Consider the following 121896-nt stretch of genomic DNA (forward strand, 5'->3'; position numbering starts at 1 on the left):
GCCACTTTAAAAAGAATAAATAATTCATTTTACAACATTATTAATTCCCAATTGATTTTTCCCGGATATTTTCCTAAAAATAGAAACGCATCTGAATAATCATCAATATTACCATGACTGAAAATAGTAAACGTTGTGAGATCACGACTATTACCTGTGATCAATTTTTTCATAGTCAACACAAAGCAATAATTGCCGGTCTACATCACTTAAATGATCACTTTAAGCACAAAACAAAAGAGAGAAAAAGGTTCATAACTTACACTTATAAATGTTACAATTGTCTTCCATGGCGTGACTCACCTGGGTAATTACTACATCGAAATGACCATGAGTTAAAAATCAAATTTTATTCATCTCTACAATGTCGTCAAATAAACACTTACGGCATCTAATTTAGACTTAAATGCAGGCCTTTGCATTAACTTCTAAATTATTGTTTAGAATATGAATTAATATAATTACCATAACTGTGCGTGAATAAAAAAACGTATACAAAGATATTGACTGCGCTCCTAAGTACGACACTAAACAAAGCATTGATTAATCATTCATACTGACAACTCGTGTAATAAAATATACATTTATTGTAAACTACATCTTAGATTTTATTAATTATGACGTACTCCCTTAGATGCAATCTCGGTCACCCCATAGTCCGCTGGCGTCCGTCTTTATTGAATTAGAACATGATCTCAATAATGGACATTTCCATATTCTTGCCGTATCCAAACATGGCCTTACTTAACTTAATTCTACACACGTTACACAATCTTGAAGCCTTAAATCTAACACACATACTACAACATACAATACTCTCACATTTATACTTTAACTTGTTTAATTTAACACTTATCACTCCTACCGATTGTCATGTGGTTAACGCAATTGCGTTCCTTGCGCACTACGTGTTTTGGTCAGCTGCCCTCCTGTAACTTCGTAGCAGATACTGCAATTCTGAATTGAAGGGTGACGGCTAAGAACGATCATAGTCACATTCTGTTTATTTTTCAGAAATTGTAATTGTGTCTATCAAGTCGATTATCTAATATTATAATATTGAGAGAAACATAATAATTGAACTCATTGCGAAGCATAACTTATTATATTAGGCATTAGGTAAATTAAATAGTTGAAATGTACAGTGAAACGAAAAAATGGATTTCATTATAAACAAATACAGGACATTGATCTGTTTTGCCCGTTAAACACACGGGGGATTGTCCACAAACTCCACATCACTGTAATTTTCTCCCTCCACATTGTCAGGAACTAATGCTTGGTAAAATGCCTGAGCATCGGGATTGACCAAAAACCGTGTTAAATATATTAAGTCCTTCAACCTTCCAGACTTGATTGGTAAAGCTCAACTGTACAAAATCTTCAGTTCACCGGGATCCGTACTTCTCTTCTTTTTCTTTGTGTCTCTCTTAGGAACCACAACAGCTTGATTGTAACATCGACAATAATAATTACTGTGAAAATGAACATTGGATGTTTTTTTGTAAATTTTCATTACTCTCATTGGTCTGGTATGCACAGGGCATTTCTGAACGTACATCCCTGAAAGAAACTCTGTCCAGGCTTGAAAGTTGACTTCAGTAGCGCAGTTGATTACTTTGAAAGGTGAAGATTTGATTCGGCTGTTTTTAAGCACATCCCTCCAGTCATCTGGTGTTTCAGTGTAGGATTTTTGACTAACAAGGCTCATATCCTTGTCACTCTCCATAAACGAATGCCCACGTATCGGGAACACAAATTTCATATTGTCGAAACGGTTTTTCTTGTGGACAGTGTAATGCAGGAAGCGCAAAACTGTGTAATTCTTGTTTTGGCCGGAGCAAGAATCACAAAAATTTACTAAATGTCTTACTTCTGGGCTAAGCACATTGTTAACAAAGTGATTCAACATTGAGCATACATCATCGGTCCCCTTTCGAGCAATACGCTCACCATACGTGTAAAAAGCTGACGTAGAGTCTGACAAAACATGAATATTGAATGAAATTAAGTTAAGTTGGCAGCGATGATAAACATCACTTGTTGTAATATTCGATGTAGGTAGGTTCCTCTGAAAGTCCATTGTTAGCGCCTCCAGTTCTACATTCTTCCTTGACGCCTTCTTGTACTTCCTTTTCACAAAGTAAAACTTTTCACTTTGCACAAAGTGAGTTTCCTGTGCATTCTTTTTAAAATTAATATCGTTACACAATGATTGTTTAGTTCCTTCATCCTGACAAGAAGCTACATTTGCTGCCAACACTTAAATCGTCGCTTTATTCATATCACAAGTACTGCACGAGTCTTTTCGTGGGTAACCGAAAGTTATGTTAACATTACCCACAAAAATTTCGTGGAACGTTGTATAACCTACTTGGTTGTCCTTGTTGGACTCATTATACATCCCATGAAGTTGGGCTACATCTAGTTTCTCAGACAGGTACAATCGAGAAGTATCTTGTAAGGAAGAAGTGGGATCCTCTACCTCGAAGTGATCTGATGAAACCTGTCACTTAAGATTGCGCTTCATTGGATAATTTATTAGGTCTATTGTTATGTTTTCCTCGGCCATCTGTTTTAGCTTCACCATATTGTGCCATTTCACTGTGTACAAATGTTTATCCGGAGCAAAAATGGCGGCTATGTTGTACGAACGCCAGACATAGAACGTCAACGTGTGCTTGAATGATCAGAGAATGATACTCCCGTCAGGTAAAAGGAGGGAAAAAATTACAGAAGGCGGTGAGAAAAGATGACGTCGATATAGTGTTAAAATATGCTTATTGAAAGCAAAAAAAATTCGTTGAGGAATACACAGGACTTTTGGAGGAAGACTGATTGAGAAGAGGAATATAGATAAGAATTGGAGATAAGTAATAACAAACATCTTCACAAGCAAAAGAAGTCATCGGCGGGATAGAGTTTGTAACATTTCTTAATATAACGCTACACAATTTAATTGGCAGAGTACCGTAGTACAACGTCACGGGAGACCAGTAAGAACTTGTATACAGCGAAAGGAATTCAACATTAAGAAGTCGCAGAAGAATAATTGTTGCGCAAGAAATAGAAAGAATTATATTGCGGTTTAATTGAAGCTTTAACAGACGTAGAGAAAGATTCTAAAATATCGTAAGCCACATAAGAAGCAACGATCAAACTAATAAGTAGCTCATAGTAGGCCTTTTCCCAGCAGATGATGAAATTGACCATGTTGATCTGTTTTTCCATGTTCACCACGCAAGAAACCGGCTACGTCATGTGCTAGAGGTACAGAGGCATAGGCTGCCTAGATGAAGGTATCACGATCGTCAAGTCCAGCCCATGAGAGTCGGAGATGAGCGAAGACCATCCCAAACGTTCCCGACAGGCTAATGTGATGCCGTGAACCCTGAGACCACATGCCCTAATCATTTGGACATGTGACAGCAGCAGTTCGAGAGCGGGAGGAAGTTATAAGTCTTGTCACTCTTTTAGTAAGTAGTTTAGATATTTGTTATTTGGAAAGTGCCATGTATTTTTGCATTCGTTACTCGAAAGTGCTATTTTTACGTGTCCTATAAGAGTGATGTTACGTGAATGGTTATTTGAATTCACAGTATCAGAGGCTAGTAGGTAATCTAAAATGCAAGGCAAATCCATTCGTATAGGATGTGATTATCCAGTGATAACTTATTTTCTTTTTGCGTTCGTAATGTTGTCCTTGGTGAAGTAACGGAGGTTCGTTCATGTAAATGCGATATTAAGGCGTATTGTGTTTGACATTAGGTCTATGATAATGCACGTACAATCAAGCTGAGGTAAGATATGATCATGGAGAGGTTATTACAACATCGTTACAAGACATAACGAAATAATTAATGGAATTCGAAGTAAGTTTGAGAATAAAGTAGGATATTTGATGGATGAATAACGACGAGGATGTAATGTGCGTCAAGTTAAGGTGAACTGTGATGTTGTTACAGTATTAAGATGAGACACGAGGCGCGTTATATGAAATAACTGAATTGTATAGGAAGAATTGTAATATGGTAAGAGTAATGATGATGATTATTATTGTTATTACATCGTAAATGAAGAGATAGATAGTTTCTAGAAATGAAATGAGGTCAATTGATGCTATTCGAGATAAATAATAATATAATTGGTTCTCAAACATATGTTAATCTTTCGGGAAGCTTTATACAATGTCAATTACAATACAAATATCGTAACTAACTTAGCAACTACTTATATGATCATCGAAAATGATTCCTCACATAGATGATATTAGGAAGGCAACTTATGTCTGTAGAATTCCCTAGCCATAGGTATTTTTACGCTGGTAAAGTAAGCTCAGAAGTTTATTTACTTACATGATATGGTATCACTGGTGACATTCATAATTAACGGTTGATGATAGCAGTTAGAGTCTTCTCACGTAACCGATTGCCTAGTATTTAATTGAATTAGTTTAGATGCTTGTTAGATGTGAGTGACAGCTTGAATATTATGGACACATATGACCTCTGAACTGGCACTTAAGGGTATATATATAGATATATATAGATATATATATATTATTTTCTTTTGAAATTAGTATTTCTTTAACGAGTAACTTGATTAATAATTATAATAATATTTTGATTATTTGTGTTAAATAGAAGAATGACCACGAGTTATGTTTTCCTCAATGCCTACGAGATACTGTATCGAAAACTTAGGAAAGTTAGACAGGTGAAATGCTTGGGACACTTGGAAAGAATGTTTTCCCTGATACTTAATATCCCTACTAACTGAATGTGATAATTACTAACAAAATGAGTTTATCATACCGCGAATTAAGTTGGGAAATAATTAATTAAATCGAGTGGAAGTTCATAGGAACAGATTATGTAATATTGGAAGAATATTGTAAACGTGATCCAGATTTTGTTTAGAATGTAAATATCTTGCGTCAGACTTTTACAAACTACTCCCAATCAAAGATGAAATGTTTGATTTTTCCTTTCTTGTTAATTACTTGGAGGCCTCCAAATTTAATATACTGTACTTTGGAAGCATTTGATGAGATGCGACATTGATGAATTATTGTTCATTACTTTAATGGTATTTCAACGCACTTAAAGATTTTTAAAGATTTCATTCATTCTTGTTTTAATAAATAGTATTGTTTAAAATTGCTAATTCTTTCAATGACTTGCTAGATTATGGACTTAGTTTGTAAGTAGACATAGATTAAGAATTGTGCTACTTTATTTGGATACGAACCGATTTCGCGATTTGGAGACGTCCGTTTGCGTAGGTTTGTTCATCCGATGGTTTACCACGACGGTGTTTTCTCTAGTTTCGGGACCCATAGCCCAGAATTTTTCGTTATATTTTGGAAATTGACATTGTCATCAAGCTAGCCTGGATCTCACGCGACCCTACCTGGACGCGGGACGACGCAATATTGTGTCAAATATTTCTTAATAGTTTGAGCGCGGCAATTAACAATACCATGCACAGATAAAAGTGCCTTGTAGCAAACACCAACATTTTGTAGTGTGTCATCTACACGTGCCCTAACACGATAACAGTAAGAGGAGCTATGGGAACTTTCCTCACATTCATCCTTCAGGTTGAGCCACCGATAAACGGGAACAACAAAAACAAGTCCACTCAAATTTTGACTCTGCACATTATAGTCCCCCAGTTCATTGAAATGGGAGATGATATGTTTCCGTTCTTCGGAAGAAATTATTTCGAAGCACTTAAACCGGGAACACTTACAGTCTTCTCCAGTCTCATGTGTTGTAGCACTTAATTTCTTCATAACATCACTCACCTTGCCTGTCTTTTTCCTTTTCTTTGCTCTACGTTGCTCACTATTTGCCTGTTGATTGTCTGTGTAACTAATATCACTCAACACAATTATTACGTACGACAACAAAGTACAATAAACAAACAAAAAACACTGAGCTTGACGCTACTATTCCGGCGGTATTTTGTGAACTGACCAGCTAACGCTGTGCATCATAATGGCGGAGTGGAGGGGTGCTATACGGATCCTGATCGGTACTGTTCGGCAGCGCGTGGACGTTGATCGCTATTAGCCGTTACCCCATACCTTTTGACGATAATTACTGCGAAACTGTGATCTTTCTTGGACTGGAGGGTCATGTCTTGCATTCTGTCTGTATTCAGCTACACGATGCCACTGCTAACTTAATTTCATTGAAAAATGGACTATGATCGTTCTTAGCCGTCACCCTTCAATTCCCTTTTTCCTTCTTCGAGCAAGGTCGTCTCTTGAAGTCTTTAATGTATGCGATCGTTAGCCTGTGTCCTGGGATTTTCCATTCTGCCGGCTCAACCACATTCCACTGACCACGTCAGAAACAGTTATACTTTGTTTGTTTAAACCCTTCTACAAATGAATGAAATCGAAAGTACTTCTCAATTGCCGGCTGGTCAACATTTAAACATGTGCCCGCTTTCCTGTGAGACTGTTTATGATTTGAGATTAAGACATCTCAGAAAACTGAAACACGATTTGAAGTGTCAACTCCTCTTATAAAATCTCCATTTTGCCATAATTTAATTACTGTTCTTCGAAATCTTCCATTTATTCCTAAAGTCATCAGTATGTAATCGGCAGTGCCGTCTCAAAGATAAAACTATTGGATATCGTCCCTAAGTTATAACTTCCGAATATTTTCTAAGTGTAATGCAACTATTCACTTAGTGTAGATCGATCACAACTCACGTCTTTACCGGTTGGCAGCTGGTACTACGACTGATTTGACAAGAGCTGCACATCTCATACCTTCCTTCGAGTCCTGGCGGAAGAATATCACTGCAGTGCGCGGGGATTTGGGCTACCTTTCCACACCAAAAGTCGTATCACTTTACTTTCTGTCTTGTGTAACTCATAAAATCACTGCCTTTCGATTGAGATGTCCTGACTCAAGAATCGATCGTTAGATTTTAAATAACTTTGATGGCTGGAGTAGTGGTATTTTGCTTCTCGGACTTGATGACGTAGTCAAGATATGGCGGTAGCCTCTAACATCTGCTTCGCTACTACGCACTTCCTCATTATTAATTATCTGTTATAGGCTACACTTAACATTGTCACATGCTCATTAACTTACGTATTTTAATCTAGTGTTCCACTCACAGCAAATCCTCTTTAACCAATGTCATATCTCACAGATTGACTAAATATTCCTGACCGCTAAATTTAAAATTATAGAAATGGTGAACTTTCATTTACTGAGGGGGTCTTCGATGTTCCTCTGTCTGGACGATTCCAATGCGAAATAAGGGGTTTCGGTTAGACGATTCGGCCCTTCCTTCTCTGTCTAACTTCAGTTTATTTGTCTACTATTCAGTGGAAAATCTCCACATTTGTCCGTTGTTCCCCCAAACTTTCTCGAACATCTGCACCGGATGTGCAAGCTACCTTTTCAGAGATAATAGTTTTATTATCAAAACAGAGCATGACATTTTGCGGCTTAAGTGGCTTAGTACGCTACTCAGGTCTTTGAAGATATTCCGCTGACTTGGAACTGGAATCTGCTGTACTGGCAAAAATTACATATGATATTGAAATTAATAATTTATTCCAATCAGAATCGATCAAATGGGTGAATTATTTAACACGTAGATCGTGGTACCAACAAACCATCATATATCGTAATAATCACTCGTCCAAATAGAATATAGCTGACAAACAACCCAGGGCTAGCAGTAAGTAAAATGCAAATTTATTAGTCTTATAAGAATTCTGTACAATCAGTTTATGGTAATAAGAACAATGCTGATTTTTCACATGCCACGTCATATTAAGTTACATTCAAGCTAGGCGAATATTTACGAGTAAACTAGGAGTTTGTAGGTTAGAGAGAAAAAACACTGTATTTAATATTATTCAGTCGAAGTGCTTGATACATATCGAACATACAGTGGAATACTCTTAATAGTCGTTAGAATATACTAAACTATAATATGTCAAAGAATGTTTTCAGAGGGAGCCATTCCTAACGAGAGTTCTTGAGATGATTAAAATCGTTTCACTCCTATCACTGATTCCTCCAAACAAGCACAACAAAGGTTAAAAAAGGAAACAAGCGAAATTAGTGAGATTTACAGTGGTTATGTTATCCACTCTTGATTCCTGTCTTTTTTCGGCGATACAAACAACAGTTGAAGTTGAACCCCTCGATAAATAATAATAATAATAATAATAATAATAATAATAATAATAATAATAATAATAATAATAATAATAATAGTAATAATAATAATAGTAATAATAATAATAATAATAATAATATATTAACTCACTTGTAATTTATAATAGTGCTATGTATTTTGTGTCCCTTTAACTAGGGTTGTTGTTGTTGTTACTGTTGTTGTTAGACTACAATAGGTGTCTATAGGAGCTCGAGTCCTGGAATTTTGCCTAAAAAGTGTTTTTAAACTTATCAGTAAATCTACTAACACAGTTCCTTTCCATTTAAGTATTCTTAAATATCAGTCGACTGTGTCGAGATTTGATCCCCCAATCCTGAACACAGGAGGCGAACATCTAACTGCACTACTCAATCGGTCTATTTACTTTGAAATAGCAGCTACACTGATATATTCTTAAAGTTCGCTGGGAATTTAGTTGTTCAGCATAAAACTATGATATTTGTTGTGAACGTTGAAACGATATTCGTTAAGTGAAAGAGTACGTGCAATATTATTGTTATTTCAATGTCTGTAATCTAACGTACGCTGTGCTCTACATTTCTTACCACGGACTGTTTCTCGTAATACTTACGCAGCCTGTACACCAGGAAAGTAAGATATTAATCACATGATCTGTGCAATGTCTGATATTTATCGTAAGATAGCTTTGCTGTAGACAAAAGCGATAGATACGATCTCTGCTACAAGACATTTTCCAATCAGTTTCAGTAATGAACTCGTGTGAAGATGACATTGTCACGCTGCATTTAAACAGGGTGCCTAGACGTCCTTTCCCCGGATATTATTGTAGCCTTCGGTCCGGCGTCAGGAAGGACATTTTAATAATTTCAAAATACCACGGATATGCGTTAATAGTCATTTCAGCTGTTATATTTTGGTTACTTGCTTTCCAAACGATCTTGTAGTTAGAAATTGCACCATAAAATGACAAATCAGTAAATTATATATAAATATATTCAAGGTTAACTAATTGTTTTAAAGAAGTTATGTTCATCAGGAAAATACAGTTAAGCAAGTAACGGCTGCGATCCCTAAATCGCTTATTAATTGCTTATAAATGAATGATTACTTTTCCAACTTAATATAACTTTCCCTGGGCATGTTTAATAAAATGTAATACTCATAGCACGAAATTAAATATTATATGAAATAAAATCAATACACGAATATTAATAACTTCTATTCTTGAATGTCCTACATTTTGGGGCACCATGACCTCATTTTTGTTTGACATCTGGTCAGCTCGTATTTAAAGATCTGAAATAAGAAAATAAAGTATTCGGTGCATCCGTATAATCTAATTAAAGTAAAAATAAAATTAAATTCAATGGTAATTTTCTTCCAGGCCAGACCTGTCATATCGGCCTCTCTGTGATCTTTATTATTGTAATTCTGTAAAATAATGTTTTTTTACAGTATTGTTTGTCTATCCCTAAGTCCCTTTTCTTGATACGGGGTCGGGATGACGTAAAATTAATTTATATTACATGGTTTTACGGCCGGGTTTCTGATGCAAATCTCAGCTAATGAAGATGAATGGCGAATAAAATTGGGTAAGGAGGGGGAATGAATTGGCTGTCGCCTGTGAATTGCAACTGCCCCGGCATTTGCCTGGAAGTGAGAATGGGAAGCCAAAGAAGACCATTCAAGGGACAAACGACGGTAAGTTTCGAACCCACGCGTCTCCCGATGCAGAGCATAGCTCCATAGCCGTTGCGCGTGAACGCGCGACCACTCTGCTCGGATTTCCGACAGTATTATTGAAGGAAATTAAGAATGTTGTATCTTCAGTCTTGATTGCACCACCGTTGTACATGTTGTTTGCTTAAAATATTGAACGAAACTGAGCGAAGAGATTGGCTTAATAGACGTATCTTTCGATGATAATGAAATGTCGTATGGCTTTTAGTGCCGGGATATCCCAGGATGGGTTCGGCTCGCCAGGTGCAGGTCTTTCTACTGACTCCCGTAGGCGACCTGCGCGTCGTGATGAGGATGAAATGATGATGGAGACAACACATTCACCCAGCCCCCGTGCCATTGGAATTAACCAATTAAGGTTAAAATCCCCGACCCGGCCGGGAATCGAACCCGGGACCCTCTGAACCGAAGGCCAGGACGCTGACCGTTCAGCCAACGAGTCGGACATCTTTCGATGGATGTCGTTATCGTACTCGTGTGCACCAGTTTGCTTTGCACGCTCACGAGCGATGTCAATCGTGTAAGATAATTATCACGTATCGCTTATGACGTGTGATATACGGTATATCTTATAGGCTACAAGTTTATCTTATCCCATACTTCGAGTGTATTCTGGCCTCGCATGAGGAAGCCTGAAACATAGAGGACAGAAAGAGGAACCAAGCAAGTGGCTGTGCGGTTTCGGTCACGTAGCTTTCAGCTTCCATTCGGGAGAGACTGGGTTCGAACCCCACTGTCGGCAGCCTTGAAAATGGTTTTCCGTGGTTTCCCATTTTCACACCAGGCAAACACTGGTGTTGTACCTTAATTAAGACCACGGTCGGTTCTTTTCCACTCCTAGCCTTTTCCCATTCCACCGCCGCTATAAGACCTATCTGTGTCGGTGCAACGTAAAGCAAACTGCAACAGAAAGAGGAACTGGGGAGGGCGGGGAATTACATTACTGTGTGTTAGCAAACCAATTTTGTCAGCGACACATGCTGAGGTTAACAGCCTAGCGACGAGAAGAGCTGTAGTGAACAACCGTTCTTGACTTGTGTTCCTCAAATTTCCTGTTGATTCTAGCGTCAGCACTGGTGACATTGATAAAGTCCAGTGATCGTAAGTGGGTCAAGATTGCAAGCACCTGGTGCCTGTAGTTCTTCTGCTCCTCGAGGGGGTTCCCATGAAGGGTAAGGCTGTACAGCTTTGAAAGAGACCTCAAAGGTTGTAATACATTGTCGAGATTTCTAAGCGAATTGCCGTGCAGGTAGAGGATCTTTAAACTCGAAAATCCCGATATTTCAGAAGACAGTGCAGTGAGTTTATTGAAGGACAGATCTATCCACGTCAGTAGGTCAGGCTGGTCCAACACCTGAAAGAGAAGACATTGAAAAGGATTAATACTCAATGCAAGAGAAGAGAATCACCAGTGATTTCTTAACATTTTCACTTAAAACTAGGGAAATCACGGTTTTTAAACGTAAATAGCCTACAAGGGGGACTGTTTACATTTTACTATGTACGCAAAACATCTCCTGTTTACCAGAGAAGATGTAAGTAAATTGCCTGCCATTTACCTAGGACGTTGAATATTCAAATCCCCCCACTGAAAGCATTTCACTCGGTATTACTGGTTCATCAGCCGAAATAACGACGATTCAGTATGCATACGAAGATATGCACGCGCATGACACAGCGTTTCTTCTACACTAGTGTCCAATAGTTAAGCATAAGTTACGAGTAAGCAGGGCAACAGGAAACAGACCGCAAATCGCACGGCATATGCACCTACCAACCTTACGTGTTCGCTCTGTATACGAAAGGACCCTGCTTCGACTAGCGGCGTGACCGCAAGCTGAACACAGCCACTGCCTGCGCCCCATATACCCTCAGTTGTGTTTGCCCTGTTAAAGTGTGCGGAGTGTAGCCTTGTGATGAACGTGACAACATAATGGCACAACGACGCCATTTGCAGGGTAGAATCCTCGGTCGCTTGAAAGCAGGCCAGACAAAGACCGAAGTCGCCGTTTCCTTGAATGTGCCACAAAGTGTCATTTCCAGGATTTGGAGACGATTTCGCGACACAGGAGGTGTTAGTCGTAGGCCAGTACCAGGTCGACCAAGGGTAACCACCCCACAGCAAGACCGATATCTGGCCTTAACCACCCGACGAAATCGGAGTGCACCTGCAAGACAATTGTCGGCGGAGCTTGCAGCCGTCTCAGGGGTTGCCGTTTTCCAGCAAACTGTGTACCGGAGGCTCAGAACAGCAGAGCTGTTTGTCCGACGTCCAGCGATGTGCATCCCGCTCACTCCAGCGCAGAGACGGGTCCGTTTACTGTGGAGCCGTCAACATTGAAACTGGACCATGAATGAATGGAGGCATGTGCTCTTCATAGATGAATCCCGCTTCAGTTTGCAGAACGATTGCCGTCGCACATTAATCTGGAGAGAACCGGATAGCCGATACAACCACAGGAACATCGTGGAACGGGACCAGTATGGTGGTGGTGGCGTCGTGGTGTGGAACGGCATCATGTTGAATGGCCGTACGGACCTGCACATCTTCATAGCTGGTCCGAGGAACACTGTTAACGCTCGGAGATACAGGGATGAGGTACTGAGACTACATGTTTGACTCTTCAGAGGTGCGGTTGGTCTAGACTTCCTCTTAATCTGGCTGGGGAAAACATTCATCGCATGGACTGGCCAACGAGGTCTTCGGATCTGAATCCTATGGAACATGCCTGGGATGAAATGGGAAGGCGAATTGCATCCCTCCAGCATCCACCAAGGACCCTCCAAGACCTTCGCATTGCCCTTTCTGAGGAATGGGGTCGACTGCCACAAGAGCTCTTGGACCATCTGATAGAGAGCATGTCACGTCGCTGCTAAGCATTTGTGGCCGTTAGGTGTCCATACACCCTATTAACAGCATAATTGTTTGTGGAAGACATCGCCAAGTTTTGTTAGTTGTTGTCAAAGCTGTACCTTAGCTATCAGAACCTTTCTGACACTGTTTTTTTGGACAAGTTGTGTTAGTTGAAAAAACATGGAATTTATGGTGAGTGAAATGGGTGAACAGTTATACATCTTCGATGGACGACCCTACAGTATGTGTCGGAAGGGTAATAAATGTGGTTTGCGCAAATATTTATTTTTACAAAATAAAATACTTGCAATTCAGCAGGAACATATTACTGTGTGGCTCATTGCCTGAATGGTCAGCGTGGTGTCCATCAGTTCAGAGCTTCCCTGGTTCGATTCCTGACCGGATCGGAGATTGCAACTTTGTCCAGTTAAGTCCTCAAGCTCGGGGGCTAGGTGTTTGTGTTTGCCATGATACACATACAACACATCACACCACAGAAATATCTAATAACTAGCAGTTACCCAACGCTTCGCCCGCGTGGATGTCATAATTTGATAAAAGTAATCGTTCCTAGATACAGAACATTACCTAAAAATCCTTAAAGTATAAAAACTCAGTTTCACTTACCCCAGAAACTCTTTGTAACCCACATTTGTCGTATTGCCTTTTGCGGTTAAGATGACTATGCGACATAGAACTGTACATGTGAGGAACAGTCTTCTCTCAAGTCGAAAAAATATACCTGTTTCTTTTTGCTAATGGAGATTCCAAATACCTATTTCCACGTCTGTACATCTTCAGTTTTTGAGATATAAGTATCCTCAAAAAATAATTAAACTCCTTTTCCACTTCTTTTCACCCCTGTTAAGTGCCTTTTCAGAAAACAAAAAATGCATGTTCCTGTATTCTGAAGGACTTTCCAAATACCAAGTTTCTTGTTTGTAACATGTTAAGTTATTGACATATAATGTAGATATACCGGTACTCATTTTAGAAGTTTACCAGCCTTTTCAATTCTTTTCAGTCCCTTAAGTGGATTTTCCGAAAACAAAAATATATACTGTGACATTTAGGTCTATTGTGATTAGCTGCGAATTTTATGTGACGGGACTATACGCCACGTTTTCCGCGCCAAGTATCGGCCGGTGAAGTCATAGGGTAACTTTTATTTCTCTTTTTACACTGACTGACAGAGCAAATGCAACACCAAGAAGGAGTGGTCAGAACTTTATGCCAATTGCAGGGTAGACTGACGTCACTGAGGTATGCTCATGATGTGAAATGCGCCGCTGTGCTGCGCACGTAGCGAACGATAAATGGGACACGGCGTTGGCGAATGGCCCACTTCGTACCGTGATTTCTCAGCCGACAGCCATTGTAGAACGTGTTGTCGTGTGCCACAGGACACGTGTATAGCTAAGAATGCTAGGCCGCCGTCAACGGAGGCATTTCCAGCAGACAGACGACTTTACGAGGGGTATGGTGATCGGGCTTAGAAGGGCAGGTTGGTCGCTTCGTCAAATCGCAGCCGATACCCATAGGGATGTGTCCACGGTACAGCGCCTGTGGCGAAGATGGTTGGCGCAGGGACATGTGGCACGTGCGAGGGGTCCAGGCGCAGCCCGAGTGACGTCAGCACGCGAGGATCGGCGCATCCGCCGCCAAGCGGTGGCAGCCCCGCACGCCACGTCAACCGCCATTCTTCAGCATGTGCAAGACACCCTGGCTGTTCCAATATCGACCAGAACAATTTCCCGTCGATTGGTTGAAGGAGGCCTGCACTCCCGGCCTCCGCTCAGAAGACTACCATTGACTCCACAGCATAGACGTGCACGCCTGGCATGGTGCCGGGCTAGAGCGACTTGGATGAGGGAATGGCGGAACGTCGTGTTCTCCGACGAGTCACGCTTCTGTTCTGTCAGTGATAGTCACCGCAGACGAGTGTGGCGTCGGCGTGGAGAAAGGTCAAATCCGGCAGTAACTGTGGAGCGCCCTACCGCTAGACAACGGCATCATGGTTTGGGGCGCTATTGCGTATGATTCCACGTCATCTCTAGTGCGTATTCAAGGCACGTTAAATGCCCACCGCTACGTGCAGCATGTGCTGCGGCCGGTGGCACTCCCGTACCTTCAGGGGCTGCCCAATGCTCTGTTTCAGCAGGATAATGCCCGCCCACACACTGCTCGCATCTCCCAACAGGCTCTACGAGGTGTACAGATGCTTCCGTGGCCAGCGTACTCTCCGGATCTCTCACCAATCGAACACGTGTGGGATCTCATCGGACGCCGTTTGCAAACTCTGCCCCAGCCTCGTACGGACGACCAACTGTGGCAAATGGTTGACAGAGAATGGAGAACCATCCCTCAGGACACCATCCGCACTCTTATTGACTCTGTACCTCGACGTGTTTCTGCGTGCATCGCCGCTCGCGGTGGTCCTACATCCTACTGAGTCGATGCCGTGCGCATTGTGTAACCTGCATATCGGTTTGAAATAAACATCAATTATTCGTCCGTGCCGTCTCTGTTTTTTCCCCAACTTTCATCCCTTTCGAACCACTCCTTCTTGGTGTTGCATTTGCCCTGTCAGTCAGTGTATATAACCTGTTGGACGGTGAAGACCAACATTGTCGCCACGAGAAGAGACAGACAAATTTGCTAATACTGCTAGACTCTCAATATACAAGAAACCTTACATTTACAACTTTCCATAATTTGAAATCTTCAGATTCAGCGCCACAACAGACATTCTTCGACGTGTGTGTAACAGACTTAATAATATATTTATGAAAATATAAAACAGTGATATTACGAAATAAAAATTCACAGTGGAATTAATTAATTAATTAATTAATTAATTAATTAATTAATTAATTAATTAATTAATAAGGAATAATGTGCCACGTTATTCAGAACACTGAGGAATTTGCGACTTCAATTGTACCACGAGTTACGTTGATGGACAGAGCTCGGAATGTATTCCGTGAATACAGCGAACCATTTGCTTACTTGCCTTCACTTGCTTTTTGGATTCGGCTGACATATCATCGCTCAGTACTCAGGTAGAGAGGTAGGCCTTAACATCTGTTTGCTCGTCGCCACGAGGGGAGCAGTCCTGCTTTTCGGTCATTTTAAGATGCTGATGGTGCTTGCTGTTTAAAGTGGCCTATCATCTAGGTCATCGGCCCCTAGTGACACGAAATGAGACGAAATGTAAGGACAATTAAAATCCATAATCCTCCGCTGACCAGAATTCAAAACGTGAGGGCGAAGAATGAATGGATGGATATGAATTTAAAATAATCAGTGGATCCGACCCGAAATTCCCTACATCCCCAGAAACAATAGTATTACTGACCAAGGGACTGCTTCTAAAGCACAATACTGAATCGATGATGCTTGAAGTATCAACGGGTCCAAAATCCAGGTCATCGGCACCTCATAATGGTACTTATCACTAGAAAAGTAGAACCATGGTATTTTTCATGTTGCGGTACTAATCAAAAGTAGCGTAGACTCGAGGTATTCCACACATTGTGGTACTACTCACAGGTAATGTAATGCGCATATGTAACACAGAACTATGGCGTTTGACACATTGTGTCGCTATTTACAGGCAACGCAAACCTATGGTGTTCTTCACATAAGCGGACTAACCACAGGCACTCACACTACCCCGTGGTGTTCCTCACATAGTGGGTACTAATCATAGGCAAGGCAGAACCATGGTGTCGCTCATATAGTGGTACGAATCACGGGTACTGTAAAATGCATCCTGAGCACACACTGTCGCTGCTAATCACAAACATATTGTGTATCTAACATAGTGGTACTACGCGCAAGTAAAAGCGACGCATGGTGTTCCCTGCGTGGTGGTACTAATTACAAGTGTTTGGTCCGCGGGGGGTATTTTATGTCCCTCACGTCCGCCGACAAGCCGGTTAAGGCCCCTTATCCGCTACCTGGGATGTACCACATGAGAGTATCACCTGTCTCCCTGCTATTCCAGCATCGTAGATTGTCAGTCATATTAAAGACAGTGTGGACCTCACATAGCAGACGCCAATAATGCTCATGAATAAAGTACGTATTATTCCGTGATAATTGTGAAGCTACGAGTTGAAAATCAATATTAATCTTTTTCGTACGAGTTTCAGTGAACATCATGAAGTACCAGTGCATAACCGGACGGACGTGATGAAGACCGGCGTTGGACGAATTACCTACCCCGAAGACATCACCCATCCCATCACGCAGTACTAAGGAGGACCGATGCCGACAGCGTCCTAATGCCAGGAATCCAGCCTAGAAGGAAACCAGAGTTATCAAGACGTCAAAGTTAAGTCGACAATTCATTCAGTGTGTATTATCTGTTCTATGTAGCTGTAATAAGTAGTTAACTTTCTTCTTGAAGTGATTATTTGTTGTACAGTAGTTTGGTTAGATTTAAGCGATTTTACCATGTCATTTCCTTTCATTATACGACGTTAAATCTGTACTTTTCTTCAACTTTACGATTGTGATGTGCGTGATTACTGAATGTCAAGATCACCGATTGTGCGGTTTGAACACGTCATGTCATCGGACGAGTATCTAATTTAAATATCAGCCATTTTTTAACGTTTAGTAAATATTACTTTTCCATTCGATTGCTACAATATTGAGGAACGTGTACAGGTGTAATATTTTTATTCTTCGGAGTTTATTTCTCCCATATTTTTCCAAAAGTGTTTGCTAATTTTCATAAGGGATTAAGCTCATTTGACGTGCGAATGACACGGTACTGATACAAATAGATTTCTTTTAAAACAGATTTCTGTAATTTAAGGCAAGACATTGTTTGATTATTACAGTTACAGTATGTGTGGTTCAAGTCATTTATATGATTTTTCCCGTTATAGTTTGGACGGATGTTGCAAATTGTATTGTGATATTTTCCTCTCACATTGTGCCATGTGGAGAGATGTTGTATAGGATTATGATATTTTTATGTGCTATTTCTGGACGAATCTTCGCGTCATTATGATCCTGAGCACACGCGAATTATTTCAAGCGACGTTGAGTATAACGATGAGTGGGTATTTAAAGATTATTCGTAATCATTTGACATATCTGCGATTGGTTGTTTTCCACGAGGGGAAACATAGACGGGAGCGAGGTAAACCACATGTCTTCTTATGAAATACAAATGGGCGTATGAGATTATTAGAGCCTTTTGTCACACTTGATGAGCACAATCACAATTATATCAGAGCGTAGCGGTATGATAATGATCAATTCCTTAACATTCGACATACTTCCGTAACAACTTGAGTTCGCTGTATGTGGCGACAACCTTATCAGTAACCATCACCCTGGCTATTTCAACCGGATTAATTACTGTTGTTTTTCAGGTCATCATTTATGGGATTATTTCATCTCCATTAAATTGGATGAAACACGTGTGGACACGTGATGTATATTTGTAAGATGGTATTTTATAGTATAATCTGGTGGCAGTTTATTGTATTTCTTTCCTTGGTAGATGATGGTAACGGGAGATATCTTACTTCTATTTTATTTCCACACTTTGAGTGATTTGTATTTTCTGTGTAATCTATTGATGTGTGTGTCACTATCGCTGTCCTAAGTTTCGGCGTTGTGTTAAGGTCATTGCACATGGTTAAAGATCTATTTTGGTTGCTTTTCTTACTTCATCACGTGAAGTTACGTGTATTTTGAAGTTACGCTGAACAGATAGTAATATAAAGGTCGAGTTAAATATGATGCACATAGAACCAAACATAATTAAGCTCTAAGTAATGTTCTGACCATTTTATGGCAGAATTTAAATTGTAAATTTTGTATTCGTTGTTTTTGACCAGTATTGTAGCACTAACAATTTAAAACCCCTTTCCAAAATTTTCCTGCATAATTTAATATGCGCACGAGCAGCACTCTATTACGAAAATTAAATGAACAATTATTCAAATTCGAAATGAATATTTAACGAAGAATTTGTCAGAATGATTACGAATTTATTAACATATTCCATCCCACTTTTTAATTTCTGGGTGTACATCAAGACCTAAACTTAAATTTAAAATTTAGCGTTCATATTTCATAACCATAGTTATCAGGATGGCTTTTATTTGTTGCCCAATAAATCATCTACCATTGGTTTAAATTTGGAGAGTCTTTATTTGCTGATATCTGCCGATTTCCTTTGATCCACACCATTTTTGGAACATGTCAAATCCCTTATTGAGCACCCCTGATGGTGTCTCGTGTTTCTCGAGTAGTTAATCGCGGTGTAAACGGGCAGATGTTGTTTCTATATTTCACTCCCCCCCCCCCCCTTAAGTGAAGTTTCCGAAAAAATACGCATTTCTTTATTTATAAAAGAGCAGCAAAATACCAATTATCACGATTGCAACATCGTTAGTTTTTGAGATATGTGTATCTTCATAAGAATAATTGAATTCCTCCTCCCCCCAAGTTAATTTTTCTCCAAAAATGTGTGTTTACTTTTTAAGGAGATTTCAAATACCAAATTTCACGTCTGTAACTTCATTAGTCTTTTAGCTTTCAGTATCCTCATACAAATCCCCCAATCCCCCGTCCCGAAGGGCCTTGTCCTATCAAGCGATGGTTGCTCAGCCGGAAGGCCTGCATAATACGAGGTGTCGTATGGTCAGTACGACGAATCCTCTCGGCCGTTATTCTTGGTTTTCTAGTCTCGGCCACCATCTCACAGTCAGATAGCTACTCAATTGTAATCACGTAGGCTGAGTGGACTTCGAACCAGCTCACAGATACAGGTAAAATTCCCTGAACTGGCCGCAAATCGAACCCGGGGCCTCCGGGTAAGAGGCAGGCACGCTACCGCTATACCGTGGGGCTGGCACATCCTCATACAAATAATTCAACTAATTGTTCAATTCCTTCAACCCCCTTAAGTAGATTTTCCGAAAACAGTTATTTATTTTTAAAGGAGATTCCAAATACCAATTTTCACGTCTGTAAACTTTGAAATGCTTCAGATACACATACAATCATTTAAACAAATCACCTCCCTTTTCACTCCCTTAGCAAAGGAATATCCAAAAATCCTCCCGTAGTGAGCACCTACATTCTAATATAAATGTATCCCCAAAATTTCATTTCTTTATGTCCAGTGGTATTGGCTCGACGATCAGTCGGTCGGTCGGTCGGTCGGTCGGTCGGTCGGTCGGTCGGTCGGTCGATCGGTCGGTCGGTCGGTCGGTCGGTCGGTCGGTCGGTCGGTCGGTCGGTCGGTCGGTCGGTCGGTCGGTCGGTCGGTCGGTCGGTCGGTCGGTCGGTCGGTCGGTCGGTCGGTCGGTCGGTCGGTCGGTCGGTCGGTCGGTCGGTCGGTCGGTCGGTCGGTCGGTCGGTCGGTCGGTCGGTCGGTCGGTCGGTCGGTCGGTCGGTCGGTCGGTCGGTCGGTCGGTCGGTCGGGACATGTTATTTTTATATACATAGGGTATAAACAACCACACGATATGGTACCACAGGAAAACACGAATTCTTTTAAATTCTGCGCGAGCGGAGTAAAGACTGTACGTGGAAACGCCAGTTAGCTGCGCGGTTCTTTTTCAATACTTCTTCCACAGTCCACAGCGGATTCTCATCTCCTAGGATGCTGTAAACGTTCAGAAGAATTTGTTTAGACTTCCTACTTAATTCCCCCATCCCACACACACAGACTTTTATTAGTTTTAAAGTATTTCACAGGTGACTCAAGCGTCACAGCATCAATCACGTGTTGATCACAGCTGGCAGCCATTATGAACACCGAGATGCTATAGCAGCCCGTATTGCCAACAGTTTTCTTGGATCCATCTTCAACGCCGTAAAAATTATGCGAACTAAACAGCAATGGAATGAACTCGAACAAAGCTTAAAAGTACAAAATGCAATAAGATATCAAGCTCATGTTAAACAATTATTTATTTTGCTACACATACAACCGAGAAAAGTAACTATTCACAGTCATATACGTATGGAATATAAGAGTTGTAAAAAACCTGAATAACATACAACTTGCGAAATGTTTTCCATACTTTTACAGGGCAACAATTTTTAATTGGTCAAGTCAGTTCACCAGGAGCTCCTGACTACAGAAACAAGCAACAAAAATAGAAAATATTTTCCGTTGCGGAAGCCTCTTCACTAACCAGAAGCCTGGCTAACATCAAAGGGATCGCTTAGCTCTTGAGTTGACTCTCAGGATAGAGTCTCATTACTTATTACTATTAATTTTAAACTATCGTCTTCAAGCCATAAATTTGAAGGCTGGCGCCCAAGGGATATTGTTTATGGAGAGGGAAATGTGCGAGTATTTATTTATGTTATAATTAACCAGACACGTCACATGGTCATTGTATTTAATATTTAGATTTGCATAGAATGAAGGTTGATGTATATTTAATTTACACACCGACTGAATTTATGGGAAATATGCCAACGTGAAAGTCAGAGAGGATCACAAATAGCATTCTTTAAACAAGCGTTCACAATCATAAGTAGGAATGCAATCCTAACCACGAGCAGAAGAGTAATATACGTCGCCCTGTGTGCCAAGACATAAGAGATCTCGATGAAATCATATTAGGTGGCGAGATAACAGGTAAGTAGACATAAAAGCAAAACCGTGTGAGGCCATGAAGGACCTTGAAATAAAACGTAACGGCTCTCATTCTTCGTAATCTCAGCAATAAGTGGGACAGGGTGGTTAGCTCCTTGTCCCCTTGGGCCGATGACCTCAATGTCTGGCCCATTAAAACAACAATACCATCATCCTACAAATGGTGAGGCATTTTAAAAAAGAAATTGAACTGATTTTATTTTGTCATTTACAAGTGTGCAACAGTTAATCAAAAATCTATCGTGTTGTTCATTTCGTGAAAAATAAAGTGTAATATAAAACTTCGTTTCATATTCCGCAATATCCTCTGAGATCTGTCATGCGTTCAGAGAGATTTCAGTGCACGGGAAGAAGGTAGTGTATGGCCACCTGGAAGACTGCAGCATGCAGACCTCGGATTGAGGTCAACAGGTTGTTGTTGAGTCTCAGAGCACGACACGCATATAATCCGGCCTGAGATCGGCGGTAGCGTTTCACGCTACGTCGTGGTCCTTGGGCAGACAGCTCTTGGACGGAGCGTAGGTCACGGAACGAGTAGTCCAGTGGTGGACTCGCCTCTGCCATTCCTGCAACATGCATACACACAAATAGTTGGAAACAAAAGTCTACATATACCTCAACATTTCATGTTAATATAAACACAACATTTTACTTATCTCCACTTATAAAACAAAATTATAGACTTGGCATTATTAACTACGTGTAGAACTAAAGGCAAAAGATCGTTCATTCCTTACACTTAATTAAGGTTATCCACAAGTCTACTGTCCTATCGGGTATTGGAACATCCCCCGATCCAAATCGACTATCAGTTGCTTTGGATAGGTTGCGAAATATTACAAGAAAGCATGGTGTCCATTACAAGTTAAGTAAGTAAGTAATAGTAAGTATGTAATATGTTTTATTTATCCTGGCAAAGTTAGGGATGTACTCCCTTTCTTACACTTAACCAGTCTTAACACAGAACACTTAATAATAACTACTGATGACAATAATATGATTAAATGGACAATAGTAACAGTAATAGCATTAACAAGCATTGGAATGTTACGAACAAAGGTGAACATACACTCGCAATTTTTCACCCTCATACCAGGTTTAGTACTTTGTGTTTTCACATTTTGCAACTATCACAACTTCCAAATGCCAGGACATCGATTCCACTAGGTTTCTGGTGACTTCTGGTGAAATTTTACTCCATTCTGTTCGTATGACAAGTTTCAGATCGTCCCTCCTCTTAATCCTCCTAGGGCGTTCTTCCAAAGGTGTTCAATTGGGTTAAAGTCGGAGGACCGGGAAGGTGAATGCAATTGCTTGAGAACATTGTAAAGCAGCCATTCTTTCACTATTAGAGAGGTATATTTAGGGTAGTTGTTTTGTTGAAAGACCTACTCATTTCTTGGTCCAAGTTTTTTTAGCAAACTATTTCATATAATCCTTTGATATTATCCATATACTTCCATTTAACCATTTTATTTTAAACAAACCCTGAATTTTCTACCCCAACACTGAACATGTATCCCGAAACAAGAACGTTCCCACCTCCATCTTTCACTGATAGAACAATTTTTTCTTCTGGAGACTTTTATTAGGTTTTCTGTAAACTTCTTGCTTTCCATTACACTGAAAAAATTGAACTTACTCTCGACTGTGAAAAGAACATTATTGCAATAATTGGAGTCCTTATCTTCGTGCAGTTTTGCACATTCTAGTCGCTTCTTCTCATTAACGGTACTAATGTAAGGATCCTTTCTTACCGATCAGTTCTGAAAACCCGCACTTTTTATTTTCTCTTTATTGTAATGGGATGGACAGTCTTTCCACTAGTCTTCGCAATATCCACTGCCAATTCAGTAGCTGTCGTTTTAGGTGAAAATTGATTGTTCAAATGATGTGTAGTTTATCAGAGAGTTTTGGTGGTCTACCACTTCTAGGTTGACTTTTCACACTACCTCGTGCCTTATAATCTATAATAACTGTCTGAATACTTGAATGGCTTCTTTTCGCTATCTCACCAATTCTTCGCAATGAAAATCCTTTGCATGAAGTTCAGTTATAACTTCCTCCTGTGCAGTTGGTATTTCAATTCTTTTTGAACAGCTTTGTGAATAAAACTTCCAACTCTATCACACAGGGGCAGAATAAACTCGGATGGTACCTGTGACTGACTCTTTAATTTTATGTTAACATTTGTACCTTGCTCAGTACGACTCATAGGGTTGTGTGTGTTTACAGCGCATACTCTTACAAGGGTCTATCAATCAATGTTAAGAAAACTTGAAAACGATTTACGGAGGTCGTCAATGTCCAATCGGAGTGAAGTTACTTAAACTGCTGGCGCGATGTAAGGAGAAGAGGGGGTGAGTGAGAGGAGGGGGACAACACTCTGAAGGCAGTGAGGTATCGTGAGTTCTGTACGGGCCGTTCCGAAGTAAGCTTCTAGCCTTCTACTTATAAAAATGAGTCCTCTTAACGTAGTGAATGAGTTATTAAATCACTTTAAAGAGAATAATTTCCAGCTCTCCTTTATAACCAAGGAAGATGAGACAATGTTTCAGTGTTAAGTAGATATAGGCTATTAGAATCTGATTAGAGCATAACAATGTACGGTTTTCACTCGCTCGTATTCGTTGGAAGGTCCTGGACTCGAGCGGATTTCCCCCAACGAAAACCGCTTGCAGTTATGTTGACGAGCGAACTAGGCTCGCGAGGACAATCGCAGGGACAACGGGCAATCGTGCGAATTTTTATTAGAAAGCGGTAAAATAATGCCATGACATTTACGTTTGTCCTGATTTGTATTTTTATTACTTATAATCTATACTTGGTGCCATCTTCGTATTACAGACATTGAATCAATGAAAATGAAATAGGCAGGCCTAATTTTTATCTTGTAAACAACAGAAATATAATTATCATGTTAAACATTACATCATGATAAAATATAAATAATATATGAATTAGAACTCCGAACAAGGAAAAAAATGGTAAACTTGGTTCTTTCTTTTTATTTAATTCAATTCCTTATAATTTGTTTGCCGTTACAATTTTTTTTTGCTAGTTGCTTTACGTCGCACCGCCACAGATAGGTCTTATGGCGACGATGGGACAGGGAAGGGCTAGGAGTGGGAAGCAAGCGTCCGTGGCCTTAATTAAGGTACAGCCCCAGCATTTGCCTGGTGTGAAAATGGGAAACCACGGAAAACCATTTTCAGGGCTGCCGACAGTGGGGTTCGAACCTACTATCTCCCGAATACTGGACAATGGCCGCACTTAAGCGACTGCAGCTATCGAGCTTGGTGGAGACCCCCAACTGGAGTTTGGTTCCAGTACTGTATATGGGACCCTCACTAAGGGAACTTCATTCAAGTACTGGAAAAAATCCAAAGAAAAGCAGCTCGATTTGTTCTGGGTGATTTCCGACAAAAGAATAGCGTTATAAAAATGTTGCAAAGTTTGGGCTGGGAAGACTTCGGAGAAAGGAGACGAGCTGCTCGACTAAGTGGTATGTTCCGAGGTGTCAGCGGAAAGGTTGCGTGGAATGACATTAGTATACGAATAATTTTGACTGGTGTCTTTACAAGTAGGAAATATCACATTATTGAATCCTTAACCTTACCGTTCCATCGTTGGTCGCCTGCCTCGACTGCTTCGGTAAAGCAATATCGTACTCTTGGGTCTTGGGGTCGTCGTGAGTTTTTTTCTGTCACTACATCAGCCAAACGATAGGGTTCAGAGGAGAGCATAACTACTTCAAATAAGGAGAAAAAAATGTGCTCAATACAATATTTGTTCATTTAAATCACGATAATTCATGTATTAAATTGGCAAGGAAATTACTAAAAGTTTTCACAACATATTTTAACGCAGTCACAATGCATAACGTGAGTGGTGAGGTTTTACTGAAAGTATTTATTATTGTGTTTCAAAGACTGAAAATGTAGTGTAAAATTCGTGGACAGCAAAACCCAGAAAATGAGAATAAAACCTGAAAATCGGGCACCATTGATCCAAACTATAACTGAGAGTTAATCCACGCGATCCGCGGAAAATCTGACCTTCAACAGGAAGAATTCCAGATTTACACTTAATTAAGGTTATCCACAAGTCTACTGTCCTATCGGGTATTGGAACATCCCCCGAATGGACCCTTAATCGAACCAAATCGACTATCAGTTGCTTTGGATAGGTTGCGAAATATTACAAGAAAGCATGGTGTCCATTACAAGTTAAGTAAGTAAGTAATATGTTTTATTTATCCTGGCAAAGTTAGGGATGTACTCCCTTTCTTACACTTAACCAGTCTTAACATAGAACACTTAATAATAACTACTGATGACAATAATATGATTAAATGGACAATAGTAACAGTAATAGCATTAACAAAAGTAACCACACTTTAAAAAAAAGATCATATCATCTATATAATCTAAATCGTACGTAAAGTGCAGAATATAATTATGAATAATGAGTACTAAGAATATAATTATGAATAATGAGTACTAAGATATCATTATGAATAATGAGTACTAAGAATATAATTATGAATAATGAGTACTAAGAATATTATTATGAATAATGAGTACTATAACAACTACTTAAGAAAAAGTTTAGAAAATATATACATTTCTACAGTACACCGAAATATCGCCTTCAGTTGAGAGGAGAAGAGAAGGATTACTAAGAAGTCGAAGAAGAGGAAGAAGAAGGATATCTGTGAAAGGAAGAGGGAAATGATGAAGAGGCGGTAGGAGTAGGTGTTTTAACAGCAATTATCACAATCAAAAATAAAGTTCCACCATGTATCGTCATCTCGTGACACCCTTAAGTTACAGAGGAATCCCGATGCTGAAACATGCATCACCCCAAACAGATGTTCAGAAGGAACCAACAACAATTGATCCGAGGGGATCTTAGGTTACGTCGTCCTGAAGTAACAATACTGCGAAATGCAGCAAAACATTAATTCATTATGCATTTAGAAGAATTGCCAAACACTAAAGTTATAGAAAAGTGATAAATCACATGAAAATGTTCTTACTAAACCAACTTTCAGCTTATAAAACATTTACGTCGTTAAATTTGTTAAATTACAAGTCCACAGTAAAACACACGAAAGGAAATCTTTCCGATTTTCTATAACTGCGACTACCATTACAAATCTGTCTACCTACACTTGTCCCATTAAATTAAACTACAAGTGATCGATAGATCAACGTCTCACATAAATAATGTGAATAACGAAAAATGAAAATAAAATATTCTAACGACTGACGAATCGAAACTGAATTTGTAGTGTAAATCATACATAAATCGACTAAGTGTCAACACACGGCATTATCATAATATATCGAACACCCGAACAATAAATCTTAAAGTAAAGAAAATAAAATAAATATAAAACCAAAGTTCATCGAACATGAACACGCGCGACTAAGCAGTAAGGATCAGTCTCCATTAGCTAGGTTCCACGTGGGACAACCCTTACATTCCTGCCACTACTGATGCAACGCTATTATGTGAGCACCTTCTGGCTAGTAAAAAGTATGCCAAAACATGGCCTAAATAGTACCTGCTAATACCTTTCACATTCGTATCCACTACTGCAAACACTTCTTGCAAGCTGCTTTACGTCGCACCGACACAGATAGGTCTTATGGCGACGATGGGAAAGGAAAGGGCTAGGATTAGGAAGGTAGCGTCCGTGGCCTTAATTAAGGCACAGCCCCAGCATTTGCCTGGTGTGAAAATGGGAAACCACGGAAAACCATCTTCAGGGCTGCCGGCAGTGGGGTTCGAACCCACTATCTCCCGAATACTGGATACTGGTCGCACTTAAGCGACTGCAGCTATCGAGCTCGGTATTGCAAACACTAACGTCGTTCAAGTCGATTCGCAAAAATGACTGACCTAAGACTTGACTATGTACAGAAGACTCCCTAATCCTGTCGTCGAGCCAAAGTTAGTGTCTACATATCCGTAAGTTATATAATGCATGCAGCATCCTAAATCTATGGTATCTACACATCATACATTCTGTCAGGCGAAATAGAAACTTTAATACAATGCCCGGATAATTAAATCTGATCCTCGTTGAAACTATAACACATGAAGTTAAATTCGCTACAAAAATAACTCGAGCATGGAAATATTACTGTGTCCATTTCTTACAATAAAGCGTGAAATCGAAGTTAAACAACATGTCCGAATAGTTTAATCTGTTCCTCAATACAATCTTAACACATGCAGTGAAGTTCGCTGAATAGAAATAAACTCAAATCTCGTTTGATATTACGTGATATCATTGAAAACAATAATCAATACCATCACGATTTTCACGGCATAACTCGAGTGTGAGGCTCCAACTGGCCTTCCATGTTAACATTCCAAACAGGCATCACCGTAAATTGTCCAGTGAATTAACTTTCCATCATTCTACTCAAGCTAAACTATCATTCTAATAAAATACATTGTTCACATCCGCAATGTTTCTAGTCAGCGATGATTTCGTCTCGTAAAGATGCAGAATAGAATTCAATTTACAATAATCAAGTATTACCTTGACAGTGTGTCAGAATGTATTTCATTCCTGAGGTCGGCTATCAGGAAACTGCACTTCACTGGTACCAAATAGAACCGTCACTTAGACTGAACTGCAGTTTCCTACGGTCTTACATAAAATAATAATAATAATCATGGGAGAACACCAACTTCCACTTAAATTGGGCGTTCCAACGCGCTCATTTAGATTTGACAACCTTTAAATTCATCAACCATTCTGGATTGCTACATGACATCGTTCATCTTATACAGCCTGTCTCAGAAATATTACACCTCAACTTATACACCATGCCGCAAAAATTCCTCTCCGTCGAAGTACAGGACCTCTTATCCTCGGCATCCTGCTCATGCTACATCACTCATAAAATACAAGCACACTCTGCCTTTAACATCTTCGTAACTATTCTCACAATATTTCATTTCCATTACAATCAATTTTCCCCTTGTTTTAAAAGTTTTGAATAGAAGCGATCCCATGACCAAACAACTTTATAATGATCTCGCAATTTACTTCTCTAAATTTTTCCTGACCACAGGAGCAAAATAGCATACCGTGACTTTCTGTATCACAAATACACGGTGCCACAAAATTTAAGTTTCCCAAAAATGCCAACTTTATTATACCTCACTGGATTTCGATATAAGCCGCAAATCTCACTTATAACTGCTGAAAGCATAATTTATCATCTCAATTTTATCCTGACGTGAATATTATTATTATTATTATTATTATTATTATTATTATTATTATTATTATTATTATTATTATTGGAAAATTTGATATTTGACTTCCCATCACACTCATAATGGTTATTTTATCGTTATCATTATTTGTAAATTTTACCGGCCCGAACATTATTTCATTGATTTTCATTGCAATATTTAACTTCACTTCTAAATTTTATTAAAGAAATATAAACACATTTTAAAGTCTCGCACGCTGATATAAATATCAGACAATACGCCTCCACACTAGAATAACGACAAGACACTTCTTCATCATCGCAATATAGTTGATTACAGACGCCACTTATGCAAATAGATGTTCTGATTTATTAATTACTTAATTTAAAGGTACAAGCTTTTACATCTCTAACTACAAAACATAATATTTAAATTACACAGACCTGTAATTGTAGTCGTTTTGCGTGTAGTTATCTCAGCTTCATTTTATGCCAGCCAACTCCAACTTAGCCCTTCATAATTGTAGGATACACTCTTCAATTAAATATTACCTTATACATTCACGGATTTTACGCTTAGCTTGAAGCAACACACATTACAATATATTATCCTATACAGATAAAATAGCTAAACCTCTTCGCTTCATATCGAGAACTCAAATAATGCGTGGAATCTTCCCAACTCCCTTCTATCCAGATGTTCACAAGTGTGATTGACCGTGAGACACGAAGCTTATCTCCGCCAGACTATCGTCCTCCCTTACAGATTACAAAAAAATAACACTCTCCGCAGTAATTCACACAACTATCTATGAGAAGTTCAGGAATCCTATAGTTATTAAACTTATAATTTTCTTCCCCAACCGTAATAGATGGCATTACTACGAGTTTCAAATAGCTAATTTAGTCTTCATTCACCATTTACCACTTGATAAAATATTGAACCTTCAAGCCAACTGGCTTTAGAGATTCTACAAGTCTATTTCTCCCAATTTAAGTCTTCTTCTTATGTTGCCTGACGTAGGTTCACACTCTCGGAATATAGAATGACGACTGACGCTCCTGGTTGAGGAGGAATTATTTATGCATTTTTAGGGACGCTCCGCTTGGCGTTGTGTACTGTGGTGCATTCATTCCGATTGAAGACCACTGGACCGATTTCTGCAAGACTCACTCGAGAGATTTCACCTAATTTTCCAGCATGATGGTGTTGTGTGCTGATTTTTCCTTTTACTTTAACGGGCGTAATTAATTAATTTCGTGCAATAGGGTTGCCGCGCATTTTTACTGTATGTCCTTGACACGTGTTTCCATCAAGCCAACTTCCTTCCAGATCTAATTAAATACATTTCCACCCTGTGGGCTTAAGCTTCATCAGGTATTTCCCAAAATTCTTAAACCGAGGTCTGCCCAAATGTTCCGATCTCGTTCGAATTAGTGGGCCGCTCCCCGCTGTGAGTTGTCAAGCCACAGAACGCGAGATGAGCTTGCAATAAAAAATATGGTTGCACTCCATCTTGTAGTTGCAATTTTAGCAAGTTAGAATTATGGGTTCAATATGACGATAAAGTTGGAATTCAAGAGGATAAATTGGGGCAAATATTCGTTTATAGGGAAAGGAGTTACGGATTGGAATAATTTACCAAGGGAGATGTTCAATAAATTTCCAATTTCTTTGAGATCATTTAAGAAAAGGCTAGGAAACAACAAATAGGAAATCTGCCACCTGGGCAACCGCCCTAAATGCAGATTAGTATTGACTGATTGACACGTACAATGGACCGACATATCTGTGATTTCGTTGTGTTAAATAATATCGATGTGAACTTGCAACAGCGTAACAATATAATCAAACGATTGTCATTGATCTAAAATCAGGAATGTTTACCGCGCTTGTCAGATAGACATGAGTGGAAATTAGCGGGCCTAATTAGCACGAATGAAACTTTTGAAAATAGCACAGACTACTGTATTAGAAAAGGAACTGGTACTTACAAACACCGTATGGAGGACAGTAATGTTCGTAATCAGCTTTCTTTACTCAAATGTAGCTGGTGCAGGAATGTGTTTCGAATATTTTTTCTTAATTTCCATTATCATTCACAGGAGACTGAATAGGTTGAAGGGGATTAAACACGACTGGCACATTATTGGTGAGTACGTAATTGTTTAATCAGTACATACATACATACATACATACATACATACATACATACATACATACATACATACATACCAGTGTTTAAATGTTTATCTAGAATGTTTTTCCCCTCATGCGATTACAACACAACCGTAGGTTAATATTTAATTGTGTCTTTAGAACATGTACAAATTAATTCCAAGTTTTTATTACTGCGTTATGATTTAAAGAAATGAATACGTAGTTCAACAGGTGTACGATGTTCACATGGTTCATTGCACGACCAGTGCTGTCTCCCACTCCCACTCTCTCTCTCTCTATCTCTCTCTCTCTCTCTCTCTCTCTCTCTCGCCCTGCCGGACGGAGTGGCTCAGACGGTTGAAGCGCTGGCCTTCTGAACCCAACTTGGCAGGTTCGATCCTGGCTCAGTCCGATGGTATTGGAAGGTGCTCAAATATGTCAGTCTCGTGTCGGGAGATTTACTTGCACGTCAAAGAACTCCTGTTGGACTAAATTGCTGCACCTCGGCGTCTCCGAAAACCATAAAAAGTAGTTAGTAAGACTTAAATCCATTATTATTATTATTATTATTATTATTATTATTATTATTATTATTATTATTATTATTATTATTATCTCTCACCCACTTCTCCTTGCATTGCGCCAGCAGTTGAAAATAACTTCACTCCGATCGGGCACTGACGACCCCCACCCGCACACCTTTACCGCCCTGTACCTCATAGATACATGCACGATAGGATGTAACATTGGAGGGTTTTACACATTCCAATCTGCTCTTTCGAATGGTGTATAAATCGGTTTCAAGTTTTCTTAACATTGGTTGATGGTCCCTTGTTAAGACAAGGACAGAAGTATTCACTATCTGAGAGGACGTCAAGCGTAGGTATCAAAACAATAAACATTCCTGAAAGGTTGTCCAATAAATGTTGGAATTTTTATTATTTATATAATAAATTAAATAAATTGTATAATGACGTAAAGCAGATTGTTGTAAAAATTTAGTTAACTGACAACGACACGTCCATTCCTATTTTTCCTTCACATGTTTATTGAAGTTACTGTTCTACGCCGAGTTATACAATGTTCTAGTCGTGGTGGACCTAATTCCTTTGCAAGCAATAAATCCTCGCAATTTATAGCGTTAGATTTTAAGTACCGGTATCTCAAAAAAACTAAAAACAAACCCCATGGCACTACAGCCCTTGAAGGGCCTTGGCCTATCAAGCGACCGCTGCTCAGCCCGAAGGCCTGCAGATTACGAGGTGCCGTGTGGTCAGCACAATGAATCCTCTCGGCCGTTATTCTTGGCTTTCTAGACCGGGGCCGCTATCTCACCGTCGCATAGCTCCTCAATTGTAATCACGTAGGCTGAGTGGACCTCGAACCAGCCTTCAGGTCCTGGTAAAAATCTCTGACTTGGCCGGGAATCGAACCCTGGGCCTCCGGGTAAGAGGCAGGCACGCTACCCCTACACCACGGGGCCGGCTTTAAGCATATCACCTAGCGCATTTCATTTACTATAACTGACACATCATACGCGAACACCACTTGAATATCCACAAAGAAGAATTTTCTAAAATGTAACGAACAGTGACATGCACCCTAACCGCATACTACAATAAACAGTAACCATGTGTTTACTTTCCGCTCATCAATTGTGTTTGGTTCAGCCGAAACGTAAATCCGCTAACTTCCTTTAATGAGAACTAATGTTTCTATGTCCGTAGCAGAAGTTGAAATAACCACCAAATCCCTACATGAACACATCATGTTTTTAAACTTCCCCTGCTAGGAACATCTCGAAACCGCTAGGTCTAGTGAAAAAATTGCTACATTGGCGCCACTGGTTTGGTTCATTCTAAAACAGTGAAAGCAAATACTTTCTTTCTTAATCTGTTTATTGTCCAGGGTTGGCTTTTCCCCCGGACTTAGCGAGGGATCCCACCTCTACCGCCTCAAGGGCAGTGTCCTGGAGCTTCAGACATCGGATCGGGGGATACAACTGGGGAGAATGATCAGTACCTCGCCCAGGCGGCCTCACCTGCTGTACTGAACAGGGGCCTTGGTGGGGGATGGGAAGATTGGAAGGGATAGACAAGGAAGAGGGAAGGAAGCGGCCGTGGCCTTAAGTTGGGTACCATCCCGGCATTTGCCTGGAGGAGAAGTGGGAAACCACGGAAAACCACTTCCAGGATGGCTGAGGTGGGAATCGAACCCACCTCTACTCAGTTGACCTCCCGAGGCTGAGTGGACCCCGTTCCAGCCCTCGTACCACTTTTCAAATTTTCGTGGCAGAGCCGGGAATCGAACCCGGGCCTCTGGGGGTGGCAGCTAATCACACTAACCACTACACCACAGAGGCGGACGAAAGCAAATACTACACGAGCATTTCTCTCGTCAGTTTATATTTTTCCTCACATTACTTGTGTTTCTAATTGCATACAGTTTCTATCATGAGAAAACTTTTCCTCGCTGCAAAAAGGGAGTTGAATCTTTCTGAAAAAAAAAAAAAAAGAAAAGGAAATTTCGTTCGACCTACAAACCTACTCTAAAGAAAGTTAATGAACCTGTTCCTGTCACCATCTAGTGTACAGAATATCGACTATGCAGAAGATGTATTATAGTGCCAAAGTGTCCTGTCTCAATATATTTGTAACCTTAGTGGATTTCACCGTAACTCCCCATCCTCCCCTCACAACAGTAAGTGAGGGTATGGTGCTGGCGAATGAGAGAGGAAGTTCACAACTAGAATGTGACCATTACTATGTTGAAATTTTCTTCCATCATACGGCAAAGGAGGGTAATGCAAAAAAGCTACACAAAACACCTTTTATAGAAAAATAACGTCATAAATACGTGTTCTTTTAAGTGCTCATGGACGGTAGGGCACGTCACCGTGTGACCTAAGGGCAAAACCGCACCTGGTTATTTATATAAAAAATAGTGCATCTCCCATCCGATTACTTGTAGGATCCACCACTGGGATTAACTGAAATATGTTCTCCCTATGTTGATACATGTGGAAAACCTATGTAGAACGTAATTGTTTTTCATGTCAATTTGATTGTATGATTTGTGACGTAAATTACAAACCTTAGCCTTCCCACGACGGGTGTTTAAGTTAGACCCGTCGTAACTCCAGAGCATACCGCCTCTGAAGTGCTGAGAGGTTGGTGTCTGTAGGACAGAAGCATGCCCTGGAGCGGAGCTTGGCAATTTCCACTTCCAGCTCCTGAAAATATACAAAGAAATCATCACTATATGGACCTGAAGAGAAAGTGAATGAGGGACGTCGCGGGAAAGGACGTGCTTATGATGACCTTCCGAAACGAAAGACACACTATTATAAGGATCTGGCTCGGGGACTGGGTAGTTTTGTTCGTCTTAATAAAGTCCTCTTCATATACATCACAATACTACCAACCACCACAGAAACACGCAATAGTAAATACATCCCTCCACATACTGTTGGTGTCAGAAAGATCATCCAGCCGTAAAACAGGGCCAAATCCCCAACAAGTGCCGACCCCAATTAATTTCAAAAACATCAGAAAGGAAAAGAGGAAGAATAATACATCGAGTAATTTAACCTTTTCTGGCTCAGTTTATCTATGAAATGGAGTGCAATTTTCCAACAAAATATATTTTGCAAGTGTTTTAACGTCGCACCGACTCAGGGCATTTGGCGACGATGGGATACGAAAGATCTAGGGCTAGGAAGGCAGAGGCCGTTGCCTTTAAGGTCCAGCCCCAGCACCTGAAAAATTACTAAACTCTATAATTTGAACCATATGCGTAGACGGGGGTGGGGATGGGATTTAGAAACACCCTGGAATATTTACAAAAAGAAACCGATAATAAATAATAAAATAAATTAACATTTCTTAAATTAAATGGCTCTTGCCGATGAGTCTGTACTGTTGCAACATGGAAAATCGATATGGTGGTGAATCAGTGTTTGCAACACAATTAAATAGACTGAATACAATTCTTCTATAAGATATTCTTCTTTAGAAACATATCTAATCGTAACATCAAACTAAGAAATAATCCGATATACACAGTTATATTTATACTAGGGCTGTTCAGGCGGGCTGCCCCCATGGTATGCACCAAGGTCCTGCATATTGTTGAGCTGCCTAGTGTCTGAGGTTCGGAGGTAGCTTACGCTTCCCTGCATGTTTCGGTCGCTTTGCTGCTCCCCGTCCGCTGTGATGCAGTCATACGAATCAATCAATCAATCAATCAATCAATCAATCAATCAATCAATCAATCAATCAATCAATCAATCAATCAATCAATCAATCAATCAATCAATCAACACTGATCTGCATTTAGGGCAGTCCCCCAAGTGGCAGATTCCCTATCTGTATTTTACGTAGCAGGTAGGGATCCCGCAATGCAAGTGCGATCCTTGGCTGCGCGAACACGGCAAAATAAAGAAATTGTCTACGCACTGTACGCAATATCCGATGCTGGGCCGGTCACGGTCGCTTCCGTCGATTCCCGTCAGTACGCCTCGTGTCTTTCTTGTGATGTTTGAGAGGGGGCGGTTAAAGAGAGCAAGACAACTGTTGTAGAAAAGATTGGAGCACATGTGCCGAATAAAAGAACCAACGAGTAATGCGAGTGAATAATTGCATATGTTAGTCAATCGAGCTTGTTTGCGATAGAGTCACTGGACTATGTTGGATTCGTGCGTTGTGGCAAGTGCCACAAAACGGCATACAATATTTGGTGTACAAATCTGGACAGCAGCACAGGATAAGATAATACACCTACCACCAAGCAGGCATTAGTTTAGGGGAATGTAATTTAGGCTAAGCAATTGTCTAGGTGACATTTAAAGTTTCCAGGCCACAGCTTCAAGTATGCGCGAGAAGATATGTGGCATGGTGGTACATCGCTGTGGTCGCCACGATTTTGAATGCAAGCATGCAAACGTTGCATGCATTGTGTCTTACAGGTCCGTATGTCATTTTGTGTGATGAAGTTCGACGCCCGTTGTACTTGGTCAGTCAAATCAGCAACGCTTAATGATGGTACTGGATGTTGCTGGATTTGTCGTCTCACAATGTCCCATACGTGCTCAGTGTGCGAAAGGTCTGGTGATCTCGCAGATCAAGGCAACAGATCGACACTCTGTACAGCACGCTGGGTGACAGCAGTGGTATGAGGAGTGTTCTCCTGTAGGAAAACACCTCCTTGTATACTGCGAATGAATGGCAGCACAACCGGTCCAGCACCAGTCTGACGTACAAATCCACTGTCAAGGTTCTCGGAAAAACGACGAGAGAGTTCTCCTGCTGTCATAGGAAGTCCAATGTGTCGATGCCGCAGGCAGGTTGATTCCAAGCGTTCATATGGCCTCCTCCTTACCAAACTACGGCCATCACTGGCACCAAGACAAAAACTGTTCTCATCTGAGAACACAACAAATTTCTCCTCCGTCCTTCAATGAGCCCTAGCTTGACACTGCTGAATTCGTAGCTGGCAATGATTCGGAGTTAGTGGCATGAACGCTACAGGACGTCTGGCTCGGAGTTGTCCCTAAAGTAATCGATTTGTTATATTTCGCTTTGTCACTCTGGTCCCAACTGAATCTTTAATGGCTCCTGCGGGTGCAGTACGATCCACCACAGCCACGAGGCGAATTCGGTGGACTTCCTTCTCCGTACTAGCCCGTATGTGGACAGAATCCGCTCTCCTTGAGACAGTGCCTTACCGCGATCATTATTGTCAACACCGATGCACTCTTTCTGTAATATCGCGGAAAGAACATACACCTTCTTGTAACACGATTATACAGCCTCGTTTAAACTCGTTAAGCTGCTGATTCTGGTTTCTTCGTCTTCATAAAGGCACGTTCGACTCACGCCTACCTCACAACGTCAACACCGCACGATGGCTAACTCTCACGGAGAATACAGCACGCATTTAAAGCAAGCATACTTTGTATTGTCATAGAGAAGCTACTAGCACCACTCTTTGTCGACTAGCGCGCAAATTTAAATAGGCGTCATCTTTCAGATGTGCAAACACTTCTCTCAAATTTCGTTTATCTAGAACAGAAATGCCGAAGAGTCAGTGGCGTATCCTGGAATCTCCACCGAGGCATGCAACAAGTAACCATGCAGTAACACAATTTATTAAGTAAATTTCAATTCTACTCACCCTAATTACATGTACGTGAACTCGACCCTGCAATTCATTTTGCAGAAATCCTTGGTGACGTCACTGTAGAAGTCCTCACGTGTTTTCATATCAACAAGAAGATCCTTCTCTATAGATACCATTCCTAATGCAGAGAGGCAACTTTGAATTTGAGAATTGCGGACGAACTATTGTATTCGCTTTAGGGCCTAGAAAGAGCGTTCTACAGATGGTGATATAGCCGGAATAGTTGTAATCAATGTGCACAACTTATAAAGCTCGGGAAGACCGCTGTGGAGACCACTGGTCAATAGGAATTTCTGGATTTGAGCCACAGTCTTATCTTTGAAGTCTTCAGAAGTGAACATTGCCCTCAATTCGGATTTAAGTCGTACTATATCAAAATATTTTCCATAAACTTCAATCAATTTCCTGAATTGCTCTTCAGGAAAAGCAATTCAATTGGTTCAGTTTTATGTTTATTGCATTTAATCGTCACGACAGTGGTTTCAATGACAACAATCGGTCAATTACAAATCCTGTCGAACCTAACCCTGTGACAATCAGTGGTTTTCGGTGGATCACAACCTAACCAGTCATTATAATTTGTTTTCGGTGGATCACAACCTGACCTGTCGCTACCAGCCAATACTGTCCGGAGGATGCTAGAGGCCTGCTGGCCGCTTCGTGGCCCTAACCGAATATACATTCTTTTGTGCATGACTCGGCTTGAGAGAGGACTGAATTAAGCTTGTGAGCGTAGCAGTGGGTGAACACAGCCTCAGGAACTACTACTTTTAATTTAGCTGACCGGCAAGCACCGCCGCTCCATCGAAAGTCTGCGCAACTAATTTTTCGCGGCAGTCAAAGTTATCCAGACACTCAGTCGCAAGTCTCACCAATACTTTCGCTGTCCTATCAGAACTCACATTATAAAAACCAACAAATCTTTCAACATCACCATTATGAACGTGTCTGAGGACAACAGATAACTGTGAAAAGTTCGAAACATCAGAAGTCTCATCGATCATAATTCCTACGAATTTAGCTTCCCCAACCTGAATGTTTATTTCGGCGGTCATTACGGTGCAGATGCTTTGAATTAAATCGTTATGAATGAGTGGAGAGAGTCCTGTAAATACACTTGCTGTTGTGAAGTGATTGTCTAATTTTTCATCAAACTCGGCTAACGATATAATTAGTTCTACGTAATTCCCTCTGTTGTTGGATTCACTAGCCTGATTGTGCCCACGGAATGGTAACTCATGCTTCCGCAAAAAGCATGTCACGGCAGTCAGCCATTTCAGAATTTCCCTATTTTTCTTAACGGCTTCGTTGTGCCTTAGAACATTTTCCTACTTCTGCTTATTCAACTGCAAAGCTATCCTAGTTTTACCAAAGGTACCTAAGGATATCCATGCGTAGATATGACAGTCTGATCTCTCGTGCCTCGCAATAGCAGTGTGCAGATTGTTGAGATCTGCATATCCAGGTTTCTTGCTGTTCCAAGGGGAATTTTCAGCAAGAAACAGTAAGCAAGGCCAACAGAATAATTTGTTTAGTGACTCAGAGGCGCAGAGCCAAACAGTTTTACTGTAAGTTTCTGGATTGAATGTGCGAACACAATTCTTGTTTTCTGTTTCTAAATTTGTGAGGGAAGGGAGAGGTCTCCCGGCTTTAACTATATGAATCTTTTCATCAAACGAACGGCCAGTAAATGGCTTTTCAAACAGATTTACAATTATATCCGTTTTAGACCCATCCATCGTTAACGCCACAAATGCAAAACATATAATAAAACACCGAAAACGACGAATAGCACAGGAACAGCACACACAGAATGAACTCACTAATCATCAAAACACACAATGAATGAACTCACTAGTCAGCTACAACTCAAACACTGAAGGCAAGACACCCAGTGGCATTGGTCACTTTCGTCACATTGGGTTCACGCTAGGGGGCAATCCGTGGGTCCCGTTCGCTGTAAACTTGGACATGCCGTCTTTCTCCAAGATACTAACAGATGGAAGAGGGTAGCGCGTGTATGGGGTGGCAAAGTCTGACCAAGTTTCAATTGTAGCGACATCATTCGGAGGGTGTCAGAACTATGTGTGCACCCGAATGCAATTTTAAAATTGAATGCTTTACATCCTTAACTTCTCCATTTTCTGTCTCTTTCTTTCTAGAGTGGAATAGATGGCGAGACTATACCAGCACCACACGTAGTCAAGCAACGAAACTAGTACAGTTGCGTGGAACTTTTGAAGTTCTGAGAGATGAAATCGTTAATATTTGACTTGAAACAACCTATAATCGTACTTCAGACAGTTCTTTGCGTTATTATAACGCATGCAATGAATGCCTTGTATTCAAGGAGAATACTCCCCTGCGAACAGTGCTCACAGTAAGATATCGCACGGTCTAGAAATGACCTCGCACGCCTGCGGGCAGAAATTCTCCCTTCAGGCGGAAGGGAAGGGAGTTGAACTGACAGTGCGTTCGCTCACAGCAGGAACGAGTAAACCAGATCTCTTCGTGCCACGTGAAACAAAAGGAGTATGCAAGACGACCGAGGAAAGAGGAAAAATTACGGTAGATATGACTCGGAATAGTAGCACTGTACGCAAGACGACCGAGGTAGGAGGAAAAATTACGGTAGATATGACTCGGAATAATAGCACTGTATGCAAGACGACCGAGGTAGGAGGAAAAATTACGGTAGATGTGACTCGGAATAGTAGCACTGTTTCCTAAGTTCCGAACATGAACGAGAAGCTCAGTGACTATTGTGTAAAAAGCATGCCATCTGCAAAAAGTTTAATGTTCGCTGTCAATATGATCTGTATCATGTACATCAGTACAGTGAAATGAAAGTTGCTGCTCTTTTTCGCATCACTTAGTGTTCAAACAGAAGAAGAATCCCTGAATATAAAATGAAACTTGTAGAGTTAATATGTGACGCGCGGCTGAAGCAGGAGTACAAAGAAGGGGAAATTATTGATTTTTACCGAACACTTGTCCCATTATGCTTCCCACAACTCCGAATATTTGCAGCAGAAGCCTGTCAATCCTTGGAAGTAGTGATGGGCAACGCTCTCGCTCGAGACTCTCAAGACTGATGTCACAGATCTCGAGACTCGCGCGAGAATCTCGAGACCGATCCTCCTGCAGTGCAAGCTGTGCGACGTACCAGCAACTACGACTGTAAACTTGATAGTATATCATTGGCAGTTATTGCGTGAAATGACGTTCTCATACGAAAACGTGTGAGCCAATACATTTTGTCAAAAGCCTGGAAAAGTTCTGCATGTTCAACTATGAACCTCTTAATACCATTAACGAAAGTGAAAATAGAATGTCAGTATCTTAAACTGTTCACGACTCATTTGGGGGTGGACATCTTAGCTGATTAACCCTGCATAATTTGTGAATAACTGTAGATAGGATGTACACCTATTTGGATACTGGAGGCGTGCATTATTCGAATCTGAGACGGGAAAGACGTTCTTTGCTGCATATGCAACCCCCATTACACATGAGTGGAACGTGTAATCTAAAATGCCTGACTTTGCTCCAATTCTTTCAGCAGGGGTAATGGGCAAAGCTCTCGAGAGCGATTCTCGTGTGCTGCGAGCTGTGCGACGCGACGTCCCAGTAACTACGAGTGTAAGCTTGATAGTTATCATCAGCAGTTCTCATATGAGAACTGTGTGATGATATATTTTGTCAAAAGCACTGCATGTTGAACTATGAGCTCCTTAATACCATTAACGAAAGTGAAGATAGAATACCAGTATCTTAAACTGTTCACGAGTTACGTCAGGTGGACATCTTAGATGAATAACCCGTATAATTTGATAATAACTGTTATTAGGATGTAAACCTACCTGGAGTACTCACAATCGTTGTCGGCAGGGTAGCTTCTTGTGATTCAGACCGGGCCGGAAGTGTTCTGTGACAATTCGTCTTCATTGATATTATGCGTTTGTAAGTGCCGGATCATCCCAAACGTATTTCTGCCGATGTATATTACTTCTTTTGAATAAGCAACACAGTGGGCTGTGCTATGTTACATCTCTTAAAAATAACCGACATCCACGACTTACGTTGCGTTCCGGACATCGCCTTCAAGTTGTCGCGTACAACTAGACACAATTTCATTTTGCACCGTCATATATCGAAGTACCTAATTATGACGCGAATACTCTATAGTAAGGAATTATTTCCTTCGTCACCAAAATATCGGTAAACGACAAGCAGTGGTCATATGTTATTGAATGCGGGGTCTAATAACGATGTACACCTACATGTCGAAAGAATTGGAGCAAACGGAAGCATTTTAGATTACACATTCAACTCATGCGTAATGGTGGTTGCATATATAGCAAGGCGCATCTTGCCTCGTCTCGAGTTCGAATGATGCACGCCTCTAGTATCCAGGTACGTGTACCTACAGTAGCCGTCAGGGCCTGTACTTAAACCACTCATTCGTGTACCTACCAGTGCATAAAATGCCAGAATGCGTATCCTTTATAATTATGTTATACTGCGTCAAAATAGACCTCGGTAGAAATGAACGCCCTAGTCGCTTGCTGACACGTATTAACGAAATTGAGAAGGCCCATGGTTGGCTATTCACATGCATGGCACAAACAACATTCAGCTCCGACTACCTGTAGGCCTACGACACGCTGCTCGCCGCACAATGCGGGGACAACGCTCTCGAGATCTCTCGAAATTTCTCGCGAGAAATAGTGCCTGCGCTAGTCTCCAGAAATCCCGAGAAATCTCGAGACCTCGTCTCAGACTGCCCATCACTACTTGGAAGTACTTACAGATATGAACAGTTCTTAGCTAATATGGAGATCAACAAATCTCGATTCCGATCTCGGCTAACAGACATACATCTTAATGCAGTAATGAAAGTACTGCCTGCCAGCACAATCGAGCCAAAAATTGACCGAATCATTGCTAGCAAACGTCAGCAGGGCTCAGGAAATCAGTGAGTATAAATGGGTCGGTTTTAGGCAACTTATTTTTTTCTTTTCAGAGGAAGCGAAACAACGATGCCCAGGGTATAGACAAGTGCTCACCGGAATGCTTTCGTGCTGTGAAATTCATATTTTGTGGACTCACCTCACATATTCCCCTACTTGATTCTAAATACCTTCACCTAACCCTGCCAAGCACCTGTTGTTGCTTGAGTCAACAGTCCATACACTGGTTTGATGCAGCCTCCATAACACCCACCCTGTGCTAACCTTTTCATTTCTACATGACTACTACAACATACAGCTGCTCTAATCTGCTTGTCATATTCGTACCTTGGTCTACCTCTACCGTTGTTACCCCCTACACTTCCCTTAACAATCAGCTGTACAAGTCCTGGGTGTCTTAAGATGTGTCCTATCATTCTATCTCTTCTTCTCGTCGAATTTAGCCAAATCGATCTCCTCTCACCGATTCGATTCAGTATCTCTTCATTCGTGATTCTATCTACCCAACTCACCTTCAGCATTCTTCTGTAACACCACATTTCAAGAGCTTCTATTTTTCCTTTCTTTATGAGCTAGTTATTGCCCACGTTTCACTTTCATACAATGCCACCTTCTAGACGAAAGTCTTCAAAAATATCTATCTAATTCCTATATCAATGTTTGAGGTGAACAAATTCCTTTCCTTAAGAAAGGCCTTCCTTGCTTGTGCTAGTCTGTATTTTAGGTCCTCCTTACTTCTACCATCATTATTTATTTTATGACCCAAGTAACAATACTCATTTGCTTCCCTTAAGACTTCATTTCCTAATCTAATATTTCCTGCATCACATGACCTCGTTCGACCCAACTCCATTATTTTTGTTTTGGACTTATTTGTATTCATATGGTATTCCTTCTCCATGACTCTCTCCATACTATTCAGCAATTTCTCCATATCTTTTGTAGAGTCAGATAAAATAACAATATGCTCGGCAAATCTCAGGGTTTTGATATCCTCCACTTGGGCTTTGATTCCCTTTCCAAATTCTACTCTGATTTCCATTATCGCCTGTTATATGTAAACATTGAAGAGGAGAGGGGACAAACTGCAGCCTTGCCTCACTCCTTTCTGGATTGCTGCCTGTTTTTAAAGCCCTCGATTCTTATCACTTCAAACTGATTTTTGTACAGATTGTAAATGATTCTCCTTTCTCGGTATATGATCACGATCACCTGCAGAATTTCAAATAGCTTGATCCAGTCAACATTATCGAATGCCTTTTCTAGATCTACGAACGCCATGTACATGTGTTTATTTTTCTTAATTCGGTCCTCTAAGATCAGACATAAAATCAGGATTGCTTCACATGTTCTCACATTTCTTCTGAAGCCAAATTTATCTTCTCCCAACTCAGTTCCTACTTTGTCTTTCTATTTTCTGTAAATAATGCGCGTTAACATTTTGCAGGCGTGAGATATTGAACTAATGGTGCAGTAGTTTTCACACTTGTCAGCACCGGCTTTCTTGGGAATACGTATAACAACATTCTGCCGAAAATCGGATTGCATTTCCCCTGTAACATACATCTTACACACTAAACGGGATAATCTCGCCATGCTGGTTTCTCCTAAGACAGTCAGTAATTCTGAGGGTATGTCATCAATTCCCAGCGCCTTGTTCCTGCTTAGGTCTCTCAATGCTCTGTCGAAATCTGACCTCAAAGTTGGGCCTGCCATATCATCATCATCATCAACAGCCTCTTCTTGTTCCAGAAACCTATCATCTATTCTTTACTTTGATACAATTGTTGCGGTCGTATATGTAAACACAAGTTTCTTATTACACTTCACTTCGTACAAAAGAGAAATCCTAGTGAGGTCAAAGAAGATACAAACAAATTCATACAGAGAGAAAATAATGGCATCGTTAATCCTCCACAGTTTCATGTGTTCCTACCATCTTTCTGACTTGTCTTCTTTCCCTAGAATTGGTTTTCCATCCGAGCCCTTAATATTCATACACCTAGTTTGCCTTTCTCCAAAGCTTTCCTTGACTTCCTGCATGGAGCATTTAACTTTCTTAGGACCATACAACCTTCAACATCCTTGCACTTCTCTTTCAGCTATTCTTCTTTACCTGTCCTGCACATTCTATCTTCCTCATTCTTTATTCGTTTGCATTCTTTTCTGTCCTCCTCATGTTTTGCATTCTTGTACTTTCGTCGTTTATCAATCAGGTCTAGTATCTCCTGAGTTATCTATTGATACTTAGGTGATCTTTCCTTTCTTCCTAACTTTTCTTCAGCAGCTTTACTGATTTCATTCTTCACGACTGTCCATTTTTCCTCTACTGTGTTTCTTTCAGCCTTTGCATTTAGTCCTTGAGTAACATGTTCCTCGAAACTAACCCTCACACTCTTTTCTTTCAACTTGTCTAGATCCCATCTCCTTACATTCCTTATTTTCTTCAATTTTTCAACTTTAGATGGCATTTCATGAGTAACACGATGTGGTCAGAGTCCACGTCTGCATCTGGGAATGTCTTGCAATCCAGCACCTGGTTTCTGAATCTCTGCCTAATAATAATGAAGTCTATTTGATACCTTCCAGTGTTTCCAGGCCTCGTCCATGTATACAGCCGAAGTTTGTGATATTTAAATCAAGTGTTAGCAAGGACTAAATTATGATCGGTGCATAATTCAATCAGCCGACTTCTCCTTTCATTCCTTTGTCCCAGTCCGAATTCTCCTACTGTATTATCTTCTCTTCCTTGGACTACCACTGCATTCCAGTCTCCCATCACAATTAGACCCACGTCATTGTATTAAATCTTCTATCTCCTTATATATTCTTTTAATTTCTTCATCATCCGACGAACCAGTAGGCACTATTGTGGTGAGCACTGGGTTGGTGTATGTTGGCAAGAATAACCATTTCACTATGCTGGTCGTTGTAATTTACCCGCAACCCTATTTTCTTATTAATTCATTATTACACCAACTCCTGCATTTCCCCTGTCTGATTTTGTTTTGATAATTCTGTAGTCGCCTGACCAACGTACTTCATTTACACTGACTGACAGAGCAAATGCAACACCAAGGAGGAGTGGTTCGAAAGGGATGAAAGTTGGGGAAGAAACAGAGACGGCACGGACGAATAATTGATGTTTATTTCAAACCGATATGCAGGTTACACAATGCGCACGGCATCGACTCAGTAGGATGTAGGACCACCGCGAGCGGCGATGCACGCAGAAACACGTCGAGGTACAGAGTCAATAAGAGTGCGGATGGTGTCCTGAGGGATGGTTCTCCATTCTCTGTCAACCATTTGCCACAGTTGGTCGTCCGTACGAGGCTGGGGCAGAGTTTGCAAACGGCGTCCAATGAGATCCCACACGTGTTCGATTGGTGAGAGATCCGGAGAGTACGCTGGCCACGGAAGTATCTGTACACCTCGTAGAGCCTGTTGGGAGATGCGAGCAGTGTGTGGGCGGGCATTATCCTGCTGAAACAGAGCATTGGGCAGCCCCTGAAGGTACGGGAGTGCCACCGGCCGCAGCACATGCTGCACGTAGCGGTGGGCATTTAACGTGCCTTGAATACGCACTAGAGATGACGTGGAATCATACGCAATAGCGCCCCAAACCATGATGCCGCGTTGTCTAGCGGTAGGGCGCTCCACAGTTACTGCCGGATTTGACCGTTCTCCACGCCGATGCCACACTCGTCTGCGGTGACTATCACTGACAGAACAGAAGCGTGACTCATCGGAGAACACGACGTTCCGCCATCCCCTCATCCAAGTCGCTCTAGCCCGGCACCATGCCAGGCGTGCACGTCTATGCTGTGGAGTCAATGGTAGTCTTCTGAGCGGACGCCGGGAGTGCAGGCCTCCTTCAACCAATCGACGGGAAATTGTTCTGGTCGATATTGGAACAGCCAGGGTGTCTTGCACATGCTGAAGAATGGCGGTTGACGTGGCGTGCGGGGCTGCCACCGCTTGGCGGCGGATGCGCCGATCCTCGCGTGCTGACGTCACTCGGGCTGCGCCTGGACCCCTCGCACGTGCCACATGTCCCTGCGCCAACCATCTTCGCCACAGGCGCTGCACCGTGGACACATCCCTATGGGTATCGGCTGCGATTTGACGAAGCGACCAACCTGCCCTTCTCAGCCCGATCACCATACCCCTCGTAAAGTCGTCTGTCTGCTGGAAATGCCTCCGTTGACAGCGGCCTGGCATTCTTAGCTATACACGTGTCCTGTGGCACACGACAACACGTTCTACAGTGACTGTCGGCTGAGAAATCACGGTACGAAGTGGGCCATTCACCAACGCCGTGTCCCATTTATCGTTCGCTACGTGCGCAGCACAGCGGCGCATTTCACATCATGAGCATACCTCAGTGACGTCAGTCTACCCTGCCATTGGCATAAAGTTCTGACCACTCCTTCTTGGTGTTGCATTTGCTCTGTCAGTCAGTGTATATCAACATCAGTAGACGAATACGTTTGAGTGGTATCTTTAAATTAGGAAAGATCACAATATGGAGATAATGCTGGAATTCAAGAGGACAAATTGGGGCAATTTTTCGTTTATAGGAAGGGGAGTTAGGGATTGGAATAACTAACCAAGGGAGATGTTCAATAAATTTTCAATTTCTTTGCAATCATTTAAGAAAAGGCTAAGAAAACAACAGATAGGGAATCTGCCAGCTGGGCAACTTCCCTAAATGCTGATCAGTAGTGATTGCTTGCTTGCTTGCTTGCTTGCTTGCTTGCTTGGTTGCTTGCTTGATTGATTGATTGATTGATTGATTGATTGATTGATTGATTACTTGATTGATTGAAATACTTCTAACTTTAGTATATTCATTCCCCTTTTCATATTCTCTAACCTACCACAAGGATTCAAAGTTCTAACATTCCACGCTCCGACTTGCAGAATGTCAATATCCAACTTCCTGATGATTGCCCCCTCTCGTGTAGCCCCCGCCCGGAGATCCGAATGGGGGAATATTTTACCTCCGGAATATTTTACCCGGGAAGAAGCCAGTATCAGTACATCATTCATGCAGAGAGAGAGAGCTGCATGTCATGGAGGATTAGTTACGGCTGTAGTTTCTCGTTGCTTTCAGCCGTGAAGCTGTATCAACACAGCTAAACCATGTTAACCATATCAGTCAATCATCTAGACTCCCGCTCTTGCAACTTCAGAAAGGCCCCGCCTTTCGTAACCATTCGTTATTGTGGTCTTTCGACAGATACCCATCGGATATGGTTGCATCTACGGCTTTGATACCTGCTTCATTGGGACACGCAAGCCTTTCGCTGCGGCAAGGTTACATGGTTCAAAGGGAGGGCCAACGAACTACTGTCCGCCATCTTAGTCGGTCAGCTGACTCCCCCACCGCCATGTCGTCTGTTTCCATCCTGTTTTATCTCTCGTATCTTCTCGAGGAACTTAATATCGTACAAATACGTAGCACCCACCTGACCCGGCAGGTCGAACTGAGCGTGGATGCCCAAGAATATTACTTTTCGCACAAACCTTGACCGCTCCTCAGGTGAGAGATACAGAGAAACATAACATGGGGCATACACTCTTTATCGTTCTATTCTTCGGGTTTAGCGACGGGAGTTTGGGGAATTATGATCAATTAGTTTGAGGTTAGGTAATAATGGCGTATGGCCTCCAGAGAGGCCTGGTGCGGGTCTTTATCTCGTAGACGCCTATTAGGCGACCTGCATATCTGTGAAGATGAGGGCCCTATTTAGGATGACTTCTAATGCTGAATACGCCACACACACCCAGCCCCCGAGCCATTGGAATTAACCAATTAAGGTTAAAATCACCGACACAGTGGGGAATCGAATCCGGGGCCCTCTGGACAAAAGGCCAGCACGCTGAACATTTAGCCATAGAGCCGGACTGAGGTTAGGTAATGGTTGAACCTGATATCGGTGGCCTGGTTGAGTGTTATTAAGGTTAAAATGTTTGACAAACTCATCTTAGAAATTATGCATTTTCAAATATTTCACAAGGTAAATTTAGGTTAAGTAGGTATGCACTACAACAACGAGTTGAACTCTGCTACCATGTTGTAACAAGTTATTGGAGGAGTTCGAGTTCCACAACTGAGACGTGGTAAGGAAGGCAGGAATACAATGATAAAATAATGATACCACGTACAGGTTACAATAGTGCTATCGACTGCTCAACATTGTAGGCACACAATAACAAAAGTAGTAGAAGGCGCAGGAATGGTTTGATACCTAATGTGAAGGAACAGTTCTAAACGTAGCGAGATTGTGTGAGCAGGTAGACGTTATAGTGCGTGATTTGTTCAATGGAGCGGTGGTATAAAGCATATGTTTCAAGGTAGGGGTTATAACTTAAAAAATATGCCTCACGCGCACTTTCTGCGTGCCTGATACGACAATAATAGGGAATTTTGAGTTTGAAAGACCAAAGAAATTACAGGGTCCGGGATTGTAGAATACGGATAGCATGAACAAAAATAAATAAAAATAGCAGTCATACATTTTTTGTGAAAAATGGGAGGGTTTGTATAGGTACTTTCAGAAGTGAGGGTTTTCAAACGGCAGAATATTCAGTCAGCTGTATGTAAAGATTGTTGGTTGCAAGGATAATATCCAGATAGAGGAGGTAACTAATGCTAAAGAAGTATTAAAATATACATACGATAACAATGGCATTTACAATAATATACAAACGTTGAAAACTAGAAAAGCGACTGGGATTGATAAGATTTCTGGGGATATACTAAAGACAATGGGTTGGGATATAGTACCATATCTGAAGTACTTATTGATTATTGTTTTCAACAAGGAGCTATACCAAATGAATGGAGAGTTGCTATATTAGACCCTGTGTATAAAGGAAAGGGTGATAGACATAAATACGAAAATTATAGGGCCAGTAAGTTTGACGTGCATTGCATGTACGCTTTGGGAGGGCATTCTTTCTGTTTATATTAGACATATTTGCGAAATTAATAACTGGCTCGATGGAAGGCAGTTCAGGTTTAGGAAAGGTTATTCCACTGAAGCTCTGCTCGTAGGATTCCAGCAAGATATAGTAGATATCTTGAATTCAGGAGGTCAAATGGACTGTATCGCGATTGACCTGTCTAAACCATTGGATAGGGTGGATCATGGGAGACTACTGGCAAAAATGAGTGCAATTGGACTAGACAAAAGAATGACGGAATGGGTTGCTATATTTCTAGAAAATAGATCTCAGATAATTAGTGTAGGCGAAGCTTTATCTGACCTTGTAATAATTAAGAGGGGAATTCCTCAAGGCAGTCTTATTGGACCTTTATGTTTTCTTAAATATAAATGATATGAGTAAAGAAGTGGAATCAGAGATATTATTTTGTACAGAGTAATAAATATGTTAAAAGATGTGAGCAAATGCAAAATTACCTCGATAATGTTGTGAGATGGACAGCAGGCAATGATATTGATGATAAAAGGGGTTAAAAGTCAGGTTGTGAGTTTCACAAATAGAAAACGTCCTCTCAGTTTTAATTACTGCGTTGATAGGGTGAAAGGTCCTTATGGAGATCACTGTAAGTACCTAGGTGTTAATATATGGAGAGATCTTCATTGGGGTAATCACATAAATGGAATTGTAAATAAAAGGTACAGATCTCTGCACATGGTTATGTGGGTGTGTAGGGGTTGTAGTAAAGATGTAAAGGAAAGGGAATACACTGACTGACAGAGCAAATGCAACACCAAGGAGGAGTGGTTCGAAAGGGATGAAAGTTGGGGAAAAAACAGAGACGGCACGGACGAATAATTGATGTTTATTTCAAACCGATATGCAGGTTACACAATGCGCACGGCATCGACTCAGTAGGATGTAGGACCACCGCGAGCGGCGATGCACGCAGAAACACGTCGAGGTACAGAGTCAATAAGAGTGCGGATGGTGTCCTGAGGGATGGTTCTCCATTCTCTGTCAACCATTTGCCACAGTTGGTCGTCCATACGAGGCTGGGGCAGAGTTTGCAAACGGCGTCCAATGAGATCCCACACGTGTTCGATTGGTGAGAGATCCGGAGAGTACGCTGGCCACGGAAGCATCTGTACACCTCATAGAGCCTGTTGGGAGATGCGAGCAGTGTGTGGGCGGGCATTATCCTGCTGAAACAGAGCATTGGGCAGCCCCTGAAGGTACGGGAGTGCCACCGGCCGCAGCACATGCTGCACGTAGCGGTGGGCATTTAACGTGCCTTGAATACGCACTAGAGGTGACGTGGAATCATACGCAATAGCGCCCCCAAACCATGATGCCGCGTTGTCTAGCGGTAGGGCGCTCCACAGTTACTGCCGGATTTGACCTTTCTCCACGCCGACGCCACACTCGTCTGCGGTGACTATCACTGACAGAACAGAAGCGTGACTCATCGGAGAACACGACGTTCCGCCATTCCCTCATCCAAGTCGCTCTAGCCCGGCACCATGCCAGGCGTGCACGTCTATGCTGTGGAGTCAATGGTAGTCTTCTGAGCGGACGCCGGGAGTGCAGGCCTCCTTCAACCAATCGACGGGAAATTGTTCTGGTCGATATTGGAACAGCCAGGGTGTCTTGCACATGCTGAAGAATGGCGGTTGACGTGGCGTGCGGGGCTGCCACCGCTTGGCGGCGGATGCGCAGATCCTCGCGTGGTGACGTCACTCGGGCTGCGCCTGGACCCCTCGCACGTGCCACATGTCCCTGCGCCAACCATCTTCGCCACAGGCGCTGTACCGTGGACACATCCCTATGGGTATCGGCTGCGATTTGACGACGCGACCAACCTGCCCTTCTCAGCCCGATCACCATACCCCTCGTAAAGTCGTCTGTCTGCTGGAAATGCCTCCGTTGACGGCGGCCTGGCATTCTTAGCTATACATGTGTCCTGTGGCACACGACAACACGTTCTACAATGACTGTCGGCTGAGAAATCACGGTACGAAGTGGGCCATTCGCCAACGCCGTGTCCCATTTATCGTTCGCTACGTGAGCAACACAGCGGCGCATTTCACATCATGAGCATACCTCAGTGACGTCAGTCTACCCTGCAATTGGCATAAAGTTCTGACCACTCCTTCTTGGTGTTGCATTTGCTCTGTCAGTCAGTGTATATCTCTCTGGTACGACCCCAACTAGAGTATGGTTCCAGTGTATGGGACCCTCACCAGGATTACTTGATTCAAGAACTGGAAAAAAAGCGGCTCGATTTGTTCTGGGTGATTTCCGAGAAAAGAGTAGCCTTACAAATATGTTGCAAAGTTTGGGTTGAGAAGACTTGGGAGAAAGAAGACGAACTCCTCCTCTAAGTGGTAGTTCCGAGCTGTCAGTGGAGAGATGGCGTGAAATGACATTAGTAGACGAATAAGTTTGAGTGGGATTGTCCGGCCCCACGGTGTAGGGGGCAACGCGTCCGCCTGTCACCCGGCGGTCCCGGGTTCGATTCCCGGCTGCGTTAGGGGTTTTAGTTTTAAATTGTTAATATCCCTGGCCTGGAGGCTGTGTATTTGTATCGTCCTTAACGCTCCTTTCCTTACATTCAACACTCCAATTACACGCAGGTTCATATCACATGGTGCAAGTAGGGGCAAAAGATCTCTATACTTCGACGCCCCGAACAAATAGCATTTAAAAAAGAAATAAAGTGGTGTCTTTAAAAGTAGAATGGATGACAATATAAAGTTGGAATTCAATAGGACAAATTGGGTCAAATATTCGTTTATAGGAAGGGAAGTTAGGGATTGGAACAACTTACCAAGGGAGATGTTCAATTGATATTCAATTTCTTTGAAATCATTTAAGAAAAGGCTAGGAAAACAACAGATAGGGTATCTGCCACCTGGGCGATTGATTGATTGATTGATTGATTGATTGATTGATTGATTGATTGATTGATTGATTGATTGATTGATTGATTGATTGATTGATTGATTGATTGATTGATTGATTGATTGATTGATTGATTGATTGATTGATTGATTAAGGGAAGCAACACTTCAATGATAACAGTCACATTTACTCCATCATATCGACTATATACGTTTCCTGACCAACAGGACATAAAAAAATATCCTTACAATAGCAGTATTTTTCCAATCTGAGTTTAAGAGTTGTTGGTACCGGGAGAGTTGGCCGTTCGGTTAGAGGTCCGCGGCTGTGAGCTTGCATCCGGGAGATAGTGGATTCGAATCCCACTGTCGGCAGCCCTGAAGATAGTTTTCCGTGGTTTCCCCTTTTCACATCAGGGAAATGATGGGGCTGTACCTTAATTAAGGCCACGGCCGCTTACTTCCAACTCCTAGGCCTTTCCTATCCCATCGTCGACTTAAGACCCATCTGTGTCGGTGCGACGTAAAAGCCACTAGCAAAAAAGAGTTGTTGGTTTCTTGAGAATGAAGACATGTTTACCCCCAAATCATTCACAATAAAAAAAACTGGTAAGCCTCCCAATTCAAGGTTAAGTACTTGGCCTAAGCAGTACACATATCTGATGGGAAACTGTCATACACAAGTATTCGACGAGGGATTTTTTGACAATAAATAAGGTATACATTTTAAATTAGGCAAGGAAATAGTCAAACTATTTAACAATATCAACCAAGAAAGATAATAGTAGATTAATTTACAAGGGGAGGCCACAACGTTCGGATCACGGATTATCTTCAGACTTTGTACACTTTTGGTAGTCCATTAGGACAACATAATGTTAGTGTTGCCAGATGTACGGTTTTGCCCGGAACAATACGGGTTGTTCTCATTTTGTTCCGCGTTCGATGCACCCCTTAAACCGTACGCCCAATATTCCGTTTCTTAAATATCGCGGTTTAGACAATGGTAAATACAGTATCGAAAAAGTGCGCGGTTATGATCTAAATATTCTGTATTCTAGCCAATGCTCAATCATCACAGTTGAGAACAGCGCCCCTGGCAGTGTGCTAGCGGTACTAGTGAGCACGCAGAGCATGAGTCTCCTCCATTTTATTCTTAGGTTGCGTTGTGAACGGACGCAGGACGTGTGCGGTAAACAAGAAATTGCTTCCGCATAGCATGTTATGTAAACGACAGCTATAAGGTACGGTAACCACATGGAATACCGGGTACTTTGAGTGATAACCGTGATGGATAAATTTATAAATAAACGAGAATGGAAAGAGATCGATGAAGTTGAAGAGAAAGACACATGGAAGGAAAGGAGGTTGCAGAAGTATCGTTCCGTCTGAGAAAATTATTTCCCAGAATTACAGCACGTCGTGGGTAATAAATAAGTTACAAAGCGAGATGAAGAGTGTGTACTGGAATAGCTGGAGAAGGCTTTTCTATTAGTCATGGCGGAATAACGGATGTACGGCAACATTTCAACAGTGCTTCGCATAAGGAGAGGCAGAATTGAGCACGGCATGCAACTGTATTGAAAAGCTACTTTTGCCACTACCTGGTAGATGTTCTGCCGGCCGAAGAAAGAGGCGCCCCGCCTCCTGCCTTAACACACACGCTCAGAAAGACGGCGATCAATAGGCAAGGAAACTCCAAAAGCCGCAACTTATATACCCTCAGGGAAGGTTCGAGAGAATTCAGGACTAATCCGGACACACCCTCTCGTTTTTATTGTTTGAACTCAAAAGTTACACTCAAAACCGAACAAGAAGCCTGTGATAGGCTAAACATTAATTACAGAAAATTTTCATTGGCTAGATTCAAAACTGGCGGAATGAGAGAGAAGTGTTGCAAACCTAGAATTACATAAAAAACAAATGCAAGTTGAGAAAACCTATAAACAAAAAATTGAAAATTGCTTTCAATTACACTTCCTTTACCTTGCACCAGAGTGCATGACTATATCTTTTTGGAAGTGACATCTGTGGAAAAACGTCCAAATTTCTTGATGTATACAAACACACAGTAAATAAAACCAGTTAGTTTAGGCAACTTCAGAATAACACAGTTACTTAATTTTTTAGTAGCGACATCTTCTGATTAAAGTCTCAACTTTATGTAGTAGCAATTTCACATTTTGGTCGGTAGAGGAATTCATAAAGGCGCTTATTTTGAATGTGCGGAGTTGAGGTGTACCTCCCGGTACAATCTACATCTTTACCTTGATACAACTGTTGGGTATGTTCCTGCCATCTTTCTGCTTTTTCTTCTTTCCCTAGAAGTGGCTTTCCATCTGAGCTCTTAATATTCATACATCTAGTTTTCCTTTCTCAAAAGGTTTCCTTGATTTTCCTGTATGCAGCATCTACCTTTCCTGGGACCATACAACCTTCGATATCCTTGCACTTCTCCTCAAGTCATTCTTCCTTAGCTACCTTGCACTTTCTATCCACTTCATTCTTTAATCTCCTGTAATCTTTTCTATCCTTTTCATTTCTAGCATTCTTGTATATTCGTCGTTCATCAATCAGGTCTAGTATATCTTGAGTTATCCATTGACTCTTAGTTGATCTTTTCTTCCTAACATTTCTCCGCCAGCCCTACTGACATCATTTTTCATGACTATCCACTCTTCGTCTATTGTGTTTCCTTCAGCCTTTTCATTTAGTCCTTGTGCAACGTGTTCCTTGAAACAAACCCTCACACTATTTTCTTTCAACTTGTCTAGATTCCATCTCCTTGCATTCTTTTTTTCTTCAATTTCTTCAACTTCAGATGACATTTCAAGACCAACAAGTTGTGGTCAGAGTCCACATCTGCCCTTGGGAAAGTTTTGCAATCCAACACCTGGTTTCTGAATCTCTGCCTAATCATGATGAAGTCTATTTGATACCTTCCAGTGTCTCCAGGTCTTGTCCACGTATACAGCCGTCGTTTGTGGTATTTGAACCAAGTATTGGCTAGGACTGAATTATGATTCGTCTTCCGTTATTTCTGTATGCACATCTCGAAAGACACCCTGTCGAGTGATTATGTGAGAAGGAACGTAACCTTCTAATTGATACGAGGAAAAGAAAATAGAACTAACGAACAAGTTTGCTGCTTGTGCTGAATGGAATTCTATTTTAAGACGATGTTTCCCGAAGGAGGAAATATCTTTGCTAATTCGACTTTGGGATGGACACTCCCGATAAATCATTTTACCAAACACCATCGAATGTAGTTTACCTATGTTTCCTTCTTTCCCTTCCACACAGATGTAATAAGGCCCGGAAGAATCAATGTGATACCGGTTAGCTTTGTTATAATCATATGCACTGAGCCGAGGTGGTGCACCGGAGGAAGCACAGCTGGCACCGCGTTCAAGTCAGAAACACTATCGCCTTGACTACAAGCTGAGCTAGACACTGAATCACTGTGAGAGTACATACATTTTGAAATATTACCTGTAGCGATTTCTGGTGTAACTGCTTGTTTCTTATCGATGTTACCTGAACGTTCTTCTAATGCTCGCTTTTTTGCCGGGACAACACATGGAAAACTCGCTTAGATATTACAGTCGTAGGTAGGTGGTGAATTCAGCACCGCCAGAGCACCACCTACGCTATGAGACACCTGCTGTATACTGTTCGGTATGAGCACATTAGACGGTGATTTTATGTGGGGAGGACCGCCCTCCCCATATACGCCCCATTCCAAAGCACTAACTGCTAATTAAATTGCGAGGTATGTCATTAGGCTACACACTAGGGAGACGTAGTCACTGAAAGGCTCGAATAAATGTCCACACAACCACTAAGTCCGTACTGTCGTACTCCTAAATGAACGTGAATCACACTGAGCGAACACACAAGCAAATGCACGCCACGAATATTACGAACACAATGTCCGTCGGTATATCTGCAATACTTCCAGCTCGACTGTATAATCTGTATAATACTTCTTTTTGGGAAGTAATTAGTTAATCCTCTGTACCTCTGTCTTCGCATGTAGTCCTCGTCACTTTTCTTGGTCCAAATAGATTTCTTCTTTATTTGATGTGACGTCATCCGGTCTGGGAAACAGCCTCGTCTTCTGTACCTAGAGTTGGACTGGAATGTTGATGTCCGGAGGTCATCGCTCCACGCAACATGCCATCTCTCCTAATTCCGCCTTCCTCAGCCGTAGGGATAACTGCATGGTGAGCACTCACTGGCTGTAGCTGCTTGGTGGACCACGTTCTGCTACCACCGTTAATCTGTTTCCGCGGATAAATGCTTCCACCCGCAAGTTCCGCGCTTTACCAAAGTGAAAGCGTAGTGTTCTCATGTCTCCCTTTTCTTCATATCCAACCTTTTGCTAATGCATATTCAAGTGTCTCACATTTTCCAAGACTTAACGGACCTGTAGACTCGACACCATACAGAACTTCTTCCATTATTCCTCCCTATTCTAAAAGTCTTGTCAATTTCACTCTCACTACAATCCACTTTCATTTATTCCTGATCAGCGAGATTACTTCGTCAATCATATCGTTAAGTTTTCCTCATATCATCTCTGACTCGTGCCTGTTCATTTAGCTCTAGCTTCTTCACCTTTAATTCTAAATCCAGAACTTATTTCTTAATTTTCTCTAGCTCAGATTTATTTTGAATCAAGCTTACTTTTATGTCGCTTCGTTCCGGTTTTGTTCAGTTCTTAAGATATTTTGTCTCCTTATTCTGTTCTTTTAATATTCCTCTGGTCTTGTCTACTTGAAACACTCCTTTCTTCACCTCCTTAAGCTTTCCAACATCCTCTCAAGACAGCTCAGGGCTGGTGTTATGTTCAGTGTCACGAATCACTAACAGCACCATCACCATCAGTCCCAAAAATGTACGGAAAAGCGCGTCCGTTGTATCCAGAATCTGAAAAGAATAGTCGAAAGGCGTAACACGAGAAGAGAATGGGTAGACTACGCTGAGAAAAGATTGTCATTTCCGAGGAATAGCTTTGACCGATCGGGCAGCGCAATGAAAACGTTAGCGCAGCAGTGTTACACATTCCCTCATGCCATCTCTTAACGTATGTCGTCGTTCATTACAGTCTGTAGTCATTTCAAGTGCACATCGGCCCCTTCTCATGCTACCACTGACACCCCTGCATATGGCTAATAGACCACACCACTACCCGCATGACGTTAGTGGCATGACGTATGGCACAATATTGTGTTTCGGTCGAATCGAGCTTCTGGTTAGGCGAATATGATGTCAGGATTTGTGTCCACATGCAATAGGAGGAGAGACGTCACACACTGAAAATGTCTGAAATATGCTCAAAAGACCGATGCAATGGTACACTCGTCCAGCAGAAAATCTTGATGAAGTATGAAGCGAGTAAATAGATCTTGATTGGCTATGGCTCAGGACATCATTCCAATATCATTTAATTCGATGTCCCAGCAAGTGATAGATTTCTAAGTTGGCCACATCACTTACTGACAATCATGAAACACAGTGGTTGTAGGACACTGAAATATTTATTTATTTATTTATTTATTTATTTATTTATTTATTTATTTATTTATTTATTTATTTATTTATTTATTTATTTATTTATTGCTTTCGGCCTTTGCTGGCAAGATGTGCTGTTTACAGTGCGCTATGTCTTCTGGTATGGGCTAGAATAAAATTGTTACTTTCATTTACCTGTCTCAGTCTTATACTTGGCTTTGACAATATGAAAGTGGCTGAGGTATGAGTGATGCTAGTAACGCCATTCCTTATGCAGCCAGTCCCTGCTATGAATGGTGTGAAAATGTCGCTCATAGGGTCAGTTGGTGCACGCATTTCAGTGGGCTTGGCAGACTGATGTGTTGTAGCAACATCTGGCTCAGTGAGGAAAGCAACGGGAAACTACCTCACTCCTCATTTCCCTAGTACGCCTCTTCAGTGACACCTAGGCCATCTATGACAGCTAATGGTGAACCTGTTGAGGATCCAACCAGCCTTTGGGCTGAATACCCAACATACATACATATTGCTATATGCACATATCCTGTGAAAATAAACGTCAGGCCGTAAAATGTTTAGGTGTTCTTACTTTATTGACCACAAGGTTTGTTGATGGAACTACAAAGATAAAAGGTAAAGCCATCTCCGTACAGCAGGGAAAGTAAGTATAATAATTAACTGTCATTCCACTGCGTGCGTGTGTTGGAATACATGCTGTATTAACCCGTTCTCATAGGAGAGCTACTCACCTTGAGGAGAGTTCGATTGCGTTGCTTCGCCCGCTGACGCATTAGCTTCAGAGGATCCGAGTGTTCCAGATTTGCTACCTCCTGGATGCCAAGAGATCTGTGGAAGTGTTCTCGTTTGGTCTCTCTGTGGGAGAAAACAACAATGCCCCTTAATTATGAGAAGCGAATTTATTGCACATTTTTAATTGACGCCTTTCACTTAGAATAAATGTAAAATTATTAAATTTCGTAACAAAATGATGACACAAAAGAATAAGCACTGATTATAAACAGGGAAGTATGCAGGAAGCACTAAATCCTCCAAGATGCCAGTAGGGTGGGAGATATCTAATTCCCTAGAAAAATGTGTAGAGAAATTTTTGAAGCAAGGTATGTTATGTATTCCGAATAACTTAACAGCATGTATCAGTGTGCAACGAATTTTAATAAGTTCTATGTTGAAGGTTAAGAGATCGAGTCCCGATGCAGTCTGTTAGGATTTAAAAGTGCGTCAGTACGAGAGATCTCTGTCAGTAAAAGAACCTCTTTTCAGGGCAAAATTCTTGAACGCTGGCATCTCTTAGAACATAAAGCTAACGAAGGCACGTTGAATACTTACCTAATGCTTTAATTTAATATGTATTGTTCTAGTTTGTTAGTAAGTTATACTAACAAGGGAGGGGCCGACGACCTTAGATGTTAGGCCCCTTTAAACAACAAGCATAATCATCATCATCATGACAAACAAGGGAAATCTTTGACCTCGAACGCTCTGAACTGCACGAAAATGTGCTTAGAATACAGATCGTTCATCCCTATAACAGTGATCTGAATCATTCCCATGCCACACGGTGTGTTCTACCTCAAGCGACATCTGAATAACCGTCTATTCCAGTTCTAAGAGCGGATATTGGGCAAAACAAGGAAGCATAATCTCTATATATATAATTTGAAAGTGTAACACAATATTATGAGGAAACCGCAACACTAACGCCTATATTTTATGCATCAAAGAAAGGTTTCCATCTCAGGATTACTAGAAAAACAGTATTTATTTCATTGAGTCCCATATTTTCGTCAAATACTAATTCATTCGAATAATACGATGCTTAGGACGTTGCAGTTAAAGGGATACACCGACAGATGGTTCAAATAAAATTGTCTCCGCTGATTTTTCTATATTAGTCCGATATGTGGCTCTGTGAAAGTCATCTATGCAAATATTTCTATGTTAGTCCGATACATGGCTCTGTGAAATCACCAGAATGATAGTTGTCGCTTCATATTGGTTCTAATAAGTGAGAAACAGAAAGAAATTCATCTCAGCATATCCTATATTTCAAAATGTTCTTTATTTGACTCAAATAGTCATTCATTTGCAAAATACGAAGCTGTGGGCGTTTAATTTAGCTGCGTTTACAGGTAGGTGGCTGTATGAGTGCGAATATGTGTCCGAGGGGTCCACCGATCTTTTAATGCCATGTTTCATCGACTGCCACAGAGGTGTGCGCAATGTTGGCCATTTCATTACGCGCACACACAGCGCCACTGTACCAGTAAATGGATATTCTCTCAGACGGTGGTTTTCTTTGTGGTTCCTTTAGTGCATATAACTAATTTAACTTGCTGATCTCATAGTCCGCACCTAACAGAAACCTAATTATTGGATCTGTTCGTCGTTTTTAGTGGCCAGGAGCACACTTATATGGCTGTCAGGAGCACACTTATATGGTTGCCAGGAACACACTTATATGGTTGCATATTTTCTTCTTCGTACCAAATGAACTGCCGTTGTTGGGTAAACGAGACTCCAGAGTAAGTCAAATGTTACCTGTTTTATTCCACAGTGCCATTGTGGCACGTTTTATTCACAGCGCCAAAGCGCCATAGCGTTAAATTTGGAAGGCAATATCGGTAACTGGGTATTCTGTGCTTCTGTCCTATATGATCTCCCTTTCTTTTCGTAGCTACTTATCCTTGATTGAATATCTTGCTACCTAGCAGAAAGCCAATTATTATTCTGTTCGTTACTGTTAGCGCTAAAGAACACACACACACACACACACACACACACACACACACACACAGAGAGAGAGAGAGAGGAGAGAGTTTTATATTGTGAAATGTAAAATGAGTTCTGTTCCTAGGAGAGAACGCCCAAGAAGACGTGCTGCTTTATGAAGCACTGCAGATATCAGAACTCGAACTAAGGATCGATTTAATAATTTTCGCAATTGGTCCATTGGCTCGGAACACTATTTGCGATAACACTTCCATTGAATTATTCAGTGAAGAGTTATTAAATGAAATTTGTATGCAATGTCTCAAGCACGACATTTCGCTGTGAAAATGGTAAATGGACATTTTAATGCCACATTGGTTTGATTAATTTTCCACAATCTCGTGTAAACAACGTACTACATGATGATTTCATGAACAATATAAGGCAGTATAATAGCACAATGTCCTTTGCGTCCTTCTTTGCTAACCGTTGCCACATTCCAGGATTAGTTCCTTAATTCAGGGGGTGATTCATAGGTAGATTTCAGATTTACTGACTACTAGAAATTGCCCAGAATTTTTTTTGCTAGTTGCTTTACGTCGCACCGACACAGGTAGGTCTTATGGCGACGATGGGACAGGGAAGTGCTAGGAGTGGGAATGAAGCGGCCGTGGCCTTAATTAAGGTACAGCCCCAGCATTTGCCTGGTGTGAAAATGGGGAAACCATGGAAAACCATTTTCAGGGCTGCCGACAGTGGGGTTCGAACCTACTATCTCCCGAATACTGGATACTGGCCGCACTTAAGCGACTGCAGCTATCGAGCTCGGTTTGCCCAGAATTATACATTATATGTGGTAGATTCAAGTCCTGCGAACAGAATTCATTGTGAAAATGATATAAATTGCCAAGGTTCAAAAATTCCATCTGTATAGTCACAACGGAAGTGTAACTGAAAGACAAATGAATGGTCTTCCGGAGTTCAGTGTATTTCCCATTACTTTTTTTCACGCTTCCTTTATCATCAGTTTGATGTGTAATCTTTGTTCGCAGTTACTGCTGTGACAAGCCACTGGTATCAATATAATATGAGGAACTACGCACACAATTCAATGCCATGAGTATACTACGATACGTGAAACACATTTGTTTCACTGTCGATAGTCTTCAAAGTACAGATATGGGATTTCAGTTAAGTGGCTAACGCAAAGTGGAAAAGAGCAATATGCACATCTCTCTAAAGCTACATTTTTTACATTCAAAATCACTTTCACAGTCCAACATCAGAACTACACAAATTATATTTTCAAATGATGATATGGGAATGTAAAGCACATTGCAACCTAGGCTTGTAACTTGGAGCTAAAAATGATTGTATATCACATAATGAATACTAATGATGAAATTCCGATAATGTAATTTTACTTGTGGTTTTCCACATTTTAATTTTACTATCCTTCTCGTATAGCTCATATTGCCGAAAGAAGTACACATCAAGCGGTTGATTCACGATCATTTTTCCACTAGGAACTTTTCCCTGGACACATAATCCCAAAATAATACTTTCCCCCGAAGATTTTTTCCCTACTCAAAGTAAAATTCCTCCAATACCTTTTCTCCATGTTGCCCCTTCATCAAATAATAGTCAGATATGTTTCTTTTCACTGAAATGTATTACGAAATATAAGAAGTGTTCACATGAAGCATCGATATTATGTTCCACACTGTGAAATGACGACCTGCCCTCAGTGCTTCCGGTTCAGGTAATTGATCTCTCTTACGTTCCCGTCTAAGAGTTATTGTTAAGTTTCCCCGTTGCGGAATATTACATAAAATACTGGATGCAACTCTCGGCAATTATGTTCGAGTCAATTGTGATGGGGTCACCTTGGGATGTTGCTCGGCTCTTCTCTTTAAATTAGCGTAAGTACCTGAACTTGCTCGTGATTCGGAGCATAAGCATGAATTTCTTCTTTCACTACATTTATTACATATCCAGAGCCTATAGCTATGGCAGTTGTTCTGCATTCTGGCTTCCTATAACATGTCCAATGCTTCTTCCCACCTCTGGAATCTGTTCTGCGATACACGTGCTCATTTTTAATGAGATTTTGCCACCCCGAGGTGAGGTTCCTTTGACATGCCACTAGAAAATTTTTGCACTATTTCCATGGAAACAAATGTGATTGTTTGTACGTAATGTTGTTGTTGTTGTTGTTGTTGTTCGAGTCATCCGTCCATAGACTGGTTTGATGCAGCTCTCCATAACACCCTATCCTGTGCTAACCTTTTCATTTCTACATAACTACTACATCGTACATCTGCTCTAAGGTGTTTATCACCTTCGACTCCTTGGCTAACAAATGAAATTAAGTCGGACATGGCAAATCGTGTTGCATGGTATAGGCGATTTAGGCGAACTGAAAGCACTAGTGATTTCGAAAATTACCGTATTCTTCGAAATCAAGTTAAGAAATGAATTCGTAACAGCAAGTATAAATATATTCAAGAGATAACAAACAGACGAAATTCAGCACTAATATGGAAACATTGGCATCAGATGGGTATAGGTCGCAGCCTGACCATGCAGACACCCAGTATACCACTTGATGATCTAAATTCTCATTTTACGAAAGCAGCATACACTAATAATGATATTACTGACAATAATGACTATGATGATAACTATCCTAATAATAATAATAATAATAATAATAATAATAATAATAATAATAATAATAATAATCATCATCATCATCATCATCATCATCATCAACCAGTTGATGACCTAACTGATGATGATATTAACGCCATAAATTCTCATTCCCGAGTAAATCAAGTAAAATTCACTTTCAAAAAAGTTGGTGCGAACGATGTGAAGCGTGTAATTTACTCCCTCAAGTCTGATGCTCAGGGTAATGACGACATACCATTATCTTTCATAAAAAATATTATTGGTGCCATATTTCCTATTCTGACGCATATATTTAATCATTGCCTCGTACAGGGAGTATTCCCAACTGTATGGAAGCACGGTATCATCATTCCTATTCCTAAGAAGAATTCTCCTAGTTTACCATCAGATTATCGCCCTATATCCATTCTCCCACCCCTTTCCAAAGTACTAGAACGCTTGGTACACGAACAAGTCCTCACTTACTTGACTAACTTCTCACTGCTTGACCCTTATCAATCTGGTTTCAAGAAAGGACACAGCACAACGACTGCCCTACTGAAAGTAACTGACGATATCCGACAGGCAATGGACACTCGACAAGTGACTGTACTGGTTCTACTTGATTTTTCCAGTGCTTTTGATACTGTTGTTCCTCAACTGCCACTTTCAAAATTGGATTCATTAAATTTCAGCAAGACGGCAATAAACTTTTTCAGTTCGTACCTCAAAAATCGCCGTCAGTGTGTCAAAGTAAATAATAGCAGATCTGAATGGCTTAACAACCCCCTCGGTGTCCCCCAAGGGTCTGTACTTGGACCATCGCTGTTTCCAATTTACTTACACGATGTTGCCAAATCGATTACACATTGCAAGTACCATCTTTATGCTGATGATCTGCAGATCTACTACCACTCAAGAACTGATAAAATTCAGAGTGTTGTAGAAAAAGTTATTGCTGATTTAAGTCTCATAAGTAATTTTGCATTGAGTAACAATCTCAAAATTAATCCTCTTAAAACGCAAGCAATAATCATTGGTACTTCGAAAAACTTACACGTTTTAAAACAATACAAAATTCCTCCTGTAGCACTAAACAATACCATTATTCCATTTTGTGAAACAGTTATGAATCTTGGTGTTGCTATAAGCGAAACATTGAACTGGTCGCAACATGTGATGAAAGTGTGTCAAAAGGTATATCAAAGCCTGCATCCTCTGAAGCGGTTAAAAAATATATTTCCTTGGTCCTTGAAAATAAAGCCCATTCAATCACTCTTGTTTCAAATTCTCGAATACTGTGATACAGTTGTTTTTATATCAATAACGAGCAAAGCATGAGACTGCAACGTGCCAAAAATGCATGCATCAGGTATGCATTCGACATACAACCATACGCCCATGTATCCCCATTCTATACACAATTATCTTGGTTACGACTGAATGGCAGACGTAGACTCCACGCAACTACTTTGGTGTATCAAGTGCTTTCTGAAAACACTCCTCCTTACCTATCCACCAGATTTTGCTACCTTAGTTCCCTGCACCTGTTCAATACCCGGTCAGGCTGTACGCTAGAAATTCCTGTGCATCGAACCGCAACCTACAACAGATCGTTCACGATCATCGCCACGAGCTGGTGGAATAAACACCCCAATGACATCAGGGAAACTAAATCTAAGACAAAATTTAAAATCCTTTGCCAGCGTCATCTTTTAAGCACTTCCAGTCTTTCTTGAATGTGAATGGGGTGCATGAATGAGAGTGAATATGGTTGTTTATTGCAATGTGTTCCTGTATATAATTTAGTTATACTTTACTAACCTTAGTTTAGTTAGTGATACTTTAGTTGCTTTAGTTATACTTTAGGTTGTAAAGATCTCATATGTTTAAATTTTATGTAAAAATTACATTGTATATACATGAAGTGGTTAAGTGTAAGAAAGGGCCGGGAGCCCTAACTTTGCCACAATAAAGACGCTTTAATAATAATAATAATAATAATAATAATAATAATAATAATAATAATAATAATAATAATAATAATAATCGTAATTTGGTCTACCCCAACCGTTCTTACCGCCTACATTTCCGTCAAAAATCTGCTGTACAAGACCTGGGTGTCTGAAAATCTATCCTATCATTCTATCACTTTTTCTGGTCAAATTTAACCAAATCGAGCTCTTCTCACCAATTCGATTCGATATCTCTTCATTCGTTATTCTATCTACTCATCTCACCTTCAGCATTCTTCTGTAACGCCACATTTCAAAAGCTTCTAATCTCTTTCTTTCTGGGCTACTTATCGTCCGTGTTTCACTTCCATACAGTGCCACGCTCCAGACGAAAGTTTTCAGAAACATCTTGTTAATTCCTATATCAATGTTCGAGGTGAACAGATTTCTTTTCTTAAGAAAGGCTTTCCTTGCTTGTGCTAGTCTGCATTTTATGTCCTCCTTACTTCTGCCATCATTAGTTTTTTTTTCTTTTTGCTAGTGGCTTTTACGTCGTACCGACACAGATAGGTCTTATGGCGACGATGGGATAGGAAAGGCCTAGGAGTTGGAAAAAAGTGGCCGTGGCCTTAATTAAGGAGCATTTGCCTGGTGTGAAAATGGGAAGCCACGGAAAACCAGGGCTGCCGACAGTGGGATTCGAACCCACTATCTCCTGGATGCAAGTTCACAGCTGCACGCCTCTAACCGCACGGCCAACTCACTCGGTCATTAGTTATTTTAGCACCCAAGTAACAATAGTCATCTACTTCCTTTAAGAATTCATTTCCTAATCTAATATTTCCTCCATCATCTGACTTTGTTCGACCGCACTCCATTACTTTTGTTATGGACTTATTTATTTTCATCTTGTATTCCTTCGCCAGGACTCTGTCCATACATGCAGCAGTTTCTCCAGATCTTTTGCAGCATGGTCGCCATAAGACCTATCTGTGTCGGTGCGACGTAAAGCCCCTAGCAAAAAAAAGATCTTTTGCAGAGTAATATAATTCATAATAATTTCTGAGGGAAAACAATGCAGAATTGCGCTAGGGAGAAAATATTTCAGGGATGAGAAGTTTTGGCCTGGAAATGCAATAGGAAAAAAGTCCGGGAAGCAAGAGGTTGATTTGTTGCTTTCGGTGGCAACATTTTAGGTATAACACCTTTGTTTGGAAAATGTGCATCTAAAAGGGTACGATCTGTATGCCCTGACCAGGAATCACGCAGACATGTTGCTTTACGTCGCACCGACACAGATAGGTCTTAATGGGGACGATGGGATAGCAAGGGTCTGGGAGTGCGAAGGAAGCAGCCGTGGCCTTAAACAAGACACAGAACCAGCATTTGCCTGTGTGAAAATGGCAAACCACGGAAAGCCGTCTGCAGGGTTGCCGACAGTGGAGTTCGAATCCACTATCTCCAGAATGCAAGCTCACAGCTGCACGACCCTAACCGCACGGCCAACTCACTCGGAGGAATCACACAGCAATAGGCTTCTTTCACTTACATGTTCACTAAGGACCGAAGTTAGATAACGCTTCATATGCTCTTTCGTGATGTTTTCATTTTTGCTTACTTCCACATCAACGTTTCGTGGACATATTACTTCAAGGTTCTTTGAAACATTTATGCTGAAAGTCCCTTGTCTCTCTCGAAAACAGATATACAGCTTGTTAGCTAATCTGACATTAATTGGTAAAGCCACATCAATTCAGGGGCGGCTTTTCAGGTGAAGTAGGTGAAGTGCCACTTCACCACTTATTTGTACTATAATGAATTACTTAAATTTATTTTTCTTATGACATTTATTGGTTTTACGGAAAGAAAATGTTTTATTGTACGGCGTTTGGAGCACCTCATCACCTGATTAGAACCAGGGGAACTCACGAAAGCGCCGGCTGTCGGCCACAGTACGGCGCGTGTGACTGAGTGAAGACGAGAGATTCCGCAGATGCCTCTACCTCCCAAGTGCTCCCTCCTAGCGCTTGGCCTTGGCGGTTGCAATGACAACCGTGACGTCACCCGCGTACTTTCCACATAGCGGAATGTGCTAGTGAAGTTGTCGGAAGAGCAGAATGTTTCGTTTTCCCTGCGTCATCCTGTGTGAAGTACGAGTACTTACGCGTCGTGGTTCATTCATAGTGTTGTGCTGTTTTATTTAAATATGTATCCTATTTATGACATAGTGTGCATTTTATTATAAACACCATTTTCACGTTGGAGAAACGAAGATCAGAATGAAGTTCTACGTTTTGATCGCCCTACTGAATCACTGCAAATCTTTGCTACAAAAGAAGTGGAACATTCCGGTAAATCTTACAATCTTAGTTTCAAACGATCGTGGTTTAAGGAATTTCCATGGTTGTGCTCCTCTCCAGCTCTACAGAAGATGTTTTGTTGGGCCTGCTTACCTTTAATCAATAAAAATAACGTTTGGAATATAGAAGGATTTTCAGCCCTTTTGAACATAACACGTTCTTTACATAAGCACTCAGACTCTGCAGAACATAAAATACGGCAGCTAGATTTCAAGACATTGGAAACAAACCAAAATACGATCTCTGATGTCCTGAAGGAAAATGCCAGACTGTATATTGTAATTGTACAGTTCAGTGAAAATGTACATTTAAATAGGCTTTTCCTTCGGTTGGTAATTGATCCAGTGCTCTATTTAAGTAAGCAACAACTAGCTTTTCGTGGTGATGACGAAACATTAAATTCAATAAATCGTGGTCACGTGCTGGACCCTCCGCCAGTTACAGGTACGAGGTACGAGTACAAAACAACCAAAAACAGCACGTAGTTCCTAAATCTTGTCCTCCTCTGTGGTGTAGTGGTTAGTGTGATTAGCTGCCACCCCGGAGGCCCGGGTTCGATTCCCGGCTCTGCCACGAAATTTGAAAAGTGGTACGAGGGCTGGGACGGGATCCACTCAGCCTCGGGAGATCAACTGAGTAGAGGTGGGCTCGATTCCCACCTCAGCCAACCTGGAAGTGGTTTTCCGTGGTTTCCCACTTCTCCTCCAGGCAAATGCCGGGATGGTACCTAACTTAAGGCCACGGCCGTTTCCTTCCTTCTTCCTTGTCTATCCCTTCCAAACTTCCCATCCCCCACCAAGGCCCCTGTTCAGCATAGCAGGTGAGGCCGCCTGGGCGAGGTACTGGGCATCCTCCCAAGTTGTATCCCCCGACCCAGAGTCTGAAGCTCCAGGACACTGCCCTTGAGGCGGTAGAGGTGGAATCCCTCGCTGAGTCCGAGGGAAAAACCAACCCTGGAGGGTAAGCAGATTAAGAAAGAAAGAAAGAAAGACAGAAGTTCCTAAATCTGTCGCTTGAAACCGAACGGGTAATAGCGCTTCACCATACTTTACAGCCACGAGCCGCCACTGCATCAATTGTATACCGTACCGGTAGCTGTGTGTAGAGCTATGTACTCAGCGTGTGGTTCTTGAAAGGTTCAGCTTGACTCTTGTTTTGGTACATTCTGGCGTCCCACAGGGAAGTGTCCTAGGCCCCCTTCTTTTTGCCATATTTATTGATGATCTCATTAATACTATATCCTCCGTTTCTCCTTACAGGGTGGGCTTAACTCACTCTCTGAATGGTACTCCACATGGCGTCTTAAGTCTAATCCTACCAAGTGTTCCTTTATTTCGATCACGCTTCGTAAATCTCCTATTCTTAGTAAATACTCCCTCCTCGGTAACCTTAGGAGTGTTGTTTGACAGTAAATTGTTATTTGTCCCTCGTATACAAAAGATAACCTCACGATCAATGACACTTCTCGGTTTGTTGTATAGATTTTCTGACAACACCGATATTCACGAACTCAGAGCCTACTATGTATCTTGCATCCTACCGATTATTGAATTCGCGTCTCCCATTTGGTCTACATCTTCACCCACTAATCTGAATCAGATTGACCACGTACAGTCATTCTTCTGTGCCATTGTTAGAGCCAGAATATCTGATTGTCAAAACTTGAGCAGTAATCAGATACTGGATAAGTTAAACCTTCACCCGTTATCTAGTCGTAGGAAAGTAGCCGAACATAGATTCCTATATAACGCTTTTAGCGGTTTATTTCGTTCTCCTGAACCTGCATCCTACTTTTCCCTACATGTTCCAATTTGCAAAACCAGGATTAATCCACCCCTTCATATTCCGTATTCCCGCCTCTCCCTTGTTCAAATAAATTTATTTATTTATCCGCATTCCAACCCTCCTTAACTCTTCGCCTTCTAACAGGAACTTGGAAGTTTCTTCTTCGTATGCCTCCTTTAATCGATTCTTCCATAACTTAACCTAGCTCAATTCTTCATATTCCTTTTTTCTCTTCTCACTGCTGTCCCCTCTATTGTACATAATATAATATTTATTTTTTACTGTACTATACCGTTACTTATGTGTTATATTTGTATTTATCTTACTGTGCCTAGCTAGAAGTTCTTCTCTTCGTTTTACTTTCAATCTTCAATTTTCCTGGTTGTTTCTTTTGCCTTTATGTTTTATTGTTAATTGTTATCTCTCTGCTTTTATTTGGCCCGCCGTTTATTCTTCGACTACGCGGCAAGTTAGCCGTGCAGTTAGGGTCGCGCAGCTGAGAGCTTGCATCCTGGAGATAGTGGGTTCGAACCCACTGTCGAGCCCTGAAGATGGTTTTCCGTGGTTTCCTATTTTCACACCAGGCATCGTCGCCGTAAGACCTATCAGTGTAGGTGCGATGTAAAGCAAATTGCAAGAAAATATTCTTCGACTCTGTGGAAGACTCTGTGATTGGGAAAACAAAGAGGGAAAAAAACAGTAGAACATGACGTGAGAGTGGACTGTGCAATTGCGTGAAGAAGTAGATTTACCGTAAGTATGTACTCGGAAATCATGACTGTGTACCGAGGTGTAAGTGATTATTAGGATTAATTAATAAATCTTAAACGTAACAACGCTACCAGATGCTTCCCATTTACTTACCCAGCCGACACGTAACAATATTTACGAACTCCATACCCTCGACTCCGATTGCGTTTCTATATTCAGCACATCGCAACTTCATCTCTAACATTTTGACAATATCATTACCGATCTGCATTTCAGAAATTTATCTACAAAAAGGTACCAAAACCAAAAGGAAATTTTAGAAGAGAGAAGAAAAACGTTCAGAGTGTAACATTTAAACTGAAAATTAATTTTAGTACTATTTTTATATTCAGACAGAATAATTTCAATGTTGCACAAAGTACACTGACTGACAGAGCAAATGCAACACCAAGAAGGAGTGGTTCGAAAGGGATGAAAGTTGGGGAAAAAACAGAGACGGCACGGACGAATAATTGGTGTTTATTTCAAACCGATATGCAGGTTACACAATGCGCACGGCATCGACTCAGTAGGATGTAGGACCACCGCGAGCGGCGATGCACGCAGAAACACGTCGAGGTACAGAGTCAATAAGAGTGCGGATGGTGTCCTGAGGGATGGTTCTCCATTCTCTGTCAACCATTCTCGTCCGTACGAGGCTGGGGCAGAGTTTGCAAACGGCGTCCAATGAGATCCCACACGTGTTCGATTGGTGAGAGATCCGGAGAGTACGCTGGCCACGGAAGCATCTGTACACCTCGTAGAGCCTGTTGGGAGATGCGAGCAGTGTGTGGGCGGGCATTATCCTGCTGAAACAGAGCATTGGGCCGGCCCTGAAGGTACGGGAGTGCCACCGGCCGCAGCACATGCTGCACGTAGCGGTGGGCATTTAACGTGCCTTGAATACGCACTAGAGGTGACGTGGAATCATACGCAATAGCGCCCCAAACCATGATGCCGCGTTGTCTAGCGGTAGGGCGCTCCACAGTTACTGCCGGATTTGACCTTTCTCCACGCCGACGCCACACTCGTCTGCGGTGACTATCACTGACAGAACAGAAGCGTGACTCATCGGAGAACACGACGTTCCGCCATTCCCTCATCCAAGTCGCTCTAGCCCGGCACCATGCCAGGCGTGCACGTCTATGCTGTGGAGTCAATGGTAGTCTTCTGAGCGGACGCCGGGAGTGCAGGCCTCCTTCAACCAATCGACGGGAAATTGTTCTGGTCGATATTGGAACAGCCAGGGTGTCTTGCACATGCTGAAGAATGGCGGTTGACGTGGCGTGCGGGGCTGCCACCGCTTGGCGGCGGATGCGCCGATCCTCGCGTGCTGACGTCATTCGGGCTGCGCCTGGACCCCTCGCACGTGCCACATGTCCCTGCGCCAACCATCTTCGCCACAGGCGCTGCACCGTGGACACATCCCTATGGATATCGGCTGCGATTTGACGAAGTGACCAACCTGCCCTTCTCAGCCCGATCACCATACCCCTCGTAAAGTCGTCTGTTTGCTGGAAATGCCTCCGTTGACGGCGGCCTGGCATTATTAGCTATACACGTGTCCTGTGGCACACGACAACACGTTCTACAATGACTGTCGGCTGAGAAATCACGGTACGAAGTGGGCCATTCGCCAACGCCGTGTCCCATTTATCGTTCGCTACGTGCGCAGCACAGCGGCGCATTTCACATCATGAGCATACCTCAGTGACGTCAGTCTACCCTGCAATTGGCATAAAGTTCTGACCACTCCTTCTTGGTGTTGCATTTGCTCTGTCAGTCAGTGTATTTCTGTTAAAACTTTCTCAGTTTACGAAATATTGAAAAAAGAGTGCGCCTTTAACCTTACATGACGTTACGCTAGCTACGTGTACAGGCCTAACCTCACAGACCCTGGCTTCGACCCTATACCTAAGGCCGTTAACCTTACAGACCAAGTTCGATGCCCAAGAAAGTAAGTTTAACCTAACAGCCAACGTGATCATGGGTAGGAGTGCAAGCTTAACCTAACAGGCATGACTTGTGCAGGCTTAACCTCACAGATCCATGGCTCGACCCCTGGCTTATCCTTATAAGGGCGTTAACCTTACATACTCAACCAAGTTTGATGCCAAAAACGTGCAAGCTGAACGTAACTGCCAACGTGATTAACGCCAAGAGTGCAAGATTAACCTAACAGAGACGGCTTCGACTCGAGGCTTAACCTCACAGGCCCTGGATTTGACCCTAGGCTTAACCTTACAGGGGCGTTAGCTTAACCTAACTGCTAACGTGATTATGGACAAGAGTGGTAGCTTAACCTAACAGGAGCGGATTTGACGCCAGGCTTAAACTTACAAGGGCGTTACAGACTCGGGTTTGAGATTCTATCCCAGGCGCAACCTAAGTAGACAAGATGAGACTTGGTCCAGGGGCTTTGATGCTGAACTTGGTGGAAGCTGAATTTGAAACAAGATGGCAGCTACACATTGTACTGATGGGACTACGGAGATTGTATAAGGCTTAATATATGTGCTTTATTCATAGTGGCGTAACGTTGGAAGCTGAATTCGGAACAAGATTGCGGCTACACACCGGACTAGGAAGATAGTGTAAGGCTTAAAACATATGCTTTATTCATAGGGGGCGTGACGTTAGAAAGCGATTTAAGGGAGCTGCAGCCCAAATTGGAACAAGATGTTGTCTGTGGTGACGCGTAACGCGCTGTTCGTTTCTTTAAGTGTCTGGAACTTGGGCTTTGAGCCAAACGGATATCGAGTTTAGGACACCCTTGAACTAAAAAGATCTACTGCGGGACTAAATTCCGGTACTTCCCCCGTATCCAAACCGTAGTTAGTAGGACGTAAGGCCAATATCATTTTTATTAGAAGGCGGCACGGGACTAGGGAGATGGTGTAAGAATTAATACACTGCTTTATTCATAGAGGCGTAACGTTGGAATGTAAACTCAGAGGCTTGGAGCTGAACTTGGAACAAGATGGAGGCTACGCACTTTGTATTAATGGGACTAGGGAGCTAGTGTTAGGCGTAATACATATGCTTTATCCACAGGGGCGTAGCATTAGGGAGCATCTTTGGGACTCGAAGCTGAGCTGCTGCAGAGTTGAATACGCAGCGTTTGAGCTGATGCAGAGATTATGCCAGGCTTTACCTAACTAGACAAAATGAGACATGGTCCAGTGTTTTTTGGCAGCTGAACTTGGAACACGATGCCAGCTACACATTGTTTTAATAGGACTAGGGAGATGGTGATTTACGTTATTTTTAGCCCGATGCTGAGCGACCGCTGAGTCAAATACGTTAGCATCTGAGCTGATGCTTAACGCGCCGTGGGTTTTGAGTGTTTGGAACACTGCATTTTGATTGTAGCATTCCGAGCATATAGTTTTGAACACTAGAGATTTTCAATTGCCTACTCTTACATTTAAATCGCTTAGAGATTAAAACTTTGTGTTCAGAACCGAAAAAGGTCGCGCTACACATGACTGGGAATGGAACGCGGGCTCTTCCCTTTGGACTGATGAGGGAACTGCTAAATAAATGACTCCGCATTGAAAGCGTGCGTTTGATTTAAAACAACTAAGGTTTGAGCTGCGAAAAATTAAAACAAATCCCTACCCCGACTTTCACGGAAAAAGGAATGCAGAAAATGTGTCATGAAGCGAACAATGTCATGTCACACCAGAATTTTTTCTGCAAGCTTCAAGGGTTACTAACCTAGCAAAATTTGTGATGGTGGACTTTTTTATAAGCACTTAGCGAAGTGCTCGTAGATGTCATTGTCCGGTCTGCGTGTGAAAAAATATGCATACGTTTGAACTTTGGTTTGCTATTTAAAGTCGAGGGCTATCAACAGCGTGTCTGTTATTAGTCATCAGGAAGTTCGTCGTGAATACTTGATAAGGTATGTTCTTCTTCTTACTATTATTATTATTACTGAATCATACTATACGTTTTTAAAATTGTGACCAGAACTGACTCTTTACGTATAATCTCTATTGATGAATTGTAGTTCTCGTGGTAACTTCAACTTGCAACGTTGTCCGACATTTTTGGTCAACTTTTGAAATTTGAAATTTGCAACTATGTTTTGAATATATGCTCCTACGTTTAATCTCTATTCATGAATTGTTGTTCTTTTGTAACTTCAAACTCGCAACTATGTCCGACCTTTACTGATGAGCTCTTTGTTTCCCCAACATTAACTTTGCAACTACTATATATCTGACGATTTTCTCTTACGTTTAATCGCTATTGATGAATTGTTGTTCTCTTCGAGCTTCAAACTTGCAACTATGTCCGACCTTTATTGTTTAACTCTTGGTACCTCCCAATTTTAACTTTGTAACTATATCTGACTTTTTATTATTACGTTTACTCTCTATTGATGAATTGTAGTTATATTATAAATTCATAATTGCAGCTACGTCCGACCTTTATGGTTAACTCTTGTTTTTTTCCAATGTTAACTTGGCAACTATATTTTGACTCTTTACGCTTACGTTTAATCTCTATTGATGAATTGTTCTTTTGTAACTTCAAAATCCCAACTATGTCTGATCTTTATTGGTCAACATTTGTTTTGCTTCCAAATTTAACATTACAGCTATATCTGACTCTTTACTTTTACGTCAAATCTCTATTGATGAACTGTTGTTCTCTTCTAACTTCAGACTTGCAATTATGTCGGTTCTCGGTTTAATCCAGTTTTAACTTTGCAACTATATCTGACTCTTTACTCTTACGTTTGATCTCTCTTGATTAACTTGTGCTCTTTTGTAACTTAAAAGTCGCAAATATGTCTGACTTTTATTAGTCGACTTTTGTTTTTCTTCCAATTTTAAATTTGCAACTATATGTAAACCTTTACTCTTACGTTTAATCTCTATTGATGAATTGCTGTTCTTTTGTGACTTCAAACTCGCAACCATGTCCGACGTTTAATGGTGAACTTTTGGTTTCTTCCAATTCTAACTTTGCAACTATGTTTCGCATATTTACTCTTACGTTTAATCTCTGTTGTTGAATTGTTGTCCTTTTGTAATTTCAAACTTACAACTACTGTATGTCTGACCTTTATTGGTCAACCTTTGTTTTCTTCCAATTTTTAATATGCAACTATGTTTAGCATATTTTCTCTTACGTTTAATCTCTATTGTTGAGTTGTCCTTTTATCACTACAAACTCGCAACTATGTCCGGCTTTTATTGATCAACTATTCTTTTTCTAATCTTAACCGTGCAACTGTGTTTGACTTTTTACTCTTACGTCTAATCCCTACTGATTAACTGTTGATCTCTTGTAATTTCAAACTCACAAGTATGCCTGACCACTATTGGTCAACATTTGGTCCGACATTTATTGATCAACTTTTATTTTTCCCCCATTTTTAACTTTGCAACCACATATGACTCATTACTCCCACGTCTAATCTCCATTGATGACTTGTTGTTCTCTTCTAACTTCAAACTTGTAACCGTGTCTGACATTTATTGATCAACCTCTGGTTTCTTCCAGACATAAAGGTGCTGAACACAGTCACACTATGTTCCCATGCGGGCAGTGTGAGGCTACGTTCACAAGACGGAATAGTCTTGCTCGTCATATTAAAATAAAATATCCTAACATGACATCTGCCTCATGTGAAGTTTGCGGGGATAATCTCTATTGATGAATTGTTGGTCTTTTGTATTTTCAAACTCGCGACTATGTCTGACTTTTACTGGCCAACTTTTGTTTTTTTCCAGTTATAAATTTGCAACTACGTTTTGGCTCTTTACTCTTAGGTCTAATCCCTATTAATGAATTTTACTCTTCTAAGTTCAAACTCGGAACTACGTCCGACATTTATTGATCAACTTTTATTTTTCCCCCATTTTAACTTTGCAACCACATATGACTCTTTACTCCCACGTCTAATCTCCATTGATGACTTGTTGTTCTCTTCTAACTTCAAACTTGTAACCGTGTCTGACATTTATTGATCAACCTTTGGCTTCTTTCAGTTTTTAACTTTGTGACTCGACAGAAGGATATTCAACTGAAGAGCATCAATTAAAGACTACATTGTAGCAGGTAGCTGTAGTTGTTACATTTTTGACAGCGGCAACATCCTTAAGCATTGTTATCAGCAAGAGTGCTTCTACTTTCCTAAGTATGGAAAAGAATAAAAAGCGTATTATAATAAGTATTTTCATGAGGTAGTCTGTGAGTAATCATTTTATTATTTATTTTTCAGGGACTCAACAAGCTGTAGCAGTTAGCTGAAGTACACTTATTAGCATATTTTGTGTTAAATTACGATCTATGTACTAAGGACTTTGAAAGGCGAGACAATCTTGCCAGACAAAGGTGCTGAACACAGTCACACTATGTTCCCATGCGGGCAGTGTGAGACTACGTTCACAAGACGGAATAGTCTTGCTCGTCATATTAAAATAAAATATCCTAACATGACATCTGCCTCATGTGAAGTTTGCGGGGATAATTTCCTAATGTAAAACAGTGCCAGTCTCACGTAGTAGCATTACAGCAGTAGGCTCAGGAATCTACTTGCGACTATAGTCCTCAGACTACGCGAAGAAAGCGTGTAAATACCGATGTAGATGAATAAATCAAACAATGCTTGTAGAACTGCAGCTAGTACAAACATCGAAGTAATTGACAGCGCATTCAGAAGTAGGATTTTGCGTTGCAGAATTCGTACCAGTGAAAAGTATCAAAGCACTGAAAACTTCCTTAATTGCGTAAAAGCGCATGTGCAACAGCTACTTAACAAAATATTTTCTGATCATTATTTACTTAAAGTTAATTTTGAACCTTCTGCGTTGTATATTAAGAGCACATATGAAAGTGAAATAACGGATATTAAATCATTTAATCCTAAAAATATAGTTCTGAGTCAACTGATTTTAGTAATATTTTTGATATTTTGAACGTTACTTGCACTAAAAGTTAAGAGTTTCAAGAGAAACAATAAGGGTGAGCTTTAGTTGAAAATTTGTTCTTAGAAGTTAACATCAATAAGTACAATCGCTTGCGAGGATATTCATACATAGAGCTGCCAACATGGATTAAGCGAAAAGAAGCTGTTGTAAACGTCGAAAACAATGACGAGGCGTGTTTTTCATGGACTGTTATGTCGGCTTCAAACCCAGCGAAATCGAATGTAGCGAATAGAACATCACTCACTATTAAACACATTTAAATCTAGAAGGTATAGAATTTCTTATGCAGTTAAACAACAAAATAATATTAGCATTACTGTGTATAGCGTAGACAAAAAGGCTGTGGTAGGACCTCTGTATTATGCAAGTGATCAGAAAGGCACACATGTTAATTTACTATATGTAGAAGATAGTAAGAATGGTCACTTCTGTTGCATTAAAAATATGAGTAGACTTGTTGGCAGTCAGTTGTCAAAAAGGTGTAACAAAAAGTGGCTATGTGATGGATGATTGCAGTATTTTAGAAATGAAGATCAGTTAATAAACCATTCTAAGAATGACTGCAATCATGTATCACCTATCACAGACAATAATGTTTCAAAATTTACAAATGATGACAAGCAGATGCAGGTGCCTTTTGTCATCTACGCAGAATTTGAAGCTATCCTCAAACCATTTAACACATGCACGCCCAATCCAGACATCCGTTTTACTAATACTACACACATGCATGTCCCGTATAGCGTATTATATCAAGTGTGTTGTTATGATACCACGCTTAATAAGCTGGAGCTGCACAGAGGACCTGATGCCGCAAACGTATTTTTAGAAAGCCTTAACCGTATTCTAAATACTAACATTCCTATGAAACCACTGACTGAAATTCAGTTATATGAACATGAACGTGCTACAAAATGTAGTGTTTGTGATGGTGAATTTTCAGATAATATCCCTAAAGTTTTCGATCATGACTACAGAGTTCCTAAATTATTTCCTGTAATTCTACATAAATTATCTGGTTAAAACTTACATTTTATTATTAGAGATTTTGGAGATTCAGTTGGAAAAACTGGTATAATCCCTCAGAACAAAGAGCGGTATATTGTATTTACAAACTGCGTAAAGGTAGTTGAGAAGTGTACCACAAAATTGAGATTTCTTGACTCGTTTCGCCTTATGGCTAGTAGCCTTGATAAAATTTCAAGTAATTTGCAACCAGAAGAAGTTACAGAAATTCGGCGTGATTTCCTGAAGAAAAGCAGCTTAATTTAATTCGACGTTAAGATGTATTCTGTTATGAATATATAGACTGCTTGGAACGTCTCGAAGAATGCTCCTTACCATTAAAATAATAATTTTATAGCTCACTGAATTCAGCTGAAATTAGCGATGAAGGCTATTTACATGCATAACGTATCTGGGGGCAGTTTCAAATTCAAACGCTAGGCGATTACTCCGAATTATATTTAAAGACGGATGTACTTTTGTGAGCTGATGTTTTTGAAAATTTTCGCTGTGTTGCAAGAAACTATACAGCCAGTATTTTACAGCACCTGGGTTAAGTTGGGATGCCAGGTTACAATACACGCAAGTGAATTTCGAACGGCTAACAGATATCGATATTGTGCACTTCATAAAATCATCTATTCGAGGTGGCTTAAGTCAGTGTAGTGGACGGTATTCTACGGCAAATAATAAGTACATGCCGAGTTTCGACTCTAGTCAACATTCTCAATATATTGTTTATCTTGATGCTAACAATCAGTATGGGTGGGCAATGAGCCAGCATCTACCATTAAATAGCTTCCGCTGGTTACCGCAGTGCATGATTGACGATTTACAGCCGCACACACCAGGCGATGAAGCTAATAGAGGGTATATCCTTGGAGTAGACTCACATTATTCTGAAGAGTAACACACTTCTCATAATGACTTACCGTTCTGCCCTGAAAAGTTGAAGTCTACGTACATCACATCAACAACAAACATGCCAATTGCCAATTTGTATGACAAATTTAAGTATCATCAACAAATTAATCTAAAAAGCCACCTAATCGATAATTTGTTGATTATACTCATCGATACGGCCATGAAGTGGACAGCTTGCAATAAATTTAAGTGTGTCATCCATTATCGAAATTTAAAACAGTGTTTACAGCATGGTTAGAAGTTAACAAAAATTCATCGCGTACCAGAATTTCATCAGTCACCGTGACTAAAACCATATATCGATCTCAACAATGATTTAAGAACAAATGCGGTTAACGAGTTTGAGAAAGATTTTATAAGCTCATGAATAACAGTGTACGGTAAGACAATGGAAAATGTTGACAAACGAGTTGATGATAAATTGATTATTAAGTGGGAAAATATTCGGAAGAAATAGAGCGCTAACAATTTAATAAGTAAACCTAATTTTCATAGCCGTAGTATTATACCTGAAAATTTAGTCATACAGATGAATAGTGTTAAAGTCAACGAAACTACATACGTTGGCTTTGCTGTACTTAAATTAGCTTAAACACTGATGTATGAATTCCATTATGATTATATGATGAAAAGTGCGCTGATAATGCAAAATTACTCTACACAGATACCGATTCATTTATTTACCAAATCAAAACTGATTGCTATTACAATGATATAAAGCCAGACTTAGGTAGGTTTGATACTGGTAACTATCCTCAAAATAATGCCTATAATCTACCACTAGTCAGCAAAAACGTTCTAGGAAAAATGAAAGATGAATGTGCTGGAAATATTATAGATTCATTTGTAGGTACTAAATCTAAATCTAAATCATATTGCATTATGCCTTTAAATAAACAACAAATATATAGATAAAAGTTATTAAAAAGAACGTAGTTGAGAATGAGCTAAGTTTACAAAATTTTGAGAATTGTATACAAATAATTCACATATTTTAGGTAATCAAATGGCTGTTATTAGAAGTAAGAAGCATCAGTTGTGCACTCACCTTATAAATAAAGTAGCACTTAAGAATGAAGATTGTAAACGGTTTGTCATTCCAAATTCTACCAGCACGTTAGCTTGGGGGGCATAGTAGTATTGACAGGTATTACTTCACATAAGGCAGTTCATCTTAGTGTGTAAGTTTTACATATATAGCCTACAATATTTTGTATCCATGTAAATATAAATCAAGGGCTATGTACTTTGTACGAAACACTCATTTTCAGCTGTATTACTCTACAGAGGACTGTTGATCTTAGCATGTAATAGATAATTTTGTACATATCTTGTATAAAAATTCAGTTTATATATTAAGCTAGGGAAATTTACTCTGTAGTAAACGCTGTTTTAAGCCGTATCTGAGTTGTGTTAATATACGGTATATGATAAACGAAAAAAGTGATTGCTTTATTTCTTTGTTCCAATAAGCCTATCCCTTTAAGCACCGCTCCTAATATCTCAATCTACTTTCATCGACGAATATATGTACAGCTATCCAGAAAAAAGCATCGTGCTACGAGCAAGAATTATTTCATGCGTACGTCTGCCCTTTTGCTCTTTTGCCCTTTTGTCCTTTCACCCTTTTGCCCTTTAACCATTTAGCCTCTTTTCCCTCTTGCCTTTTAACCCATTTTACCATTTTGCCCTTTAGAACGTTAGCCCTTTTGCCCTTTGGAACTTTTGCCATTAGCCCTTTTGCCCTTTTGCCCTTTCAAGTTCAGCTCTGAGACCTAGACCATAGCTAATTCCCTTTAGCCCTTTTTCCTTTAGTCCATTTGCCCTTTTACCATTTAGCCCTTTTGTCCTTTAGCCATTTAGTCCTCTCGCCATCTAGCCCTTTTGTCTTTTTAGCCATTTAGCCCTTTTGCCATTTAGCCGCTTTGCCCTTTATGCAGTCTTCAGCTCTAAGACCTAAGGTCGCCTTCCAACATTATGCCTCTATGAAGAAAGCACACGTATTGAGCCTTACATCATCCCCTAGTCCAATCAGTACAATGTGTAGCTGCCATCTTGATTCAAGTTCAGCTTCCACCAAGCTCAGCATCAAAGCGCCTGGTCCATGTCTCATCTTGTCCCCTTATGTTAAGCCTGGGGTCGAATCTCAAACATTAGTCTGTAACGCCCTTGTAAGGTTAAGCCTGGCGTCAAATCCGTGCCTGTTAGGTTAAGCTACCACTCTTGTCCATAATCACGTTAGCAGTTAGGTCAAGCTAACGCCCTTGCAATGTTAAGCCTAGGGTCAAATCCAGGGCCTGTGAGGTTAAGCCTCGAGTCAAATCCGTCTCTGTTAGGTTAATCTTGCACTCTTGGCGTTAATCACGTTGTCAGTTACGTTCAGCTTGCACATTTTTGGCATCAAATTTGGTTGGGTCTGTAAGATTAACGCCCTTGTAAGGAAACGCCTGGGGTCGAACCCGGGATCTGTGAGGTTTAGCCTGCACACGTCATGCCTGTTAGGTTAAGCTTGCACTCCTACCCATGATCACGTTGACCGTTAGGTTAATCTTGCACTCTTGGTCATCGAACTTTGGTCTGTAAAGTTAACGGCCTTAGGTATAGGGTCGAACCCAGGGTCTGTGAGGCTAGGCCTGTACACGTAGCTAGCGTAACGTCATGTAAGGTTAAAGGCGCACTCTTAGCCAACCGCCCTACTTTTCTTTTTTTGCAAGTTGCTTTACTTCGCACCGACACAGATACGTCTTATGGCGACGATGGGAGAGGAAAGAGCTAGGAATGGGAAGGAAGTGGCCGTGGCCTTAATTAAGGTACAACCCCAGCATTTGCCTGGTGTTAAAATGGGAAACCACGGAAAACCATCTTCAGGGCTGCCGACAGTGGGGTTAGAACCCACTATCTCCCGAATACTGGATGCTGGCCGCACTTAAGCGACTGCAGCTATCGAGCTCGTTGCCCTACTTTTCAAGTGAGGTCATTTGAGGTTAAGCATGCACTCTTAGTCAGCACATTTCGTGAGGTGGAGGCCTCTCCCAGGGGCGTGTGGAGGTGGCGGCGGCCGAATATCCAAAATTATACTACTTATAATGTATTCCAGTACCTAATTCCTATAAACGAATATTTGCCCCAATTTGTCCTCTTGAAATCCAGTCTCGTTATGATGCCAATGTACATAGTTTATCGAGTAACCCGCAAACAAACACTCCAGGAGACGCACTCGTACTGCACCTATACTTATCATTGCAGATACAACATGTTATCATGTAATGGCGCAGCACGTAACTACTGAGTTTTGCATGGAAAAGTCAGAGAGAACTGTTTTTTAAAACGCGATCTACATTACAAGCATGCTTTTCATGCGGTTCATAGCGTTTGAGGTAACTGAAATAGAACTGATGTGTAGCAGAGCTAACGCAATGAACTCACAGTTGCGATCAATGGTATTCCTAGGAGAGAAGTGACCACTCGGAAGAAATTTTTTTTACATTGCTCCATTGTCAGATCGATATTGCTGTACAGGTGTAATGAATAGATGGTCTTAGGACATCTTATTCACAAACAGGTATCGAAGTAGCGAGAATCATATTTCTCGTGTAAACAAGTAGCAAAAACATTTTTTAAGTTGCTTTACGTCGCATCAACACAGATAGGTTCTATGGTGACGATGGGATAGGAAAGAGCTACGACTGGGAAGGAAACGGCCGTGGCCTTAATTAAGATACAGCCGCAGCAGTTTCCTGGTGTGAAAATGGGAAACCATAGAAAACCATCTTCAGGGCTGTCAACGGTGAGATTCGAACCCACCATCTCCGGAATGCAAGCTTACAGCTACCCGACCCTAACCGCACGGCCAACTCGCCCGGTACAATGTACTGCATAGTACACATGAGTAGGGTAGTATCAAAGTCGGACGTGTCCATTTTTTCGAAAGGAATGATTTGATCGATTATTGTATGAATGTTTATACTGAATTCAAGTATGAAACCTGTTTCTTTCAAAACCGGACAGAAGTACTTCAAAATTAAGTACAAGAAGTACAATAACTCTTTCCGAAGGCCATATATATCCATTGCTTTAGTCACAACCTTAATCTGATTTTGTCATAATCAATTTCCTTTATCAAGGATTGTAGAATAGGTTTTAGACCTTAACGGGATTAGGATAATTTTTTCACAAGTCCTCTAAACGATCTCATAAACTGAAAGAATTTACAGCAAAAAGAATGCCTAGAAATGCCCCAATACGGCGGAATTTTTCATCTCGTCTTGTTCACGCAGTGGAAGAACATCGCACTTCATTCCTTAAATTCTTGCGGAGTGTATTAAATGAAAGTTCAAACTAGGACAGTGGAACAGCAGTAGCGGCACAAGGTTTCATGAAATTTCTAACTAGCATTGAAACTTTCTTTTTGTTACTGATTTTAGCAACATTTTTACCTTCACTGATATCCTTTTCAACATCCTTCAATCCAAGCATTTAGACGTCCTATATTGCTCCCATAAAGTTCAGGAAATCGAAAGAGAGATACTAAACCTCCGGAATAAATGCTACGTAATTTGGGCCAAGACTCTGGTCTATCATAGTGTCGAAGACTCTCTACCAACTAAACGACAATATCGGGAAGAAGATCCAATAATTTTAAGGAAATACCATTACCACTCTATTTTTGACAACATTATTGTACAATTAGACGAACGATTTGGGTCATTACAGTTTACTTCCTTGTTGGATCCTCAGAAGTATGAAGCGTACAAAGCTACTTTTCCTCATTCTGATTTTGAAAATCTTACACTGTCCTAAAAAAGGCTCGTTTGATTTTATCCGATTGAAGAATGAACTTACCGTGCTGTATTCGTGTGACGAATTTTATGGTCAACACCCTCACCAGTTAGTGTGTTCCCTGAAAAGCAAACAATTAGATACAGCCCTGCCTGAAGTGTACAAGTTGGGTGTAGTTATAGGAACTGTTCCAAGCACAACAGCGTCAGTTGAAGGATCGTTTTCAGCTCTCAGGAGGATTAAGACTTATCAGAGGTCAACACAGAGTCAAGAGCGACTTTCACGCTTGGTAGTTATATCCATAGAAAAGGAAGTTCTCCACCAACTAGAAAGCACAGACACATTTTATGATAATGCCATCACAACATTCACAAAACAAGGGAGACGATCTAGATTTCACCTTCATGTAGACTCAAAGCAACCAAAAATCTTGTGGAGGGACTTAATGCATAGTTTTGTTAGTAGTGGACAATAGAAGAACTTCTGACAAAAACGTAGCAAATAAGTTACTATCAACTTTGAGATAGGCAAATGCGTACAAGTGTCAGAGATACTTCAAGTCGGCTTCCAGGCTGAAGGGTAAATAGTGCAACAGGACAGAGAGTTTTCTGGTATAGACATACATAAGAGGTCAAGGAGTTTCTTTAACAGAATAGTGACGGGTAATTCATGAAATATACGTGATTTCTACTAATCTATGCACTTTGATGTAGGAAACAGAATAAAATAAATATTTTCAAACAAAAACGCAACACTTACACGCTTGTCGTCCTTTTTTTTTTTACAGATTATGCACTGTCATTGGGAATAAATGAACTATTTCTACACATCTCAATAAGTTAATTGCAGCTTTAAAATTATATCGATTTTTTAAATCTACAGTTGTGATGTCACCAGTTATTTTGTGTTACCTGAGAAGCCAAAGATTTGACATGATACCGTACGCTCTGGTTAGAAGCCGTTCAATTTTCATGAGATTACACTTAAGTCTATATGGTTACAGCGTGGAAACATTCTTTTATATAATGATGTACTTAAATTGTACTTCCTACATACGGTAATTAGTACGCCCTAGTTTGGACAGCATACCCACTTTTCGAAATCACCGCACGCCACTGCATTACAGGGCCATCCACAGCTTCACTGAATGAGAAGAATGTCTCCATTTACACATGGGGGGAACATGAAAATCAGAAGTCGTCTAATCAGGTAGCATCTGCTATTTTTAATGAACTTACAGAGAAGAAAACCTTAGGACAGCTCACAGGAATTTCAACAATCAGACTAGAGGCCGATGGTTGCGCTGGTCAAAACAAAAATGTTATTGATATGATTATGGTAGCTGCATCGTCGCAGAATAATGCTCCTGAAAATGTGCGAACTGTCCAAATGATTTTCCCGGTTTCAAGCCATTCCTTCCTTCCTGCTGATCGTGTGTTCGGTGTGTTGGAAAAAGAACTTAAAAAATAATACAATCATAAAAATGGAGGAGTACCATGCAGTTTTTGCTTGACATGGAACACTGAAAGTTCTTGCTAAGCACTGGAATGCTTACAACTGGAAACACGAAGCGCAGGAAATGGTAAAGGCACGTCAGATTCTTCATTTTCCCCTGTCCAAGTGTAAACGTTTCATCTTTCAGAAATCAAGAAATGAACAATTTGTTATCGTTCGCGGGGAGATCGCCCTACAATGTGGATGCAAGTGTGGCAAGATCAATTTTGAAGAGAGGAAAGTCAGTTGCTATGGTTAATCCTATTCCAATACCAGTTGGGTGTGAAGTTAACCCAAAGAAATTGGAAGACGAAACCTGCTAAAAGCTCATTTTGGAGAAAAGTGGAAAGAGATCGAAGAGTATATTAATATTATGAACAATGATACTTCAGTGGTAGAATTGTATGGAAGCACAGTGTGAATGTGAAAGTAGTACTTGTGCTAGTGACGAAAAAATCTTGGTTGTAGAGTGCACAACTTGAACATCTAAAACTATTTTCTAACTCACTGATTTTGTTCCTACATGGTTGTTTTTTTCCAAAGTTTGTTTTAAAGTTTGTCCATGTTTAATTTCGTATTTTTCAATTTTTACCGTTCCTCAGTTATATAACATGAGAGACGACGTATTCACAGCTTATTCTTTTATGTTAGGATAAACAGTTTTACTGGTCAAATGTTTCTGCACTGAGTTTCTAGAGTACTATAGAGTGCAGTACATTAAAATTTAAATAATAAAAGTTTTGTAAATTTTATTTTCTTTCCCTAATCTCCTCCTCTTTTTCCTCAATAGTCCATTTCTGAAGCTGAACTCTTAAAAGTTAGTTTCAAAAACGGACAACATGAAAATCAAGATGGAAGGCACTTGGTTTCAAAACCGGCCAGGTCCAAATATTGGTATCAAAACCGGCCAAGTCCACTTTTTAAACGTGTTTTTTTTTACATAAGTATCAAATGTATGATTAAAATCAGCCATTAAAATCCAATCATGAAGGCACCTCAAGAAAAATTGCCAATACTGTTTCTCATCCAGAAACCCCTCAACCAGTTTTTCGTCTCACCTGAAAAAAAAAATCGAAATGTGACACGTCCGACTTTGATACTACCCTACTCACATTCATCATTCCCTTGCACGGTAAGTGCACTCTGTCTCGTTACCAACTAAAAGTTACGATCATCACTGATCAGGGGCGTTCCCTGCAGGTATGCTTGGTGTCCGGCGCACACCCAGTAAAACTGGAAGTGGTACAATTTTTCTTGTATCTTTGAGATTTCAACATTTGACTACCCTCGAGTGGAGGTCGTTCTGTATTCATACCGCTCACCTTTCCAAACTGCTCTTTAGCGAGACCATGGTGATTCTTCTCGCAATACATGCACGAGCAGTTTCGTGACCAGTTGCAGCCCCACGTTTACCTAGTGTGAAAATCGGAAACCAGGGCTGCCGACATTCGAGTTCGAACCCACTAGGGGAACCCGGGGTAGTTAGAACATTATCACATAAATATCAAAAAGTAACTAATATTATTTCTGCATTCCCACACATTACTCAATTTGTGCAAGAATTATTTTTTCTGATTACTCTATCAATTAATATTTTATTTTCCTACATATGGTATTTATATGATAATGTTCTAATTAACCAGGGTTCCCATCTCCCGAATGCAGGCGGACAGATAAAATTGTTTTCGAACAGGACAAGGGTAGAGTGATCCGCAGAACATTTTTAATTATAAAAAATCGTCCCCACTCGAAAAATATTTGAGAAACGCTGCACTAACGCATAGAGGGTAGCCGCCAATACCGACCATACAACGTTCACCGCTTTGTACTGCGCTAGTCACTCCGAGCCCCAAAACCAATGTACGCGGAAGATATAGGCACATAAAAAACTAGTCAAGATTTGCCTTTTTAAAGATATTAACCCCTTTGCAGAAAAGAGTACTCTTCAAGCTGGCCCCAATGACCACTGTCAAACAGTGACAGCTGCTCGCCATCAGACTGGGAGAGCTGCAAACGGTGTTATATACAATATATGGACTGAGGTTTCTTAGGGGAATACAGCAGCGTAACGTTAGGGACTGCAAGGCCCGCACACTCAGGCTTTCACAGAAAACGTAATAGATGAATAACTTTCCCCGAATGCCACTCTCTTCGTGATATGTTCGTAGAATGGGCCGAAAGTGTTTCTTTTATCGGCGAGTTGGTAGAGTAAAATTGTCGGATAGGTGCATACCCCTGCACATTATTGTTTTATTTTGAGTCTACGCCAGCTGTCTCTCGTACCACGAGCGACATGCTCTCTCGCAAATATCTGCGCCAAGCAATTATTATTATTATTATTATTATTATTATTATTATTATTATTATTATTATTATTTCCGCCTCTGTGGTGTAGTGGTTAGTGTGATTAGCTGCCACCCCGGAGGCCCGGGTTCGATTCCCGGCTCTGCCACGAAATTTGAAAAGTGGTACGAGGGCTGGAACGGGGTCCACTCAGCCTCGGGAGGTCAACTGAGTAGAGGTGGGTTCGATTCCCACCTCAGCCATCCTGGAAGTGGTTTTCCGTCGTTTCCCACTTCTCCTTCAGGCAAATGCAGAGATGTTACCTAACTTAAGGCCACGGCCGCTTCCATCCCTCTTCCTTGTCTATCCCTTCCCATCTTCCCATCCTCCCGCAAAGCCCCTGTTCAGCATAGCAGGTGAGGCCGCCTGGGCGAGGTACTGGTCATTCTACCCAGTTGTATCCCCCGACCCAATGTCTCACGCTCCAAGACACTGCCCTTGAGGCGGTAGAGGTGGGATCCCTCGCTGAGTCCGAGGGAAAAACCAACCCTGGAGGGTGAGCAGATTAAGAAAGAAAGAAAAATTTATTATTATTATTATTATTATTATTACTACTACTACTACTATTATTATTATTATTATTATTATTATTATTATTATTATTATTATTATTATTATTATTATTAAAGAAACAGTGAAAACTGGTACCCAAATTTCAAATTTTTGTCCTAATTATTCCTGTTGCTGTTTCTTTCGCGAAACGGTCATTTCTGGAAGTGGGCAACGCGTCCGCCTGTCACCCGGCGGCCCCTGGTTCGATTCTCGGCCGGGTCAGGGGTTTTTAATTGTAAATGATTATTATCCCTGTTTTGTTTTATAATCTTACAATAAGTCCTTTGTATGTATTAAACTAGCTAACGTATCCGCTTATGAGCACGGATTAAAATGGTTAATGATGAAAAAATGAAATGTGAATTAAAAACTTACTAAATATTAATCCTAAATCTAGACAATATTAAAAAAATAGAAGCACGGAATATAAATATAATACAATTACGATGATAATGAAATTTGATGAAAAAATAAACCACAGTTCTCAAGCTTAGCACTCTCAATACAACTGTAGCCTCCAAACGCTTTCCGCAGAATTGCGCCTTCTTTCTTCAGCCGGCCCTTTACAAGTGAACGACGACTTCATACGAATGATGACGAACTTGGCTTCAGGTGACCCCTACTTAGGCGCGTAACGAGTAACCTGTTCATTAATAGAGGTGGCCACAGCCAAAATCACAAGTAACCTCAATTTTCTCGAAAACTGTTTGAGTTTCGAAGAATATGCATATGAAGTTTCTTCTAGAAAGAGTGAAATTCAAGGCTACAAGGTACACTTCATTGTTCAATAGGACTAACATTTTTACCCCCTTATTTTAGTTAATATGACTACGGAAAAAAAACCGGCGCTGGCCCAGGGGCTAATGTGCAAGATGGCAGCTATACACGGGCCCTTATGGGACTAACTCTGGGGAGCTGGCGCAGGGCCAAGTGGGCAAGATAGCCGCAACGAGCAATCCACCTCTAGCCACACGCTACGACCTCTGACACCCTAAGACAATAGGATGTCGTCATCTTATGGAATAATGTCGAAAGAGGCTACTAAAAGGGCACCTGATATGAGAGAGCATGGGTTAGCGAACTTGGGGTCTTTAGCTGAGTCTAGGCATTATGTGTGCTAAGCTGTTGTGTATCTAACCTCCCTTGGCCAACTCTTGTAGGACACTTCATTCCGAGGTGGTGGGGTCGAGCATAGTAAAGCTCCTCCAGGGAAACCCTTGCCCTCTGGTAGAGGCCTAGCAGAGTAGGCCTAAAGCTCCTCCAGGGGCAGCCTTGCCTTAGGTAGGAGCCGAGCAACCTGTGCTGTTGTTGTGTCTGCATTTGTGAACTCGGCGTCTTTAGCTGAGTCTAGGCATGATGTGTGCTAAGCTGTCGTCTGCCGATCCTCCTTGTCTAACTCTTGTAGGGGGTACTTCCGTCCGAGGTGTAGTTGAGCAGAGTAAATGTCACTCCCAAGGATTCGAACGTGGAGTTGATATACACTCAAAACTAAAGAGCTTAAGTGCAATTCAAATATCCCCATCCTGATTGAAATATGTGTACGATGAAGGTGCACGGACAACAGTAAATGTGAAGACATGTACATCTCAGCAGAAAAAATGACTGCGAGCTAAGTAGTATTTTCCGATCTGGTGCAATAAAGGAATGCCGTCAATGTGTTATGACGCAAGACACCTGACTTGAGAGAACTCTGGGTCTTTAGCTACAGGTCAAAGCTTGTTAGCGATGACGTTACTACAACTCTCGCTACTATGATGAGGTTACTCTTAGGCCTAACTCTACAGAGCTACCTCAGGGGCTCACAACTTGTAACTTATGACCTATTAGTTTCATCAGCCTGACATTCGAGAACTGAAACAAGGGCCGCTATGCAAGGTGGCTGCTATACTCTATTCGTTTAGACTTAACTAGAAGGCCCTCTTAGGGGCTGACAACTTGTAACTTATGACCTATAGGACCACGCGCTACGACTTCTGATACCCTGAGAAAATAGGATGTCGTCATCTTATGGAATACAGTCGAAAGAAGATACTAAAAGGGACACCTGACTTGAGAGAGTATGGGTTAGCGAACTCGAGGTCTTTTGCTGAGTCAAGGCATTATGTGTTCTATGCTGTTGTCTATCTAACCTCCCTTGACCAACTCTTATTAGGACACTTTATTCCGAGGTGATGGGATCGAGCAGAGTAAAGCTCCTCCAGGGACACCCCTTGCCCTCTGGTAGAGGCCTAGCAGAGTAAAGCTCCTCTAGGTGCACCTTTGACCTGGATAGGGGCCCAGCAGAGTAAAGCTCCTCCAGGGACACCCTTGCCTTAGGTAGGAGCCGATAAACCTGTGCTGTTGTTGTGTCGGCATTGGCGACGAGCATGGTTTAGCGGCTAGAGGACCTCGAGCTGAGTCTAGCATTAATTATAGTTGTTTAACTTTCTCTGAATACGGAATCGAGGATTTAGCTGGGTAGTAGATTTTAACTCTTCTGAATAGAGAACAATCTTCTACTCATAGCCACGAGGCTTCAGGAATCTGCTGATGGTGTACCTGGTTACGTTACGTAAGCAACATCCTTGTACACAGCTGCCAGTATAACAGTCTGAAGAGGGAGATTGCATGCGGTACAAATTAATATCAATATAATATCTGACCCGAACAGGCTTCGACTCTTCGACTTTGAACACAACTCTGCATTTTTTAGCACAAAGGGGTCTATAGCTGAGTCTGGAATAAGCCTAACTCTACAGAGCTACTACAGGGGCTTACAACTTGTAACTTCCTATTCATTTGATCAGCCTAACATTCGAGAACTGACGCAAGCACTACTATGCAAGATAGCTGCTATACTCTATTCGTTTAGACTTAACTAGAGGGCTCCCTCACGAGCTCACAACTTGTAACTTACGAGCTATAGGGCACCTAGCCTACTCCTATCGAATAGCGCCAAGGGGTCTGCTGTAGGCTGAAAGTCCCCATCCGACAGACGAATCACTATCAACAGCGTCATATGCTCTCACTCCATATGAGCACTGCGGAGAGGTTTGGAATTTTGGAATTTAATCTAGGCTTCTGGCACGCAATCTAGTGATTAGAAATTGTATACCACCACCTCCCCTACCCTACCGGCCAACATTCTGATGGTGGAATTTTTTGGACCAACGGGGCTGGAACCGGCTAACCTCGGTGTCAGACCGTTTAGACTTCAACGCCTTGACGATCATGGCCACCAGGCGAGCTGATGCTGTCAAAGCAGTATAGAATTATTAAGAGAAGGCATCACAATCGTTTCAAACACGCGATGTAGAATACAAGACACGTTATTTCTTCTTATGTTTCTTTTTCTTCTCCTCCTCCTCCTCCTTCTTGACATTTTCCACAATATATTTGGATCAACACGACGAAAACACTTAGTTCCCAAGCCAGAAAACGTAATCATACGCAGTTAAAATCACTACCCAGCCGAAAATCGAACCCAAGCCCTTGTTTATGTACATGAACAGAAGTTTATGAAGATGATAACACTTAGTCCCCAAGCCAGAAAACTTAATCATACGCAGTTAAGATCACGACCCGCCCGGAATCGAACCCAAGGCCTTGTAAACCTAAGGTCAGTATGCTAATCATACAGCCAAGGAGCCTTGAATCTAATAAAATCGCTGACCCAGCCGGAAATTTTAAAAATGTAGAATATTTAAATCAACCTGATGGATACTGCTGTAAAGAACGACTAAAACGACTAGAGTTATCTTAACTTACGAGCGTGGGTTAGCGACTAAAGGACGTCGAGCTGTGTATGGCATTAATTATAGTTGTTTAACTTTCTCTGAATAGGCTACCATAGGGGGCTCACCACTTGTAACGAATGACCTATTAGTTTTATCGGCCTAAATCTTGAGAACCAGGGTAAGAACAGCTATACTCTATTCGTACAGACCTACCATCTGCGCACTTTTTAGCGATAGATTTGTGTACGAGTTTGAGGAGTAAGAAGGGAGCGCTTCCGGTTCCGTAAGTACTGCCAACTGAATGGAAATGAAATCTGGTATGAATCGATAATATGATCGATCGATATACACTGACTGACAGAGCAAATGCAACACCAAGAAGGAGTGGTTCGAAAGGGATGAAAGTTGGGGAAAAAACAGAGACGGCACGGACGAATAATTGATGTTTATTTCAAACCGATATGCAGGTTACACAATGCGCACGGCATCGACTCAGTAGGATGTAGGACCACCGCGAGCGGCGATGCACGCAGAAACACGTCGAGGTACAGAGTCAATAAGAGTGCGGATGGTGTCCTGAGGGATGGTTCTCCCTTCTCTGTCAACCATTTGCCACAGTTGGTCGTCCGTACGAAGCTGGGGCAGAGTTTGCAAACGGCGTCCAATGAGATCCCACACGTGTTCGATTGGTGAGAGATCCGGAGAGTACGCTGGCCACGGAAGCATCTGTACACCTCGCAGAGCCTGTTGGGAGATGCGAGCAGTGTGTGGGCGGGCAATATCCTGCTGAAACAGAGCATTGGGCAGCCCCTGAAGGTACGGGAGTGCCACCGGCCGCAGCACATGCTGCACGTAGCGGTGGGCATTTAACGTGCCTTGAATACGCACTAGAGGTGACGTGGAATCATACGGAATAGCGCCCCAAACCATGATGCCGCGTTGCCTAGCGGTAGGGTGCTCCACAGTTACTGCCGGATTTGACCTTTCTCCACGCCGATGCCACACTCGTCTGCGGTGACTATCACTGACAGAACAGAAGCGTGACTCATCGGAGAACACGACGTTCCGCCATTCCCTCATCCAAGTCGCTCTAGCCCGGCACCATGCCAGGCGTGCACGTCTATGCTGTGGAGTCAATGGTAGTCTTCTGAGCGGACGCCGGGAGTGCAGGCCTCCTTCAACCAATCGACGGGAAATTGTTCTGGTCGATATTGGAACAGCCAGGGTGTCTTGCACATGCTGAAGAATGGCGGTTGACGTGGCGTGGGGGGCTGCCACCGCTTGGCGGCGGATGCGCCGATCCTCGCGTGCTGACGTCACTCGGGCTGCGCCTGGACCCCTCGCACGTGCCACATGTCCCTGCGCCAACCATCTTCGCCACAGGCGCTGCACCGTGGACACATCCCTATGGGTATCGGCTGCGATTTGACGAAGCGACCAACCTGCCCTTCTCAGCCCGATCACCATACCCCTCGTAAAGTCGTCTGTCTGCTGGAAATGCCTCCGTTGACGGCGGCCTGGCATTCTTAGCTATACACGTGTCCTGTGGCACACGACAACACGTTCTACATGACTGTCGGCTGAGAAATCACGGTACGAAGTGGGCCATTCGCCAACGCCGTGTCCCATTCATCGTTCGCTACGTGCGCAGCACAGCGGCGCATTTCACATCATGAGCATACCTCAGTGACGTCAGTCTACCCTGCAATTGGCATAAAGTTCTGACCACTCCTTCTTGGTGCTGCATTTGCTCTGTCAGTCAGTGTAAATTTTCTAAATCTTTGTTATTTTAAGCCAATAACTGTGTCACACACACATTATATAACATTATATAACATTTCCTGATACGAATCTTATTCCTAGAGTGAATTATATAGTTTGGCTTTGCTGTGTAAATAACAACAGTACTAGTACGTAAAGTGTACGCCAGACGTCGCACAGCGATGCATAAGCGATTCATAGTTTGTGTTTCAAAGATTGCCAGTACGAATCTCGAAGATCGCCGAGGTCGACCAATTCAGCTCTAGGGTGTAAATCTATAGCTAAAAAGTGCGCAGATAGAACTAGAGAGCTACTACAGGGGCTCATAACTTGTAACTTATAACCTATTTGTCTAACTGGCTTAACTTCCAGGGACTGAGGCAAGGGCTGCCATGCAAGATGGCTGCTATACGCCATTCGTATAGACTTAACTAGAGAGCTGCCTCAGGGGCTCACAACTTGGAACTTTCGTACATCGATTGTCCTTCCCTACACCAGCTAGGACAAACTAAAGGACTTATAGAGCTTACAATATTGTTGACATGACAGAGATTAAAACATTGTGTTCAGAAACGAAAAAAGTGTTTGCGCCATACATGATGGGAGATCGAACTCATTACTCTCTCCTATGGACTGCTGAGTATCATAAATGATTGTGAGTTAAATTCAAAAACACCTAACATTTGAGCTACAAGAAATCACCGACCTGACTAGGAATCGAACCCGTGTAGAAGACTCAATACATATGCTTTATTCATAAGGCGCGACGCTGAAAGGCGACCTCAGGTCTTGGAGCTGAGCAACCGCATAAAGGCAAAATTGCTAAAGGACAAAAGATTAAAAAAGGCTAAATGGCAAAAGTCAAAGGGGCTTAAGTCTAAAAGGTCAAAAGGGATCCTCCTCCTCCTCGGGCTCCTCCTCCTCCTCCTCCTCCTCAGAACGGCAAAAGGGCTCATCCTCCTCCTCTTTATCCGTCTGGCAGAAGGGCAAAATGCTTCTCATCCTCATCCGTATGGTAAAAGGGCAAAAGGGCTCCTCTTCCTCCTCCACAGAAGGGCAAAATGGGCTCATCCTCCTCCTCCTCTTTATCTGCCTGGCAAAAGGGGAAAACCAGACGGGTAAGGACTAGGATTAGCCCGCCTGCCCTTTTTCCCTTTTGCCAGACGGATAAAGAGGAGTAGGATGAGCCCTTTTGCCGTTCTGAAAAGGAGGAGGAGGAGCCCTTGTGCCCTTTTGTCATACGGATGAGGAGGAGGATCCGTTTTACCCTTTTAGCCTTTGTCCCCTTTCCCCTTTTGCCGTTTAGCCTTTTTACCACTTTGTCCCATAGCCATTTTACCTTTATGCGGTTGCTCAGCTCCAAGACCAGATCGGAAAATACAGCGTAGCTCGCAAAGTCATTTTTTCTGCTGAGATGTACATGTCTCCACATTTACTGTTCTCAGTACACCTTCATCGTACGCACATTTCAATCAGGGTGAGGATATTTGAATAGCACTTAAGCTCTTTAGTTTTGAGATTATGTCAACTCCATGTTCGAATCCTTGGGAGTGACATTTACTCTGCTCAACCACACCTCGGGCGGAAGTGCCCCCCTACAAGAGCTAGACAAGGAGGATCGACAGACGACAGTTTAGCACACATCATGCCTAGACTCAGCTAAAGACGCCGAGTTCACAAATGCAGACACAACAACAGCACAGGTTGTTCGGCTCCTACCTAAGGCAAGGCTGCCCCTGGAGGAGCTTTACTCTGCTAGGCCTCTACCAGAGGGCAAGCGTTTCCCTGGAGGAGCTTTACTATGCAGGACCCCACCACCTCGGAATGAAGTGTCCTATAAGAGTTGGCCAAGGGAGGTTAGATAGACAACAGGTTAGCACACACAATGCCTAGACTCAACTAAAGACCCCGAGTTCGCTAACCCATGCTCTCTCATGTCAAGTGCCCTTTTAGTATCCTATTTCGACAGTATTCCATAAGATGACGACATCCTATTGTCTCAGGGTGTCAGAGGTCGTATCGCGTGGCTAGAGATGGATTGCGCGTGGTGGCCATCTTGCCCACTCGGCCTTGCGCCAGCTCCCCAGGGTTAGTTGCATAACAGCCCGTGTATAGCCGCCATCTTGCACTTTCGCCCCTGGGCCAGCTCCGGCTTTTCCCCCTGCTAATATAGGGTGCAAAATTGCCCAAATGGGGGACATGCCCCTATAAAAAAAACATTTGTTTGAAACGATGAAATATGTCAGAAACGAAATTATTCCTTGCGTGACTCGGTCATTCGGTCCAGTAGTCTTCCAGCCTGTCCGGAACAAACAAACAAACAAACAAACAAACAAACAAACAAACAAACAAACAAACAAACACCATCTCATTTTATTATTAGTACAGATCAGAGGTTCTCAAACACTTATGAGATTGAACCCCTCATTCGTGACTTAAGACTCAATGTACCCCCACGAAAAAATCCCTAAATGATAGGCCTAGGTTTAAAAAATACGAGTACCTGAGGAATTATTGAGGCAATTTCAATTCATTATAAACCATTATTTTAAATTCACATCGTAAATAAGACGAGATTGTGAAATTAAATACATTTTTTACAAGGGTCTTTACGTCGTACCCACACAGATAGGTCTTATGGCGAAGATGGGACAGGAAAGGGCCAGGAGTGGGAAGGAAACACTCGTGGCCTTAATTAAGTTATAGCCCCAGCATTTGTCTGGTGTGCTAATGGGAAACCACGGAAAACCATCTTCAGGGCTGCCGACAGTGGGGTTCGAGCCCACTATCTCCCGAATACTGGATACTGGCCTCAGTTAAGCGACTGCAGCTATCAAGCTCGGAAAATACATTTTATAACACTTCACAAGAAATTTAAGAGTTTGTGTCTGTATCAAAGTGCCGGCCCCGTGATGTAGGGTTAGCGCGCCTGCCCCTTACCCGGAGGTCCCGGGTTCGATTCCCGGCCAGGTCAGGGATTTTTATCTGGACCTGAGGGCTGGTTCGAGGTCCACTCGGCCTGCGTGATTTGAATTGAGGAGCTATCTGACGGTGAGATAGCGGCCCCGGTCTAGGAAGCCAAGAATAACGGCCGAGAGGATTCGTCGTGCTGAATACATGACACCTCGTAATCTGCAGGCCTTCGGGCTGAGCAGCGGTCACTTGGTAGGCCATGGCCCTTCAAGGGCTGTAGTACCATGGGGTTTGGTTTTTTTAGTCTGTATCAAGTCTAATACAATGATAATACAGTAACACAGGATACCCTGTTTGTATGAAAGTTTCTCAAAGCACTAGATTTTAGACTCGGTATCAAATTAATAAAGATTGATGAACAATTTTCGATCTTAATTCTGGAATTCAGACATTGCGAACGGTCAAAATGCCAATGGAAGGTACCACAGATTGAGAACTACTGGTATAGATGAATTGCATTAATGTGCCTGCTGTAGTTAAGTTTATATGCGTTATTGATAGATTGTATACAATTTCTTTGAGAGCGCCCTATTTTGTTTCCTGCAAGCCAGCTCGTATCATATTCATTACGGTTCTGGAAAAATACGTTGGTTAAAGTACCTTCGTGCAGCTCTCCCTGCCCCAACTGAACCGACTGCAACTGCTGTCAAACAAAAACGAAAAACACCGTACAAATAAATCACGTCTGATTCTGGGAAGTGCTCTTACAGAATACGCTTGTAACACACAATCGCAAATGAGGAATAGTGGTAATAATCTTTGACAAGGTCAAGCCCCGATGCCCCAAACAGAGAAGCCGAGCCTACTGTTTCATTTTCATTTCGGAGCACTCGCCGTCCCTATTTCACCTTCGGAAAAGCAAAACCAGTCTAAGAGAAGTAGGTACCGTAACTGAAGTTACATCACAAGTATCCAAGAGCCCACGTGCGCATGTGCCAGTTCGTAAATTTCTCGAGTTTATAACATCTTGAGCATTTAGTACAAAATGACTGGGGTTGAATGTCTCCACTTACCAACGGACAGTTAGGTATTTTCCTTCACTCACTCCACAACTCACAAAGAGTGCACGCACCGAGGCACTTATTTTTATATAACTTAAGACCAGTGTACTCACAGTGTTTTGATGTTGATCTCGAACTCCAGTTCTTCCTTGGCAAACCTGTGCAATATCCCGTCAATGAAAGAGAACATAAGCGATGAAAACAGCACTTCATATTGGTCGTTAGAACACTGTCTAAAGGCAGGAGTTGTGACAGTGTGGGCTAGTCAGCGAAGCATGTGGCAGGTGCGGGTAGTGCCAGGTCGATCAGCGACCTGTGCGATCGATAAGTGACGAGCTTCGGTCTCACTACCGGAGGAAAACACCTGGATTCTTGGTAAGGAGGCGTGCAAGTCCAACATTACATTGAGGGCGACGGTCATTTCTTCTGTCTAGTCTCCTGAGTGACAGATCTTCCCCTCTGGCACACACACAATGACACCCACAGACACGCGTCTCGACCAGATTCTTTGTTATGTTTATGGGACGCAAAAGCAAATAGCCTACTTTTAAGGTGACTTTGAACAAACTGTTTAAATAAAATTTAACTGGCGCTCACACACCGAGCGATTTGGCCGTGCGGTTAAGGGCGGGCAGCTATTAGCTTGCATCCGCTTAGATAGTGGGTCCGAACCCCACTGTTGGCAGCCCTGAAGATGGTTTTCCGTGGTTTCCCATGCTGGGGCTGTACCTTAATTAAGGCCACGGCCGCTTCCTTCTCACTCCTAGCCCTGTCCTCTTCCATCGTCGCCATAAGACCTATCTGTGTCGGTGCGACGTAAAGCAAATTGCAGGAAAAATTGATCTACTAGTAACGGCGCTTCTAACGACTCTACCAGTTTTTAAGTTAGCTGTTAGTATTAACCATCTATAACCTCATACTTCTAATTGCCTGCCTCTAGAGGTGACTACAAAGACGGTAGTTGCATTTCTCCTCCTGAGAATCATAGCAATCTCTTGATTTCTTGTATTATTCAATTTTTATTTCTCCTTGTATATGTAATGCGCCAAGCGGTTGTCGCATGGTTTTGCGAACAGATTCTGAAATGTTTGAAAAACGCAGGGCTCAGTGGCTCGGACGGAAGAGTATTCTCAGCCTAATTGGCAGGTCGATCGCGGCTGGCAAGTACCGGGCTATGGCAGTCAACAAAAGTCATATCAGGGAAAAGTATAGTTAAAATAGGAAATGCAATTTTACTATTTCGTTCCAGCGGTCACGGTCACTGGGGTTCTAACTACAAGCGTGTGAGGTTGGTGGTGCGCTTGTCTGTCTCTATACCTGGATGTGAGGTAAACTATCGTACATGCAAAAACGACGATTTTGAGGATTTTATCGTAGCCTATATGACTTGTTTTGGTAGAATCTTCTTATGGGCATGTGTATGTTTCGCAGGAATGAAGATAATTTTTGTGATACTATCGTATGTGTCCGCCTCTGTGGTGTAGTGGTTAGCGTGATTAGCTGCCACCCCTGGAGGCCCGGGTTCGATTCCCGGCTCTGCCACGAAATTTGAAAAGTGGTACGAGGGCTGGAACGGGGTCCACTCAGCCTCGGGAGGTCAACTGAGTAGAGGTGGGTTCGATTCCCACCTCAGCCATCCTGGAAGTGGTTTTCCGTGGTTTCCCACTTCTCCTCCAGGCGAATGCCGGGATGGTACCTAACTTAAGGCCACGGCCGCTTCCTTCCCTCTTCCTTGCCTATCCCTTCCAATCTTCCCATCCCTCCACAAGGCCCCTGTTCAGCATAGCAGGTGAGGCCGCCTGGGCGAGGTACTGGTCATACTCCCCAGTTGTATCCCCCGACCAAGAGTCTGAAGCTCCAGGACACTGCCTTGGGGGCGGTAGAGGTGGGATCCCTCGCTAAGTCCGAGGGAAAAACCGAACCTGGAGGGTAAACAGATGATGATGATGATGATGACTATCGTATGTACAAAAAAAAAAAAACCAGCGATAAACAGTGGTAAGTGATCAGCCTTACGCCGTCCGCCGCACTCCTTATCATATTGGCTCTTACGATAGTTTACCGTGGTCAGAACTGTCGATTCGACCTGCCTGAAAGGTAGCAAAATATGCGCCTCAACAGCTTCCTTCTGCTTTCCTGTAAAGTTAGTGAAATGTCAGTTACGATAGTTTACCTCTGACGTCCAGATTTATAGGCATATTTACCTCAGTTTTAATTATGTTAATTTAAATCATCATCATCATCTGTTTACCCTCCAGTTTTCCCTCGGACACAGCGAGGGATCCCACCTCTACCGCCTCAAGGGCAGTGTCCTGGAGCTTCAGACTCCTGGTCGGGGATACAACTGGGGAGAATGACCAGTACCTCGCCCAGGCGGCCTCACCTGCTATGCTGAACAGGGGCCTTGTGGAGGGATGGGAAGATTGGAAGGGATAGGCAAGGAAGAGGGAAGGAAGCGGCCGTGGCCTTATGTTAGGTACCATCCCGGCATTCGCCTGGAGGAGAAGTGGGAAATCACGGAAAACCACTTCCAGGATGGCTGAGGTGGGAATCGAACCCACCTCTACTCAGTTGACCTCCCGAGGCTGAGTGGACCCCGTTCCAGCCCTCATACGACTTTTCAAATTTCGTGGCAGAGCCGGGAATCGAACCCGGGCCTCCGGGGGTGGCAGCTAATCACGCTAACCACTACACCACAGAGGCGGACATGTTAATTTAAATACCGAAATATTTTCTTCTGAGGGCCTTGTTTTTGTTTAGGTAACTATTTTTTGTCCGCCTCTGTGGTGTAGTGGTTATTGTGATTAGCTACCACCTCCGGAGGCCCGGGTTCGATTCTCGGCTCTGTCACGAAATTTGAAAAGTGGTACGAGGGCTGGAACGGGGTCCACTCAGCCTCGTGAGGTCAACTGAGTAGAGGGGGTTCGATTCCGTCCTCAGCCATCCTCGAAATGGTTTTCCGTGGTTTCCTACTTCTCCTCCAGGCAAATGCCGGGATGGTACCTAACTTAAGGCCACGGCCGCTTCCTTGTCTATCCCGTCCAATCTTCCCATCCCCCACAAGGCCCGTGTTCAGCATAGCAGGCGAGGCAACCTGGGCGAGGTACTTGTCACCCTCCTCAGTTGTATCCTTCGACCCAAAGTCTGAAGCTCCATGACACTGCCCTTGAGGCGGTAGAGGTGGGATCCCTCGCTGAGTCCGGGGGAAAACCAATCCTGGCGGGTAAGCAGATTAAGTAAGTAATGAGCAAAAGAAAGAATCTCAATTTGATGATAACTTGATAATGATAATACCACAGTCTAATATTAGGACAATTACGTCACCGCCGTGAGATTGACAAGGATCATAGTACATACCCAGTTAAATACTGTAGCATAGTTATGTAAAGTCCGGTCCCGCGGTGTAGGGGGCAACGCGTCCGCCTGTCACCCGGCGGCCCCGGGTTCGATTCCCGGCCAGGTCAGGGATTTGACCTGAGGACTGGTTCGAGGTCCACTCAGCCTACGTGATTAGAATTGAGGAGCTATCTGACTCTGAGATAGCGGCCTCGGTCTAGAAAGCCAAAAACAACGGCCGTGAGGACCACACGACACCTTCGGGCTGAGCAGCGGTCGCTTGGTAGGCCAAGGCCCTTGAAGGGCTGTAGTGCCATGGGGTTTATAGTTATGTAAACAATGTAAACGTAGTTTAATAACAGAAAATCAGTGTTGTAATGTATGACTTACATAAAATCTATTAAAAATGTTGTGCTCTGCTTTCCTCTAGGTCGATGAATACCAATATTTTTCTTCCTACAGCAGCAAAAATATATGCTGTAGTTCCGTTGCTGGTCAATGGTGATTGAAGCGCTCACAGTTGCAACAGCAATACAGCGATTTCCTCTCACACAGGAAACATGACGTAGAGCAACAATGCTCGACACCTACAACCCCAATGTTGTCATTTAAAGGTTGATATGAACCCAATCCTTTGTGTGTTAATTGTCTGATGAAATATACAATTACAGGTATTAGCGACTGGCCAGTGAATGTTAATGTGATTTTTAATCAAATAGGAATTAGATGAGATTTGCATGTTATTTATGCAGACTGCGTGAATACAATATCAATAAGTGATAGATACTACGGCGCATATACTGTATGTTTCTGAAAGCCCTACACATGTACCTTTGCAGTACATTTCTCTGGCAGTAATATTGTCATTATTTCGCACAATATTATTACCGGTACAAGTTTTCCTACAAGTACGTCGCGGGAATAATATTTCATACCGGTACCTATAAATATTTCCCTGGTGGCTACCAACAATAATAATAGAACGCTGCCGTTATCGGCATTAGAAAAGCCGGGAGGGGGGGGGGGGCACAGTGGGGAAACTGTCCCCAACCCACGTTCATCTTCTGTCCTACTTGTCTGTCTTTCGAGTTGACAGTTTGTTAGTAAGTCATAAATTTTTAGTGCGTATGATGATCATAATTATCGTAACAATCAAATTAATGACGGCAGATGACTCAACAAAACTAATCATTAGCAGCAAACATACGGCAATCCACACCACAAAAATATCCTGTGGGTGACCGTGAATGCCGGGCACTCCAGTACAATAGATTATAGTTCTAAGACATGTCCACAGATAGCGACACTAGTATGCTTGGACTCGAGTCTGGAGTCGAGTATACAGATTCTAAGAACACATTACTCGATTCTACTCGATTCCGTCCATAGCCCATCACTACCGTAAAATCGTGAAAAATCGTATATATACCCCCTTATGGCAATTCACATCACATACGGGTGTTAAGCTACTAGCCCCATTTAAGAATTGCTGGTAGATCTAAAACACTGAGCGTGAGTTGGACATTAATGCTTGAAATTTTCTTCACCACACGAAAACGAAGAATAATTCATGCAGTAAAGGGTTAAGATTGCTCACGCCTCCCAGTCACATATGGGTATGCAGTCCATCAGAACAATTTTCGTTGTGTTCATATTCCTACGCTTATGTGAAGAAAAAAAGGACCTTAAATACATGATACTGCAGGAGTGTGTAAATACGACATACAAACATGCACTCCTCCAGTACTGTACGCTAAGATTAATTTTCATTGCACACACGCATAGGACAATGAACACTACGAAAATTGTTCTGATGGGCTGCACATCCATATGCGGCTGGGAGGCGTGAGCAGTCTTAAGGAACATAATGGATAGGAAGAGCATTGTCAGATAGGCGGCATTGCTTCTTCAGCGATTATATGGTAAACGGCTACAACGAACGAAGAGCACTGCACTTATTGTCAGCACTGGCGAAGCGTGAACTAAGTAAGGGGGTAGACAGAGATGTCTTTTATTTAAACTGTTTTAATTATATTATTATATGGAATTTTGTTTTCGACGCATACAGATCTGTATTCCATATTATATTAATGACTCTGAAAATAAGACAAACCCTTTAACAACCTATAACCCTACGTGCACTTGCTTTATTTTTAAATATAGACGAAACAGGCAGCGGGAGTTGTCAAATAATAACATATTTTTAGAATAAAAAATAGCAATATATTTCATTGTTATGTATATTTAATAAGAGAAATAATAAATAGTTGTTCGTACAAGTCACCTTAAACCATATTCTTGTAAATGAGTTTAATCCGCCTGTCCTTTAGTTCGGAAAATATGTCTATTAAGCCTAATCTCGTCTTGAAGTGGGGGATCTTGCTAAGATTCCACAGAAATTTCTTCTCTATAGCTAGAGTTCCCAAGTTAGACAGTCTCTGGTTGGTCATCGAATTCCTTAAATACGTTTTAATTCGTTTGAAGGCACTTATAGCGCGTTCACTAGAAACTGACTTTAACGGAATATACAGCATCAAGTTAAGCTTCCCCCCCCCCCGTATGTGTACTCTGGTCCGCCTCTGTGGTGTAGTGGTTAGCGTGATTAGCTGCCACCCCCGGAGGCCCGGGTTCGATTCCCGGCTCTGCCACGAAATTTGAAAAGTGGTACGAGGGCTGGAACGGGGTCCGCTCAGCCTCGGGAGGCCAACTGAGTAGAGGTGCGTTCGATTCCCACCTCAGCCATCCTGGAAGTGGTTTGCCGTGGTTTTCCACTTCTCCTCCAGGCGAATGCCGGGATGGTACCTAACTTAAGGCCACGGCCGCTTCCTTCCCTCTTCCTTGCCTATCCCTTCCAATCTTCCCATCCCTCCACAAGGCCCCTGTTCAGCATAGCAGGTGAGGCCGCCTGGGCGAGGTACTGGTCATACTCCCCAGTTGAGTCTGAAGCTCCCTTGAGGCGGTAGAGGTGGGATCCCTCGCTAAGTCCGAGGGAAAAACCGAACCTGGAGGGTAAACAGATGATGATGATGTGTACTCTGGAGATCATTATTAAGAATGGAAGCCAATAGTTGTTGGGGTTATAATACCGCAACTAATATTGGCGGGCAAGAAAATGCTATGGGCTTTACGTCGCGACGATGGGATAGGAAAGGCCTAGGAGTTGGAAGGAAGCGGCCGTGGCCTTAATTAAGGTACAGCCCCAGCATTTGCCTGGTGTGAAAATGGGAAACCACGGAAAACCATTTTCAGGGCTGCCGATAGTGGGATTCGAACCTACTATCTCCCGGATGCAAGCTCACAGCCGCGCGCCTCTACGCGCACGGCCAACTCGCCCGGTGGCAAGAAAATGCATGAACTTGAAGGGTTTTGATGCTGTCATTCATTTATTAGGTGTAAGTTTTCTATACTTCGTATTTGAATATTATTAACTTAATTTATTTTTAGACGTGTCTTATAGTAAAGTAAATTCAGCTCAATTACATTAAAAGCATGTCTGAGATGGCCAATAAGAGCACATTTATAAGAGAGATCCAAATACTAGCCAATGAGAGCAAGAAGAGACGCTGGTAAGTTTGTCTACTGGGCGGAGACATCTCGCTATAGGAAAGTCATAGTTCCACAGTCAGTACCTTCAGTTAGCGTTAGTGTTGCTCTATCTTAAAGCTTTGAAAATCAAAGGGAAAATACACAGCATGGACAGCGTCTACTTTCCCCTACGTGCTTCGTGTGACTGACGCGAGCCTTAGCATTGCCGAAGTGAGACGAAAATAAGTAAAGAGGGGAATGCATTAATGTCACGAATGTGGACATAATTAATGTTCTATAAAGTAATTGAATTAACTAGACAATATTTCTTTCATAAAATGTTAAGGGTACACGCTGTCTACCCTGTCTCCCTTGACGCTTCGCCCCTGGTCAGCCAATTCAACAGGCTGACAGCTGTCTGACTGCAGGCAGCTTCCACAACACATGTTGCAGCGTACAAGAATATCTCTCCTCCACAGTGCTCGGATTTGCTTTAACGAAGGAGATAGTCATTTAGAACATTCGCTTCGTTAATCGAATCGGAATGGCACATTGCACCTCCGTCGGTGAGAGTTTAGCTTATTGAAAACAGCTCTTTTTATGTGGTACGTTCCGAGCTGTCAGCGGAGAGATGGCGTGGGATGACATTAGTAGCCGAATAAGTTTGAGTGATGTCTTTAAAAGTAGGAAAGGTCAAAATATGAAGATGAAGTAGGAATTCAAGGGGACAAATTGGGGCAAATATTCGTTTATAGGAAGTGGAGTTAGGGATTGGAATAACTTACCAAGAGAGGTGTTCAATCAATTTCCAATTTCTTTGAAATAATTTAAGAAAAGGCTAGGAAAACAACAGATAGGGAATCTGCCACCTGGGTGACTGCCCTAAATGCAGATCAGTAGTGATTGATATTATTATTATTATTATTATTTTGCAATTTGCTTTACGTCGCACCGACACAGATAGGTCTTACGGCGACGATGGAATAGGGAAAGCTTAGGAAAGAGAAGGGATCGACAGTGGCCGGGGGTTTGAACCCACTATCTCCCGAATGCAAGCTGATAGCTACGTGACCCAAACCACGCGGCAACTTGCTCGGTACAAATACGAGGGGTGTTAATAAAGAAGTGACAATACCGATAAAACGCAATATTTAATGAAGTAGCAAGTACAATTGCATTACATTTCTTCGATGTGGTCACTCGCAACGTCTATTACCTTTTTCCGTATGTCGGGAAGCCGTTGGGGACCGTTGGCAAGGCGTTCTCTGTTGATGACAGCGACGTTCAACTGCGCGGAGTACAGATGGTACGTCAGGAAATCGACCGCCGCGGAAGAGTTCCTTCAACTTCGGAAACAGATCGAAGTCACAAGGACTCATGTCTGGTGAGTAGGGAGGATATCCAAGACCTCCCAATGCCACCGTTGTAGTAACAGCTTGAAATTGTTTGCGACATGACAACGTGCCTTGTCATGCAACACGATAGGGCGATCGTCTCACAATAAATGTGGACGTTTGCGCCGCATACCCGGACGTAGATGCCGCTCAAGATATCGGTACTGGTAGTCACAGTTGACGGTTTGTCCCTCAGAATAACACCTTCGTAGTCGTGTGCTACAATCAACGTAAGCTTCACCCGACTGGATTTCTGTCAAAATTTCTGTGACCGGGCGAGTTAGCCGTGCGATTAGGGACGTGCAGCTGTGAGCTTGCATCCGGGAGATGGTCGAACCCCACTGTCGGCAGTCCTGAAAATGGTTTTCCGTGGTTTCCCATTTTCACACCAGGCTAATGCTGGGGCTGTACCTTAATTAAGGCCACGGATACTTCTTTCCCCACCGAGCTCGATAGCTGCAGTCGCTTAAGTGCGGCCAGTATCCAGTATTCGGGAGGTAGTAGGTTGGAACCCCACTGTCGGCAGCCCTGAAAATGGTTTTCCGTGGTTTCCCATTTTCACACCAGGCAAATGCTGGGGCTGTACCTTAATTAGGGCCACGGCCGCTTCCTTCCCACTCCTAGCCCTTCCATGTCCCATCGTCGCCATAAGACCTATCTGTGTCGGTGCGACGTAAACCAACTAGCTAAAAAACTTCTTTCCCACTCCTAGGCCTTTCCTATCCCATCGTCGCCATAAGACCTAACTGTGTCGATGAGACGTAAAACAACTTGAAAGAAAACTGTGGACGTGGCGAACCTGTGTGACGCCAGTCATTCGATTGACGCTTTAATCCCGGCTCGTAGGCTCGTACCAACATCTCATCAATGGCGACAATACGCTGCAGGAATGCTTCTCCTTTGTTGCGGTATCTGTGCAGCTGGATGTCCAGGTGGATGTCAGGCAGTGCATACCGGTGCCATTTCTGTATGTCGGCCAGTTGACATGGAAACCATTGGGACGCAATTTTCCTAATGTTAAGACATTTCGTCAGTATGTGCCACAGCGTTTGATGACAGAGACCAACCTCTACGGACAATTCCCGGACGGTCCATCGATGGTCTACGGAAACGAGACCACTCACGATGTCAATCTGATCTTGAGGAATGGACGGCCGACCTGTGCGGTGGAAATCCGCTATCTCATTCCGACCCGCACGGAACGCCTTGACCTATCGTGCAACCGTCCTATACGGTAATGCATTCTTGCCACAGGCTTCACGTAATCCTCGATAACATTCTGATGCATTTTTGCCACCGGCAACCTCGATTTTAATCCACGAACGCTGATCACCTTTTGAAAACATGCTTTAGAGCGGTGCTACTCTTCAGTTCAACGCCACGCAGCAACATCATTCACAACTGGATGCCTGTCAGATGCACACTACACATCGACAACAGCGCCACCTGAACGCTCCCATATCCTATTTGCACATGCCAGATCTCCTGCGACTGTCTGGACTAGATTGCCGCTACTTTATTGACAGCCCTCGTAGAACTTATAACGAAAATCTGCTACACTTCAGCGGTGAAAACAAGCAGCTGGTGTGGTCCCGTGGTAATTGTGTATAGTGCTCTGTTAATGACCACTATGGTTCGATCCCCGCGATGAACAATTAAATATTGGTATCACTATACACTAATTTGACAAAATACTACTTGTTGCTCGGTGATAACAAACAGTTGTCCTGGTCTTGGGGTACTTGTATTCAGGACTCTGTCACCCACCACCCGCGGTTCGATCGCCGTGATGTGCGACTAATTCCGTGCTATGGTTCGGTTGGTAGCCTACTTGTAGATATCCGCTGTAACCTAAACATTCTATTTATTACTATCGGTTTTGATAATACATTGATGAGGGGCGCGCAGCTGTTAGCTTGCATTCGGGAGATAGTGGGTTCGAACCCCACTGTCGGCAGCCCTGAAGATGATTTTCCGCAGTTTTCCATTTTCACACCAGGCAAATATTGGGACTGTACCTTAATTAAGGTCACGGCTGCTTCCTTCCAACTCCTAGCCCTTCCCTATCTCATCGTCGCCATAAGACCTGTATGAGTCGTAAAATAAATAGTAAAAAAAATACATTGTTGTTATTGTTATCCAGACAGTGGCTCAGACATGGTAGGTTCGATTTTGGCTCAGTCCGGTGGTATTTAAAAGCGCTCAAATACGTCAGCTTCGTGTCGGTAGATTTAATGGCACGTAAAAGAATTCCTGCGAGACAAATTTCCGGCACCTTAGCGTCTCCGAAAACCGTCGAAGTAGTTAGTGGGGCGTAAAAACAATATTATTATTATTATTATTATTATTATTATTATTATTATTATTATTATTATTATTATTATTATTATTATTATTATTATTATTATACTATGGAAACCACAACTTGATGCTAAGTGGCACTTAAGCTATAACCTGGTCCTTTAAGAGGTGAATAGCCATAAAAGCTTGAATTCGAGAACATATCCATCATGATAGCTCATACGGTGAAAAAAGACATAAATGATCGGAAGTGCCCATTCCTGCAACTGTTGTTATGCATAGGTTTTAGATAAATCAGATAATTTCTGGAACAGTTGGACATACAGTATGTGAAACATATAATAATCGCAAAAATCGCCGTTATTTTTCGCACGGTAAAATCGCACGAAACGTAAATGATCTGACATGAACAACTTTCGTTATGTACAGGTTTCTATACGGCTAATATTTACAGAGAATTTGACATTTACTGCCTTGGCGTCCTTCAAATTACTAACCCATGTTGTTATTACTGTTACCATTAAATGAATGAGAAAACTCTACTCGTTGCTAGGTGCGTCTTATTAAATGCTAACCTGAGAGCTGAAAACAAGCAATTGTCCAATTCCATTTTATAACCTTTTTCGGATCTGCGTCTGTGTCCACAAGCACAACAGCCTGGCGTGCTCTTTCTTCAAAGCACAGACCTCAGATATACGTAAATTCCCACACAATTCAAAACTAATAATAAGTAACAGTCCCCCGTGCTTACCAACAAAATATTTTCGGCGCTATTAAAGTTAAAATAGGTAGCCTACATTTCACTGAGATTGCAAAAGAATGCATACATTTAAATAGGTATGCGTAACATATGGCTCAAAGATAGCGGAGCCAATGAGAATGAAGCACTCGTTGGCCACGCTGTTCATACAGAGTGACTGTACCCTACACCACAGGGGTCGTCTGGCTGAATAATTCACACGGTAGACTACTGGCCTTCTGAGTTCCATTCTTTTTTTATTTAAAAAAGATGCTATTTGCTTTAAGACCCACTAACTACATTTACGGTTTACGGGGGAGCTGAGGTGCCGGAATTTTGTCCCGCAAGAATTATGTCACGTTCCAGTAAATCTACCGTCACGAGGCTGATGTATTTGAGCACCTTCATATACCACCGGATTGAGCCAGGATCGAACCTGCCACGTTGGGGTCAGAAGGCCAGCGCCTCAATCGTCTGAGCCACTCAGCCCTGCAGAAAATTGGCGGGTTCGATTTCTGCTTATTTCGGTGGTATTTGAAGTTAGTCATATATGCCAGTCTCGTGCCGGTAGATTTACTGGCACGTAAATAACTCCTGCGAGTCAAAATTCTTACGAAAACTAGACAAGTACAGTAGTTAGTGGGACGTGAAACAATTATTATTAATTATTAAAATAAAAACTCGCCCTTGTAAATATTCTAATAATAATAATAATAATAATAATAATAATAATAATAATAATAATAATAATAATAATCATATTTGCTTTACGTCCCACTAACTACTTTCACAGTTTTCCGAGACGCCGAGGTGCCAGAATTTAGTCCCGCAGGAGTTCTTTTACGTGCCAGTAAATCTACTGACACAAGGATGGTGTATTTGAGCGCCTTCAAATACAACCGGACTGAGCCAGGATCGAACCTGCAAGTTGGGGTAAGAAGGCCAGCCCGGCTTGTACATATTCTAGGACGGTATATGATTTCAGTTCCCTTAGCACTGAGTGATAATACTGTAGATGACTGTCATTCATTGATGTAGGTGCCAGTGTTAGAGACAGCATAACTTACTGTGTCCAGTAAAAACAGAAACTCATGTACCAGATACCTACAATTAAATCTCATTTTCATGTTCACAATGTTGGCAGCCCATTTTTAAGCAGGGAACGCAGACGCATTGCTTCGTTTGTGGTACTAGCGTTGTTGTTTTGTGTAATGTAACTATTGAGTGGATGTTCTACTATGTGATCATTCAATGATTAGAAAGGAGAAAGAAAATCGGATACGAAACTCTGGAGGTCATATTAAAGCACTGTGCTCTAAAATTACATTCGTTTATGTACGGAATTTAATAAGTTATATTCAAAGGGCTGTTAGTTTACGTATCATTTACAAGTGGGAGGAGTAACAAATAAACGTACAATCTTTATTTTGTGAATACGCCACCTACTCGATGTAAAGGTGCTCCTGGTAACGTAATCTATATAAATGAAATGATAATTTTGTCTGTACACTAAAATTTCTAGCCTCTTACTTCGTATTTATCACGGATTATTAAATAAAGTCGAAAATGGGTTCAATTCGACTTTTGTCTGTTTATTTGTTACAGCATCGCAATATTTTTTAAAGTTGCTTTACGTCACACCAACACAGATAAGTCTTATGGCGGCGATGGGGAAGGAGTGGGAAGGAAGCTACCGTCGCCTTAATCACGGTGCAGCCCCAGAATTTGCCTGGTGAGAAACTACGGAGAACCATCTTCAGGGCTGCCGACAGTGAGGTTCGAACTCACTATCTCCCGAATGCAAGCTGATAACTACGTGATCCCCACCCGCTCGGTAGACCGCGAGAAAATGACTTTAAAATATTTCTCGGCATTTATGTTAAGGTTTACCCGGGGTTTGCAGTCGGCTATACCGTATATTACTTGATTAGTATGCAGTGGCGTAACAATATTAAGCAGAGCCCATAACAGGAAATAGCAAATTTCTCCCTTAATATTAGCTGTATCGAAACACTGTAGGCTGCATAATAGAAGTTACCAAAATAGAATTTTCGATCTTTTATGTTACATGCGATTTTAACATACGAGGAATAATAACGGAAATCTACGCGATTATTACATGTTTCATAAACTTCCAAATATCTCTATCTAAAATGTGTAGACAACAAAAATGGTAAAAAATATTCAATGTTCATTCTCTTCGATCTGATACATTTCTATCACATGAGCTATAATAACGGAGGATATCACGAATTTAGACTTGTATTGCTAAATCCAACGGCGAGTATTGCTGATGTCGAAATACTGTTCAGGCATTATGGTAACAAACTAAGCAGCGATGTGGTGGTTTTGAGTGATTGTTTTTATAAGCTGAAAATTCGAGTGGTTATTTATATCTACTGATCAGAAAGATCTCCGCTAGATGATATCACTGCTGCGATTACAATAACTGACCCGTCAACGGCGGCATACAACAGCTAGTTAATAATACATTGACTGTAGACTAATGAACTTCTACTTTTTTCTAACAATCGTTCCTTCCAACTTGAAATGTTGGACACCGTATAGTACGGTGAGGCCTACTAGATTTTCTTTTCATAATTTCGAACAGATAAACACAAGTAAAAACTACTTCTGTGTTGTGCTGTATGTTTGTTTGCCTTCATACACATTTTAAAGGATGAAAATACTGATTTTACTTTATACAAAAAATACATTCTCCTTACAAACAACTTATTTTCTTACTTCATGTTTCCACTTTCACCACTTGGGGCATGTTCTACAGCAGAGGTTTCCCTGCCGTTCCCGACACTAAAGGTTGTTTAGCATAAAGAACAAACGGCAGCAGATTAATTTACAACTAGAGGGGGAAAAGGAAACTCCACCATCGAATCATTTTCTGAATACTTTCGTTTTTTAGATATTTTCAAGTCCGCCTCTGTGGTGTAGTGGTTAGCGTGATTAGCTGCCACCCCGGGAGGCCCGGGTTCGATTCCCGGCTCTGCCACGAAATTTGAAAAGTGGTATGAGGGCTGGAACGGGGTCCACTCAGCCTCGGGAGGTCAACTGAGTAGAGGTGGGTTCGATTCCCACCTCAGCCATCCTGGAAGTGGTTTTCCGTGGTTTCCCACTTCTCCTCCAGGCGAATGCCGGGATGGTACCTAACTTAAGGCCACGGCCGCTTCCTTCCCTCTTCCTTGCCTATCCCTTCCAATCTTCCCATCCCTCCACAAGGCCCCTGTTCAGCATAGCAGGTGAAGCCGCCTGGGCGAGGTACTGGTCATACTCCCCAGTTGTATCCCCCGACCAAGAGTCTGAAGCTCCAGGACACTGCCCTTGAGGCGGTAGAGGTGGGATCCCTTGCTAAGTCCAAGGGAAAAACCGAACCTGGAGGGTAAACAGATAATGATGATGATGATGAGATATTTTCAAACTGTATAAAGTATTGTAATTACATTCACCACCATGCAAGTGTATCCTGTGCTTACAGATCCCACAAACTAAACGGCAATGACATTCGCTTGTAAGAAGAAGTTGCTTTACGTCGCACCGACACAGATACGTCTTTTGGCGAAAATAGGATAGGAAAGGGCTAGGACCGGGAAGGAAGCGATCGTGGCCTTAAAGATACAGTTCTAGCGTTTCCCTCGTGTGAAAATGGAAAACCACGGAAAACCATCTTCAGGGCTGCCAACGGTGGGGTTCGAACCCACTATCTCCCGAATGCAAGCGCACAGCTGCGCGCCCCTAACCACACGGCCAACTCATTCGGTTCACTTGTATCAAAATGAAAAAGGAAAAGAAGAAGCACATTGCACATGAGTGCAAGGGGACCAAAGAGATGTAGCCAGAGAGCCCATTAAAGGAGACCATAAATACTGTACTACTCGTGTATTTATTAAATTGCGGGTTTAAATAAATAAATAAATCAATAAATAAATAAATAAATAAATAAATCATTGAATCAGTCACCACTGATCTGCGTTTAGGGCAGTCGCCCATGTGCCAAATCCCGCATCAGTTGTTTTCTTAGCCTTTTCTTAAATAATTTCAAAGAAGTTGGAAATTTATCGAGCATCTATTTTCGTAAATAATTCCAGTCCCTAAATTATCTTCCTATAACCGATTATTTGCTCTAATTTGTCCTCTTGAATTCCAACTTTATCTTCATATTATGATCTTTCCTCCTTTTAAAACACCACACAACCTTATTCGTTAAAAGGTCATAGAATGTTACGGTTCACGTTCAACCATACTAATAAAGAACACTGAAAATCCAGGGATTTCTGGGGACAAATGATTAATACTCGGGGACATTCCAGGAACAAATATACTCCGGCGACAAAAAGCAAAATTCGGGGATCCCGAATGTGTTGTAACCCTATCGCATAGCAGACCTCAACACGGAAGAAGCTAACTTCACGAGTCCCTGGTGTATACTGAGCATTGATAAGAGAAGGATCCTGTTTGATTTCCGACTTTGAACAAGCATAAAAACACGTCACTGACGGAGCACAAAAAAGAAAAGGTAGAATTACCTGTTCAGTTTTGAAGATGTTAGGTGATGACTGCGTAAGACCTTTATTACTCGAGCCGAACGAACAAACTAGTGCAGATATACAGACTGTTCGCAGGGCCCGAGAAATAAAGGTGGTTCTTAGTGAAACCAATATGGAAGAGTGGAAGTAGCCTGGGCTCTCCACAGCAGATATATGTCGACGCGCCAACTGAATAAACAAAACTCAAGTGTTCGCTAACAATAGTGCACTACGATACACAGCCTCGCGGACCGGTTTAATAGTCATTTTATTCAGCTCATAATGAAAGTTTGAATATTACATCCGCTAGAGTCCTCCGTGGGCCTCTTGCTAACGGTCTGCAGCAATTGGTAATTCCATTAGATACATTGCAATCTTGTGTTAAGGCTATTTCAGTAGGTTAGAAGGGCCACCATAACTATACTGTAATCCATTTTGAGCATTTAGATATTTTGCTTCCTATATTTGTCATTTTTTCTTCGTGGGGTTTAACATCGCACAAACACCTTCAGGTTTCCGGTGACAGTGGGATAAGAAAGGTCTACGACTGGAAAGGAAATGGCCGTGGCATTATTTAAGGTACAGTCCCAGCATTTATCTGGTGTGCAAACTGGAAAACACCTACAAGACTGCCAACAGTAGGGCATGGCATGGGAGATTGCGGTTGTCGAGAATTTCTGCGAGATAAAGCATGTTTTACTTTTACATAACATGATCACAGCACGAGATCGCCGATTTTACCTGAAGTCCGTATCACTGTTGAGAATTTTAATTTCAAAAATTCCACATATATTGGCTGGGATTCGAACCACGGCCGTTGTGCAAAGAAGCCCAAGATTGCATTCGGCTATCACTCCCTCCCCGAGGTAACACGGCCTGCCAAAGAAATTTAAGCACCCAGAAAGAGAGGAAACGAAAAACCTCACGTGTGATGTTATTTCCGTGATTACAAAATCGAGTCAAATTTACAAAGAACTTGGAGCGAAGGGCGTCGGGTTTTGAAAAGTACTGGGGGTGTTCTTCCTCACGGTCCAAAAGAGGGGGTGGGGGTGGAAAACGTTGAAGTTAAACCCTCATGTAAATGCAGTTTTAGGTGTTTTAGATCGAGCAATACTTGATGGAAGGAAATTATTCTTCTTCTTCTACCGCTCCTCCCACATGTGTGGGGTCTCAGGTGCGAACTATGTCTCACATGTGGACTTGGCCCTATTTTACGGCCGGATGCCCTTCCTGACGCCAACCTTATATGGGGGGATGTAATGACAATCGCGTGTTTATATGGTGGTTGGTAGTGTAATGCATTGTCTGAATATGATGAGAACACTGTTGGGACAAATAAAAACACCCAGACCCCGATCCAGGGGAATTAATCAGACGGGATTAAAATCCCAGACACGGCCGGGAATCGGATCGGGTCCTTCTGAACCGAAGGCCTCAACGCTGACCATTCCACTAGCTAGCTATTTGCTTTACGTCGCACCGACACAGATAGGTCTTATGGCGACGATGGGATAGGAAAGGCCTAGGAATGGGAAGGAAGCGGTCGTGGCCTTAATTAAGGTACATCCCCAGCATTTGCCTGGTGTGAAAATGGGAAACCACGGAAGACCATCTTCAGGGCTGCCGATAGTGGGATTCGAACCCACTATCTCCCGGATGCAAGCTCACAGCTGCGCGCTCCTAATCCCACAGCCAACTCGCCCGGTACGATGACCATTCAGCCAATGAATCGGACTGATAGAAAAAGGAACTATAGCAATCTTTATCAACTTAACCACCTCTGGAATCAATTCGCTAACGTGTTTATTTGAGGGAAAGATGCGCACTAAATCTTCTTTACTTTTAATTATACCAAGCGAGTTGGCCGTACGGTTAGGGTCGCGCAGCTCTGAGATTGCATTCGGGAGACAGTGGGTTCGAACCCCGCCTTCGGCAGCACTGAAGGTGGTTCTCCGTAGTTGCCCATTTTCACACCAGGCAAATGTTAGGGCTGCACCTTATTTACGGCCACAGCCACTTCCCACTCCTAACTCTTTCCTACCCCATCGTCGCCATAATACCTATCTGTGTCGGTGAGGCGCAAAGCAAATTAAGAAAAAACAGCTTTTAGTGATACATTCTTAGATACACACATATCTTACATCACATTTCATTGCAAAGTTAATCTTTAACGGTCTAGTTCATCCTTACAAAATACTGCTACATAACTGCATTTAGTTTTTTGAACACGTGTTTCAATTTCTTTGCAATGAGTCATGGCACCTATAAAAAATCGATCATGGAAAGTGTTGATCACTATACCTAAAACTTCGAGATAAATTTTCCTGTAAAAACCACGGGGCTTACAAAAACATAGGGTTCAGCGCCGTCATCAAGTCTTCAAAGATATTATTTAACTCTTAGAAAAGTCTTCGACATCAGATTTTTTTTGGTCACCTTCAAGGAAGAGCTCTAAACTGCATCGAAATGTTCATCATTTCGAGATTACTTCAAAACCTCACAGACGCTATGAATATTGTCCATGGCTTTTTGCAGCGGTAAGGAGGAGTTTTACAGAAAGGCATTACAAATTTCAACTGATCAAAAATGTGCTTAAAAAGTGTAGTGTCAAATATAACGTCAAAGAAGCACAGAAATTTTAAGAAATTAGGTTTTTCGAGCTTGATTTCCTCAAATAATTATATTCACTCCGATATTCTGCAAAATCATATTCAACGAACTTATTCTGGAAAATCATTTTCAACGGACTTATTCTGCAACACTATCTCGTAGGGCAAAAAGGCCGAAGAGCTACCATGTTGGGCACCTTGTATAGAATAAAACATTGCTAGACGCTTGGGGGACCCGGGGACAAAATTGATCGTTTATTTGGCGTTTACAAGATAGTCTTTCATCACGGTCCAAACTTGCATTTCCTTTAAGGTTACAAGGATTAAAGAACGCGCCAAATATTGAACGTGCATAACTCGCGGCTTAGTTTCTACCAATTTTCCCGAACCCTGAAAATATGCCTGCCAGTTTAATTTTAATAGAAACAAATGTGTTAACAAATCATTAATTTGAACATCCTCTCCTCTGACAATCGAAAACAATTTCTTTTTTTTGCTATTGGTTTTACGTCGCACCAACACAGATAGGTCTTACGGCGACGATGGGACAGGAAAGGGCTAGGACTGGGAAGGAAGCGGCCGTGGCCTTAATTAAGGTACAACGCCAGCATTTGCCTGGTGTGAAAATGGGAAACAACGGAAAACCATCTTCAGGGCTGCCGACAGTGGGGTTCGAACCCACTATCTCCCGAATACTGGGATACTGGCCGCACTTAAGCGACTGCAGTTATCGAGCTCGGTGAAAACAAATTTAAACTTGCTCGTGTAGACATACGTCGCTAGTTTCATCTAGTACTGGGCAGTGGCGGTTCGTGACAAAATTTTTAGGGGGTTCACAACAACATTTTTGTTCATGTCTCAAATCAGCAAAACAGTAACATAGGTACATACATCACTTCACTAAAAGTTCTTTGTACGGTTCCTTTTTCACAAATAATATGGTAGAACCCCTGTAACCGAGGATAAATTTTATACTAGACTAATATGCATGGGCGCCCGCAAGGGGGGGCAAGGGGGGCACTTGCCTCCCCTGGAATTCTAAAAATGTTGATGTTCAATTGTTTAATATCATACCAGATTATTTCATAAACTGAACTTACTGACAGTCGTCTGGCATCTGTTATAACTGGAAATTTCTGTAAACAATTTAATGTTGCTGACGTTATATTGGTTTTATATTCAAGAAAATTGTTAATGTGCCCCCCCTTGAAAAAGATCCTGCGGGCGCCCATGCTAATATGGTAGTGTAGAACAAAACTAAAATTCATAATAACTTTACTACACTGCGAATATTGAAGGATGCGAGTACCGGTACTATTCTTGGTTTTTAAATTGCAGGAAGTTCACCTAGGTGTTCGTGTAGAACGAAACCAAACTCCATGGCCTACCAAACGCCCGCTGGTCAGCCCGATGGCCTGCAGATGAGGTGCCGTGTGGTCAGCACGACGAATACTCTCGACCGTTATTCTTGGCTTTCTAGACCGGGGCCGCCAACGCACCGTCAGATAGCTCCTCAATTGTAATCACGTAGGCTGAGTGGACCTCGAACCAGCCCTCACGTATAGGTAAAAATCCCTTACCTGTCAGGGAATCGAACCCGGGGCATCCGGGTAAGAGGCAGGCGCGCTACTTCTACACCACTGGGCCGGTTGTGTTAGTGTAGAACAAAAGTAAAATTCATAATAACTTTACAGCACTGCGAACATTGAAGGATGCGAGCACTATTCTTCGTTTTCAAATAGTACGAAGTTCACCTGGGTATGATGAGAAGCATAGAAATAATGTGTACCGCATTTACCGGTCGATTTTTTTAAAATAATTGTTTCCGAATTGACCCCAATTGTCTCCACATTATCTCGGTTAATGTGGGTTCTACTGTATCACATGTTAATTATTCTCGTCTTGGAAATTATAGACAACACTAGCACAGTGAATTCAATACTCGCGTTTTTGTGTGCATGATAATTTTCATGTTTATTTATTTTTGCACTCAAATGAGCAAGATCTGTGCACCCAGCTTAATTCCATACACTTCTTTCTTTGTTGAACAATAAACACTGCAAATAAAAAAGCGCGTTCCTAGATCTACATCCACAGAACCACTTGCGTGTTTCGTACACTTCTCTCTTACACCTATACTCGCGTTTGTCAGTTTTTGTAACTTTTTCGATAATCAAATTTGGTCTGTCCGATCCAAGCCTTTTAATTTCTAACTTATCCTGAGATTAATATTTCGCTGGTTAAAATTACCTGAACTGAATTCATTTCGTCTTACACAAAGAATACCATGGCTACATACCACACAAACAAAGAAACAAAACATAACACTCAAATTAATTTCACTTGAAAATATTTTCCAATCACAAGGTAAAGCAAACTTCTCCCAGCGATTACGAACACCTGTTCACAACGAGCTAGCAAATGCATATTCAGAATTACTAGCGAAATCTGCCGGTAATGTAATGCAATAGTAGCTCCTGGAGGGTGTGGCTAACCGTAATAGGGGATGTGGAGGACCCTTGTAGTCAACTGTAATACTGCCAGTGGTTTAAGGGTGGCTCTAGGCGGCAAGGCACGTAACTTACCGTGCTCCTCGCTAATGGGAATATCGGTGCATAACCCCTGACGTCATCTGCTTTGCGCATGCGTATAGTCTTCGGCACAATAGCGCATTATCCAGTGTGCTCGCTGCACTGTCAGTCAAACCGAACAACTGTCGGTGTAACGGAGCTTCGATATAAGTAGAATTCTTTCGATCGATTGTCGAAATCAGGTCGAAGAAAGGGAAGTTTTAAATTATCCATGAATGCGTAAAGATGGATTAAAACTGGGTGTTCACGAGCTCATGTGCTCCTGAGAGCCCACCGCCACTGGCCTCGTGTCGGTAGATTTACTGGCACGTAGAAGAACTCCTGCGGGGCTAAATTCCGGCACCTCGGCATCTTCGAAAACCGTAAAAGAAGTTAGTGAGACGTAAAGCAAATAACATTATTATTAATGGACGATAATGCCCGACCACACTGCACTGCTCTGGTGGATGAATCTTTGGCTGGGAAAGACATTCATCGCATGGACTGGCAAGCAAGGTCTGCGGACCTGAATCCTAGAGAACATGCCTGGGATGAATTGGGGAGGCGAACTGCATCCCGTCAGCCTCCACCAAGGACCCTCCAAGACATTCGCATTGCCCTTTCGGAGGAATGGGATCGACTGCCACAAGAGCTCTTGGACCATCTGATAGAGAGCATGCCACGTCGCTGCGAAGCATGTGTGGCCGTTAGTGGTAACCATACACCCTATTAGCAGCACATTTTGTTGTGCAAGGTATTGCCAAGTTTTATTAGTTGTTGTCAAAGGTCTACCTTAGCTATCAGAACCTTTCGGATACTGTTTTTTGGACAAGTTGTGTGACACATGGTATGAGAGTCAGTTTCCGTTTGTTCAGCAATCCAGCTGACATTTCCATCAGGCGGTATGGCCTCATTTAGGAATTATGCTTAACTTTTGGACACTAGTGTAGATTTGCTGGGACTCCAAACCGCGTCACCCAATGATCATAAAATGATTTTGCTAAGTCTCTGCATTATATTTTGCATTGTTATTGCTTCCATCCAGTTGGTGAAACGATCTATACATGTGAGGCAGTAGAGATAGACATCAGAAAGTGAAAGAGGGCCAACAGTGTCTATGCGAACAGTGCTCTCAGGTTCTTGAAAATGGCTGACTGGCGATTTTGTATGTCTTGTTATTTTTTTGACATCCCATGCAGGCTTGAGTAGTATAAGTCAGCGATTCGGGCGCCGCCGCCGCACAGGGGGCCTTACCAGAGGCCCGCTCCTCCGGAGCCAGGGCCTCTTCCAATGCTGCCAACTTAACCATACTAGCGCGAAATTTGAATTGCTAAACAAAGCCACGTGCCTTTTTTGACAGCCACGTGCTTTTTGACAGAGAACAACGCATCGCTAACCTCACTGCTGCCATCTTGACGGGCCTAAACCTCAGTGCTGCCTACTAAACCTCATTAGCGCGAGATTTGAATCGGTAAACAAATCAACGTGCTTTTTTGACAGCTATTTGCTTCTTGATAGCTATAATCGAAAACAACGCATCGCTAACCTTAGTGCTGCCAACTTAACCTTACTAGCGCGAGATTTGAATCGGTAAACAAATCCACGCGATTTTTGACAGCTGTAATCCACCATTTTTAATCAACAGAGCACCATGCTGCCCTCTTTACCTACATATCTTTGAAATGTGGTGGCGGATAATTTGAAAAATGCTTTTTGACAGCAGCCATCTTTAATCGACAGAGCACCGTGCTGCACTCTTTATTGAAATGTGGTGGCAGGCAATTACACGTGACAGCAGCCATCTTTGATCAAGAGAGCACCGCGCTGCCCTCTTTAGTTGAAATTTGAAAAATTCCACGTGCTCTTGTTTAGAAACAAACTCACGTGCTTTTTTGACAGCTGTCATCCGCCATCTTTAATCAAGAGAGCACAGTGCTGCACTCTTTAGTTGAAATGTGGTGGCGGCAAATTCGAAGTGCTTTACAAACTCACGTGCTTTTTTGACAGCTGTAATCCGCCATATTTAATCATGAGAGCACAGTGCTGCACTCTTTAGCTACTTACCTTTGAAATGTGGTGGCGGCAAATTCTACTCGATCTTGTTTGGAAACAAAGCTACGTGCTTTTTTGACAGATGTCATGCGCCATCTCTAATTAACAGAGAACCGTGCTGCTATCTTTATCGTAGTAGTGGGCAATTTCTACGTCACAGGTGTCATCCGCCATCTTGCATCGCAAACCTCAGTGCTGCACTCTTTAGTTGAAATATGGTGGCGGATAATTTAAAAAATCTACAGCAGCCATCTCTCGACGCTAATTGCACAATATGGTGGCTACACATGACTCCTTAAGGGTGCTTACGCAAGATGGCTGCTATACATAGGTTCTTATGAGACACCCTTGGGATGCTTGCGCAAGATGGCGGCTATACATGGATCCTTATGAGACGCCTTAAGGGCGCTTGCGCAAGATGGCGGCTGATCTTATGAGACGGCTTAAGGGTCCTTGCACAAGATGGCTTGAGATGCCCTAAGGATGCTTGCGCAAGATGGCGGACACAAGATGGTGGCTATACACAGCTCCTTATGAGTCGCCTTAAGGCTACTTGCGCAAGATGGCTGCTGCTCTTATCAAGAAAGCTAGCTTAGAGTCTAACGTGCCGTGCCGGTTCGATTAATTAAATTAGGGGCTTAAATGCATAATGTTAAATATCTCGAAAACGGTGCATCGTAGAGCAAAACGGACACATTTTTTTCTACCTAGTACCTAGGCTCGCAGTATGAGGAACATGATAGCATAAGAAAAACATAGTCTAATGATGAGATCAACGGTTCGGTTCCTACTTAGGCCCTTTGACATTGACGGCTATCTTATTCTACGAGATGGCGGCTATACATAACTTCTTAAGAGACAGCTTAAGGGTGCCTGCACAAGATGACTGCTGCTTTTATGAGACTCCCTAGGGCTGCTTGCGCATGATAGCAGCGACAAGACGGTGATTATACACTGACTGACAGAGCAAATGCAACACCAAGAAGAAGTGGTCAGAACTTTATGCCAATTGCAGGGTAGACTGACGTCACTGAGGTATGCTCATGATGTGAAATGCGCCGCTGTGCTGCGCACGTAGCGAACGATAAATGGGACACGGCATTGGCGAATGGCCCACTTCGTACCGTGATTTCTCAGCCAACAGTCATTGTAGAACGTGTTGTCGTGTGCCACAGGACATGTGTATAGCTAAGAATGCCAGGCCGCCGTCAACGGAGGCATTTCCAGCAGACAGACGACTTTACGAGGGGTATGGTGATCGGGCTCAGAAGGGCAGGCTGGTCGCTTCGTCAAATCGCAGCCGATACCCATAGGGATGTGTCCACGGTGCAGGGCCTGTGGCGAAGATGGTTGGCGCAGGGACATGTGGCACGTGCGAGGGGTCCAGGCGCAGCCCGAGTGACGTCAGCACGCGAGGATCGGCACATCCGCCGCAAAGCGGTGGCAGCCCCGCACGCCACGTCAACCGCCATTCTTCAGCATGTGCAAGACACCCTGGCTGTTCCAATATCGACCAGAACAATTTCCCGTCGATTGGTTGAAGGAGGCCTGCACTCCCGGCGACCGCTCAGAAGACTACCATTGACTCCACAGCATAGACGTGCACGCCTGGCATGGTGCCGGGCTAGAGCGACTTGGATGAGGGAATGGCGGAACGTCGTGTTCTCCGATGAGTCACGCTTCTGTTCTGTCAGTGATAGTCACCGCAGACGAGTGTGGCGTCG

At 42.0% G+C, this 121896-nt stretch overlaps 1 protein-coding gene across 2 annotated transcripts; it reads right to left on the bottom strand.

Moving 5' to 3' along the window:
* Positions 1–10212: 10212 nt before the first annotated feature.
* LOC136862954 (leucine-rich repeat-containing protein 51) lies at positions 10213–113074 on the bottom strand. 2 transcript variants are annotated; one of them, XM_067139248.2, is made up of 5 exons: positions 112942–113074; positions 58107–58230; positions 33924–34062; positions 21795–21991; positions 10213–11278 (listed from the first exon to the last, which is right to left on the bottom strand). In XM_067139248.2, exons 4-5 carry the CDS (start codon positions 21987–21989, stop codon positions 10919–10921), a joined length of 555 nt encoding a protein of 184 aa, XP_066995349.2. In that variant the 5' UTR covers positions 21990–21991; positions 33924–34062; positions 58107–58230; positions 112942–113074; the 3' UTR covers positions 10213–10918. The 2 variants fall into 2 exon arrangements, with proteins under 2 accessions (XP_066995349.2, XP_066995350.2); XM_067139249.2 differs by lacking the exon at positions 112942–113074 and adding an exon at positions 97222–97359.
* Positions 113075–121896: the final 8822 nt, after the last annotated feature.

Source organism: Anabrus simplex, chromosome 2 (genome assembly GCF_040414725.1).
Source record: "Anabrus simplex isolate iqAnaSimp1 chromosome 2, ASM4041472v1, whole genome shotgun sequence".
NCBI lineage: Eukaryota > Metazoa > Arthropoda > Insecta > Orthoptera > Tettigoniidae > Anabrus > Anabrus simplex.

What these genes read in the sequence shown, in the direction of transcription:
- LOC136862954 (XM_067139248.2), bottom strand. Translation starts at nt 21,989, where the DNA reads ATGGCAGAGGCGAGTCCACCACTGGACTACTCGTTCCGTGACCTACGC. An exon ending in TGCATGCTGCAGTCTTCCAG is followed by an intron (nt 11,279 to 21,794) that starts GTGGCCATACAC and finishes CTTCTCTTTCAG; the next exon opens with GTGTTGGACCAGCCTGACCT.